The sequence below is a fragment of the Paramormyrops kingsleyae genome, chromosome 3 (assembly GCF_048594095.1).
Source record: "Paramormyrops kingsleyae isolate MSU_618 chromosome 3, PKINGS_0.4, whole genome shotgun sequence".
Taxonomy (NCBI): domain Eukaryota; kingdom Metazoa; phylum Chordata; class Actinopteri; order Osteoglossiformes; family Mormyridae; genus Paramormyrops; species Paramormyrops kingsleyae.
The window spans coordinates 13,316,585-13,439,115 of record NC_132799.1 but is presented as its reverse complement, the minus strand read 5'-3'; the positions used below and the strand labels follow the sequence as shown (position 1 = coordinate 13,439,115).

The 122,531-nt window shown below is 44.2% G+C and overlaps 7 protein-coding genes and 1 long non-coding RNA gene across 12 annotated transcripts in view; 6 read left to right on the top strand and 2 right to left on the bottom strand.

Annotated features, from left to right (window-relative positions):
* The first annotated feature begins 7,964 nt into the window (after positions 1–7,964).
* LOC111849602 (homeobox protein Nkx-2.5) lies at positions 7,965–10,245 on the top strand. Its single transcript, XM_023822635.2, has 2 exons — positions 7,965–8,539; positions 9,187–10,245. Exons 1-2 carry the CDS (start codon positions 8,209–8,211, stop codon positions 9,825–9,827), a joined length of 972 nt encoding a protein of 323 aa, XP_023678403.2. The 5' UTR covers positions 7,965–8,208; the 3' UTR covers positions 9,828–10,245.
* Positions 10,246–17,137: 6,892 nt separating this feature from the next.
* On the top strand, positions 17,138–19,573 carry nkx3.3 (NK3 homeobox 3). The gene is made up of 2 exons (XM_023822637.2): positions 17,138–17,730; positions 18,400–19,573. The coding sequence occupies exons 1-2, from the start codon at positions 17,382–17,384 to the stop codon at positions 18,867–18,869; spliced, it is 819 nt and encodes a 272-aa protein (XP_023678405.1). The 5' UTR covers positions 17,138–17,381; the 3' UTR covers positions 18,870–19,573.
* A 4,315-nt stretch (positions 19,574–23,888) lies between these two features.
* LOC111849605 (uncharacterized) lies at positions 23,889–27,058 on the top strand. Its single transcript, XR_002839581.1, has 3 exons — positions 23,889–23,948; positions 26,136–26,206; positions 26,865–27,058. It is a non-coding gene; the product is annotated as an uncharacterized lncRNA (long non-coding RNA).
* A 4,806-nt stretch (positions 27,059–31,864) lies between these two features.
* slc25a28 (solute carrier family 25 member 28) lies at positions 31,865–40,204 on the bottom strand. The gene is made up of 4 exons (XM_023822539.2): positions 39,678–40,204; positions 35,702–35,930; positions 34,014–34,070; positions 31,865–33,651 (listed from the first exon to the last, which is right to left on the bottom strand). The coding sequence occupies exons 1-4, from the start codon at positions 40,014–40,016 to the stop codon at positions 33,116–33,118; spliced, it is 1,161 nt and encodes a 386-aa protein (XP_023678307.1). The 5' UTR covers positions 40,017–40,204; the 3' UTR covers positions 31,865–33,115.
* Positions 40,205–45,693: 5,489 nt separating this feature from the next.
* pyroxd2 (pyridine nucleotide-disulphide oxidoreductase domain 2) lies at positions 45,694–55,546 on the top strand. Of its 2 annotated transcripts, XM_023822537.2 has the most exons (16): positions 45,694–46,142; positions 49,564–49,583; positions 49,731–49,824; positions 49,960–50,033; positions 50,662–50,817; positions 51,692–51,845; positions 51,980–52,041; positions 52,131–52,228; positions 52,699–52,840; positions 52,965–53,099; positions 53,183–53,255; positions 53,384–53,540; positions 53,622–53,776; positions 54,290–54,396; positions 54,690–54,810; positions 55,082–55,546. In XM_023822537.2, exons 1-16 carry the CDS (start codon positions 46,022–46,024, stop codon positions 55,159–55,161), a joined length of 1,749 nt encoding a protein of 582 aa, XP_023678305.2. In that variant the 5' UTR covers positions 45,694–46,021; the 3' UTR covers positions 55,162–55,546. The 2 variants fall into 2 exon arrangements, with proteins under 2 accessions (XP_023678305.2, XP_023678306.2); XM_023822538.2 differs by lacking the exons at positions 45,694–46,142; positions 49,564–49,583 and adding an exon at positions 49,588–49,638.
* A 5,124-nt stretch (positions 55,547–60,670) lies between these two features.
* loxl4 (lysyl oxidase-like 4) lies at positions 60,671–78,234 on the top strand. The gene is made up of 15 exons (XM_023822494.2): positions 60,671–60,733; positions 61,709–61,984; positions 63,209–63,543; positions 64,302–64,516; positions 69,119–69,157; positions 69,241–69,454; positions 69,574–69,754; positions 73,412–73,566; positions 73,663–73,830; positions 74,356–74,518; positions 74,850–75,093; positions 75,812–75,927; positions 76,136–76,272; positions 77,834–77,945; positions 78,123–78,234. Exons 1-15 carry the CDS (start codon positions 60,709–60,711, stop codon positions 78,191–78,193), a joined length of 2,451 nt encoding a protein of 816 aa, XP_023678262.2. The 5' UTR covers positions 60,671–60,708; the 3' UTR covers positions 78,194–78,234.
* An 11,415-nt stretch (positions 78,235–89,649) lies between these two features.
* On the top strand, positions 89,650–106,290 carry crtac1b (cartilage acidic protein 1b). Of its 3 annotated transcripts, none has more exons than XM_023822536.2 (15): positions 89,650–89,755; positions 91,858–91,945; positions 92,430–92,626; positions 97,017–97,153; positions 98,449–98,605; positions 100,058–100,192; positions 100,284–100,429; positions 101,661–101,797; positions 101,969–102,051; positions 102,475–102,575; positions 103,563–103,731; positions 104,003–104,148; positions 104,251–104,293; positions 104,411–104,554; positions 104,658–106,290. In XM_023822536.2, the coding sequence occupies exons 2-15, from the start codon at positions 91,893–91,895 to the stop codon at positions 104,765–104,767; spliced, it is 1,758 nt and encodes a 585-aa protein (XP_023678304.1). In that variant the 5' UTR covers positions 89,650–89,755; positions 91,858–91,892; the 3' UTR covers positions 104,768–106,290. The 3 variants fall into 3 exon arrangements, with proteins under 3 accessions (XP_023678304.1, XP_023678303.1, XP_023678302.1); XM_023822535.2 differs by having other exon boundaries at positions 91,746–91,945; positions 106,092–106,290; XM_023822534.2 differs by having other exon boundaries at positions 91,746–91,945.
* Positions 106,291–119,784: 13,494 nt separating this feature from the next.
* The window catches only part of cdc42ep3 (CDC42 effector protein (Rho GTPase binding) 3), a 7,234-nt gene continuing 4,487 nt past the window's right edge, over positions 119,785–122,531 (bottom strand). For both annotated transcript variants that reach the window (XM_023822639.2, XM_023822640.2), the window contains exon 2: positions 119,785–121,460. In XM_023822639.2, the coding sequence (XP_023678407.1) occupies positions 120,322–121,203 (882 nt within the window). In that variant the 5' untranslated portion in view covers positions 121,204–121,460 and the 3' untranslated portion in view covers positions 119,785–120,321. The remainder of the gene's footprint in view (positions 121,461–122,531) is intronic.

Here is a 122,531-nt window from a genome sequence, read left to right as displayed (position 1 = left end):
TATAAAAAAGACATAACACATTATAGTCATGTTTATTTTAAATCATGACTGCCTTATGAAGCTCTCATGTATAATACACTATAGATACCTTTATAATGCAGAACAGAGCATCCTTAACTCTTATAAAGACCATTACAATGCCTACCCCGTCTTGCTCTTCATGGCACACACAGGTGAGAGCAAGCTTGGTAGCCACCATGGAGATGGGATTAAGGTTCATGTTCAAGGGCCCATGGAGATGTGGCAAGTCTGCCAAAGCCAGGCTTGAACCAGCAACCTTCTAATCACAGGTAGCAAGGCTTAGTTTGCTGAGCTGCATATTGCCTTGAGAACTGCCTTAATTCTTGGTATAAATTCAACAAGGTGCTTAAAACATTCACAGAGACTTTGGACAATGTTGACATGATAGTATCATGCATTTGCTGCAGATTTGTCAGCTGCCCCTTCATGATTCAAATCTCTCTCTATTCCATTGAGATTTGGCAACTACGGAGGCCATCTGAATACAGTAAATTTAGTGTCATGTTCAAGAAACCAGTCTGAGACTGCATGAGAATTGTGACATCGCACGTTATCCTGCTGGAAGTAGCCATTAGAAGCTGGGTACACTGCTGGGGTGGATATAGTCAGCAATAAAACTTAGGTAGGCTGTGACATTTTAACGTTACACAAGTGGTACTAAGAGGCCCAAAGTGTGCCAAGAAAATATCACCCACACCATTACACCATCATCACCAGCTTGAATTGCTGATACAAGGCAGGATGGAACCATTGCTTTCATGTTGTTTACACAAAATTCTGACCCTACCATCTGAATGTGACCAGGCAACATTTTTCAATCTTCCATTGTCCAGTTTTGGTGTGCCCGTGTCCACTGTAGTATCTGTTTCCTGTTATTAGCTGACAGGAATGGTATCTGGTGTGGTCATTTGCTGCTGTAGCCCATCTGCTTCAAGGTTCAATGTGTTGTGTATTCAGAGATGCACTTCTGCAAATCTTGATTGTAATGAGTGGGTATTTGAGCTATTGTTGCCTTTCTATCAGCTAGAACCAGTTTGGCCAATCTTCTCTGACCTCTGCTATTAACAAGGCATTTTTGCCCAGATAACCGTTGCTCGCTGGATGTCTTTTTTTTCTTTTTTCAGCCCATTCTCTGTAAACCCTAGAGATTGTGGATGAAAATCCCAGCTGAGCATCAGTTTCTGAAATACTCATATCAGCCAGTCTGGTACCAACAACTATGCCACATTCAAAGTCACTTAAAGTCACCATTCTGGCATTTGTTGTGAATATTAACTGAAGCTACTGACCTGCACCTGTATGATTTTATACATTGTGCTGCTGACATATGTTTGGCTGATTAGAATGAGTAGTTGAACAAGTATACCTAATAAAGTGGCTAGTGAGTGTATATTAAAATGTACTCAATTAACCAAAACGCTCATGTTACACCCCTCCTTGTCTCTCTTTAATGGCTCCCTATAGGCACTCACATCAAGTCCAAGGTCTTGGCACTCGCTTTCAGACCCATTAATGGGATGGCAGCTATCCCCATTAACACCCTCATCAAGACCTACATCCTGTCTTTCCCTCTTCAGTCATCAAGCAAATACCATCTGGAGATTCCCCTGCCAAATAAGAAGTCTCACTTGATGTTTCTCATGTGTGATTCTCCTGTGGTGGAATGAGCTACTAAACCACATCATATTGTCTCAACCTTCAAGAAACACCTTAAGACCCATCTATTCCAGAAATGCTGCATGAGCCCTGCACCACTGTCCTGCTCTGTAATTCCTTTGCTGGTTTCTTGTGTATACTTTTAGTTTCAATAGCAGCCTTACAATGTTCTTGTTTTCATTGTATTCACTGTTTAGCTCTTGCTCTGATGTTACTTAGACTTAGATGCTGAGTGATTTGGGTCCACATGATGATGTTTTCAGAGCAATACATTTTGCTGACCAGGTCTCCCATGATACATTTCTTCAGTCCACATACTTAGTGCTAAACCAGACGGCCAGTTCATCTCTGGCATTCACTGGAAACTCAGCCTAGCTGGCTCCTTGACATCCGTATGCTTTTACTGTATTGTCTGCCTCAGTTGTACATGGCTTTGAACAAAAAAATGTTTACTAAATAAATAAATGTATTGTACATGTATATTAGTACAGTGGTATCAGTAATAATAGCATTAATATGCTTCTTGTTATAGTACTTGTTGCTGTCATTGCACAAATTAATACACTGTTCACTTGTTATTATGACTTTTACTATTGGAGATCGTCATGGATGGCTATGTTCCAAGATTAAACACGTTTACTTTTTCTTTTTTGTTTAAACCCCAGGTAATGTATTTCAGAATATGATTGTGGTTTCCTTTTAGATTCTAGAGGTATAATCACTGAACATTTCCCAAAATCACACAATGTTTTACACAGTATTAAAATATTACTTGTACCTGCCATCTGTTTAAGGAGGTTTGCCATTGTTAATAGCTTTATGTGGTTGAAAGGCAAAATAATGGTGTTTACATTACCCCTATAAAACTTCAAGTGCCTTCCACAGATTTTCCAATTAAAAATTAAAATAATCTTTTCAGTTAAAGATTAATAACAACCAAAAATGTGTTATTTTATCAAATTACCAATGCTAAGATGTAAAAAATATATACAAATCCGTTTTTTCCCCCACATAGATCACACATTCCTCAAGCAAGTAGAACATACATTTTTCACTGGTGCTCGGCCTGCTCACTGACAGAAAACGAGAAACAGAAGTCCTGCAAGATAGGCCATTCAATGTGTCCATTATACAAATTAGAGTGCAAGAGTGAGGGGGTATAAATCTGTACAGTTTTAGCCATGGTTAGATATTTTTCATTGTATTACTGTTAGTAAATGTGTTAATATGGTGTCAGTCACATCTAGGGTGTTATTAATTAGTTAATAATCCTTTGAAACTGCCCCTCTCTATAGCTGTCTCTTACTACCATTTTCGCAGGCAACGTGTTGAAGCAAGCATGGATAACAGGCAAATGTAGGCCTATAATGGCTAATACTGTACTTACCTGTAGTAAATTTAATTAGAGTTAGTAGTGATGTTGAAAGTGCTTTATGAGAATTTGTCAAGTTTGGCTGTAACAGGCAAGTTAAAGACGTTAAGTAGCTTGTTTCTACAGAAGGTTATATGTTTTTTATTTTTTATATATTTTTATTTTATTTATTTATTTTGAGGTTTAAACCCATAACATCACCTACAACAAGACGTTCCTCAGAATCGTGGAGTACATTAGCCGTGTTTAGTGGGCTGACTATTACATTTTGTTGCCATGTTGCCCAAACGAACCCCTGAACATCCACGTCACCGAAAATAACGGATTCTGACAAAAATTCATTGCTATAATACCGTTGACAGTTGTAAAAAATGCGCAGAATACATTTATGAAATAAAATAGAGCTAAAGAGATGCATCATTTGGCGACTACCCTTGAATTTGCATTATTGTTTCGTGTTGTTTTTATTGCTAATAAAGAATGTTAATCATGTTAAATCTGAGTAATAGTGCGATTATTATTCCATTAACACAGCTGATGATATATGCATCGATTTATAGAAATCGATGCATTTATCTAAAACATGCATTTATTGCTAAACATATTTCAACAAGTGCATTTAAAATAAATTTCGGCCATGTGAACTAAACTGAGCCAACTTTTTAATCCAGACTTATTATATGAGTAAAATATTTGCCCACATTTAATACTGAAGGGACGATGTTAACCTGTATGGTATTTTTACAATTTATTTCTTTCCGGCAAGGCTTCATTTATTTTACACTAATTGGGGACACAAATATTGCCCATTCAAATGTGTACACTCAATTATGCAGTTTTATTATGCAGTTTACACAAATATTTGTAAAACATAAGTTAATCGGTTTTATACAACGCCGGACGAAATGATGCGCTACTTATATGTGACGATGGAACTGATAGCAAAATCGATATGGACGATTTTTGTAGCTACTATTCTGGTATCCCTGGCATAATAACGTATCTAGGCAAAGATAGACACACATCAACAAACCTGAAAATTACCTCTCAGAAGATGTATACATGCAACTTAAATTTAAATTAGATTTTTGACACAAGTCTGAGGTTTAATTTCAGTAAATAATGCGTAGTAAATGAAATACTTTACAAATGCTGTATGGTTTTAAAACGAGGATAAAACATGAAAATCACTGGCATCGTTATATGTCTATATGTGTTTTATTAATTTTGTTTATATGTAGGCCAAGTCCCCCTGAAAAAAATACAATTATCCATTACGAAGTACAAACAAATAAAAGAACAACATTCTCTAAGTGAAAGAAGCGCAAGGATGGTGTTTATATTAAGGGTAAACCGCTGCTATTACTCTCATTCACTCTCTGAAATGGGCCGTTTGAGGGCATAAAGCTCGGGATGGAGAAGCAAGACGCGGCCATGATATAAACACTTTTTGTTTATGGAGAACGTTTGAGATTGTATCGTCTCGCCCTTTTCTTGGTTCTATTGGAGGCCAAATTTTTGTCACTGGCTCCAATACGTGGTCAGATTTGACAGGGGACAAGAGGTCACCTTGGTGAGAGCTTCAAGTAACCTATCCAAAAGTCTACAAACAAATTGTACCCTAAAATTGAAAAGTCCATCAAAATTCCACTATTATAAGCAAGCTATTGATACGAATTGTGCCACATCTAGCAATACCAGAGCTGAGTGAAGATTTGCGAAAGAATCTATCGAAGGGCGGTAAATTCGTCTCACTTCGTCGCTATCTTTCTGTAGACTTACACGTCTATCTGTAAACCTATAATTTCTTTAAACTTCAGAACCGCACAAAAACTTGGTTACTGCACAGGAAATTATAGAAACAATATATAGCAGATTATAAAAAATGTTTTATCATCTGCTGCGAAAACTTATATAAAATATAGCCTCCAGTAGTTTAATTGACTGGATCAAGTTAACTACTGAAAAGCTTAATTCAGGGACGATGTATAACTTAAAATATGTATATTCATAATTTCCGCATAATTGGACGAAACATGTTGCCTAAAAATGAGGGAAACACGTTATAAAGTAGAAAGGCTGTTTAGACTCTCCACAAACAATTAATTCATTCAAACAGGGGCGCCTGCAGACAGTTTTGATTGGAGTGGCCATCAGAAGTAAGGTTGCCACCCGTCCCTTATAATACGGTATCGTCCAGCAATGGAAGATAAACTGCTGCATCCCGTATTATACGGGACGATCCCGTAGTATAAGGGACAGGTGGCAACCCTAACAAGAGGCAGTTATATTTATGGGAGTGGCCGCGCGGCATGATGTCTCTTATATGGCTTCGCTTACAAAATAAAATAATCTATATTTCGTTATTTTGATGTGGGGTTGCAACCTCTTACATCCGCCCCAGCTTACAAATAAGCACATAAATCAGATTTTATGAGATATTTCAGTGCACACACCGCCAATTAAATATTCCATTATAAACTCTGTCATGGTTATTTAAACAAGGTGATGTATAATGCACGCGAATAAATAAAAATGAATATATGAAAACATATATTCAACAAATTTACATATGAGCATTCCAATATATAAACTAATATTCACACGCCCTAATACTGAACACGATATCTAGACACTAAACATTCCTGGATGTACAGCAAAAAAAAATTACTGAAAGACTTTCGGCACACTGTTGCTACCACCTTATGTCATGAAAATCCTTTTATTTCATATGTGATTTACATATGATCGGTTACAATATTTTCAACAACATGAAACAATACATTATACAAAAGAAAATGTATTCAGGCTTAATTGATCCAAAATGCTACATAGATTTTTAATTTTTTACTGATTTTATTTCTTGTTTGATTTAGACATGAAAGATCACAATTTTTAAAACATAAATCATTACTGTCCTAGAAATAAACGTTAAATTGTTTATTATTGGGTATTATTGTTAAAACACACGTTACGATAGGTAGAAAAAAACATATCAGGAAATGTTTCTTTGATAATGGGATTACAAAAGTTCGTTGTAATACAAATATGAATATAATTATCAGAAGTTGCTCCGTAACTGTTCCAAGCAACATGAATGATTGAACTTATGGTTCAACGTGGTTCATCATCTCACTGAAGTATTTAACTGCCCAAGAACCATTGCGAAATTTTGTCGATGTGTTTCCACATTCCTGTTCACACTAAACCATCCCTAGTCATACATTCACATATCTAATGGGTACGTATACGTGGATAACCTGGGACGGAACATTTCAAACTCAAATTTTCACCTTTATGCTGATGATACCGCGGTCTATAGCTCTGCACCTACTACCGCAAATGCTTTTGAATATCTTCAAGATGCTTTTGACAAAGTACAAGAACAATTTTGTCATCTACAACTCAGTTTAAATGCAGACAAAACAAATGTTCTTCACCACTTCAAAAACGGATAGATTAACATTAGCTGGAAAATTTTTAACAAGAGATGGTCAATAAATAGAATTGGTGTCTAATTTTAAATATCTAATTGACGACGACCTGTCTTGTAAGGAACACATTAAGTATGTAACAAAAAAGTTGAAATCCCTTTTAGGATTCTATTATAGAAACAAATCTTGCTTTTCTTTCTATGTAAAATTAAAACTAGTTGAATCGACGTTTTTACCTATAATCGACTATGGTGATGTACTGTATATGCATGTGTCTACTCGTTGTTTACCCATGTTATATAGTGTGCATCATGGAGCACTGAGGTTTATTTCAGACAGCGGTTCTATTACTCATTAGTGTGTGCTTTATGCCAAAGTAAATTGGTCATCTTTACAAGTTCAGTGGTATATGTTCATTTACAAAGTCATTCTGGGTAAACTTCCTTCCTATTTATCATCATTCCTGACCTGGAAGCAAGGAAGTCGTAATCTTCGCTCGATGGACTTTCAAAATCAGGTTGTTCCTAAAGTAAGAACTGAACTGGGAAAGAAAGCCTTCAGGTTTTCAGCGCCGGGCGCATGGAACAGACTTCAAGCTGAACTTCGTCTGCACAACTTAATACCCGTGAAGGAATTAAAAATTGTGGTAAAGACTTTGGAGACTAGGTTGTCTGTATGGAAATGTATGATTTGAGTATGTTTTATGTAATATTATGCAAGACTCTGCACTAACACTGTGTTGCTGCTACCTTGGCCAGGTTCCCTTGCAAAAGAGATCTGTGATCTCAATGGGACAAACCTGGTTAAAAAAAGGTTAAATAAAATAAAATAATATTTCGCAAGTGTTTGCATTACAACACAATATGATAAAAAATATAGCGTGTATTAACAATTCCTTTAATTCTTGACATACTTTACTATTGCTGCACTGTGAGGAAAAAAAAGGTACAGAAATGGACTTTGAGGAACATCCCCAAGGTAGAAGCAACAGTAATGTACCCCAGTGGTATAATAAGGTTCATCATAGCCCATTTCTGAACCTTAAAAGGTACCTACAGCTATATGGTACAATTGGCAGAGCCTTGAAGGTACACCCACAGTGACAAGCAAAGGTACAAGTTGGCACTCTTTTTGGTACAGATTCCCGGCTGCTAACATTATATTGATGACTCGTATTAATTGTGATTATTCTCAAAAGCTATTGCTGCTCCAGGTGAAATGGACTTGTCTATGATCGACTTTTTCAGCAGATTAATTTAGCAGCATCAAGCCTATAGCCTATAATTATTTCCTCTTATATCTCTGCTTTCTTTGCTTAGGTATTCCGTGAAAAGTTTTATACTACCGATTAGTTAACCTTGCCCCATACATGCCTTCATTTTTTCCAAAGTTTTTGCCTGGTATTACACTACCTCCCCTTTCATCCCGCCCCACGCCGGTGACGTCATTGAGCAGAAGAGGCACTTTGCCTCCAAGTGACAACAGGAACGAAACAGACAACTGCTGTCGGAATATCTGTCATACACGAAAGCCAACAATCTTCCTGATTCATGGAAAACAGGCGAGCATCTTTTACATTCAACTTTTCTTTCTGGTTGAGGTTGGATAATGATTAAATAGCATACGTTTAGTGTATATATCGTTATTGCCAATCTAAACAAAAATCATTATAAGAGGTCCATGCTGTAAACTGAGAAGAATTCTTGATGCAGCTGAGAGGATTCGATGATGCTTCCGAGTCCATTCACTACGACACCGTTTTCTGTGAAAGATATACTGAATCTCGAGCAACAGTCGCAAGCATTAAATCTCGAGTCCCGCGACGCGTACTATCAGTGGGAAATTCAAGGGCAGCAGCACCATTTTCAGTCGACTTCTTTGTGCATGATCGTGGCAGGGGAGAGCCCCGGCTTGTCGGATGCAGATGAAAGTATGTCCTACTTGAATTCGTTGCCCGATCAAAATAGCAGTCTTTCTTCAGAGGTTTACGTTCCCTCAGCGCTTGTCCACTCTACCGTCACCTCTTCAGTGGCGGAGGTCGAAGATCAGGAAACCAGTGAGTAACAATGCCACTTTTATTAACTTAAGGATAAGGTGAAAATCTAGGGCATATATTTACAAATATATACTAATAACCTATTAATAAATAAATGCATATATGGTTACAACGCCGACATTCCAAAAATTTTAAAAGTGCAATTACTACAAATAAGCTAACGAGTTATATTATTATGACAGTAATGTTTATGCGACGTAATGAAATATATGTAATGAAATATATATTGATGTAGAAAATGTACAAATCAAATAGAGAAGTGTTCAGATTTATACCATTTCAATGAGGTATGCGAAATGTATACGATGCGTATTTATATGGTCTGAGTTCAAAAACATTTTACTTACTAAAACATTTTCTTGCGGGGACACTTTCAGCCTTACTTACATCATGTACTTTTATTTGGTTATTCCAAGGTCCCTTTTATCAAAGAGTTGTCATTTATTTTATCACACAAATTAAACACTAATCATGTTGGTTATGCAGACAAGTGCACAACGAGCCGTCATTATTACATAAATAGTACACGTTTGCATTTTAATAACATGAATTCGCCTCTAAAAGCACAAACATTTTAAACTCAAGTCTGATTATACGACTGTGATCTAAGGACAAAATAATAACATTGTAATGATCTGACGTTGCAGAGAACTGCAGTATGGTTACGAAATCTCAGGAGTGTGAAGACGGTGGACACTCTGACTCGGAGAAACCACAAAAACAGAGGAACCGGCGGAAACCGAGGGTTCTCTTCTCGCAGGCCCAAGTATTCGAACTAGAGAGGCGCTTCAAGGAGCAAAGATACCTGTCGGCGCCGGAGAGGGAACACTTGGCCAGTGCTTTGAAACTGACTTCCACACAGGTAAAAATTTGGTTCCAAAACCGAAGATACAAATGTAAGCGACAGCGCCAGGACAAAACACTGGACATCTCAGGACATCAACATCCACCACCACCAAGACGTGTGGCTGTGCCAGTTTTGGTCCGAGATGGCAAACCCTGCTTGGGGGGATCACAGAACTACAACTCACATTATACAATGGGAGCAAATCCTTACAACTACAGTGGTTATCCGGCATATACCTACAGCACTCCGCCGTACAACAACGGCTACAGCCGTACATACTCCACTCTTTCCACTCTCCCCCCGACTACAGCCGCCAGCGCCTTCATGAACATGAACCTTAGCAATATTGCGAGTCTCAGTGCTTCATCCCGGGCTCCAACACACCAAGGGACAGCCGTCTCAGCGTGTCAAGGAACACTGCATGGAATTCGTGCATGGTAGAAAGCTTCCGACCAGATGTCACCACAAGACCAGGATCGATGCTAAGGAATTTGAAATCGCTGCAGTATTTCTAAAACAAAGTTAGGTGTTTTGATATCTGTTGGTTGGTTGATATCTGAAGACACTGCAATTTGTCTCAACTGAAAAGTCATCTGCTCTGTATATTTCTAAGTGTGTTTGGTGTTATGTTAAGCAAGGAAAACGCTAATACTATCTGATTACTTCAGAAATGATTAGAAATCAGCGTCTCTAAAAACAAGATATACTATTTATTACAGGTAAATCTGCATAAAAGTTACACACTTCATGGTTAATACGTATATGCAAAACCAATCTGAGTTTCCTAATGTAATGAGAAAATAAACAGTTTATAGGTATGTAGCATGAATATACTGTTTTTCGTAATATGAGGAGCAGATATTAGAAGGGACTGTAAATGCTATTAATCTAATTTTCATTTCACAGCCCAGATCTATATGAAAGTACTCATTGTCTTCATAATGATGTAAGATTCAGTTTTGTATTTGTACTTAATACGCGTTAGTTTATGAAAATCATAATTTTGCTAATTACGCTACATCTAGCTCCAGAAATATACAAATAGAAACCAGTGGAAATGTTGTGTTTCTCACATATATAATTATAACGTTCCAGCGACATTTGTATTTTATCAATGCATTACTTGATTTCAAGTTTGCCTTTCCACACATTGTGAAACATAACCAACAGAACTGGCTAAAAGCATTGGGTGCTGATTATAGCATGGCGCATCTTTGTCCGTTCCTTCCCTTTTACCCAAAATGTCTTATTGAAGGCAGAAAGGAAAGGCTGTGCGGACTCAGAATAATTGTCCATGTGCCAAGTGGTGTGAAAGGAGGAAGTTATTCCTACATTGGGAAGCTCTGACGACGCGATTAAGCATCTTAAAAAGCATGAAAGAAGCAGTTAGGCTTGGGCTACGGGCTGTGCATAATAGCCGTTATTGGCGTCATGAACAAAAGGTGTGTGGTAGGAAGCTTGGGTCTTCATGAAAAACAAAGGAGTCCAGGAGCTGCAAGATTGACGTCCTAAAATATTCTTAAATGAGGCAGGAGCGGGGACATTATCTTAACAAGCTAGCTGCTCTACTTTGGTTGGAGAATGGATAGAAATGTGTTCAGTTTTGTTCGTTCTTTTTTGTTCACTGAGAAAGGGGCTCTGATTGGGGGGGGGGGCGGGGGTTGGGGGTTGGGAGAGCACTCCAGTCAGGCTCCATGAGATGGAGGTACAGCGGGAGGCTGGTGTCTGAAAGCGGGGTCATTATTGCTACAAGTTTACCCATTTGTCTACTTGAGAACGGGAGTACGGAAACTGAGAGATTCTGTGAGGTAGGAAAAACGAAGGGAATTGAGATATACGGACGCAAACGACAGTGCAAAGAAGCGTATACGTGTAAATGATTAACGTCTAAATGCATTTATAAACTAAATCACTCATTTAAACAGTTTAGCCAATAAAACATATTTCAACTACCCATCTTGTATGAAGTGTAGCACTAAATCCGTCTCTCCAATACCGTAATTTTAGCGTGGAGCAAAATCTTTATGAAAGAGGGGCCCTCTTTCTAAACAAGATCTCGCTGCCGCTCCATTGCAAAGAAAACGTTTTCAAGGAAACTGAAAAAAGTGCAACTTTTATAAAGTGCAACATTCAGAGGCCAGAAAAAGCGTAATTAATTCAAGTTAAATCTGATGCAGATTTGTATCCATGATAGGTCTTATAAGCTCAGATATTTCATATATTTTCACTTATGTTTTTATTCATTTATTCTATATTTTTTAAAACACGATTAACTATTTATTCAAAAGTTAAAAAAAAAAAAACAATAGGCTAGTTCTTGGACCCCTAACTAAGATTTAAAAATAAACCAGGCCTTTCTGCACTATTTGTTTGCGTCTCAATGATTACACATAGACTTTGTTTCTCAGAACTGTGGATTACCAGTAAATTAAACAGAGCCCCCTACGATGGTGGGTCGAGAAGACAGACAGGAAGCAGAAACTACAATTTGAATGGAACATCGCCGGAGAAGAGATCTTAGAAAAAGTCGCACATAAATTATTTTGCGATATTATACGCATTTCTATAAAGTTGAATATTTTTTAAACTAGTAAATACTAGTAAAATTATAAAATACAATGTAAACCCATAAATATTGCAATTGAAGATCCTGACGCGTCATATAATGATTTACAGGTGAGGCAAGAATACAACAGAAATGAGAAATAAATATGTGACAAAGGAAATCACATTGCGCCGGTGACATAACTCCGCCGCACGCATTTCCGTATAGGACTATTCCGTTCTCGGGGAAATCAACGATGGAATACACTGTTCTCTGTGACATTCAGTTTATAACCAAATACAATTATCGGAATAAAATAAAAATGATCCAAAATGCTTTACATCTAGGAAAGGAAACATATTAACGCACGAAAAAATAAGAGATTCTTGTAATAAATGCAAATCATCTAAGAGTAAAGCCATACCTCCAACACTGATTAGTAAAATACTGTTTTTGAGTTTCTGCTAAATACTCTAGATGCGGATAATGTGACACATGTTCCTATTGCATACATCTATAGATACAAAAATAAAGTAGGTAAATATAATATTTATTTATTTATCAATGTATATAAATTATAATCAACATATTCAATATATCAGTATATTGAATTGATATACTGAATGAATATATTAAGTGAACAATAGCATAGCAAACACACAGTTTGCATTTACAGGAACTAAGGGATAAAATTAGGTTTAACCGGCAACACTGTCATTTAAAACATCAGCTAAACTATTAGACTGCGTAGAGGGCAGGTTTGTGCGTGCTTGTTATGAGCTGTGAAATGAAATATTTACTTATGAAACCCGTACAAACATATCATGTGAATTTGTTGATATTCATTTTGGATTTGGATACATTTGGGGGATTCACTATTCGAAGGTACTAGCGTTTGAAAAGAGCTAGTGGTTACTTGTCTTAACACTCCCACAGACGTGTGAAAGAATACTAAAGTAAATAAACTTGGCAAAGAATTAAATCTTAATCAGTCAGATTTTTACCAGATTGAAAATGTTTATCATTGCAACAGATTATTCTGTTTTATGGGCTATATTTGCTTCTTACTTCAAAGATGCTTTATGTAGTGAAAAAACAAGACTCCCCATGAAGGTAAAGTGGAAAGATCCAAACATGCTTGGGCAGTATATGGTTTGGATTACACACATCGATGAAAAGGCTTTTTTAGAGGACAAAAAAGGAAAAAATGGTGATATGAAGGAACATGATTAGCCTTCAGTCATTATGAAACAGGATAATCAAGGGGTTGTCGAATATACTGGGAGATGGTATCTAGCTGACAATTTATTAACATGTCAAATGTGCAAAGTGATGACAGATATTAGATCCTGTTTGCTTAGTGCTGCTAACAGGTTTATTGTAACTTCAAAATCATCAGTTAAGTCTTATCTGATGTCCAATATAAATAAATGGAGATTACTGGATGAGAACTGGCACTAGTGGGAGGTACTTGAAATATTAATATATGATTGTAACGACTTGACATGTATAATTTGGGAATCTCTTAGGTAGAAACATTATTGATATACGAGTATAAACCTAAACCTGTCTTTAGGCTAACATAGTAAAACACAGTTACAATATAATATAAGGTGTATTTGGTATGCACACACTATGAGATGCACCATTATGAGTTTAATTTGCACTAGGACTAACCAAAGAGGGGGCAAATAAAAGTCACCAACCACTTCTAATGTCATCCCAAGAGCAATTTGGCATTTGAATGTAACTTAAAACAAACTGCTCTGGAATAATGGTGAGTTTATGAACATAAAGAGTTTAACTCAAGTAATCCAGGAATGCCAGATTTTGCTAATGCCAGGGATGCCAGAATATATTTGTAGGGATATATTTGTCGTCTACATGCACATTGCTAGAGAGATGATAAATCTGTTTCAGGAATTCCTCCACTAGACTGATGTCTTTCAGAGTAACCAGAATGTTCTTAATGTTGCACTTCTCGTCCTTGCATTGTCCTTATTTGTTGGAAGATTATGTGTAGTTCTTGATACTATTCTTCTTACACTTGTAACTGGGCATTCTTTAACTAAGCATAGCTGCATTTATGTCTAGCTGACTCCTTGAAAGCCACTGTGTGCAATGTGCTATTTGCCTCACTTTTACATTGCCTTGAACCAAACACTGTGCAAAATAAAATATATGGTAATGTTCAAATTACAGTTACTAGACTGAAGCACCAGCAATATTTATTCTTACTGATGAAATCTGAACAACACAAACTTTGACAGTCGAGAAACTTTCTGGAAAACCCTTACAACCAAGCTAATGCTCTTCTAGATTTGCGCCTGGTTTTAGGTTGTTCATGTCATACTCCAATGTAATTTTACAATAAGCTAAAATAGACATGGTCCAAATGTTTTGAGAAGTGTGCCAAAAAGAAGCAAGAAATTCATGAATATTCTTGTTCCTTGTATCATTGTGTGGCTTCCTCCACAGTCCAAAAACATGCTAAAATCAATTGGAGCTGCTAAATTGTAAATGGTGTGTGTGGTATGTATTCCCTGCCTTCTGAGATATGCTCCAGAGCCCTGTGACTCTGCATAAGACAAGCAGGTATAGAAAACAATTGGATTTTCATATACTCAGTTATGCATGACTGACCTGAATTAGTCTACAAATCAAAATTAGTCTTAACATTACGACATGTCCAATAATATAGTTTATAAGGCTTTGCCTATCAACATTTCTTTGAAATCTATTACTTAAAATAACTGGAGTCTTCATATTACATTAATTCAGCATCAGTAACTATATAAAACCTCAAACACATTTTGCATATTATTGCCTGGTTTTTAATCAAGCGAATTCTTTTAAAAACTAGACCAGACTGTTCTCTTTCTTGCATCTCTTACAGTAAAGACACAAATCTCTATGTGATAAACAAAGCAGCCAATTCAAGATACAGAGATCAAAGAAGGATCACAATCATAAAATAAAAATTACTTCTACTACTACTGCTGCTATTTTTTTTCTTTTTTCAGAATATAAGGTAAATATCAGAAAATGTCCACAAGGTGGAGCTAATTACATAATCTTTGCAGTTACTTGAGAGTCGCTTACATTTTGTGTATATGACGTGGTACTTTATACCATATTTCCAAAAACTTGTATAAAAAACATTTCCGAAAAACAAAATTCAAATACTTAAACTTCATTTACAGGCTTACATACTCTGACAGAGTATGGCTAGTACATATCTGTAAACTGACCCTGTCCTGTGTGTCTTCTCCCTGTCTGGAAAGCAGTTCTCACTGGTCATCCCATTTAGTGTTACCCTAGTGTGTTTGCCGGTTCCCCAGGCAGACATGTGGCTTAATGGGCTAAGTGGTTTGTCACTGTCCTAACTTTCCTATTGTGGTGGCCAGGCTGAACTTGTTATTTAACATTTGTTATTTTGTGTTTTCTTAGTTCATCAGGTGTTTGTGTATTTCAGTTAGTTCCTTGTTTTTTGTTTCCTGTTCCCTGTTTGTTCAGTTTTCCTTGTTTTAGTTTCCCTTAGTGTTTGGACCTTTTCTGTATCTGTTATTTGACCCCACCTGTTCCTTGTTACCCCGAGTCCTTAATGATTAGTTGATTAGTTATGGTTCTCACCAGTGTTTCGTCTTGTTAGTAGTGTATTTAAGTGCCTGTTTTTGGTCTGTTCCTCAGGGGGTTATTGACCCTTAGTAAATGCACCTGGGTCTGTCTACTCCTTTTGAAGTACATTAGTTTTGTGTCCATCCTGGCTCTGAATTTGGAAAACAAAACCATATTATACATATACCCAACACGATATAACGAAAAAAAGATTGCGGCTTTGCTAAAAACACTTGAGGCTTTAGCCTTGCTGGTGCAACTCTAACACCACCACTGCCCAGCAGGGAACTTCCAAAAGACCTCAGGCACAAATTGGACTCTGGTGCCCGCTTAACATACCCAATACCCTCCCCAGGATGGAATCCAGGTAAAGCCATTGATTGCCCCCCACCCCGAAAATCTTGGGCCCAACACTGACCAACATCCATCAAACTGGAAAAATAGACCGCAGCGCAACAGAGCACAGGATGTATAATGTTCTGAATCTACTGACACCACTGATTCTAAACATGACAAATAGTCAAGTCTAAGCACCTTTGTGGATGCCAAGGTCTACCGCGCTGCAATGCACGACTGCAAGCACCATGCCCGTATGCAAATGCTATGCACAATTGAAGACGCAGATCATTTACCAGAAAAGTATAGTGAGAAAAGGAGAACAAATACATTGGGGAGGTTTATTTTAACTATAAGCCAATGCAGTTATTAATAGGAACTATACTAAACCTATTAGTGTCATTTATGAATTAATATCTTCTAATTTTCTCGAATCTCGTCATGCGGTGCACAAGCATTTCTGATATTACGTAATATGTGTACAACAAAACAAATACATAAATATTACAAACAAGTAAAAAGCGTGTCCGAATCAATCAGTGCATGTATCCATATATATTGTAGGACTTCTTCCCTCTGCTCCCGACTTGTATTTCATTCTTGTTTTATCTTTTTCAGTTCTTATCGCCTTAAGATCCTCATGTTCTACGTCATGGATTAAATTTTTTTGGCCTGTTCTTTCAAAAATACAAAGAAGTGTTGCTAATCAAAGGCTGCACGTGATTTATTGTTTTGTTTAAACGCTAGTATATTACGACAGAACATTTAATATAGTGGCGGAAAAAGTAATCGCCGATTTCAAACAGTGCATGTGTGTTTCTAAAAGTTTTAGTTTCTTTTTCAAAGTCACTTTCAACATACATACATGCATACATGCATATACTATTACATTGTTTTTCTGTGAGTAATTATTTCGATTGATTCAGAAATACTGAATTAGTTGTAATGTAGGCTTTGAGCAGGAAATGTATATATACGAATTTCACATAATCCCTGCTTACATGCAAAATAAAAAAGTCACTTGAATTGTAACTTATAAGCACTTGTGGTTTTTAACTGGGAGCAGAAATAGAACTTCTACAATTGTCTTTTACCAAAAATTAATTCTGTGCTAATTCTGCATATTCATCACAGATGAAAAATAAACAAATGTGTATTATACTGGGTTATATAAAGAATCAAAAGAACCTCTTTCTGTGGGGGAAGGATGGAGGGGCGGAGCAAGAGAGAGCAGATAGCCAGTCAACTCGCAGTTCTGTTATTCTGCAGGGTCTACCGACAGGGACGAAACATTTTTGACAGATTCACAGTTAACTTGGCCGACAAGTGCATACTGCAAAGAAATCGCCCAAAACAAGAGAAGGAAGACAGCGCAAATTATTCTAATTCTTGTTCAGGCGAAATTTTTGGATGAAGGCACGCGGGTTCAGTTTTTTGTTGTCAGTTATAATTTGGGTGCCATACACTTATAAATCGGAGTTCGTCAAACGCCATAGATGGCAGAAAGTCGTACTTCTTTCTCGATTAATGACATATTAACCCGAGGACGCGAGTCTCAGTTTACTAGTCCTGTCACCAGAAGAAACCCACATTTATGTGTACTTGATAAATCTGATCTACAGATGAAACCTGTAAGCAGGAAGGAGGGATGGAACCATGTCTCCCCCAAGGATTACAGTGAACAGAAAAAGCGGATTCGGTTTGAGGTGAAGTCGAACATTCAGAGTACAAGGATCATGGCAGGACAATGCAAGCAGTACGTCCGACACAGCTCTTCATCTGACGAAACCTCTTGTGAAGATGGATCCACTGGTGAGGAACCAGAATATGACGACTGCGACAAAGGTATATTATAACTAACCAATAAATATGACTGATGTCACACATATATATATGTTTTTTCTAAACACATAAAAAGTTCATACATGATAATAAAATAAGAAACTGACAAATTATTCTAGTTCCATACTGGTATTTCGCCATGGCATTTTTATTGCTACTATCGTCTGAGAAATGTGTCAAAAACGACTCGCAGCTGGGACATTAACAAAAGTATTGACTTGTTTTCTTTGCTCTAGTTGTCCACATTTTATTTTTAATCATGGTAAAAACTTATTAGTACTGCTTATATGTCTTAGTGCTTTGTAGCCAGTTTTAATTTTTAACTGTAGCCTGTTTTATTTTATCAACGATGTTTAAAAAGCATTGTTTGTGAGCATAATTCATAGAATACATATTTATTCTTAGTATATTACTCAGATCATTATGACATCCTCAAGAAACACGTTACCATTTATAATTTGGAGGCTTTAAGTCACGGTCAGTTCTGAAAGTCTTCTAAAGCCTCGTGTGACTGTACCTGACAGGGGTCTCGCGTACTAATTCACATTGCTTAGGCGTGTAACTCTAACTAGCATGTGTAGTTAAAAAAAGAAAGGCATTTAACAAGATTTATATTGCAATGATAACATTTTGATAAAAAGTCGGGTTCTTTTGTTTTCTGTTTTAATGCAGCCAAGAATAAACAACTGCCAGATATAGAGCAAGTGAAACTGGAGAGTTGCGGCCTTGGTGATCACCCCAATTCCAGCAAGAAACGTTCTCGAGCAGCCTTCACTCACGCGCAGGTTTATGAGCTGGAGAGACGCTTTAATTTGCAGCGGTACCTCTCTGGTCCAGAACGAGCAGACCTGGCCGGAGCTCTTAAACTAACAGAAACCCAGGTGAAGATCTGGTTCCAGAACAGGAGATACAAAACTAAACGACGCCAAATGGCAGCTGAATTCGCAGCAAGTTCCCCGCCAGCAATGGCCAAAAAAGTCGCGGTAAAAGTACTGGTGAGGAACGACCAGAAGCAATACAGAACCGAGGAGTTATCCAGTTCACCTGTCATTCCACTGTATCAAGCCTATCAATATTATCCATACATGTACTGCTTTCAGCCTTGGTTGTCAAACGGGGCGTTATGCGGAGGAATGTATTAACCTTGAAAAAAACTCTGAGCCACAGTAAAATCCCCTCAATGCCTCCCATTTTTTTTTATAATTATGCAATTAACTTGGGGGGGGGGGGGTCTGCTTAAAGTCTTCAAATTATGCCTATGGAGCATTGTGATGTTGAAAGAACATTTCTCAGTTTAGCAGGAACGTTTTTATTCGATAAATTTACTTGTATGAAGGGCTCATGAGGGTAGCATTCGTACTGATTTTCGCTTGACCTCAGGTCTTTTAAATGAGTAATTACTTGATTGTCAAGTCCGTCCACCTGTTTCAAGTGTTGATCCGGCGAAAGTCAGGAAGTTTATTTTAAAACTTGTAAGATTTTAGTCGAGGACAAGGATTCAGCGTCAATGAAAAATCAACGCGTTTCATGTGAATAATATGTAAAGAATTAGCAACATGTATAGAATTTCATGATACGAATTCGCACATGGATGTGCAAAGCGTTGTAATGCACAATATAAAATCAAGTGTTTGCATTAAATTTTTCCACAATCGCAAGGAAGGTTTACTCCCAAAAGAAACCTGCAATGCGCTTCAATTTAGTATTACATTAGGTCAGTGATTTTGAGTATTATTTTTATGCATATTTTCACTTTGAATGTTGTGATTATTTGGTTGCGAGGGGAAATAATGTTTGTAGGTGTCTGCAAAAATTAATACATCGTCAATAAACAATATAAATACAACGGCTGATTTTTATTTGAAATTGAGGTCATACTTTATTCGCTTTGCGTTTAATTTGCGATGGATAGGCCTTTAAATGAAATCCTAATCCAGCGGGACAGAAACTATATCGAAATAATTCTATTAGCTTATCATTTTTACAAACTCGATTCACATGTGTTCTTTCCATAATTTCAAGGTTAATCTTTTCCATAATGATTTCAATTTAATCTACAGATTATGTAATATAATTCCACAAATGCGGAATTTTTATATATATATCCTGATCGCCACGTCATCCCCGTTGGGGTCCCAATGTGGCAATATAAGGTTTTAGTGCATTTTGTGATTGGGAGTGGCTGAGACAATGGATACATAAATATTATACATGACTTCGTTTATGGCCATTTATAAAATTACCCAAATAATTATTTCAGTATATAGTACGATTTAAGCTTTACCATGTCTGCCATTAAAAAGCCTATTACTTCATGGTGTAATGTACATGTGTATATCTATAAACAGATTTTTTACAAATAAATGGTTCTGAATTTTTTAAAAACAAAGTTCATGTTTACTGTTTAACGATGCATATCAGCGGAACTAAACGTTTTAAAATTCTAAGAACTTTTCATTCAACGTTGTTTAATGTTTATGATTTACCGTCTAAAAAATCTAAATCGAAGTATATTGAATAATAATATAACAATAACTGCATACTTTAATCGGTTATTCTATATTGTTAACATCACATATATTGCATATATGCACATTACTGTTGTTAAATCTATATATTTCCAAGTTTATAAAATATAATTTGCTGTGATACAAAACACTTATTTAAACAAGGTGAATCTAATGTCTGCCACTTTGTACCGCGCCACTGTGCGTAAAACATACCAACCAGTTTCCATGTTCTATACTGCCATAGTTTTTTAAAAGACTGTGTTGTTTTAAGGCTGCACATACACTGTTTCTGAGTGAGAAAGTAAATAGCAAAACAAATCATTTTCACTTTGAAACATAACACTTATGTGTTGGTTGGTAGCATCATTGCCTCACACTTCCAGTATTGGTGGTTGAAATCCTGCCCCCGGTCTGTGTGTTTTATATTGTCCCTGTATCGGTCGGCTTTCCTCCAACTATTCTGGTTTCCTCTGCAGTTGAAAAGCATTCAGTTATGTCATGTGTCATCACTAAATTGCCAATTGTGTGTGCCCTGTGACAGGCTGGTATCCCTCTCCTCGGACTTGTGGGATAGGCTCTGAGCCCTGCGACCCTTGTATGGATATGTGTGCTGGCATCCCTGAAGACTTCTTGTGCAGAATTTTTGGAAGAATAATATTGCCAATAATCATTTTAACTTCCAACATGCAAAGCACCACATAATGACCTAAACAAATACGAAGCCTTTCATGTTACTTATTACAAAAACCTAAGAAAATAAATAGTCTACAATGTATTTGTTTTGAAATTACGTTTGAATTAACATTAATAATTCCCTTGACAGCATGTAAACCACTGTATTTTCCCCCAGAAATCATTGTGAGATCAATCAGCTATCCATAAAAGTGTCTTATCTCAATCTATAGCATTAAGACTGGTCTGCTAAGGCCAATCACATACAGTATATTTATATTACTTTTCTCTCATTCATATCTAAGAATATAATAAACTCAAGTGCACAAACACAAAACTATAAGTATGCAACTATGTGAACAATAATATACATTTTAAAAATCAATAACCTGAATTACATTAGTCAACAATACTCACTAAATAATAACTATAATAATAATAATAACTTAATTACCTTAAACCACTATAATAACAATTATGCTAAATTTCTGAAGATATTGCAAGTCTCGGAATTCATATTGCATACAAAGAATGACCCTATTGTTAGTGGAGGAAAACATATTGGGCCACAAGTTGTGTCTTGCAAAGCCTACCAGCACAAATGTAGAACTAACATTATTCTACTTGAGTCTATAAAGTCAACCCATCTCTGTAGTCGAGAGCTGGGCAAAGCATGAACTTGGCAGCTTTGCTATAAATCAATGTTGACTTAATAACATTATTTAAATAGCAATTCTTCCTTAAACGTCTATATATAGAGCTCAAGGTATGTAAACAATTTGCCTGAGCGGCAGCCTTGTGTTAGCTCTACAGTTCCACACAATCTAACATGAATGGTCACATTAAGCTTCTATTCAAGAAGATCCCCCGCAGGCACAAAAGCAGCTCACCTCCAGCTAGAGAATTTAATTTCCATCTTATACCTTTTTACACAGTGCAGTAAAATTAATCCTCATTTTCACACAAGTGATGGAATTAGTAATTAGAAGGTCAATGTGAAGATGCGTAGTACTATTCCACAGGAAGGACATTGTACTGTGTATTGTTCCATGTCTGTGCTATACAGCCACATGCAATATTGTGCAGTGCAACTAAGACAGAGTTCAAAACATGTCAACTGGAGTTCTTACTCACCCATAAGCCCAGTTTCAGTAGGATGCTTGTGTAAAAGCAATGATCACTGATAAAGACTTTTGATGTATCTGACAACATACAATTGCCAGAATTTTATGATTGTTTGCAACAATTACCCATTTTCATAGCATTCCAACTCAATTCAACCCAGAGTAACACAAGCGTACACCATTCAGCATTTTTACAGGAGTGTAACTTCTAATTATTTTTCAATAGCATTAAAAACCTTGTTTCACAGGTTACTTTACAACTGGCAAAAATACTGGGAATTTTGTATTTATTCTGTATTATGACAACTGATCATGTCTTATATGCCGAGGAACTGAAAAATTACTCTAAACTCTCTGTACCCTTTTTTGGACTTTGCAATCTCTTATATATGACACGACCCTGATTTTATTTTGTATCTTCACCAAAAGTGATGCAATAGAACATTATCAATATGATGAATAATGAGGTCACATACATTTAAGACCACGAGAATTGTGTCTTTAGTTATCTATACTGTAAAATGTTGAAGTATATTAAAAATACATATGTTTAGGCAAAAAGGTCTGTGAAATGTTATCATATTAGATTTATCAAGACTACAATTAAATTAATCCTGGTAACACAGCTGATCTTAGTCAGATGATCTTTCCGGAGATGGATAACAATATGGTCAGTGTGTGCCATTATGTGTGCCCTATATATCCTGATACCCATCACTTTTTTTTCCATACCTTATCTATGCAGTGCTTCTCAGTACACCCCATGTACATCTGCAACGCAAGAAGAAACCAACTCATTGACATCTGTTTCTTTCCGAAACAGGAAAAAATAACTTGACAATGTAGTTCAGTTGTGTTAGCATCATGATTTGTTGTATTGTATATTTATGAAACTGAAAACATTTATATTAATGTCTATGAATAACAATAATGGACTACTAAATCAATATAACTTGCCATATGTTTCTTTAGATTAGCTATGAAAGTATTCAGTTTGGGTATTTGTTATATGGTAAATGCAAGACCAAAGGAAACAATACACTCATCTTCACAGTATGTTCAAGGATTTATCTCCAAATAACAGATTTCCGAAGAAATATAATTGACTACTGCTTTGATATCTACATATTTCTCTGTAGTGAATAATATATTATGCCAAACGGTTATACAGAGCCTGCAAATTTCCAGAAGAGGGTATTTGTATTGTAAGCCATGGGGCACCTTGTGTTTGCTTTTGAACTGGGGCATTCATGCAGAGCCTGTGCACCATGACAGCAAAGGTGTGGAAGCCGGGAGGTTCTTAGGAATGGTAGCACACCCTAATGCATTCAGTCGGGCTCTGCCGAGGGCAGGAATTAGGAAGGAAATGGGCCATGCTTAATGCCTGTGTTTAGAGAGACCAGAGATCTCTATGACCCCCGTCTCCTGTTCGTCCTTACATCCCCCACACAACCACTGTTGTCACAGAGCTGACCTAAAGGACCTATCTGGGCAAGCGGCCATTAGTTCATAGCATCCCACCTTACAGAGGTGTAAACATTTACTGCTAGAAACAAGCTTCTTGTGGATAAATGATGTGGTTCTTTTATGTCTTATATAAGAAATACATAACTTCTATGCACAGACACCAAACACTACTGAAGCCCATTATGAATTTCATTGATTATGTTTGTGTCAAGTCATTTCTCTCTATTATCCTCTCTACTTTACTGAAGGTTAATTTTATATGCTTTGTGTACAGTTCACCATAGAGCTTTTTGGTTAAGATACAGCAGTAAACCAACCAGCACTACCTGACACTTTAGTTTATAAAGTAGACAGCCCATAAGCTCTGTGCATTCTGGGAATGTGGGTCAAAGAAAATGATTCTGGGAGTAGACAGAAGAAACTGTCATGGACCACAGGATCTCGCGTTGTAAGTAGAAGTTTCATGGTAAATTGTGGTCAATGTGACGTTCCAGCCAAAAAGACCCATGATAGTGAACAGAGACGCCCAGAAAAGGCATTAATAAATGAGCCCAGCCACTGTATTTAAAACCAACATAATTTACGGTTTACAGCCTAATAGAGTTACACATACATAATGTGATACACTACGATAAAGAAAACAGGCACACTCGATCCAGGAGATTAAGAGGCCAATCTTCGGCTTTGCGACGCAGCTTACCGTAAGCCAAAGGCGGGGCGTTCGGAGGGCATATTACAGCACGAAACTGGAGGCAGAACACACCACCCGAGGCTCCAACGAAAGCAGGAGTGTCGCTTACTGCCAACAGAAACACCGCGGTACCTGAGCGAAGGGATTTTTCAGCTGCGGTATTGAACTACAGATGGTCTGACAGGAATGTGGAAAGTATGCGCAAAAGCTACCAACATGTAATTATAATTGAATAAACATCACTCTTTACGGTATAAAAAGTAACTCGTGTGTGTGTGTCTATATATAAATATACTCGTCATACATTAATACCCTGCTCAAAACTTAGATATTGCTAACGTATGCTCGCGAGTGTCATATATTATCATCCTTAACGTCCACTACGTTGGATGTAAAACTAGCAATGCAATGTATTCATCGCATCCATCCACACTAGGCGTTAATCTAGCAGAATAACCGAGTTACAAACCAAGATCTTTATCCATACTTTCTCAGTCCTGTACTCGTCTAATTGCAGTCCAAACGCTTAACCTCTCTGTTTGACGCTCGTCGCGCGCTCTGGGTGATGTCCGGACGCGCGTGACTGTCGGATGTCTCCAGTATTCCTTCACAGAAATACGGTACTAATTTATCGAATTAACTATAACAACTTAGGCAGATCTAAAGGCTAAGGGGTAACTTTGAATGCATGCATTTTAAGTGTTTAATAGAAATACAGCATCATTCCCGGACGTTGAATGGCCTAGGATGTGTGATAATAGTGTGTCTCTTGGCAGAACTTAGATATTTCTGCTCGCTCATATCCATAGATGGCCTTCACACTAGATATACCCAAACCTGCTACTTTTCTTCAGACATCATTTTGACAGCCTACCCCCACTCCCAAGTTCTTGGAAGGAATTTAAATGTTTTAATTGCTGCAGATAAAGAAGAACAAGGAGTGTCCTGAGGAGGCCCACTCTTTGACAGCTCTTCCTATCAGGCCTGCAGCAGGGGCTCTCCCTTGTGCCTCTACTGAGTGCGTCTTAGCAACGGGTGTTGATGCTTGCTTGGCAGTGTCTCCTGTTGGAAGGGTGGTCTTCCACAAGAAGCCACATTTAGGTATCACAGGGCACACACCGCTCACAGGGTCAAGGCAAATGGAGAGCTGAGAACATTTTTTCCCCAGAAATCACAAAAGGAGGGAGAAAGTGTTCGACTGAAACAGTACCTGCTGTTTATTCATTGACAGGTGATTCAAATGATGGTTTTAAAACAATCAGAAATCAGCGTTCCAAAGATCCAATTCTTATCCACACACAAATGATGATTTTATTGTTCATGGTTTTACTACTGAACTCGAGCATAAGGGAAACACAGGAACAGAAGTAATTCAGTTTGGTTGATGCCTCATTGCCATTTTGATACGTCCTGCCCGTCATGTCTGCCTGACCCTCCTGTCTCCTTAACGTGGCCCTGAAGAGCCACGCCTGTTGCTTGTTGCCCCTCCTTAGTCTTTGTATTTAAGTTCCATGTTTGGCTCATCAGCCCCAGTCCGGTCATTGACGTCGCTCCTCCTGTCTTTTTCCTGTACCAGCCTTCTTGTTTTGACCTCTTGCTGTCTCATTTGTTTCCCTGCTCCCGTTCAATTAATGAAACCCCTTTTTGCCTAACGCCTGTCTTTGAGTCCTTCGTTCCGCATGCCGTGACACATTTCAGAACACAATATCATCCTCAGTGACCCCCCCCCCCCACACACACACACACACACACACACACGCACACATCTTTCACTCTGTTCTTCAAACAGTTGCCTTAATAGCCCAAGCTGAAGACTAACCAGTACAGGCAAGCTTTGGTATTCCCCAGTCACAAAACAAAAGTGATTTTTTTTTGACAACGAGGTGCACAGTGACTCTTACCATGGCCTTCTGTCCCTGAACTGCACCTGTGCTTCTTAACCAGACAAGCCAAGACCCCACCCCTCAGGCCTTTCCACACCTCAAGAAGATGAGTGACCTAACAGACCAAAACAGGTGGGTGTAGAATGAGGTATTTATTCAGTAAAAGAGTTTTTGTGACAGAAGGGATTCTGTGACTGGTTTACTTTCTTACAGAATCTCACACAACAAGACTAGAGTGGTGGTGGTGGGGGGGGGGGGTGACAGCTCTGGACACCTGGGATCTTCAGTTGGAATATCAGTTGTTTCCAGATTCCTGGCAAACTTAAGTCTTTGAGGGTGGGCTCTCCGGGACCCTTGATGCAGACATTGACTTTGAATTTGAATGGACTATATTCAGGTCACCAACGGGCTTCTCTGGCTGTGATTAACCAGATGAGACACATACGTACACACGCAAAGTCTCTGCCTATTCTCTTCCTTTCTAATGTTTGTTCAAAGTAACTAAAAAGCAAAAGGTGTGACAGCATGCTGAAAACCATGCCTAGAAATATTGCAATTTGTCTTTGCATAGATATGCCAGCACTCTGTTAGATGTTAATATATCAGTTTCATTGGTGCGAGACAATTTACTGTACTTTCAGGACTGAAGACCATCAGTAATGTTGTAAAACTATAAACAACAGGATTTATTGGAGTAAGTGGTCCTTTCACTGCAAACCTGCCATGAGTTTCTTGTATTAGATAAGTGGTATGAAGTGTTTGGTTTCACATACATCTCCTGTGCCTGCAGGTTCACAGCAAAGCCAGCTGCATCCCGTCACAACTCAGCTCTGTCCCCCTGAGGGGTTCTGAACACCTTCCTTCTCTCATTCTTGCGTTCCACAAACGTGAAACACTGTGCGAACTTCACATGCCTCTGGACCTGATGACAAGAACTTGTGCTCAAGGGAAATTTTCCAAGGATGAACTGATTCCTAGACCGGTGTGGAGGACTTTTTATAGACGCCTTCTGCTCCACTCACTGCTAGGGCTGAAAATCTGTAGGTCATGAGCAGTTGGCGTCAAACGTAGGTAAAATGAGCAATGGCATGACTCCTGACAGAGGATACATTTAAAATGCTACAAATAATATTTTTATTTGATAAAAATGTATGCACCCTTCAAGCAATTGTAATGACGTCAGAATGAGTTTTCCTTCAAATACTCTTTCTATTTAAGATATAAATAAGAAAAACATGCTCTGAGATTGCTCCTAGCCTATTCTGGGCTGTCTTGCCCATGAATCTCAGAATCAGAATCTTGGGCAAGAAAACCAGCTTTTCTCCACAAGCCTTTTAGCTGGGGAACTGGAAACGATGGGACAAGTTTATCTGGCTCCTGACAGAGCCTGGCTTTACTCCTTAGTGGGAGGACATGCCCAGGACTCCAGTGGCCTAGAGAGTGCAGAGCCAGAGAAATGAGTGTTACCACCTAGGTGACAGAATGGCCAGGAGGCCCAGCCATCCTCCAATACACATAAAAAACACCTGATTTATACTTATGCGTAGAATTACTTACATTAGATTGCCAGCATTAAGAAACAGAAGACAATATAGAAAACCAATGCTTTATGCAATGCTTTGCAGTTACACTTAACAGTTTTTACAAATACGTAACTCTGATTTGTTGCTTAGACTGTCTTGCTTCCACAAGCTTCTTTACATTTTTCTGTTGTTCGCTTTTCACTACTTGAAGCGACTCAACCCACACCTGCGTTAAGGGTCAAGAAAATGTGCTTATGTTTGTGTTTTGGCTGTTCCAAAGTAGCATTTAGGGGGGACCATGCATGTTGTCACGGGGGCACTGCCCCCCCCCCCCCCCCAGTACTGCCCCTGATGTCTGGGGGTCCCTAAGGATTAGGAAACTCTGTCATAGGGTACGTGGCTATGCTGTACCAGACACCGTAGAATCTATGCAAAAGTATATATCAGTCTTAATTGTTGACTGCTGGGACTCCCGCCCTGAACCGTCGGGGGGGGAGGAGTCAGCCGAGAGACTGTCAGTGTTATATTATAAGTAAGCTTAGACGAGCAGCATGACAGCTACGGATGTTTTGACTCTTGGAATCTGGATGTTCCCAGCACTGGTGTCAGGAGCTGCTGGTCTTAGATCCTCTGAGTTACGCTACTGCTCAGGGGGGTCACATTCTTCAGCTTCCACCCTGGCACTACCTCCACAGGTGCATGCTGAGAGACTCTGACCTAGGACCGTCGCTGCCAAAACACAGGTTTCAGCACAGCCAGAATGCGTTTCACGCCCCGCTTTGGTAAGCTTGTTAGTCAGCGCACAATCATTTCATCCTATTTATTATTATTTTTTTTATTTTATTACATGTTAGCAAGCAACGCAATCTAAGGCAATATTAACATCCTTTTAATTTGGTGGATGATAGAAACATGTAAGTCTGGCCACCAAAATGCACAACTGGCAACCAAACGTACTCCAAATAAAACCTAAAAGAGTAAATGATTTATTTTGCGACTGACAAATATGATGTCTTTTATAATAATTTGTCATGTTTCCTTGTGGAAACTTGGCAGCTCGTGATTCTCTGTGAAGCCACAAAGCTCACAGGGCCTGATCGCCATGCGTCAGACAGGCTGATAAAGCACTCACAGGAGGGCCCGGCTTAGCCTGACGCATTAAAAGCAGGCCTGGTCATTTCCAAAGAAGGCAGATCCTGCTGCTGCTGGGTTTTTTTTTTTTTTTTTTTTTTAAAAAGGCAAGATTAGCCTGCTGATGGCGAGGGGGCTGCTGCATTTTGTTAAGGCTACCTTTTCCTGCCGAGCTTACCATGATAAGTGAGAACGGACACTAATGTGGTGGGGAGAGCACTCTGTCATGGATTATTTAGACAGGGAGATTCTGGAAGGTTCTCTCCAGTCACCATAAAACAGACAGTGGGATTCCGCAGGCAGCCTCATGGTCAGATTTGTGCTTCCCCCTGCCAGTGTCTGGCCGTAATGTACACAGTGGAGCAGGGCGCCGGGCTGTCTCCTTCCACGAGACCTGAGCGGCCAGCTACGCATGATCAAGGGCCCAGTAAAGGCAGGGACAGCTGGAGTCCTAAAAACAGCATAGGTCCATCAGACTGCAGTGTTAAAGCTCCTATCAACACTGCTAGACTCTGCATGCAATTAAGCAGCCTTACACCCATGTCTCTACAGTGGTATTTACATTATAGTTATTGCCTCTAAAGGCACCAAAAAAACTCCACATATCCTGCTGCTAACAGCTTAGCATTAGCATTGCTTGTCCAGCTTCCTTTCTGTGCTACCCCATGGAAGGCAGGCAGCCCTGCTGAATGCCGACCGTGTCTGTCTGCTTTATCCAAGGCCACCCAGTCTGCCTTATTTGCAGTTCTCCAAAGAAACCGTCATTTGTGAGCTGGTTTAGGTAGACAAAATCACGCGGTAAAGCAAACAAACACAGGGCCTGCGACCCTGTGGCAAGCAGCCTTTTGTCTGGTGTGAGCAGGCCCACAGGTGCGTGCCGAAGGAGGCCGCCCGCCTTTCAGGCCCTGATTGTTTTACAGGTCCCTGTTCCTCTGAGGGTGAGAACAGAGAACCTGACAGGCATTTGTCAGGAGAGAGGGCTCGAAGAGGGGCAACAAGTGAAAGGGAGGGAACGAAAACAAACGCGTTGCAGGAGAAAGGAGATCTGCATGGCAGCCCAAGGTGAATATGACAGCTTCCACTCCACCTGCAGGCCTGCCGCTCACCCTTGTCAAAACTATGTGTCACCTTCCTCAATACAAAGAGAACTATGTAGCCTAAGAAGTATGCAGAAGTAAATGAAAAGGCGATGGCTTTCCTGGCATTCCTGCCCTGTCCTTGATTCTCGATTTCAATACAACAAAATGATACACAATATTTCTGCACAAGCATAAGGATAAAATAATGAAACTCTTTGAAATAGGTTGGCAGAGACAGACATCTGACTGAGATGTGGTTGTGTCTTAGATGCACGATGCAGCATGATGCAGGACCATCTTTGCTGTTATAATGGCTGAACAATAGGGTATAATCTCCGACCGATGACAATAATAAAAGTCCTGAGTGAGTGATAGTGGTCAGGCTGATACCTGCAGCATAAGAAGCTCCACTACATAGGGGCTACTCTGAGCTTCTTTCAGCCAAGAACCATCCTTCAAGCCTAAATACACTGAACAAATGTACAAATGCAACACTTTTGCTCCCATTTTACAGAAGTTTGAAAAACAATCCAGGATTTTCTGTAGGCACATAAAGAGCATACGTCTTCCAAATTTTGCCAAATATAGTCTTTATTGATTTTTTTTAATGCATTGGTAATCTATCTTCTGCACAGTAGTGGCATATCAACACGCTGACAGAGCAGCATAATCACTATACAGGTGTTGCTTATGAGGACAATAAAAGGGAAATCTAAAACGTGCATTTTTCTGTTGACAAACTCAATGACCCTGATGCCACTGGCATCCTGGACGTGGGCTATCCACTCCACTGGAGCTGTGGCCAGAGTCATGAATGTCCATTTCTCTACCATTAGCCTCGTCTGCTTTGGTAGCCCAATCATAGACCTGCACAGTGGCTGCATACTCACCGGACATGTCACCCATTCAGCATCTTTGTGATTATCTGGATTACCACGTTATGGCTACTTTTGAGCCACACACTGCACCGTCCAGCTGAATCCCACCTAAATGCAAGCTCAGAGATGATGAACGTATTAAAAATGAGCAAGGCAGAGAAAGCTCCAAGCCTCAGAGTGCCCTCTAGTGGAACTGGACGTAAATGTTGATAAAGTACAATCCTTCAGTATGTCCAATCGCACTCCCATCCGCAGAATGCCACCATCTCTTGAACCATAATAACATTCACAATGCCCTGCTCATTCACTGCGACCATCAGCTCTCCTGAAAACAGAGCACGTAAGGCCAGAGACTTTTAGCTGCTTTTAGATGTGTTTGCCCAAGCGTGTGGTGTTGGGGGTAGAGGGGTGTTGAGAACCTACACCTGGGACAAGAGGAATAACCAAGGAACTACACATGCACTGGCACAACAGGATGACTCATTAACGCTGTTTGAACAGGTGTTTGGCTAACAGGGTGTGTAAAGCAGGAGCATGACAGCACACCATGCTGCACAAACCTGCTCTGCTGCTCGTTTGCCCCATTTTGTCCATTTATAACTTAAACGACTTCTAATCATCTCAGTCTACGCCGTATGTTGCATTGGCTTGGAGAGTTTAAAAGCATGACTAAGGAGACACATAAGGAATAGTTTTAGAGGTAATATTCTGAGCCACTTGCAAAGAGTCTGCTCATCACAAAGCTCACGTAGGATGAAGGAAGGGATGAGGGAAAATGTTCACATGCCCAAGGAAAGAGTTTTTCACCAACATGAAACACAGACCATGCAAGCAGAACAAATATGGGGGCAAAAGAGGTTACAGCACCATCTGCAGGCATGACCGAACATGACACATGCTACAAAGTAAGGGTCCGTTCGGCATTCCTCTACATCTGTAAAGCAATTGTCTTATCCTGATGGGATGCCAGCACATCATAGGGGACATGCACACAGACTCAAATGCAGATTACAGATCATTTAAAGATGACAAGTCTTTGGAAAGCAGGATGGAATTCCATACAACACGGGGAGAACATGAAAAGTCCACACAAACAGAGGAGGCATGTCTGCAACCCACGAACCCTGGAGGTGTGAGACACCGGTGCTAATTCAAAAACCACAGGTAGACCTTCACAGCTTGGTCAAGCAGCTTGGGGAAGCCTGTGACTGACAGTTTATTGACAGCAGACAAACGTTACAGAGAGGTCAGAAATTATTTCAGGTCCGTCAATGATGAAGTGGCCACATTATGAGAGTAACAGAACGACAAATGCATCATTTACATCTGTGCCCAATCAGAAAAAAGGTGTGTGAACAGGGAGATGGCTCAGGCTGAAATTAAAATCCGGGATGGGAAACACAGCAATCTTTACTACAGGGTGGCGTCCCAGTGAGAAATGCTGTGTACAATAAAAAAAAAATAGTAACATGTCCAATGAGAGCATCACTCCATTGTGGCTGAAACCACTAATAAACCAGAAAATATAACCAGGCCTATAAACTGGTCAAATCTCCTATGCTCATCTGCACACATCTTAATACAGTTTAAATATGAAGTGGTACGGGCGGCCAAGAAATCAAAAGTAAACAGATGAATATGTGAACAGGTGGTTACTTGAAGGAGCAGCCCCCAAGCCACACAGAGCATGTTCATAGGTCACTGGCAGCAGGCATGGCCAATTAGATCACAGACATGTTGGAGGCTCTGGCCAATTAGATCACAGACATGCTGGAGGGCTAAGTGGTACAGGCTAAGGCACCACAATCAGTGCCATGCACTTCACGGCAACCTCATTGGTGGATGACACATTGGTGGGTGTGGTCAGATGAAAACTCAATACACAACTTTTGATTACAAGATTTTTCACCAGAAGTATGGCTTCCAGTTTGGGACTGATTCTCCTCAACTCCAATTATTTCCTCCGTAACATTTACATAAAAGGGTTGCGTTTATTAAGAAAAAGAACAGCAGCATTTTTGTTCTGATGTCACCATCTGTGCCAAGCAATCTGGCTTCTGAGAAAATGGACAGAAACATGATCTGACATGCGTGTACATGTAAGACCCTACAAGGTCACACAGCATTTATTCGGCCTTTCAGGTACATAAATTCACTGACTGCAGCCAGACTTCCCTGTTGGCTTAAGGTCTGCAGTGTATTTTTTATTAGGTTTTTTTTTTTTTAAACATTCGTTAAAATAACTTTGGAGCTCAAAACGTTAAGTGCAATCTTTTGACAATGGCTCAAATGACCACTATTCAGTAACTGGATGTAATAAATGTCTGGCTTGTTTAAGCTTGTGAGGAAGCCTCTTCACATCAGCGTGGGGGAGGGGGAGGCTTTGGGATTCTGTGCGTTTGTAAGGTTTCATTCAGTCTGACTCAGGCACTACTTCTCGCTGTCACGCTCCCGCTTCCTCTTCTCGTGGTGGTGCTTGGTGATGACGTACTTGAAGAATTCGTAGACAGACCAGCTGATGGCCGTGGAGGGCATCTGGTAGATGATGCGGGCCTGCACGCCCTTGAAGTAGGCGGGCAGGCCACCCAGCCTGTACACCGTCCGGAAGGCATGGGCCAGGCCTGAGATGTGTCCACCAGAGTTGAGCGTGTGTAGTGCCAGAGTCTCCTGGGTGTTCAGGAGCGTCTTGCAAACGTCAAGTGGGGTGGTGGCTGCAGCAGCCAGCGCCCCCGCCAGCGCCCCGGACACCATGTGAGAAGGGGGGTTGTACTGTCTGTTGGGGTTGAGTAACTCCTGGAGGTACTCATAAGCCATGAAGTGCAGGGCCTGGAAGGGCACGTTCATGGTCAGCTGGGTGGTGTAGCTCCGGTAGAAGGCCCCCACGCCCTCCTTCTGCCACACTGCCCGCATACAGTCTAAAACGCTGCGGTATGGAGAGTTGTACATCTGCATCCTCTGCTTCACCACTAGGGGGCACATCACACAGAAGAAAAGGCCGAGGGGGGTTTCCATCAAAGTCAAGGGTGCCAAAAAGGAAAAAAGGAAAGCAAGGATTAGAAAACCAAAATACAGAGTCCTAAAAGCAAATGCATGCAGTTAAAGGTACTTAAATATATAGCACCTATCAGCTACAGAGAGTACTGTGCAAGTGTCTCAGGAAGTCAAAGAAAATGAATAAGGCTGATTATCTGGGTACTAAATGTATGTTTGCTCAGAAAACACCACAACACTAGAAATTAACAGTAACGATAAAAAATAAACCAGAAGCACAGGAGGCCGGCTGACCACCATTAAAGCATGTAGGCAGCAGGAGTGCAACAGGCCTCACCTTCAGCTGGGTTCATGGCGGCATCGTGAAGCAACGTGGCCACGCATCCGGCAGTTCCTGCAAGATAAAGCCTCGCAGGTGAGGGGGATGTGAATCAGAGGACGCGACTGAGCAGCTGTGGGCGCCGAACGGACGCCGGGTCAAACCGGAAAACCAGAAGAATTAAGCCGTCCCCATCTACGCATCTTGGGAGTAGAGGACAGGACTTCACTTCCTCTCCATTCCACTTCCTCTTTAGACTCGCTTCCTGATACTGGCAATTTCACCATCCTTAAATACTTCCTATTTCTGTTAATTTGGCCGCTGTCATTCCCCAAGTGCTAAAAAGTATATTAATCTCATCAATCTAAAACGGGGATGAAATCTGGGTACGCCCCAAACAACTACAAGAAAATGCAGTGACCAAAATGTTCTGATTGAGCTCAGCTCCCCCTGGTGGATAACTCAGGTAGGCACTCATTCCTGCTTCTTTTTCATCTAGAGAACATGCCAGACACTACTTACCCAGCCTTCCCCAGACCTAGAATGAGGGGAGAGAGGAAAGAAAAAAAAAAAAGCAAAAAGGTACATAGAGCATAAATGTCACCTTCAACAACAACGATGCCAGTACTGTGAACAGCCCAACGCCTCGCTGCTTGGGGATAACATGCGCTATTAAGAAAAGTGGAACTGAGAAAGCGCAATTCAGTAGCATTGACCATTACAGAAATTTCAAGTCCAAAAAAATAAAATCCTGCTCTAAAGGGAGTGGAGACAATCATTCACCCTGATTATATGACTGCGTAATGAAGACTCCCTGACCTGAGAGATGAGGAGCAACGCGCATAAAAAAAAGCATGTGACCAAATCTATTCACATTTCTGACTGCAGCCTGGCCTTTCAGAGAACATCACTCATTCATTGGTGCTACAGACATCTATTCCCCTACCATGAGCTGTCCAACATCAAGGGCATTACACCACTGAAAATACTTCAAATATTTGCAGAAGACAAAGGTCATGGACATCGGCTGGAGGCTGATCGCACACTGAGCTGCAGTTGGGGGATCCGGACTCCGAAAAAAGGATGATGAGCTCAGCGTGTTACACAGCTACCCTCAATCCTGGGCTGAAGAGAGCAGTTTCAAACAGCTATGCCTCTCTCTTTCAGCCCATCTTCCACGGTTCACTGGGACACGCGAGTCCTGGGTGCCACTCGGGCTCACAGATACGCCAGTGGCATTCCTGGTGTTCCGCCTTATCGGCAGGAAAGCGTGTCAGTGAGCATGCCGGGCGAAAGGGCGGGGCCATCCTGCGCTTCACACAGGAAGTCGGCACACAGTGAAGTCAGTCTGCATGGAAACAGGCTTCCTACAGGACAGCTTCAGGATTTCTCAAACAATGCATTCCTTCCTACACCTACTGTATCATTTTATCATGTGGCCCTGCTCCTTCGGGGGCCAAAATCTCTCTTAATCTTGGACGATCCCTTTATCTCTTCTCCCTCACACCAAGGCCTGAATCAGAGCTCACAGTTTACAGATACTGGTACGGAGCACATGGTACACAATGGGCTGCTAGTAACGACTGGAGCTCACAGTGCATGGTTATGACCTATAAAAATGGCTGTGAGCCCCAGTCTTCCCAGGATGCGACTATCTAACAATCTGTATGCACATGTTAGGTCCACTGTGGAAGAGTAACCGGTACCGTTAGCCAAATGGCTGTTTGCTCCAGGGTGGATGACATCACTCAATGTCTTCTTCAGCTTCTCGTAGCAGGCGAAGTATAGTGCGTGGGCGGGCCCGGCCCCCACTGCTGTGATGTTCAGGCCCCTCATGGGCCTCCAGACTCCCTCCGTCCTGACGATACGCCACAGCGCCTCCATCACGTTGCTGTAGCGGGCAGCTGGGTCTGGTTGAAGGCTCTGCATCCGGGTCTGCAGTATAAGGGGATTAGATGAATGAGGTCACCAGCCCTCCGTGGGAGCCACAGGTGTCAATAAGACACAAGCAGGCCGAAAAGAATCTGCATGAAGCCTCTGGAATTTATACTGATTATTCCACAGATTATTCTTATCAGCCAGCTACAAAAATGAGCTTTAAAAGCATGTTTATACATGTACAAGTTTTGCAAGACAGGGCAGCATATAGTATGAGACACTCCAAAGGGTACTGGTATGAAATGCACACCCATACACTCCTCACTCAAACAAGCAGACAGATGCAGACTGAGCCCAACCGCTACAAACAAATACACTGTGTTATGCAAATTAAAGTGTGAATCAGGCCTAGGGTCAGGACCATTTATTGATTTGTCTGCAAGTAAGTAATTAAGTAACAGTTACTTTCCATCAGTAAAAGCCATAAGCATTCTATGCAGTAACCTGCCATCTGAAAGCTCCAGTCCCGGTTTAACCTAACGGACATGCCGAACAGTAAGCAATGGTGGGAGTGAGTGTAAACACATGCTGTCTATATAATGCCTTCTGTAGTGTGGCAGTATTTGGATCATTTTTTCTCCTTCTCCAGCCTTATTCGCAAGCAGTGTCAGAAGAGATTTCCCTATTCAGACAACACTGCATCCCTTTGTTCTCGCAAGCAAAGCAGAACAGCCAGTGTCAGTGACACAACTGTTTTTTTTTTTTTTGGGGAGAAAATTGACCCAAATGCAACTTCAGAGTCAAGAATGTTGTGGTGGATGGCATGCCTATTACGAAGGGCGTTCAATAATTTATCTACCCGAGTATGAAAGAAAGGAGCAAGCATGTTGAAACAAGTCTGGGTATGTTGTGACTTGTCTTAAGGTTACTACAGTTGTGGCTCAGTGGCAGTCTAACATGTCCAGAGAGTCTTCATACAAATCAAGAAAGAAAATGCCAGATTTGGAGCAATGATCAGTGATAAAGTTTCATAAAAAATTAGAAAAAGCCTAAAGGAGATTCATGAAAGCATGACTGCAGTTTATGGTGTGTCTCGCCATACAAAGTAAAATTTTCAAGCAGTTTCAGTGGGATAGAGAGTGCATTGAAAATGACCCTCACACTGGATGGCCAGTGGAAGCAACTTCCACAGAAATGTGCATGAAAGTTGAGGATTTATTTTTGTTAGACGACTTAAGGTTTCCCGAACAGCTGATGAAATGGGCATCTCAGCAGGTACAGTTTGGAAAATAATTAATGAAAAGATGGGCATGTCAAAGGTCATTGCAAGATGGGATCCAAGAATGCTGATGCCATGTCTGAAGGCCACAAAGCTGCAGTGCTGTCAGGAGAACTTAGAGATGTCCCGTGAAGACCAAGTGAATTGTTTTCATTGTTTGGTGACTGGAGATGAGACTTGCGTCTACCACAGAGATTCTGAGTCCAAAATGGAGTCAATGCAGTGGAAGTACAAGTCATCCCCAACCGAAAAAAGTTCAAGGCAGAAACATCTGCAGGCAAAGTCATGGCAACTGTTTTCTGGGATATTGAAGGACTTTTGCTTCTGCATGGAGTACATGCCACATAAGACAACCATAACTGGGGAGAGTTATGGCAACAATAATAGTCGCTTTTTGGGAGTCAATCAAGGCAAAAAGACAAGGAAAACTCACAGCAGGCGTGCTGCTTCTTCACGACAATGCGCTGGATCACATGTCACGTCAATCACAGGCTGCCATCCAAAAATGTGGGTTCCAATAGCTGAACCATCCACCCTACAGTCCTGACCTGGCTCCCTCAGATTATTTCCTATTCCTAGTTTTGAAGAAATCTCTCTGTGGACAACGGTTTTCAAGTGATGAAGATGTCAAGGCAGCTATGAAGTCCTGGTTTGAAGGTCAAACAGAAGATTCTTTTTCAAAGGGGTTAATGTCATTGTAGGAAAAGTGGATGAAGTGTATGTAGTTATGTATCAGTGGACAATATTGAAAAACAATTTTTTTTTTTTGGAAACTCTTTTCTTTCATACTCAGGTAGATAAATTAGTGAACGCCCCTTGTAGCAGACACCCTTACCCAAAGCGACAATTAGGAAAGCAGGGGTTAGTCACAGCCCCTGAAGCAATAGCAGTGAAGGGCCTTTCTCAAAGACTCAATGGTGAAACCACTCTGATTCACCATGGGATTTGAACCCACAGCCTCATGCGCACTGCATCCTAACCCACATAGCCATACATCACTCCTGAATCCTCAACATAAATAACAGCAATATCAATTAATATTCATTGATATTTCTAAACTGGTTACAGCTCCATACCTAGCCAGGCCCATGTGGCAAATGGTGCAAGTGCGGGAATCCTGCACTAACGACCCAATCAGTGCTGACTCCCTCTTAAACATGGCGATTTACAAAAGTAGGGTGGCACAGGACAAGCGTACACAAAGATCAGCAGCCTTATTTAATGTAAACAGCTGACCTTTAGCACAATGTTGGCCATTTCTATTGTTCACCTTATGCACACAAGTGGACCCGGCCGCTCTCTCTTAAAAGCGGCTCCACAGTGAGAGCTGCAGCTGTGAGGGACATGTGGGAGAGAAGCCCTGTCTTGTGAGCTTTTCAGGCTGTCAGACACATCTGAATGTACTCACGGCACAGAGCACTCTCATATCTCCCGTCTGAAAGCAGGAACACCCTTAGAAGTTGGCCCAAAGCCCTAAGAGGAAGGGGGAACTGATTTTCAACTAAGCAGGGGACACCGCAACTAACTGATTTAAAATTTTTATTATAAAAAGGACGTGCAAACCCACGTGCGTGTTTGCTATTCGGAAGTCCCAACCACAGAAAATTTAACAACATAATTACAACATGGCTACATCTCCCAGGCTCGTAATCCCTGGAAGCTAGACGCCGTTTACTGTAAACTCCATACACGTTTCCCCCAGTTTACGGCACCTCCAGCGTGTAATTATGGAGCTGTCTGCCTGTGATCGTGCGGATTTTAAGGGTCACGTTACTGACGGGAAGAAGCAGTAACGTGGAGGAGGCGAAAGGCGCAAAGAGCCAGTGTCGGGAGTGTGGCACAAATGCACCGAACCGTAAACGTGGCTGCACGTTAGTGAGCCGGATCTGCGGAGGCCGGTAGCTATAATAAGACTTCCGGTCAGACAGCATTGTTAACCGGGTCGGGGTCTCCAGACCCTTACCTCCACGCAGCATGCCGGAGTCCCGCTAGGCCTGTCCGGCCACCAGGGAGGACTTACCGGACATCCGCTGGATTAATGGCGTGTAATCATCTTGGTTAATTTTTGAAGTCGTCCGAGCAAGGAAAGAGCATCATTTAAGTTAAAAGTCAAAATAAAGTTAAAGCAATCTAAACTGTCACACGTGATATAAAAGTATGAAATATCCACGATAGCATGTTAGCTGCCAGGATACGCCAAGGGCCGTTAAACTGGAGCCGAAGGGAGCAATAAATAACCTGAAATAATAAGCGGTCGTCGTGTGATGTTCGGGTACCACGGGTTTATCGTTAATTCAAACTGTATACAGTTAGTTTTAACACTTGATGAGGTGATGTGACAGAGAAAGGTCGCCGCTCCTCACTTCTGACAGCCCGCTAACACTTGTTGGCCACGTTAGCTTCTTAGCATGTGGTTCGACCTTGTCACAGCAGCCAGCTTCTTGTTAACCACCAACTAATTGCACGCAAAAAATAATGCACCTAAAAAAATGGCGAAACGTCGCCAAACATAAACCACATTTTACCTTGACGCAGTCGATGGGAAACATCAAGCAGTGCTCCATGATCCCTGCCACGGCCCCGGCCAGCATGTGGGTGCTGGTAGACGCGCCCTGCGGCAGACCCTCGTAGTCCGGCTCGGTATTTTCGATGACTTCCGGAAAGCCGTGCAACTGGACAGTCTGCAGCTCTGACTCGCTCCCGATCCGAGGGGACAGGCTGCCAACAATCCCATCAGAAACTCCCCAAATCCTGCCGCCCAGCCATCGAATCTCTGCCCCAGCCGAAGCTCCTACGACGCCACCATCTCCGCCGGGGGCCTCCGCTGACATCCGCCGTCTATTTAAAAAACCATCAGCTTCCATTGAAACCAAACGAAACGTATGAAACGTCTGACTTCACTTTTTAGCCAGTTTGTGCTCTTAGAAGTATGAATATGTCATTAAGACCACCCCGAGAAAGCAGCAGCAACAGCCTCCCGCCTCCTGAACACGCAGGAGGGTGAAGCCCACGGCATGAGACAGGCCGAGCAGGCCCTGGTCGGAAAATGTCCCGCCCACAAAGCGATTCTTGCCCTGCAATTGGTCCTTTAACTGTTGGGTAAGGTCAGAAGTCTCTATTCCTGTCGTTTTCACTCTGTCACTCAAATGTACAATGGCCAATAGCGACACAATTATTCCGAGAATTAAATATACAAGCGTATGGCAGTGAAATAGTACATTACTGAAAAAGGTACTTTTCATCAGTAGTAGTTTGTAATTTTAACACTAATGTATTAGTCTTGGGTTTAAACTCTGAAATCAACTTTCTTCTTGTTTCCCAGGCGACTTTTGGGAAAAGGCGGGAATAGGCAAATAGCGATTGTGATTGGACCAGGGTTAGCTGGGGAAATGCCCCCGGCGTTTAGCCGGATTCGTAAGTATCCCTTTCCTGTAAGTGTCCCTTTCAAAATTCCAGCATCGGTCAAGGGCAAGATCGGACCGATTGGAAAAAAATCCCGCACTGAAAAAAACTAATGTGTGTAGATTTGTATCAATTTCTCTAAATGAAAATGAGTAAACTGCACTAATTCACAAAATTATGTATCTGTACCTATATCCATATAAAATAGACGACAGGACAAAATATGACAAATGCATAATTTGAAAGTTTAATGAACATGTGAAATATTCACTATTTAATGTTGCTGCTATTTTTCAAACAGATTCATTTAGAAAGTTTATATATATGTGACTATTCATGAAACAGCCACGGCAGTAACCTGATTTGGATTAACGTCAGAAGATGGCTGTCCTTCCGGGGATTCTCGGCTTTTGCTACATTAATGCCTGTACTTAGAAAAATAACGAACATTACCTCTACATCGGTAGAGTTTTGCATAAACTGTTTAGTATGTGCTTTTAAACTGCACCTACTCTAAACTCCCAATTTATAGCTAAGGTTAGGAAGAAATAAAACAGCGACGTATTGCGTTTCTATCTAAGGTTTACACCTCAGTTAGTGAGCCGTTAGAACATGGCGGCTCTAACTGCTAGCATGTGTTGCTTTTTATTTCCCAGAAAAGGCACAAATTGACAGCTCAGTGGTCTAACTTGGCATGGGCTGTTGATGGAGTTAAGGAAATAAATGATTGTTAATGGGATGTTGCCATTCCTATCAGGGCGCCTTCGATTTTAGGAATATCTGCTTATGCGTCTTGAAATCCTCACCCTTGATCCGTAGATAGCTTATAGGCAGGTATATTAACGCTTCTTTAGCTGGTGGCCCCAATGTAGCTTCCAGGCCTGTTTGTGTGTGGTGTCTATGTGGGTTTATTCTAATCCGGTTTATTAGGATGAGTGTGCTACACGTATCAAGAGCTGCAGTCTTAGCTCCGGTTCAGTTAACTTTAATGCAGTTGCCACGAAAAAGAATGAGGCCTATTTTACTGAACTAAACGGGTGCTCGCCTGAGTACTTTACACTATAACCTGCCTTAGTGCAATGGCAATTTGTGATGGACTAAAGCTTAAGTCCATTTTTTGTGTCACAGAAGAACAATAATATTAGGTGTGCCAGGTAAAAGCTCAGCAGATGACTTGGGTCAAACTGTGGTATAAGGATTACAGTCTGGCCTGCATTTGGTGTTTTTGCGGTCTTGGAGTTAAGGCGTACCCCAGTTCTGTTCGTTTATATCTTACATGTTATGCATTACTGTGAAATCCAGATTGTCAGTAATTTAATGCAGCTGCATGGTAATTCCTTTGGTTACAATTTTACTGGTTGATTACTGCTAAGTCCAGAAAAAGGCAGCCTTGACAATAATAAATGAAACGTTCTTGGTGCTGTTCTTTTATAAAGTGTCATCTTTTTTTCAGTTGTGCTGTGTAGACTGGGGGGCGGGGGTGGTTTGCTAAACACTCGACTCGTACTGAATGGAGCCTCAATGCACTGGCTTGGGAAATAAGGGTGATGACCTGTGCTTTCTGATTGGCGCTGTGGATGCTGTCTGAAGGAGATGGTGTTCTGGGGAGTGGTTCACCTCGATCCAGCATTTTGGACATTTACAGCTATCAAGCCCTCTAGTGTATTGCTTATATTTTGGATCTTGCTGAGAAATAACTATGAGCAAGTGGTCTGTTTTGTAACTGTGGTTTCACTCAGAGTGGGACACTTGTAGTACACACCAAGGCTGGACTGGCCATATGGCATACCAGGCATTTTACTAGTGGGCCAATCAGTTTTTGGGGTGACAAAATTTATTGTGAGGGACCCCACCCCCTTCTCTCAACAAAATTAATTGTGGGGGACCTCAAAGTCCAGGGCAGATTTTCAATCCCGGTCCAGCTCTGATGCACACTGTCCATTCATCTTCTAACCACTAATCCTCGTCAGGGCCATGGGGAACGCAGCATGCGTGCCATTGTAATTTAGGCTCTGTTTCTAGGTACTGTATATGGCAGGGGTCACCAACATGGTGCCCGTGGCCACCAGGATGCCCCCAAGACCACATGAGACGCCCGCGGACCTGTTCTAAAAATAGCACAACTCACCAGTGAGCAACGTCTAAAATTTAATTTTATCCTGTTGCTATTCTTCTTTATATAGTTTTGAAAATTACAATATCTAAAAAAAAAGCATTTGAAACATGTTTATCATACATGAAGTTTAGATAAGTTTAGGAGGCATTTCAAACTGGTAGCCCTTCGTATGGCTCAGTACCCGTGAAGTAGCTCTCAGTTTGAAAAAGGTTGGTGACCCCTGGTATATGGATTCTTGGCGCCCTCTTTTGGACAGCATGTGAAGACACAGAGCGGTCCATTTTGATATAATGGTTGCCCTGGCAATAACTCCCTCATCAATTAGCATTATCCACATATCCATTACTGAACCTCTCTGCCATAAGCAGGAAATTAGCTAATTTCCCCTAAAGTAGCTAATCATGTTTAATTCAGGCCAGTCTTCAGATAATGTGATTTGTGTCCCTTACGCCAGTAAGAGCTGATCAGGAGGCCGGTATTAAATTTCTGCAGACAGAAGCAATGAAGTGTTAAGTTCTGCTTACAAGAAGAAAATCGTATGGCCCTGATTGAATTAGGCTTGATTGTGTGTTGTGAGAATGAGTTTCCTTAAGGAGATACGGGTGCGCACTTGGGAAGTGTTATTCGTCTTCCTTGACCTCATACCTTTTAACACTCCCACAGAGAGGTGCTGCAAGCAACTGCCGGGAAACCCAAGACCAGCCGTGGGGAGCAGCTTCTCTGCTGACCCCTGGGAGGTCTGATTCAGTACAAACGTGAAGAGTTGGGTTTCACAGCATAAGCAAAATGAGGTCATGTCATCCAGTCTGTGCCATCATGGAAAATCTTACTCTTAAAACACAAGTAAACTCATAACAAGGTTTACCACCCGCTGCATGTTTTATACATCCAGCCACACACATTGTTCTATACAATATTCATTTTCTGTTACAGCTGTCTTTATAGTTAATCTTTTTATGATTGATTGAATCAGCAATGCTTAGCTTGCAGAGCTGAAAAGTCAGCTTCTCAGAAGATGATTAGTTCCTAAGTTATTTACAGACAATTCCAGTTAAAGAATAATGGAACTGAACTACAGTAAATTTATCTGATGACATTTTACATGTAGTGTACGTCCCTTGTCCTAAATGAGCAATATTAGTGTGATCACTTCAGGCTCACAGTCATGATTTCAAAATAAAACACTAATGCATACTCCTTGTATGGCCATACAGTGCACTTTACTCACAGATAGTACAGGCATACAATGCACTTTACTCACGGACAGTACAGCCATGCAGTGCACTTTACTCACTGACAGTACAGCCATGCAGTGCACTTTACTCAGCGATGGGTTCAAACATGTTGGTCATTCCCACCTTGCTCTATTTCACTGCTGTCCACTCGATTCTCTACGACCTTTTTGATGTGTGCCAGCACCCCCAGGAGATTGTCTGCATGCTGGACAGCAATCGGGTTTCATCACTGTAATTTCTCCATTCAGGACCTGGCCCAGCCAACTGGGCCTGAACTGACTCCTCTTGTATGTGGAGTAAATTCCTGTAGTTTTCAGATGTTTTTGGATCTCCGCATGATTTTTTTTGTTCTGTGTGCCTGGTTCTTCTCAGCATGTGTTGGTTAGATTATGCTTTAGGGAATTCACTGAAATGTGTAATTACTGCAATCGAACACATCAGTATGCAGAAAGATGGCCAGGTTATGATTTTCCGTGATGTTTTTATTGAAATAAAGTGACGATTCCTGGGGTCTGTGTCACGAAGCCCAGTTTCTTGCTTATGTGGGTAACTTGTTGGATTTAAGGTAGTCTGAGCTAAATATAAGTGAACAAAGAAAAGGGTCATTTAAAATTTAAACTGAGGTACCTTAAATACAAGTTATCCGAGCAAGCAAGAAATCCAGCTTTGTGATACAGGCCCCTGATTTTTATGGTAGACCATTGTTACCGAGGGGCATGCTGTGATCCCAGAAGGTCGTTCCAAAGAACGGCTCCTTCATTTCTCAGGAGCAGAAGCCTGTTTGTTTTTCTGTCGATTCTCTGTTTGATGATAATGTGAACACAAGAGTTTTCACGTCCACCACTGTACAGGATGCCAGTTATGCAATAACTTTCCTATATGTTCTCCTGGCCAAAGCAAACACATCACGTCCTGTGTACTGTGGTACACTGGATTGTTTCCTCTCAGGCCACAGGTGTCACTGTGTCCACCACAAGCATAAAGTTTTCAGCAAGTACAGATACCGAGCTAGCGGCTTGGGACGCCTGAGCACACTGCACAGAGAACGACACTCCTCTGCCCCCCTGAAATCTTCCCCGAATGAGGCGTTTGTCTGCCACCCTGACCAAACACTTTGGTCTCCCAGGATGCCCAGGCAGGAGGCTCTCGGAGAGGGATATCTCTGTTGTATAATGATTATTATTCCTATATTTACAGAACTGTTACTGTAGTATTTACACAAACAATGGAAAATATTATTGAACTCTTGCTTGTTTCTCATGTTTTGTTTGTGCTTTGTATGCCATTAACACTAAAATATTCAACCAGAATTCTAGTTTAAGACTAATTGAACCGAGCTACAGTAAATTTATCGGGTGACATTTAACATGTAGTGTACGCCCCTTTTGTCCTAAACCAGCCGTATTAGTGTGATCACTCCGGCCTTACGGTCATGATTTCAAAATAAAAGTCTATTGCACGACTATGCGGTTAAATGAATGTTTATCGAATTTATGGTATTTCAGACAGGGATTCTGTTTTTTGAATTTATCCGATGTATTTTTCTGGCTTCCCTTCGCTCGTGAGAAAATAACAATAGCTAAAATCAACTTTAGGGACTGCGCGTCTTCATTTATAATAGAGTGTTTCGTTTAGTGTATGGTGGGATGTCATCTAAAGAATTACGACTTAAGACATTGTTAATATAAGTGGATTAGTTTTTTGTGTTGACGTAAATTTTATTATGCGTGCGTAAATCTGTACATTTTATTGCAATTATAATGCGCTTAGGAATATATCAGTTACATCTTCATTTTACTAGTTTTACAGTATATTAATGTATCCTAATCGGAGGGTTATTTTGTATTTGTATGTCTGTGTTTTCATGTAGGATTGTGTTACTGCCCGGACATTCAGAATAAGTGGGAGCCTTTTCTGGCTGTGTGCTCTGCACTCGTATAGCTTATTATTAAGCGACCTCCTCCCCATAACTGCGTGAAACATTACAAAACGACAAGGTTCCAGTGCATTTCGGTTTTCTACTGTAACTATAGGCGGATCTTTAAGGGCTCATCGTCCAGTGGGAGGGGCCAATGTGAAAGTGGGAAAACTGTGACTGAGGTGGGCACCCTGAACCATGGCTGCTATGGTCCAGACTGGCCGTGCGTGGCTCGCCGCCCCCGCCCTGGGGACAGCCTGCAGAGCCAGTCACACGGCAGCGCCGAAGCCCCAGTACGACGCCGTGGTCATCGGAGGAGGTAACGCAGGGTGAAGTCTGCTATAAACAAAACCATATGCACTGATCATGTTAGGCTTTGGTTCATCTGGCGCTGCATTAAAATAAGCGATTCGGTGTTTAATACGTGCACCGCTTGGTGCTGCCGTGTACGTTTACACAATCTGCGCTTTGTGCCACCGTTAAGGCCTCGTCCACACGGACGTTCGAAATGACCGCCCTCTGAACGCCATACGTGTTTTTCCTGCGTTTTGTAGCTGCGTTCGATTGGCGTTTCACTGGCGTTCGCTTGACGCTGTTTAACACCTGCCTGACGCCCAATCTGTAGTCTCGTATATTTACCTGTGAGGGCAGTAATTACTCTTAGGCCTCATCCACACGGACGTTCGAAATGAACGCCCTCTGAACGCCATACGTGTTTTTCCTGCGTTTTGTAGCTGCGTTCGCTTGACGCTGTTTAACACCAGCCTGACGCCCAATTGTATTTAACTGTGGGGGCAGTAATTACTCTTAAGGTTTCTAATGTATACAGGGTGTTCCACCTTAACTTGTGCACTCTTAAACCACACACCTGCAAACAATCTAATTTGGTATAGTCGTCTATTTCACCTGAAACACATAAACAATTACCAGACTAATACTCTTAAGTAGGTTACCTAGCCTTAACTGTCTCATTCTTAAATATGGAAGCCAAAAGACAGGCCGTCATTGATCTTGCTCGTGCCGGGAGATCTCCTAAGCAGATTGCAAGTGCCTTAAACTTACACAGAAACACTAAACAATGTAAAAAAAATGTACAGAGAGTCAGGAGATGAAGAAAAGGTCTACTGGCTGACGTAGAAGTGTTCGAAGCAAAGATGTCATTAGAAAGGTGAAAAACCGAATAAACACCAACCCATGGCACTCAATATGCAAGATGGCAAAGTATGTGGGTGTGAGCACTACGTCAATGCATCGCTTAGTGAAAGAAGACCTTGGTGCCACTTCTAGGGCCATCACCAGCACCCACCTAATAACTGAAGATTCCAGAAAGAAAAGGGTAGACAGGGCGAAACGTCTCTTGAATGATGTCAAACACTCATCTGGCAGAGTCATCCTCTTCAGTGATGAAAAATTGTTTTGTGTTGATCGGGTTCTCAACCGTAGAAACAACCGTTATATTTCATCGGATGCAGTGAAGGATCTCCCTGATTGTGTGAAACATGTTTCCAAGACAAAAAACCCTGCCAAAGTCATGGTACTAGGGGTTGTTGCATCCAATGGCAAAAAGTGTCCGCCTGTGTTCATTCCACAAAATGAGAGGGTGAATGCTGATGCCTATATCAAGATGTTGACAAAGCATGTGCTACCTTGGATTCAAAGGACCTTTCCCGATGGAAATTATGTATGGTAGCAAGATGGTGCACCCTGTCATACGGCAAGGAAGACCCAAGAATTTTTACAGCAGAACATGACCTACTTCTGGGGTAAGGACATGTGGCCTCACAGCTCACCTGATTTGAATCCCCTGGACTATAGTATCTGGGCATACATGGAGCAGGAGGCCTGCAAGAAACCACATTCATCAGTGCAAGCTCTGAGGGCATCCATCACCAGAACTTGGAGCAAAATGGATGAGGCATATGTAAGAAAGACGTGCCAGAGTTTTCGTCATAGGCTGGAAAGTGTAATTGAAGAAAACGTGTGGAATTATTGAATGACGTGTTACATAACTATAAACAATAACCTGTAACATTAAAAGTGTGATTTCAATGTTTCTGTTGTTTTATTTACTCTTACTTTCTGAATAAAGTGGTGGAACACCCTGTATTTCAAGATTTAAACAAGATCATGAAATCACATTGTAAAGTTCTAGTTTTACATTTAAAAAATACTTTAAAAAGTGCACAATTTGCGTCTTTCATTTTCAGTTTTTTTGTGATTTTTTTCGGGTTCAGTGTGTGTGTTTCAGTCGCCGTTTTCTGAGTATGTCGCATGGGTAATAAGTAGCCAAAGTTATGCTGTACTCTCGAATCCATCCGTAATTGTTGAGGCATTGGAGAGAAGCGGGGTTTATATATTAATTGCTAAATTTGGGGGGATCAGCTGCAATGTGTAAACTAATTTTTAAGCTAGAGGTTCAAGATGCATTTATGTACATTTTATTTACATCCACACATCCATCAATCTCCCCACTGCTTATCCTGATCGGGGTTGCAAGGCTTAATGATAATTACGGCCGTAATTGCTGTAACACTATAATTATTTATATCGCATGATTTTATGCTGAAATATTTCTACAGCTTTTGTAATTTCGTATTAACTGCAGTTGAACCCTATGAGTAAAGACAGTTGAAAAGAGAAAGCAGATACGGCGCATCAGTTAAATGAGTTTTTCCTTATAGATGTCCAAATTTCCAGTTGCCTACTGAGCTTTATAAATTGGTATTTTAAGCAAAAAAATTTGCACCAGTTGATCCATCGGTTTGGGTTACTCGTAATATCGATCGGTATTGTACCAACAGCTGATTAACTCACTGCTGGTACAATACCGATATTACGAGTATCACATTTTCCGTAAAATGTGGTTTCTCGCAGTTGTACCAATAAATAATTGTAAACGCAATAGTGTCATTTTCCTCACGTTTGTCAGGATTTTGACGCCAAGAAAATGTTGCATGCAGCGTTTATTTGACGCCACCTGAACGCGTAGCCGGCGGAACGCCGGTGCTGAACGCCCGTGTGGTCGCTTCAATTTGCTCCAATGAGCAGAAAAACGGTCGGCGTTCATTTGGTGCTCACCTGGCGCCACGAACGCCACAAAAACGCCTGGTACAGACGTCCGTGTGAACAAGGCCTAACACGCGAAGACTGTCTCGTGTTATGCGCTGACATGCAATGACCTGGAAACAGGGTTGCCAACGTTGATCCGCTGGAGATTTTCAATTCGATTGCACACTCATACACACGCATTTACATGTATGCAACCATTTTACTAGCTTGTAAATAGTCTATTTGGTTTGCAAACTTCCCATTACTTTTAAATGTAGCACATTTTTAGGTTTATAATGAAATAATACAGATTTGCCGTAAGATCTCTTGCGGGAGCCATGAGTCTGAAAGCGTGAATGTCACGAAAGATGCGTGAGTTGGCAACCCTGCATGGAAACTCGAGACCGTACAGTAGTTGGTATACAGTTACAGACTCATGATTACGTAATTACACCTTGAACGCTAAGCTGTTTGCTAGCCGTTTGGTCTATTTGAATGAAGTAGCGACTCGGACATTGAGCCATATCTGAACTGTAAAACAGTACACCATACATTTTATTGCCCTGCTATTACATGGGGCCATTGTTTAAATGACATTAACATCCCTGCTGCGAAACTTTGCCTTAATGTGGGCATAAGGTGCTTAAAGGTCATAACTGAAACTCCTTCACTTTCTTCTCTATTTTTTGCAGGGCACAACGGACTGGTAGCAGTAAGTGATTATTTAGACACCTAAGCAGAAGGAAATGTTCACATGAGATTCTGACGTGAGGATCAGGGATGTGTGTAACTGTGAGCAGATTTCAGGGTGATCTGCATATTCAGGGAGCTCATCCAGGCTCCCGTGCTGTTTGTCCAGGCAGCGTACCTGCAGAAGGCTGGTGTGGAGACGGCTGTCTTGGAACGCCGGCATGTTCTGGGGGGGGCCGCGGTGTCCGAGGAGATCATCCCAGGTGAGGCCCTCCGCATCCTCATATCAGGGTTCACATCTGCTGACCCCTGTGGGCAGGAGACATGGTTCATTCCAGATGACCCCGTGCAGGTCCAGAGGGGTCCCCTGATCCTCCCTTCCACGTCTTTCTCTGCAGGCTTCCGCTTCTCCCGGGCCTCCTACCTGCTCAGTCTCCTGCGGCCACACATCTATATGGACCTTGAGCTGAAGGTGAGCTTGAGGCATAGTTGGTGATAGGCTGGATTACGCCGGTACATCACCACCACACGCTCGGCTAGGATGACCCACCAAATCCATGTCAGGGGAGACACTATGAGCTATTTCAGGTTTTACAAACGTCTTTAAAACTAAAAGGCTCCTGTGTTTGGCTAATTAGTTCAGTTATTCTTGTGCTTTTACTTGTTTGCTTCCTTGATTGAAAGACTCATCCAGCTGTTTCACATTAAAATTAGTGACACGTGCATGATTGAAGGAGACTGACCAATCAGCACACAGCAAGAAGTAAGTGCTAAAGTGAAGTCCGGGTCATTGTAATTGATTTTGGTTGAAATGGTAGTTCCCAAACCCAGTCATAGCTCAACTCATCCCCCCGACAGGGATTAGGTGGTCACCCTATGCTCAGCACATTTCTGTCCACGTAGGAGCCATCAGCGCCGCATTTAAGCCTCCTGAGAGTTTAATTTACTAGCCCAGAGCTCTATTGGCATCTGCTGCCTGTGGTTTTAGCTGTGTGCCCTGTGACACCGATGGAGGCTCGGGGACATCGCTGGCTGTCGTCCTGCTGCTTCCTGTGCAGGCCTGCCCCTCCTCATCTCTCTGTCCTGTTCCCTTCGGTCAGAAACACGGCTTGAAGGTGTACAGGCGTGACCCCAACTCGTTCACGCCCCTGCTGGAGGAGGCGGTGGGGGGGAAGCCCCCCCGCTCTCTGCTTTTGGGCCCTGACCTTGAGAAGAACGTGCAGGAGATTGGGAAGTTTTCCAGAAATGATGCCATGGTAAAGTGGATGTCAACCACGTCATTTCCCCCCCAAACCAGTTCAGCACTAATCATTACCACGGTCAACTTAAGCACAAATCACCTTCAGTAACTGCTTAAATGCACTCGGATGATGTCGTGACTTAGCATATTGGATGTGTTTCCAGCAACATATCTGAGTTCGGCTTAACAGAGCCAACAGACAGTCTTGGCCGTATCAGCTACTCTCTCTCCAGCGCTGGTGTAATTTATTGGTAAACTAAAATGTTCCCTAATCACTGATTATGAATGACTGTAACCAGGATTGGCCGTCATCAGCTCATAGGCACAGTTAGCATATTGTTTTCTGTGTTGAACATCTACTTGTGAACTTAGGTTCTGCCCATGTCAATAAATGCATTCATTCATTTCATTGTGCGTCCCTAACAGAAAATGATGGACTGAACTGTATACATTGAATACATGTGCTGTTATAGCCCTACCAGCTTTCACATTGACGTTGCAGGGTGTATGAACACAGGCTGTGTAGTCTCATACTGTTAGCCAATGAAATCAGTCTAGAGGTTTCATCAGAGCTGCAGAGTGCGAGCTTTGCTCCTATGTACTAAGCACTGAATTGGTCTGGGGAAAAAATGAAGTGTGTCAGCCTGGCGGCCTGCGCTGATGAGGCGGCCATTCTCACGCCTGACTGAAAATTCAAAATGTAATGTTATAACGTTAATTATATCCTGTCTCAGATTTTTTTTTTTTTAAACTTAGGAGTTTCCTTTGTGTAATATGGTGTGGGACCCTGAACAGGGGCTGTAAAACATTGTGACTAAAATGCTTCCTTTGGAGGTGTTCAGGTCCTCAGTGCGGCCTGTCTTTTAACCCTTTTTATGTCTCCTGTCCAGGCCTACCCTGTGTTCCAGAACCATCTGGAGAACCTCGCCTGTGCCATACACCCCCTGCTGGACGCCCCGCCCGTGGATATCGCTGGGATAGCTGGGGGGTCCCTGAGAAGACGATTGGCTGCTCTGCGGACCCTGCGGCCCCTTCTGCAGTGTGGTACTGAGAACCCGCCAGCCAACGTCCCCACCCACCCCCCCCAGCCAGGCCGGAAGGCCCCCCCCCCCCATGGTGAGCTGCTCACTCAAGGACCATTCAGACTCTCACATGTGTGACCTCTGCTCTGTTAAAAGGTTTAAAACTGGGAAAGAACCTTCCAGACTTTTATGAGCTGCTCACAGCTCCAGCGCAAAAGGTTGGTGATGCTGATTATCTGGGCCGGTCACCTGTTTGATTGGCGCATGTCTGTGGTGGGAAGGCTGATGTGCGGCTGCTGACACCCAGGTGCTGAACCGCTGGTTCGAGTCGGAGCCACTCAAAGCGACGCTGGCCACAGACGCGGTGATCGGCGCCATGATGAGCCCCAAGAACCCGGGCAGCGGGTAAGGGGCAGACGGGCCGTGATTACAGGGACCTCAGACACGTGTCTGGTGTTTTAAGGCTGATTCACACATCTGAGTAGAATTTACTCCAGTAGCTGCATATCCTATGCCACAGCCTGACCACTGTACTTACATTTTTGGGGTAGTGTGTGTCAGGCCAGTGTTGAGGAAGTTACTCAAAAAAAAAAAATAGGTAGAAAGTTCAGGTCCAGAAAGTACAAATCCAGACCAAGGATTTGTTTCAGCCAACCAGGTGAGTACTCTGTGGCTGTGAGTCTTTATACTGAACTGGTTGGTTGAAACAAAACTGTGGTCGGGATTTGTACTTTCTGGACTTGAACTTTCCACCTATCTGTATTGGATTGCTTTTGTGAGTAACTTCCCCAACACTGTGTCAGGGTTTGGCGTAAGGTGCATGACAAGTGTAAACCAGCCTGTGGTATGGCTCCTCACAGCCTTTGCCTGTCTAGGTATGTGCTGCTGCACCATGTGATGGGAGAGCTGGAGAAGGAGCGAGGAGCTTGGGGCTATGTGGAAGGGGGCATGGGGGGCGTGTCCAAAGCAATTGCCAATGCGGCACATGCCCATGGAGCCTCCCTCTTCACTGAACGGGTGAGCACTACTTAGAAGGATGTACCCACTGCCATCCAATCACCGCTCAGCGCTGCCAGCGTCCCGTCCAATGAGATGCATCCTGGTTCTATTTCCACCTTATTGGATTTCTCTCATCTGCCAGGAAGTGGAGCACCTTTTGGTGGCTGACGATGGCCGCGCCCGCGGCGTCGCGCTCAAGGACGGCTCTGAGGTCCACAGTAAAGTCGTCCTGTCCAACGCCACACCGTATGTGACCTTCAAGCGGCTCACCCCTCAGGTAACACCCCCCGCCACGGTCCAGCCACATCGTCGATCCTGCTCACTGACACGCCCCGTTGCTGCGATGTGACATGATTGCAGAATGCCCTGTCCCCGGACTTTGTGAGAGCGGTCGATCAGATTGACTACACGTCTCCGGTTACCAAGATTAATGGTCAGTCCTGAGCTCCTCCAAATCTGCTTCCCTGCGGAAGTTTCCCTGGATTAGAAAGTAGTTTCCTCTTTGGGACGGCGGCGCACAACGGCTCCTCAAAGCCCCCTGTGTCTGGCTCTGTCCTGCAGTTGCTGTGGATAGACTGCCTGACTTCCTGGCTGCCCCGAACAGAGCCCGCGGCCTGCCAGGCCCCCATCACCAATGCTCCATCCACCTGAACTGCGAGAACATGGACATTCTGGAGGAGGCGTATCAAGAGGCCAGGCAGGGCCGCCCCTCCACCAGGTCAGCCAGTGAATTAGCTCAGCGTTCGCTGTTTTTTTTTTCCCCTTTTGTGGTAGGCAACCCCATTCCTCTTTGTGCCAGACCCATGCTGGAGATGTGCATCCCCTCTGTGCTGGACCCAACTCTGGCGCCCCCTGGCTGCCACGTTGTCTCCATCTTCAGCCAGTACACTCCCTATTGGCTGGGGGAGGGCCGTGCCTGGACCAATGAGGACCGGGAGAAGTTCGCAGACTCCGGTAAAGTGTCCGAGCTCAGCAGGCAACAGAGGGTGCTGTGTCTGGATTCATATTTCATGCAAAATATGCTTCCGGTGGGGGATTTTCCCAGCGTCCCCTGATAAACTTTTGTGATCTCATAGAAGTCACATGGCAAGGTGAGTATTTCTTTAATGTGCTCTCTGTGTAGTCAAACCATCTTCCATAAGCACAGTACAGGGGATGCACTGGACACAACGACACTAAGATCAAACTAATCAACGTGTCACTTGGGTGAGGCAGAGCGTGGGAATCTCAGGTATTCCAACATGTGACATTAGGCCCACGACAAATAAGAAATAAGATTTATAAGTCATGCAATGTCATGCACATGTGGTAATGTTTTAGTTTTAGATTTTCATTGTAGTTAAAATGTAGTTGTATCTTTCTTTTTCCTCTGATAATGTAAGGCTGTCTGCATGCCAGATGGAAACTGCAGGTTAAGTCTGTTTCTGTGAGTAACAGTGCAGCCTGTCTGTCCTTGTATCCTTGCAGTTTTTCACTGTATTGAGCTCTACTCGCCTGGCTTCAGAAGCTCCATAGTGGGCAAGGAGGTTCTTGCTCCACCTGACCTGGAGAGCATTTTTGGGCTGACTGGAGGGGTGAGTTTATATCCAGTTGTCCATTTCTGAAGGCCATCGCTGGGCTGTATGAAACATGAGTCATTTAATTAAAGAGATGAAAATGGTAGAGACAGGGTTAGGATTTGACATTTCAGGGTTAGCATTCTCTGGTAAGGTTGAGCTGCAGGATGATTTTTAATTAGTCTCTGCTTAATGGTTACCGCTATCCTTATATAAATGTTGTCTTAGATAACAAGGTTAAAGTCCAGGGACCCTGAGGTGTAAAAGACTTAATATTTGATCCTAAACAGCTGGTTTTACATTGCCAACAGAATATTTTTCACGGTGCCATGTCATTGGATCAGCTCTATCTGGTGCGACCTTTGCCCTCTGTCTCGGATTACCGCTCACCAATCAAAGGCCTGTATCTATGTGGCAGTGGATGTCATCCTGGTACGTTATTGGCTGATAGTGGTAAATTTTTTCTTTTTGTTGTTCATACGAAGCCTGTATTGTAATAAATTTCACTCTCTAGTGGGTCATATGATCTTGCATGTACACACTGTATTGTACTTAAAAAAATTATGGCATTTATAGAACTGGGTTCTGCATCCCAATCACTCAGTACTGTAGCTTGAATCACTTTTTAGTCCAGAATTTTAACAGCCAAGCCACCTGTGCAGTTTCTAGATATGTATCTGGTTGCCTTACCTTTGTTTGCCAGGTGGTGGCGTTATGGGTGCTGCAGGATGGAACGCCGCCCTGACTGTCCTGGCTGACTTGCAGCGGGGCGGAAGTGGCTGAGATGAGCCTGGGGTTTAGGGGGGAGGTGGGGCACATTGATTGCTATCGAGAATTATCTAGGATGTTCTGTAAACATTCATGTGAGACTTTCCACAAAACACACATTGTAGTTTACATTATCACCTTATTGAAATAGGTTCAAGTTAATTTCAGCTTCATTCAAGTTTTTAAAAGGTCTAATAATGTTTTTAAAACACTATTTGGAGTTACTCGTCATGGCTGTATGAATTATGAGATTGGGGCATTTGAGGGTCATTCTGTGGGGTAGGCTAACGTTAGCAACAGTGCAAAGAGTCACAATTAAAGCCATGTCTTTGTGTAATACTTTGATGCTGCCTAACCCTAACTCCAATGACGTCTTTGTGAATAAACTGTTTTTGTTTGAGGCTGCCTCTATGTGTGCCATGGAGTGTTCTACCTGACGCTTAGCATGGCCGTAGAGCCTCAGGGTCAGGCTGTGTTGTCTCCTTCATTAAGAAATCATCTTATCTTTTAAAAATTACTTCCAAAACTAGTGTTCACTTCTGAAATGACATTTAGACTATCATATTTGATAAGTATTTGTTTAATACTTTAGAATTAGTTTAAAGTTGATGGTCAATAAAGCAAAGTTCATATTCCACACAGTACCAGAGACCATAGCAATAACACTGGATGGAGCGGAAACACCAGTTCAAATCACCATGTTCAGCTGAGTGATTTCACCCTCATGCCCTTGAGAAAGGTCTTCAACCTCAGTTGTTCCAGGGATTGGCTGACCCAGCTTTCTCAACTGTACAGCACTTTAGCTAAAATTTGTCTGCTAAAGGAATTTCCATCCATCCATCTTCTGTAACCACTTATCCTATTCGGGGCCGTGGGGGGTCCAGAGCATATCCCAGAGGCTACGGGTGCAAGACAAGGAACAACCCAGGATGGGGCACCAACCCATCGCAGGACACAGCTAAATAAATAAATGTAGATAAATGTAAATGTATTGTCTCACTAGGGTTGCAGAATTCTGGGGATTTTCAAAGTTGGAAACTTTCCATGGGAATTATTGGGAATATATTGGAATTAATGGGAATAAACAGAAAATTAGCAAAACTGCAGGTTAGCCTATAATAGGTAGCTTAAATGTAGTTGAAAAAAATATCTTGATAGCGCTAATAGTGACATCATTGTGTAACCAAGTGCTTTTGAGTAATTATGTGTGTGTAAAAACACATAAAAATAAGCATCTGCATCAAAATGCACTGCTAAGTCATGTTCTATGTTGCATCATTCATACAGTTTGTTTTCTTTATCATATCTGACACCTTTCACAGAGTTCGACAGAGTTTTATATTTCTAAAATTTCCCAGCTTAACATCTCATGGAAAATTTCCGGAAATTTTTCGCCCCTTTGCAACTCTACTTCCCATGGAAAGTTTTTGAAAATTTTGCATAGTGGTCTTGTGATACAGTTGCCTGATCAATAGAGGGCAGCACAGCCAAAAAAATGAACACATTAAAAAATGCCTTTTATTTTGCTTTTCTATAGTGGACCCCGTCCTCAGGTTTACAGGTGTCATACACATCCTCCATGTGTCACCAGATCGATTTTCCTCAGGTTTTGCACCAGCAGATTCAAGATTTGAGTTGCCATGTTAAATTCCCCAGCCATCTGCAGCATCCCATCAAGGCAGTGGGGACATGTTTGGCTGCATTAGCCATGATCATGCTCCACACAGATCCACCCCAGTCATACCTAATTACAGGTCATCTTAAAACTCCCTGATGTACACCCTTCATTCTCACAGCAGATATTTAGGGAAGGAGTAGTGATCCTAACCCTTACACACTCTTGGAGTATGTAGTACATTTTAAATGCACAGATGTTTTTGTATGCACAAGATGTTTTGTAGTGCACAAGTAGCGTTTGTTGTCAGTTATCAGAGAGTATGTCTATTTCGAATTTGATTGTTAGCTGTTCCGTGACCATGCCAAGCTGGTGTTGGTCTGTTGGCAGTACTCAGTTCTTTTGCATACCTGGATAGCGTGCAGTTCCTCCATGAGTGATTTTATGCCTTATTTTTAAGGACATCGGCACAGCCACTTGCAGACTGAAGAAGCTACTGTACATGTTACAGAAGGTAAGGATTTCAGTAGCTTGCCTGGCTTTATCCTACCAGAGCAGCAGAGAGTTCAGGGTTTTTAATTTCATGAAATGCAATGTATCAAAGTCTTTTCTTGTAGTTTTAAATTTCTCACGGTAAATTGATTGTTGCTTCTTAAACTTTTCCCGGACCTTGAGTCATGCTCTGTTATACATCTTTTTGCCACAAGGTGGCAGTGTGTCACGTGGTGTGTGTGTGGTCCTTTATTTAGGACCTGTGTGCCTGTCCCAGCCGCTATACTTCGTGCTGTATGCTGGCCTGCCGCCTGTTGTATAATGTCCGGTTGTTAGGCTGAAGGGAGTGGCCCACAGAGCTTCTTTCATTTTAGCATGCTGCCCCAGAGCGACGTTTCTGACCCCCGTTAGGCGCAGGGTGGCTATGCCAGTCCTCCCTGGCCTTATTTAAACTGGTACTGGGTCTAGGTGATAGACAGCTGGTGCACAGAGCTGTGAGATGACGGGTGTCGTCTCTGTGTCCGTGCTTTCTGGAGGTTTCCTCCATACATGGACCAAACTGCTTTGGGATGGTGTCTTACTGTGTACTATTTTAATAAACGTGATGTGTCTATTCACCCCTAACAGATTGTGCATTTGTTAGTATGGATCAGCTACGCTACTGCACAATTCCCAGTGGTGTTTTGTTCCGGTCTTACTGTGCCTATATATACTTATTCTTCTCTTTTCTCTCTCCTGGGCCATCCCCTGTTATTTTGGAGCCGTGACCTGGTGAGATGACGCATGTCTAGCTCCTCATACCGTCCACCATGGTGGCCATGCCTTTCTACCGAGTTTGGAGATGACTGGGATGGAGCGACGCATTTAATCACACGGCTGTGTTCCTTACGGCGGGAAGAGGGACTGCACTGACATCTCATGCCCGCCATAACTGGACATTTCCTTCATACCCTAAATCTGGCACTAGAACGCTGGGCCAGATGAGCTGTGGTAGAGCATCTTCAGAGCAAGGCAACTTTTGGGTGAGCCTTTGTCTGGTTCTGCTTAGGTTTGAAGGTTTCGGAATGAAGATGGGTCCTTGGTCAGCCTGGCATGCTGGGAGTGTTTGTGCGGTCTGTGCAGTCCGGGGATCCCAAAGTGGGCTGGCTTGGTCATGATCGTGGGAAAACTCCCAGTGTTCAGCGCTTACAGGCAGTAATGTGTGCCAGGTGATGGGAGGGACCTTTACGGCCAGACTCCTGCTGTCTGGAAGCCCACTGTGGTCTTAGCGGTTGCCCGCTGATCGCACAACTGTGGCCCCTGGAACCTGGGCATTGTGGACTGGACAAGGCCCTGCCAGCCGGGGCTGTGTGGGCATCTCAGGCGTTCGGCCTTTAGTGTTTCCAGGAGGAGGGGGGGGCCATGCAAAGGGAGGGGGGAGCTGGGCTGGGAGTTCAGGAGGTGCCGTGATTTGGAAAGGCGGCTGTTTATTGCTGGAGAGTGTATTTATTTCACGCCCCTGCGGGTTGTGGTTCAGGGAGGGGCTGGCCCTGGTGTGTAATTATAGAGGGAGCATGTCTCCGCAGCAGAACCCCTAGCAGGAGCGGCCCTGTGAGATGCCGTCACGTGGCGGGGCTATGTGCAGGACTGCCCTGTGCAGGGGGAGGGCGCTGTGCTGTCCCCTCACCATACCGTACCGCACCTCCGCTGGGCCCCACGCCCACAGGCAGCCCGCAGCCTCCCAGTTCCATAGTAAGTCGAGGTGGGGATTTGGACAGGGTCGGCTCGGCACCCCGAGAGGCGCTGTCGCCCCTTTCCACCGGCCTATTTTTGGTCACCCGGTAAGATGGTTCTTTGATTAGTTCCCTCTAATAGGGGGCTGCTCTTCCGGCTGGTTTATGGGGAGGAAGGGCCTGCACTCAACCACACAGTCGCATAAACTTTGGCTCACAAACAACTAAATTGCTGGTTTTTAATTTATAACAAAATAGGCTGTAGAATAAGTCTGAGATAATTTTGTTTCCTTTAAAATTTAAATTGGCCCTTTGCTGTATTTCCTGTCCCTGTTCATTTGAGGGGGCATCCAAAGAAAACCGCAGTGAATACCTCTCTCTGCTGATAAAACATCCTTTCATGAGCACAGAACTCTAACAAAATTAGTCCTGTATACCCTCCGAAACTGACCTTGTGAACCAGGATGGAAAGTGAACAGCAGATGAACTCAGACTTACCCCACAGGAAACTGTGTCTGAACAGCAGGCTGCCACCACAATCGGCCAAGCTTTTGTTCACCGTTAAATGGAGAGGGAAACTCACAATTAACTTTTAAAGTCTCCTGTAATGAAGCCTTTACCCAGAATGGGCCGTAAACAGCTGAGATGTATGTCAGGATGATGGTATCGCTACTCTGCTGCTTTCTTCCATCAGCTAGAGGACGTGGAGGGTGTCCGAAGGGCGATGGAGAGAGAGGAGGCGTGCAGCTTCTGCTGGTCACCTGTGTGTATGGAAGCTGTGACTGGCACTTGGTTTCACAGCTGTGTGGTTTTGGCTGTTCCTGCCCTGGGTCCTTCTTGTGGGTTTATGCTTGAGTAATCTCCATTCAGGAGGCAGATGATTTAGTTCTGCTCTGATTCATGTTCTCGGAACCAATGTAGCCTTACTCACTGTGTTCTAGGGCACAAAGTTCTTCCCACTGGAGTATTGTGATAAAGATAATAGCTAACAATTCAGGGCTGTTTAATTATGGAGGGGTTTATTTCTTACTACTTGAATCCCAACCAATCTGTTAAATTAAAAGCCACATATACCAACAGTGGACTGTAGTGTCTTGTCACTGATCCATCTTTTCACACGCCTCATGCTTCAGCACCGCTTTAACACTTGTGTTTTAATGCAGGAGTCTATTTTAACTCAGACAACATGTTCATCCTGTTTTTTTTTTTTTGCATCACAAGGTTGCCAGATCTCATGCATTTGGCGTGACACGCTTTCAGACTCTCACGTTCACGCAAGAAATCTTAGTACAAATCCTTACGATTTCATTATAAACCTAAGATTATAAGACTATAATAGTTTGCAAACTATACAGACTATTTACAAGGTAATAAAACAGTTACATACATGTAAATGCTTGAACATGTGTGCAGACTGGTCTCACTCCAGCCAGCTGACCAAAGTTGGCAAACGTGCATGATATGAGGTCGTCCATGGTTCATATGGCGGCATGAAATTACAGTGGCTGCCTTTTCCGAAAACCCATAATTTAATTAAATTCATAAAGATTAAACCGTATTTTCATGTAATTTTAACATACATTAGTGATACGAGTTTTCAACTAAGGAAGACAAAATAAAAATGGAGAAATGTGGGAGGGAAGGAAAAGAGGGAGGGTGGAAGAGAGGAGAACAGCAGACCAAGACCACGTCTTTGTCACACACTTGCTTCGCTCATTCACTTTCTCCCCGCCAGCTTCGCAAATGGCTCGCAGCGGCGCAATGACAGGTGAGTCGCGTTTGGCTTTTTTGCGCCAGGGGCTCTTTCGATGTTCGCCACACTGCGGTCTTCATTCCGGGCTCTTCAGCACATCTGAGTATGCGAGTGCTGTCTGGAGATTTGTGTTCTGTCTTAAGCCAAACAGAGAGTTACTTCTCTAGCGGTTTTTTTGCACTTAGGCAAAAGTTCCGCAAATGGTTTGCGACATTTACAGTTTAATTTACAAAATGTTTGAGGTACCAATAAAATTGAAGGGCTCGATTTATTCGCAGGGAGGTTACTGTTTGGTCATCTACAAGGCAATTTAAAGCGCTCGTTACTGTGGAGTTATACTTTAGGGACCAAAAGAAATTAACTTAGTGCAAACTTGTTTATTTTTTCAAAAACCAATGTGTTTTTCATTAATACCAATATGTATGACTGTTGCTTTTTCTCGATACGCTTCGTGAATTCTAGTTTATAATCACTTAAATATGAGATTATTTTACAGACTGTAACAGAGATATTTCAAACTAAAGAGGTCCCTCATTGCCATTCTTAATGAAAGCTAGGCCTATATGAATATGATAACGACTAGTGTCGTATTTGTATAACATATTTATAATGACAAGGAGTCTATATGCATTAAAAGCGTTTGGTAATCATTACACTGTTTGTGTGGCTGTGCAATAGTGTCCGCTACCACAGTATAGTATATATAGGCTACAAAATCTGAAATTTAAACGATGATAATAGGGCAATTTAAATATAACGTTCACCGTAAAGCTATGCCTATAATCTCTGTAAATTAACATAAGTGAAAGACAGAAAATTGCTTACGCACAAAATTTGTGACATATATAATGCTTTGTTTCTTGGAAAGGGGTTTGCAAAGCGATTTTAATTTAATAGGCCTATATTTTATATATGCATGCTTCGTTGATTGTTTTCCATTTCTATTCCCCATTATATTTACGTTTAGTGGTTCCCTGCTGTCTTTAACAGAAGCGACGCTGGGTTCCCTGATGTGCCTCATGTCGCTGCTCCTTTCTGCGCACGGGGTCCCGCGGTCCTCCGGCCGTGAGTCAGCTGTCAAGGTGCGCCTTGCGGGCTTCGCTCCCTCACAGAGGGAGGGTCGTCTTGAAGTCCTCCACAATAACACCTGGGGTACTGTCTGCGACGACGAAATTGACATTAATCTAGCCAACGTTGTCTGTCGAGAGCTGGGCTTCCAGAGCGGCATCACCTGGGCTCACAGCGCCAAGTACGGAGAAGGAGAAGGTGCGAGCGCCGTTCATGTATGCGATCTTCCTTCTCATGTATTTTTTATTTTTCCATCTATCTTCCAACAGCTTATAACGATCGGGGTAGTGGGACTTTTTATTCTGATAAATGCTGTTTCAGAAGTACGTGGAGCGCGGTTTCTCGTTAGTGCCTCTTCGGGCTGCAGGTGGTCAACCATGCGCTGTGACGTCGGAATGAGTGTAACATTGGTGGGGGGGTTGCGATATATATTGCACACATGATTTTTAAATCATTCATAAGATATCAAGATTTCATCATTTAGCATAAGAGTAACACTCTTTAGAGTTGTTTCAAGACTAACTAAAAAATAATTGATCCGTATGATAAAAAGTAAATTTGTCTTCGATGGGTAGGCCTATATGATTCGTCCTCGCGCTCTGAATTCGCAGCGAATTGCTCACACTAGTATTCATAATGAAAACGATAAGGAATGCGCTGTTAGTTTATCTTATGTGTTTGATTTATGACAGAAACGCGTTGAATAGCAAAACAAACAAAAAAAAACGCAAATTGATTTCTTTTTAATATCGTTCAGCCCTAAATAGCTATATGTTCATGTTCATTTTTGGGAGTGGGGATCTGCCAATATTGCTGGGGACTCCCCCCGTTTCCGACGCCCCTGGTCATGCGCAAAGGATGCTAGGCGCGCCTCCGACTCATATCAAGCCTAAATAACTTTTTATTGTTTACGGCCGTATAGATTTATGTTGCCTGTTGTAAAGTTGCGCATGTCGTCTTTACGTTGCCAGTCGGTTTAAATTAAGAGGCTCTTTAAAGCCTCGGATAAACTATGGCCAGGGTAGGACGATGCTGGCAGGAAACACTATCATTAAGCAGAAGTGAATGGCCTGAACATCATATAGGCTATATATATGGCATATATCATCAACTCCCACAGCCTTAAAGAACTGCTCTTGAATGGTATTACAGGGCTTTCTAGCTGTTTGATGACAGCCATTTTCATTTGCCTGGTTGTTTTGAGATGGCAGTCTTCCTCTTGACCTTGGTTGCCTTTAGCAAAGCACATGCCAGTGGCTGGGGCAATATTGCTTGGGTAAGGGTTAAGTGTTCGCTGTCACAGCCTCTAAATTATATTAGGTTGGTCCTTCATGTCTCTTCTTCATGTCTTCAGAGGGTCTATCTTCATGCAGTCTTATGGTCCCAGAAGAATATTCTCATTCTAGCCATTTGCCTCCTCAGGTCCAATCTGGATGGACAACGTGCGCTGTTCTGGCACCGAGACGTCACTGACGAAATGCCGCTCCAATGGCTGGGGCATTCACGACTGCACGCATGCGGAGGATCTGGGCGTAGTGTGTTCTGAAGAGCGGAGGGCGGAGGGGCCGCGCCCGGGCGACTTGACCATACAGCGGGGCCACCAGGTCTCCCAGCGGGGCAACGTAAGCGTGGCGCGCTACTGGAACAACGACATGCTGGGCCAGAGGCACCAGGACCCGGGCCACCTGGGCAACAGTGTGGCAGACAGCCAGGACCGGCACTACAGACCTGCACCCTACAGCAGCCCTCTGGGCCCGGTGAGTGGATTTGCCACTCCGCGCACCGTCATGGAGCCACTGCCATCTCCTTTCACCTGACAAACCTCGAGTTGCCTTTTTGTCACACTGCCGTCACCCAGATCCCCAGATGGGTGTAAATGGGTATAGGTGCAACACCCCCAGTGCTGTGTGCATAAAACCATGATCCCTCCTCCCCATATGCTAGACCCTCCCTTGTGATTCTGAGTGTGGATTTAATGGGTTCTGGCCAGTGCCTCACACTGGAGGAAGCAAAGGGAGTACTTCACACTGGCTTCAACAGGAGTTGGACTCCATAATGTTGAAGGACAGTGTTAGAGCTTCAGCTTTGTGTCTATTATGTCTAATAACATGACAGATCCTTACCCACAATCCTCCTCTGCTGTCCATTGCCTTATCCAGAACCACAAAGCTGGGGCCAGTGCGAGCTACCTTGGGGATCTGTCTAGGGGGTTCCTTCTCTGCATCTGAACAGAAGAGTCACACACTGTATCCCCAGGGCTCATGGGAGTTTTACTTACACAAAAATGTTCTGAGGGCAGAAAGAAAAATGATTGGTTCAGAGAAATAACAAATCAGATTGTAGAAGAGGTGGGTCCAAACAACTAGAGAAGGTCTCGTCACAATCCTCTACAATCTGATTGGTTATCTCTGTGAACCAATCATTTTTTTGCTCTGTCCTTAGAACATTTCTGTGTTAGTAAAACTCCCACAAGCGTGCCCAGAGCCCTGCTGATGTATTCACCCTCTGCCCACAGGCCTTCGACAGGGTGCGAATCGAAGAAGTCCGTCTGCGGCCCATCCTGACCTCCACCAAGAACCGGGCGCTGGTGACCGAAGGCGTGCTGGAGGTGAAGCATGCTAGGAGGTGGAGGCAGGTGTGCGACTTGGGCTGGAACCTTAACAGCAGCAGAGTGGTGTGTGGCATGCTGGGATTCCCCGTGGCCACACAACACAACACCAAGGTGTACAAGTACGTAGCCTGTGGGCGCTTGGGGAACTACTGAATTTAGTGATTTTCTCTTCTGGAATAGCAGTGAATCTTGGCTGGTTCTGACCCGATCCGAGATAATAGCCTCTTTAATTATGTTTGCACTAAAGGTACAAGTCCGGCTATGTTTGATTAATTGACTGCTCCTCTCCTATTTTCACTTGGCCCTGCTAGCTCTCTACTATCATGTTGACTCTAGGGATTCTGGGATTCTCAGCATTAGTCTATTTGGGGTGCGGAATTAGAGCCAGGTATTGGGCAAGCCTCATTTCCTGGTTAACAAGGGGCCATCCCCTGCACTGTTGGGTTCCAGTCCCGTAATCTCCTGGTTAACAAGGGGCCGTCCCCTGCACTGTTGGGTTCCAGTCCCGTAATCTCCTTGTAGGACAGGGTGCAGCTTGAAGCCCGCACCCCACTTGCCCGTCGTGGGGAGGCTGGCATGCATGGCCCTGCTATCCCTCTCCATTCAGAGGATGCATGTGTGCGGACGTGCCAGTTGGGGTGACTCCCAAGGCTTCTCGCAGTGCCACATGCACATACAGTTATTTTTAGGGGCTGAGCTGGCCTGCTTCGGAGAATGAAGACTGCAGTACCACACAACACTGTCTGATTATGGGCCGGGCCTTAAGCTGTCCTGTCTGCGATCGTACCTCCTGGCCTGTTTAAATCCTGCTGAAATGTCTGCTGAAACCCCCCCGCCCACCCCGCCCCAGCAGTGGAGCAGCTCACAGCTCAGGCGGGGGGCCCTTCCAACCGCTCCCAGCATGCACCAGTGGCCTTCACCACTGGGCATTGTAGTGTTAGCATAGACAGTATACTGCCACCTGATTCCATCCTGCCTGCCCCAGTACATCATCTCAGGGGTGGGCTGGGCCTGCTCTGTGCTTTCCCTTGTCATCTCCCAGTTATTCACAGCACAGTTGTTCAGCCACACATGAAGTCATCTTCCCTCAGCGGCTCTAAATTCACTCCAGTTGTTGATTTTACTTTTTTGGGTGAAAGTATCCGAATAGGAAAACAGCCATTTTAAGGCCTGCTGCCCACCCTCTGTCACAGCACTGTGCACAGCTCACGTTTCATATAATTTTTATATTTATATTTTCCCAGTTGCTGTAATAAGTAGGCAATCCTCTGTAAGCCTTCATCAGTAACCAGTGGACGTCAAGCTGCCTGCCTCACTAAACTCACTAAACTCTCTGCCTGTCCATCTGTCCCGTACCTGTGCTGCATAGTTCTGACCACAGATCCTTCTCTGCATTTAATAACTGTACCTATTGTATTCTACGTGAACCTATTGTCTGTTTAACGTTTTTTTCCTAACCGATACTCTCCTTAGATTTTCAGTGTTTCGACAGTTTCATCCTAATGTCTGATTGTCAGCCTGGAAATCAGCACCCATTAGCAAATGGTTAGCTTGCGCTAATTTTGTTAGCCATCCGCTGGCTGTGTCTCTGTCTCTGTCTCAGACCATAGGTGTTGGAAGGCCCTGTAATGGTTTGTATGGGCTCATTTCAGCTCTTTTGTGAATGGCATCTAATCTGGCAGAGAGGTACTGAGGAGCCCGCAGTTTGGGGACAGGAATGTAGCGGAGGGCAGGCTAATGACTGCACCTTGATGGTGGGCGTGGCTTCAGGGATGCAGAGGGATGTTTAGTTGTGAAACTGGGCTCTTTAAGTGAAACAGAGAGTTTGTTCTAGCTGTGGAAGGGGGGGGTCTTTCAGTTGTAGAATGGCAGGTGTTAAAAACGTGAAAAGGTATTGTCTCCCGTGACGGTCGTCATGGTGACAACACCCCACCTGTCTGGCCCTGCTCCACCCAGTGCGGGTCTCCTGCTGGACCGCCTGCTTGCCCCCCCCCCCATGAGTTCCTTGCTAACAGGGCCATAATTGCTGCTTGGCAGAGGCTGTGCTTTCCTGGGGTCTAGCTGTGCGTGAGCAGCGTTCAGTCACCGCCATGTCCTGCCTGCTGTGTCAGCGGCTGCCTTTGGCACCACAGCGGATTTAAGGATTTCAACCGCATTTTTGTTTAATTACCGTCTCGCTGATGTAACTTTTTGCAGGGCATAATTCCTCTGGTTTTGTAGGTCCTCTTTTAGATTTAAGTGTTCTCCAATTATCTCGTCTCTAATTTATTTGTATGCTTTGGAACGCAGTTTAAAGCCTTCGGTCATGTTTTTTCACTCTCACTGGAACCATCTTCTGTCTGAGTGCCACCGGTTGAGGTATTTCCCTATTTTTTCAAACACGGCATCAAGTGAAGCAGTTTCTTTCTGGCCTCCGGGCATGGGGAAGGTCGGTGTCAGCCGTGAGATGTCCCGGGCTCACTAGCTTTTAGCGAATTAAAGGGTTTTAGTCAATGAAAGCAACAGCTGCCTCCCCTCCACCCCCCCCCAAAACCCCAACCAATTGTACCAGACCCCAGGGGAGACAGGGTCAACTCAGTGTCACCCTGGGAATTCACAACCGCAACCTACAAATGCTATAATACCAGTGGTGGAACTAAAGGTTGTTTCCTGGGAGGAGACATGTGGCTCTGTGGTCTGGTCTGGAAGTACTTCCCCTTACACGTGACTTAAATTCGGCATGGTGTCGTCTCAGTACTGAAGTCTTGGAGCTTGACACCATCCAAATGCATCTGTCAGACCTCAATTGCTGTGTACATCGAGGAAGAACGAGTGAATGCCTTTCTCATATTCTTGACTGAGAGGTAAAAGTCTCCTCACCTGTGGGGCGAGTGGGCTCTTTCGCTAGCTAGCCTGGGTCTGCGGTAATTGGGGGGGCGATGGGGGGGGGGGCATGCTAGGGTGGTGCCTCAAGGCTGATTACAGCCTGGCGTGTGGAGGGGTGGCAGCCAGAGAGTTTTTGCAGTGTTTATGTATAGCCTAGGAAGGCCCAGGACCCTGCACTGCACTTTCAAACCAACTTCTCACTAATTCCGCTTCACCATGTGTCTGTACTGCCGGGAAAACACCACTGTACATGCCACATGAGTACTTGTGCAGCGTACACCTGTTCTTAATCAGCTCACAAGCACTGTACTGAGTCTTGTGACTCACAGTGGACGTTCTTCACATAATTGGACTGTCAGTTTCAATTCTCAGCTCATTATTAATCTTTGTTTTTAATCTTGGATATTTTAGTCTTGGGCAACTCTCTCTGGATGGAATGACTTTTTACTGCTTTCATTTTGTTTAATTTTTTTAGTGGGGAAAAATATGCATTGTTTTAGATGTCAGATTGATATAGTGTTTTTTATGTAGTGTGTCTTAGCTTAGAAAGCTGCTATGATTAAGCATTGTTCTGTGTCTACTCTGCGCAGCATCATGTTACCAGAGAACCACATTACAGACGCAAGCGGGTAATTTTGGGCACATAAATAAGGTCGCTGTAGGAACTGAGCTAAATGCAGCATGTTCTTGTCCCATCCAACCACAGCCTCACAGGCACTTTCCCTGTGGTGAGAATGAGCCGCTGTGGGTTTTGAAGTTGTGCATTGGATTCTGTGATGGCCCATTTTGAGATGGTCCCTTACGCACCTGTCCCATACGCACCTGTGTGACATTCCCTAGCCTGCCATTTTGAGGCTGTCCCAACCATTCAGGTTGCAGACAGTGCCTAGTGTGACTTTTTTAGGCAGTCCCTAGTATGACATATTCAGATTGCCACTACCTTGCGGTTTTCACGCAGTCACATGTTTCACATCATGCAGTTTTCAGACAGTTCCTAGCATGCCATTTTCACACAGTCCCTAACCTTCCTGGCATGCCAAACACAGCTGATGTTTCGAGATGAAGATAGACATGCATCTGTTTTCTTGTTCTCTTGCACAAATTGCTATGATAAAACAGCCCCCAGGAGCACCAATGTAAAAGTCACTGTCCAGCAGTGGTCATCATCATCTGGTCAGCATGTTAGCAAAGGACATGATGGGCAGAGGCCATGTGCGTGTGTCTCATTCATAGCCACATGGAGTGTGATATAAAGCCCCGCATCTTAGTATCTGTTACTCACCCCTCCCATATGAGGGCACTCATTGCTGCTGCCCTTTCATCAGCCACGACCTGCTGCTTGATGCGTGTGTCGTCCTCGTTCTCTTGCCTCTAGATCTGCATTCTGCTTTACCTTTAATTAACCAGACACTCGGTGGTAATGACCTGGTCTGAAATGCTGAGCCAATCACATGGCACCATACGGGTTACCCACAAGCCCACCTGATATTAGTGATGGACAAAATGATGCTCCATGAACCATTTGCTGTATTTTTTAACTCCACTAGATGGTGCTCTCTTCCAAAAAGGGCACAAAACATGCCCCAAAGCAAACCAAGAGCACAATCTAGTGGAGTCATAAAATACAGCAGATGTTTCTTTTTTTTGTCCATCACTACCTGACATGTTTATGCACATGGCAGTCACATGGCACTGTACAGGTTACCCACAAGCCTCCCTGATATATTTATACATTGCTGTATTGACTGGGAGCCTGCATGTCTAAGCATCTCGTTTGTGCAGAGGTAGCTGGTTCCACAGGAAACAGGCTTTGTTTTCCAGTACCCTCTCCTAACTCCCTCTCTTCTTTCCAACAGAAAAATATGGGATTTAAAGATTGCCGACTCATCCTCCAGGTGAGACCCTTAAATCCTTTTTAAAGATGCATTAAAAGTGATGTCACTGGCCAGGCCACTCTCACCTCCGACTTCCCCCACAGGCTGGGCATCTTGGCCAGAAAGAAGGGCTTCTGGGTGGAGAAGGTACACTGCCTGGGCACTGAGAGCAGCCTGTCCCAGTGCCGCGCCCAGCTGTCCATCCCACGCAGCCCCGCTCCTTGCCCCGGGGGCCGCCACGCCATTGTGCAGTGTGTCCCTGGGCCCCAGTTTGTGCGTATTTCATCCGGCCGGCCTCAGGCTCCACACCCCAAGGAGGTGAGTCACCTCTATGGTTTAAATAAAATGGGTGGTCTGATTGGTGGGCCTCTAAGCAAATGAGCAGTGGATGGAGCAATGGTTGATACAGTTTCTATGGTGTCACTCTGCCATACCAGCCAATCGTGCGACTGAAGGCGGGGCCCCGCCTGGGTGAAGGTCGAGTGGAGGTGCTGAAGGAGGGGAAGTGGGGGACGGTGTGTGACCACCTGTGGGACCTGACGGCAGCCAGCGTGGTGTGCAGGGAGCTGGGCTTCGGGACGGCCCGTGAGGCCCTCCGGGGGGCGCGCATGGGCCAAGGTGAGTGATGGGCCATGCAAAGAACCACCTATCAGGAACCAACTGGACCGTGATTGGTTAAAGCTCAGTTTGGCATACACTCCAGGGGGGGCTGTCAATGCTTGCAGGGTTTCTATCTTATAAACATTGTGAGAGGAGATTCATTCAGTATTAAGAACGGGTGCCGCCGTTTATGTGTGTAAGGGTTGAAGTATACAGTGACTTGCATGACCTTGGGCTCTGCCGGATATGATGCCAGTTAATGATGGTTGGCTTTTCGCAGAGGTCCAGTGCTGGTTGTTTGGTAACACTCAGTTCAGGGCTGCCTCTGCCTGCCGTGTGCATGGTTTCTCAGCCATTTATTTGCCTGCTTGTGATTTGACTGTATGACGTTTCAGGGCTGTGAGTTTGGAGATGCTCATGATAACTAGATTAACCATGTCCTCATTTTACAGACATTGCCTGGTCAGTGTCATGCTAGCAGTTGACAAACAAATCCAGTCCAGACTGGCCTTCATTTTTGCCATCGTCAGCTTCATCTGGGCTTGTCTTTTCTCTTTTAGCTTTGTTTAACCTTATCTTGGCCCCTGGTAGGCTTTGTTTGGCCTCTTGGTTAGTTCTGCTGTAACAATAATGGAATTACAATGGAATCTGGCTAAAATTTGAAAAGAACTGACTTTTGCTTAAATGCCATCAGTTCTCTGCTATTGTACCCCAGCTATCATATTATACTGCATAATGGGTTGCACCTCTCACCAAATGCATGACATTTTGGTAAAGGATTACCTCTGCTGTAGAATTTCCCTCCTTTTTGACCCTCTGAGGCTGAATGGTGAAATTGCGACACGTATAAGTAGTTTGTCTCTCCGACCCATGAAGATCACCCTGGCGGGTTCCTGATGTGGTGTGTGTGTGTGTGTGTGTACGTGTGTGTGTGCGTGTGTGTGAGCGTGAGTGTGAGCACGAGTGCTGCGTCTGCCACACAGGTGCGTAAGGGACCAGCTGTGCACTGGGGGTTTGTTTGAGATTCCAGGCAGTTCTGGAGTGCTTTCCGGTCCCTGCTTATCTTGGGACTCCATGCCACTTTGCCTCTCTATTGAAGGCTCCTTGCACTGATGCACATCCTAGGCTCCTTTGATGAGTTGCTCTTGACCGTGATGCGATTGACACGGCGACACTGCTTGGGGGAGGTACCTGCTCAGCTGGTGCGTTGAAACACTCGCAGAATCTCTCAGATCTATGCCAACAGATTCGCTTTAGTGCTGAGTTCAAAGGTCTAGAAGCACGCGGATCCTCGGACATGTCAGCCTCCAGGGTCCATCAGCCAATGAACGATGAATGTAGTTTGGACTCCTCCCCCCTGTCTAAGTACTGCAGCTGCGGGAGTCGAAGGATGACGACATGCTGTTCTTCTGTACTATTCATGTTGGTTAGTCTCACACTAAAGAGGCTTCATGCAAACCGCCTGTGTGTGGCTTGAGATTTTCAGAGCAGATATGATGGATTCATACTTGGCACTGGAGTGTAAACGGCCTCAAAATGAAATAATCCTGTTCAGCCCTTTCTTTTAAACTGTTTTGGATAAAAACAAAGTTCTGTTTGCCACGTAGGTGCTTCAGCAGGCCAAACAGCTCTTAAAGTTACGCCAACTTTGAGACAGACAGGAAAATACTGGCTCTTGCTTGTATTTTTTTATCCATGAGAATGTATTTAGTCTGTTGTCATTCATCCTTCTTACTCAGATTCTAGTACATGGTTTGTTCATGTCTAAATGGCTTTGTTAACCCTCCTTCTAGTAAAGCAAGCACCAACCCACACTTGTGATAGTTTAGCCTGGTAACCCAATATTCCCATGGTACTGTAGGGCAGCACAAAGGAATAGAATATGGTCCCTCTCTCTGATGTAAAATGTCACGTCCCTGCTGCTGTTTCTGCTGGGGACTGTGACAGTGCATTCTGAGCATGATCGGTGACGACTGCTTACTGGTCTCCTCGCATTGTGACCTTCCCTGGCCCAGTCAGAAACGGGTAGGTGCCATAACTATGACGGCCACTAGGGGTCCCACTGAGCAAGAATCATTAAAGGGGCGTGTTTACTCAGAAGTCACAGGAAGCAGAATAACACTGAGCTCCACGCTTCCTTTGGGGACCTCGTCTGCTGGCCTGTCTTCACATGAGCATGACGCCAATGAAGAGTAAGCAGGCTGACGTACATCCCCCTTGGCCTTCCTGCTCGGATGGAACTGGCTTAATGATCGGCCCGACCCCTGATGGGGCGCTTTGTGTTATAATTTCCCTTCGCTTCGTCTGACAGCCTGGCTCTGCTTCCTACAGTATTTGCTGTTAATGGTGCGTAGCTGGCCCCTAATGACAAACGTGAGTGTTGATGAAATGTGCTGCAGCAAATGGGCTTGGTTAAATGAACCAGTACGAACTGGCCATTCCAACTGGCCTTCATTTAGAACACGTTTATATTTACATGGCACAGGCACGTCTACGCTATGCGGAAGCGGCGCTGAGCGTGCTCAGTGTGCCTCAAGCGTCCTGGGGGATGGATGCCATGCAGTCCCTCTACCATCTGTGGCATGGGCCTCGTTTCTCGAGAACAGCCGCAGTCCTGTTCCCTGCGCTTGTAAACTGGAGTGGGGATGGACTGTGGACTGGGCTTTGCTGCAGCCCCTCCATTGTTGTAGTTATTTACGATTTCAGTATGTGAGTCAGCTCGCTGGCCATGTTGTTCTCTAACTCTAATCCCTCAACCTCAGGCACGAGATGCTCATGGGAACTTCGGAAGGGTGAAAACAAAATTGCTAGGATTTTTGGTGGTACCGTTAGATGCAGAAAACACAGAGACTCGTATTTGACCTCCTGGGGCTTTGTTTTCTACATGTAATTTACTATTTGACATGTACGTTTGTGTTTTAATGCAGCACATTTATCCGGCCACTAGTGGCCACTGCAGTTTGTGGGAATCCACCTGCACAATGACCCGGTTTCCTCAGAAGCATAAACATCCGTCCGCCTTAGTTTGCAGGAACTCGGCCTTATCACTCCTGTAGGTTTTCATTGCTGGTTTAAGGGCACTTATACATTTAAACCAAACTGGCCCCGGGCCTCTGGACGTCACATTCACTTTCACCCGTCCCCCGCGGTCACGCCAGATCGTGTGGGGCCGTCCTCACTTCACGCCTTTGCTTTACAGAGAGCAGAGAATGCAGGTAATGGTCTGTAACGAAATGAAAGCCCTCCCTGGCTTTGGCTGAGCTGGAGTGGGGTGGGTACACCAATCTCACAGGGGGTGTTTCTGATGGGACAGGAACATTCTGTACACTCACACATGGGTGCGGCTTTGGCTGCCGCATGACTGTGGCCCAGCAAGCTCTTCCTGTTAGCGAGCCGTGCAGCTAACCCAGCTAACCCGACCTAGCAAGCTTTTCCTGCGAGCTGAGCAGCTACACCAGCAAACTCTTCCTGTTAGTTAGCCGTGTGGCTAACCCGGCTAATTCAGCCCAGCAAGCTCTTCCTGCTAGTTAGCCATGTGGCTAACCCGGCTAATTCAGCCCAGCAAACTCTTCCTGTTAGTTAGCCGTGTGGCTAACCCGACTAATTCAGCCCAGCAAGCTGTTCCTGTTAGCGAGCTGCGCGGCTAACCCAACTAACCCGGCTCCTGTTCTGCAGGCACTGGACCCATCCACATGAACTCAGTGCAGTGCTCTGGCGCTGAGGGCTCCATTAGACTCTGCCATTTCCAGGAGGTGCCCCCCCGGACCTGCAAGCACAGCCAGGACGCTTCCGTCCGCTGCAACGTGCCAAAGACTGGGCTGGAAAAAACGGTAAGGCTTGCCTTCCTCACCATCAGGGGGAGCTCTCCCACAGCAGGGCCACTGTTTTAGCCTCTGTTAATCCCCTGACTCTGCCCCCAACCCCAGGTGAGGCTGGCAGGAGGCCGGGTGGAAGGTGAGGGCCGCGTGGAGGTGCTGATGTCCACGGGCGGCCGCAAGCGCTGGGGGGCTGTGTGCAGCGAGAACTGGGGCATCAATGAGGCCATGGTGGTGTGCCGGCAGCTGGGATACGGGTTTGCCTCCCAGGCCCACGAGGTGAGCGTGATCGGAGAGGGTGTTCATAATCGTCCAAAAAGGTCAGGAAGGAAAATGAAACATAACTAAAAGAACTGAAGTTAGGGCAGGGCAAGCAGGAAGGCATTGCAACAGTCATGCTATAAGGGTGTAATGTGGAGTGGGCGTAAGCGGAGTTACATCACAGGAAACCAGTTTGGGGTCAATTTAACACTTGCTCCTTTCTAAAAACAGACACCTGCAAAAACAAATTTCACTGTAAATCAGAGAAATGGTCTCTTAAGCAGGACTCTGACGCACTGAGCTATTAAGGGTGAAGCGAGGGTGTAGTTAGGGCGTTTGTGAGCTGGGTCTGAGGAAGCCCTTGTTCTCCTCTGAGTGCTGCAGGGTGCTGATAAGGGCTGGGGACGTCTCCTTAGACACACCGAGCCTTTCTACCCTTAGAACAGAAAACAAACTGAAAATAAGGGCTCCATGGTCACGGCCAGAGTAAATGGGCATCTGCGGCTGATTTGCCCGGCTGATCTGCTCCGCTGCTGCCCGCAGGAGACCTGGTACTGGCCCGGCGATCCTGGTGCCAGCGAGGTGCTGCTGAGCGGGACCCACTGTGTGGGAACGGAGCTGTCCATCCAGCACTGCCGGCGGAACCCGCATGTGCACTGCCCTCGGGGGGGCGGGGTCAAGGCCGCCGGTGTCAGCTGCACCGAGAGTGAGTGTCACTGCCCCAGTGGCCAAGCCCAGTGAATGTTCAGTCACCTCACTCCCACTGCAGAAGTATTCAAATTGTGGGGTGCGCCCCCTTTGTAGGCTGCAGCGGAATTGCAGGGGGAACACTGGTGAGGGAATAAAACAGAACTGTCTGTGTGTGGGGAAGGGGGTGAGGTGGGGGCAGACATATTTCAAAATTGCAACTTTGCTCAGTTAGTGCCTGCGTACTTGAAGGGACCATGGAGAATTTTTTTTTTAAAATATATCAGCCCTTGGGATGCCCTGTCAAAAAACAATCTGACTACTTCTGATTCGCTGGCTCCACCTTCCAGCTGCACCGGACCTGGTACTGGACACCCAGTTGGTCCAGGAGACGGCCTATCTGGAGGATCGGCCTCTGCACCTGCTCACCTGCGCCAACGAGGAGAACTGTCTGTCGTCGTCAGCGAGCCGCATGCGCTGGCCCTATGGCCACCGCCGCCTGCTGCGCTTCTCCTCCCGCATCCTCAACCTGGGCCTAGCTGATTTCCGCCCGCGGGCCTCCCGCGAGTCCTGGGTGTGGCACCAATGCCACAGGTGGGTGCCATCGCGATCCGAGGGGCACGGTGGTGTGGGGCGTGTTGGGATGTGACCCAACACTTCCCCAGGATGTGGTCAGACAGTCACGCCTGGCATTGGGATCCTGGTCCTTCTCTGGGATCTTGGCTGGCAGCTGTAGGCTCACACAGGCCTGAGGTTTATGCCAAAGTATCCTAACTAGTGATACACAAAATGATGCTCCATGAACCAGTTACTGTATTTTTTGACTCCACTAGATGTTGCACTCTGTTGAAAAATGGGCACATAGCAAAACAAGAGCACCATCTAGTGGGGTCAAAAAATACAGCAAATGGTTCATGAAAAGTAATTTTGTCCATCTCTAATCATAACCCCTGTGCCACCATCATATGACCTTATTAGTCTGCCTCTCCTTGTGGTGAATTATTCTCCAATAACCTTCGTGAAGGGCTGTTTTTGTGTAGCTCGACCAGTAGTGTGTTGTGCTAGAGTTTCTGAGGTTGTGGGTTCAAATCCCAGAGAACACACATAAATCTTCATTAATATGGCACTGTTTTATCCACAGGATTTACAAAGTGCCACAGAAATTAAAATAAGCATAACAATAAATTGTAACTTTCCCCTCTACTGTACCCAACACCGTAGGGTAACCTCCCAAGACACTGGAGTCATAGTCTGAATTGGTGCTCACTGCTGCCTCAGCCTGACTGGTACGTCCTTCCTGTGTGTGTTATAGGCACTACCACAGCATCGAGGTGTTCACCCACTACGACCTGCTGACTCTGAATGGGACCAGAGTGGCAGAGGGTCACAAGGCCAGCTTCTGCCTGGAGGACACTTTCTGTCCCGACGGTACGTGAAGGTCCCTACCTGTATGCTAGTACACTCAGAGCCATGCTATCCCTAATCCTGCAAATTTGCGGTTTATTATTATTTTTTTTACGTATTAGAAGCGGGGAGTTCCGGTTCTGGCCCAGTTGGGCCAGTTTGCATGCAGTGCTTAAGTCTTGCTTTGGTACCGCTGGTCAGGAGCTGACTCGGTCTCGTCTTCTCACCTTAGGATTGCAGAAACGCTACGCATGCTACGGTATGGGGGAACAGGGCATCTCTGTGGGCTGTTGGGATACCTACCGGCACGACATTGACTGCCAGTGGGTCGACATCACCGACGTCAGGCCCGGGGACTACATCTTCCAGGTCAGAGGTCGCATGTGGGGGAGCGGGAAGACACTGCAGTGCTGAGCTGTGTGTTCTGTAATAATTACATGGTGACATCATGGAGACAGCAATCTGGATGCCTATTCATTTGTTTAGACGGTGTGTAGCTATGATAGGGGTGCATATTTTCAGCTTATTCAGCAGTTCGTAATTACAGTGTGGATCGGAATGCTGCGGTCCTGCTTGAAAGGTCAACCTGGTCCTGGGGCGGAACGTAAAGGAGAGCGAGGGAATCCAGCTACCCCCCCAGTCAGACAGCCCTGCTCCTGCTCTAATCTTTCCGATCAGGGGCCCTATTTTTAAGCAGACGCTTTTTAAATACAAAATGGTGCACAGTCACTAAAGTGCAGCCGCACCGCGCCCAACCAAGGTCCCCTCCATTAGAAACGCTCCATTTCACTTCTGCGTTTTTACACGCAGGAAGCCCAGAGTCAGCCAGGGGCTCAAATCCACGACCTGTAATTTAGAAAGACCTAGCGTGCTCTCACTCGCTGGGGGGGGCAATCCTCCTATACTCCAGACGGTCCTTACCACTCTGCCACTGCAGTGAATCTGCACTACCAGTGCAAAGTGGCAGGTCAGTAGGCAGTAGGGAAACCCGTAAAATTCCCATAATCCACTCTGTTTGTGCCAGGTCTAGAGAAACAATGACAACACCGGGTACTGTGTAGATGTTATGTGAAGATGATTCAGCAGTTTAATTAAATATAAAAGTCTAATTGCTTAAGTCTTGGTTTCTCAGATGTGCATGTACCGTATAAATCAGATTTCATTACAAACCTGCAGTAAACATTTGGATACTAAAGTCTTTAAAACTGTATTGCTGTTGTATTTTGCTTATTTTTCTTTGAAGTACAGCATGGGTGTATGAAGTCTGTGTATCATTGGTATATGGATTCTGTGTATCTTAGCAATATGAAGTCTGTGTAGCTCTGGAATAGGGAGTCTGTATCTATGGAGTACACAGTCAGAGTATCTTTGGAATACCAAGTCAGTGTACCTTTGGAATACAGAGTAGGTGTATTTTTGCAGTAGACTTTGTGTATCATTGGCAGTGGTGCTGTAAAGGGGGGGGGGAGTTAGGATGAGTGACAGGAGCCCTAAAAAATTTGGAACATAATCTGATTGATCTGGATTGGGGGCCCGATATAATGTGCTTTCATGGGGCCCAAAACCTATAGTGACCCCTCTGATCATTGAAATATAGAGTCTGTGTCTTAGTAGTACAAAATCTGTGTATGATTGAAATATAGAGTCTATATCTATGGAGTACAGAATCTATATATCTTTGAAGTACAGAGTCTGTGTGTCTTTGCAGCATATTTTTGTTTCCAGCTGAAATATGGAGAAACCATTTACGCTTTTTATAGACATGAATCAGACGGGCTATAAAAACAGTCCAGGGCAGCTTTGGCTCCCTGTAATGAGAGGCCTGCCCCCCCGGAGAACGGCCTGGCAGCTCTGGGGGGAGGCGGGAGGTGGGGGGTGGGGGGGATGTGCCCTCTGAAGCCCATCTTCAGGCTCCTCCTTGCTCCTGCAGGTGGAAGTGAACCCCTCCCTGGACATGGCCGAGTCGGACTTCATGAACAACGTGATACGCTGCCGCTGCAGATACAGCGGGAACAAAGTGTACATGTACGGCTGCCATGCAGGTACACGCTGAACCGCCCACACACACACACACACACACACACACATCCCATGCGGCGTTTCACATGCCACTGACACTGACATTCATTCATAAAAATACAATCAGCTGTGCTTAGGCATCATTGTAAAGTGAAGTTTGAAACTGAAACGCTTTCATGTGATTGGTGCTTCAACCCCAGGTGATGCGTACAGTGCAGAGATCGAGGACCTGTTTGAGCACCAGCAGCAGATCTCCAACAACCTAATCTAAGCTGATAGAGCGGCGGTGCCGAGGCCAGGAGGGGACGGGGGACAGGGTTGTGTGTGTGTGGGGGGGGGGGGGTTGGGGTTCACATGATGCAGGTCCCAGGACATCCAGAAATGAGGCGGCAGACAGCGTCACCTGTCCAGCTCGGGGGCATGACTCCGCCGTTTCCACACCCTTGGAGTCCTGTCTCGTGAGTCAGGGCACCTTTATAGGTGGGACACATCTACCAGATGGGAGGGCGGGGAGGTGTCACCATGGCAACTAGTTTCTTCATTCATACAATGGAATTTTTAGCTTTAAGGTCCAACACGTAGACCAAAGCAGGTGAGAGGCATATTGGGACTATGGGATTAAGGCAGTATGTATTTCTGTCATAAGCAGTCTTAGGTAGACCTGTCATTGGTATCTGTAATGGTATCTGCTGGGGTCTTTAAGGCTGTGACACAGAGGGATGGATGCTATTGGGGACCATTTATGGCCAAACACACTTATTAGGTGGCATTTTTCAATGAACAGCTCAGTGTCTCCATGACTACAGGCTGGGCCAAACCATATTGCCTATCCGGATATTGGTGCTGTGTTGCCAAGGTGCTTGTCTAACATTATATGTGTGCCGTCGTGCACTTTTCCATGATCAGGGCCTTAACCTAACCATGTCTTCAGGTTACTGTCGTAGGAGTTTAGATTATGCTCATTAAAGTTGCACTTTATCTGTTGATATTCATGATTCTTGAGGATTTTGTAAGAGTTGTGCCCCCGGAGACAATAACAATGACATCTCAACATTAACAGAGATTCCTTGTGATCATATTACTTATAATGTAGTTATCACACGTTATCACACGTACTGACTAGAGGGATTTATCTTGTTCTGGTAATATAGTACTGCTTCTGTGCAAAAAAAAAATCAGTCGACTGACACGGTGTACTGTCTGCTGTTGATTTATTTATGTTTCTGTTTAATCTCTAGTTAGTGCACTCATCCAAGATCATGGGTGGGTGGACTTCTGCTGTGTGTCTAATGAAACTATGAAAAACTATTAAAAGATATAAAATCTACACTTTAAAATTTACACAATCTACAATTCAGACCATGATATCACATTAAGCTCATCTGAAATGTCATAAAGGCCCTGGGTGTGTAGCAGATGTAGAACAAGTTTGCTGAGTCTGTCTCAAGTGGCCGTATGTTAAGCTAAAATCACAGCCCGCTCCCGCACTGTTCATTTCCTCTTGTTTATTTGATGTCTTCGTGTTATAAATGCTCCGTGTGTTTTTCATTTGGAAGCTTGAACAAAGGACGTCCCTCACAGTGCTGTCTTGCACCATCCCGCAGCTGTGGAGACTCTGCACGGAATAGGCGGCATTCCCTCTAGTACATAATGTAATGAATTGGTTTGGCAGAGCAGTCGGGGCTGAGATTGCGTATCTCGCGATGGAGTCGGGTCCACGAAGGCCAAAAAGCACCAGACTGACAGAGTGGTGTACTTATACACAGACACAGACAGAATGACAGACACAGACAGACAAGCGTCCAAGTTTACAGCAGTTTGTTCATAGTATGTTCGTAGCCGCAGGGCTGGCCATGGTGAGTGTGTGCACGTCTCGCTTGTGAACCCTTCATCGTGTACTGCAGATGTTGTCAGGTCTGATTAGCATTTTCTTCAGCAGCTACTTGAGCAAGTCCAACCATCGATGTCCTTCAGGGGGCATTTGCCTCAGCTCGGAGACCAGCCGGACTGGAGCAGCCATTTTTGGTTGGGTTTGTGTCAGGCGTGCTCGTGTGAGGCTTGCCGTTTGTGAGCTGCTGTTGCCCGTGGCTCTCATCTCCTCGTGTCTGCTCACTAGTCCTTGGGGGAATCCAGTCCCACCAGCAGCAGGACCCAAAAGAGGGGAAATAGTCTCAGGTGTCTCTGGGTACCGGCAGTGTCTCAGTGCGAGTCGGACTGCAGCCCGTCTTCAGGCTGACGGAGTCTCCCAGTTCTGCTCAGCTGCAGTGCTGGTGTGTGAAAGTCGTCTCTCTACTGTGAAGCCATAAAGCTCAGCATAGCCAGGGCCCGCTGTAGCTTCCATCCCGATTTCTTAAGCGGAAACGACAGCTTTGCATTTCAGTGGTTAGTAAAGTACCCAAAGTGCCCAAATTGTCCCACATAACCTGCCCGGCATTGAATTTAAGGGCTTCATTTAATCTTCAGCCCAAAATGGCTCATTCAGATTAGTATAAGCTTACTGACGGCAATCACTTCCTGTTTATTTTGTGTTGAATTGTCATGCTTGTAACTAGCAGAACGTCTCAATGTCAAATATAATTAATTTGTATACGGTTAATGTACTGGTGAAATATTGCATATGTTTGTTTTAAGGAAACTATATCTACTGATGCCATTTTAAACACCTTGATGTTTTATGTGATTTTGACAGAAGAATCTAAATAAACATCTGAGTGAGTGGAAATGCCTTGTTGCGCTCTCTTGCTCTCCTTTGTGTTCTTGTGTGAGCATTGTGGTGAGACGGGGACAGCACTGTGGGCAGCCGTACCGCGACACGTGTTGACGTTGATCTGAATTAGCATCACCGCAGCACATATGGGGCACATGACACAGCTCTTCCTTGTTGCTTTCCCGGAATGGACTGTTTTGGAAAGATCACAAAAGGCACTTGAATTCTAAAAGGAGCTTCACCGTACAAACATGTGCCCCCTATATGTGTCTCGGGTCAAAGTGAGGCCTTAGATGACCGCCGAAAGTCTGTGGTGTTGCCTCGCCACCCCCCCCCCCCCCACCCCCACCCCACAAAGGAATGTAGTTTATTAAAAAATGCACCCTTAGTGCGGCTGCTGATGTGCTCGCTGAACAAATACAGAGAAATGCTTCCCGGGTCTGTAAACACTCCCCACAGCTCATGTAGGCAGCCATGCTGCTCATCAGTGAACAAATAATGCCTGTGACTTCCCAAAGTCACCTACTCTTTACGAGAGTGATCCTCCCCCCACCTGTGGGTTCAACTCTGTGGGATTGACAGGCCCGATTTCACCTGCACCCAGTCACGTTTTCACCCTGGCTTGATCATGCAGGAGGTGGGATGTTTGTGGGTTGTTTGAGCGTAAAAAAATGTTCAAGGACCACTGGCTCATTATGCACATCAAAATTATAAGACAAGATTTGTTTTATTTGCATGAGTACATTTACATTTTATTTATTTATATTATATTTAGCAGATGGTTTTGTCCAAAGAGAAAGCAGGGGGCCAGACAGTCCCTGGAGAAACTGAGTGTTAAGGGTACGGAAGCGTATTACTGCCACGACATAATAAAAAATATATAGTCACTATCACGTTATAATGTGAAAATCTTACATTATAACATGAAAACATCACGTTACAATGAGGAATCGTATCACGTGATAACGTGAAAATATTACGTTATATCGAGAAAACCTATCCCGCAGGATTTTTTTTTATTATGTCGTGGCAGTAATACGCTTCCGTATAATGGCTTTGCTCAAAAGCCTAACACTGAAAACACTCACCTGAACCTGGGATTTGAACCAATGAGAGAAAAGCTTGGGCTCAAAGTGCAGAGTTGACCATCAATCACGTTGCCTTGAACAGTGTTTTGGGTTAAGGGCCTTGCTGAGTCACACAAAAGTCTACCCTGCATTTCAGTTTACCCATACAATCTCTATGCTAATGTAGAACTCTCACGTTAACTGTCTTGCTAAGCTTAAAAGTAATAAATATATTTATTCAGTTTACCAGCTATGCAACAAACATGCTTAATATGAAACATTCTAAAACTGCTCTCTTTGCTGTATACGCTATAATTTACAATGCACAAATCCAGTGTTCTTCAGATTTCATTGGCAGAACTGGCACTAATTTAAACCTGGTTAATATACCGCGAGAAAAAAATGTCACCTAACTGGATTTTATATTGTTACGTCGCCACCTCGTGGCCATACATAAGTGCTGCTGTTACCCAAAAAGTTGTTTTCCGGGTAAACAAATCTGTTAAAAATAATTTTAAAGGTAGCTAACCATTTAGCGTTTTAAAAATGTACCGTAATGTAACATCATTTAAAACGATTTTTTAAAGGCTGGATGTTGCAAACATAAATTCTGGTGTAACAGAAGAAAATAATTAGTAAGCAGTAGCTCTCTATTTTGGCCACAAGGTGGCAACATGTTAAGACATAGTTTTCATAGTTAAGTAATTTATTTTCCAATCTAATCTAATTAGAACTGCTTAATCACACGTATAATTTCAACCTAATTATACGTGTGATTAAGCAGTTGGTTTTTATATAACACACCGAAATAGATAGGCGACAAATACACAAAATTGGTGAAAAAAGGTTAATATAGGTTTATGTTAACACGTCGCCACATGGTGGCCAAAATGTTATCGGAAAGTATTGTGTATAATCCTTCTGTTGTAGCTGGTTATATTGGCGAGATTCTCCGCAATTGTATGGGATTCTGAAAAAACGAGATAAAGTTGTAATCATAAAGGAAATATCACAAGTTTAGACTATAAACATAGAACAATGTACCGAGCATTTTGGCAGTTAAGGACGGTGAGTTATTGAGCTAACAGCTAGTCTGTAGTTACTTGTGAGCCCTGCTAACGACCAGCTGCATATGCGGTGTCGATGAGTACCAGACTGTCAGAGAGAAACAGCTAGCCTTTAGATCTTACTAATGGCAATAACCTTTGTAACCACAATGGCTCACTTAAAGCGCTTATGTTTATAGTTATTTCACGTAAAGCAAATGGACAACTGGAAACCAGAACAGAGGCTTTATGCTTGATGTTTTTACAGTTACTAGGCTGTTTGGCTGCTTCGTGAGGTGAGTACTTTTATGTTGGGCAAGTGTCATATGATTAAATGTTTATTAACTTAAGCTCCAGTAAAGTAACTGGCCTGTGTCAAAGACCAGATTCACTTTATTCATTCCCAGTTAGTCAGGTTCACTGCTCCCAGCCTTGTTACTGTCACTTTCACGTTGACTTCACTGGCAGTGTCCTGCAGTGTCAGTCTTTCTACCTCCTTTTCGCAAGACGTAATAGACAAGAAATTGCCCACGAAGGCTGTATAATGTACAGCGCAGGTCAGAAACGAAGCGGAAGCTGCCGGAAAGCTTCACCAGGAGGGAAAAAGACAGACAGAGGGGCGAAAGGGAGACGCCTCATAGCAATCAAACTGCACCGTCCTGACGCAATCCGGATGAGTGGTCACCCAAGATGGCACCACAGAACTGGAAGTGGGGGTGTGAGTGATGGCGGTTTGTGCAGAGTGGAAGAGGAGGAATGTCAGAGAGTTCAGACAGGAGCAGGGGTCCTTCAAACCAGGGAATGCTGACAGAGAGCTGCTGCAGTCTGCAGCAGGGTAAGAGGACTCTGTGTAGTAAGGTCTGAGAAGAGCAGGGAGGCATCCTGTGTTCAGGGAATCATTTGTATGTGTCAGATAACGTAGTAGTGACTGAGTAATAACTAGCAGGCAGTTCAGGTTGTGTGAGTCACTGATTCTTCAGCAACTGCCCCCTAGTGGTGAGGGTGGGTGAGAGCGGCCTTCCTTCCATTTGCCCTCTTGAGTGGAGCAGTTCCCTGAGGTGCAGGGTGTACCTCAGATACATTAATAATGGCTGCGTCTCCGAGTGGGGAAACACAGTCAGTCTCACTCCAGCGATTCGTATAATAGGGGGCATCCTGCCATATCTGCTGTGCATCATTTCAAGGGCAGATTGGACCTGATGATGTTTTTCAGTGGCTGGTGGCATCCGTAGGAGAAAACAGCCGCTTTTCTAACCCAAACATACACTAATCATTTGCAGCAATGTAAATCTATCGCTATACTGTAGCTCTTTCGGACAGTCGGCATGTGGGCTCAGCCTGGGGTCACCTCACCCTCCCAGGATGGTCTACCGACTATTTGCTGAAGCTTGTGGGACTGCAGAATAGATATGCGGTCATGTGTTGCCTAGGGATACATTCCGATGAAGGCATCATTAGCCAAACTTGTCGTCATAGAGTGTACATACAAAAAACTTAGATGTCATAGCCTGCTACATACCTAGACTACAGAAAACTTTTTAATAAGTAGAGAGAGTACACAGGGGTGGCATGGTGGTGCAGTGGTTAGCACTGTTGCTTCACACCTCTGGGATCCAGGTTCGAGTCGCCGCCTATATTACGTGTGTGGAGTTTGCATGTTGCATGTCGTCGGTGGGTTTCCTCTGGGTACTCCGGTTTCCCCCCACAATCCAAAGACATGCTGAGGCTAATTGGAGTTGCTAAATTGCCCATAGGTGTGTGAGTGTGCCCTGTGATGGGCTGGCCCCCTGTCCTGGGTTGTTCCTCGCCTTGTGCCTATAGCTTCTGGGATTGGCTCCGTACCCCCAGCAACCCAGAAGTATAAGCGGTTTGGAAAAATGGATGGAAAGAGTACACTCTAAAAACAGAGGGAGGGGGGTAATCTTATCTGCAAAGGGCTGGTGTGTACGCAGGTTTTTGGGATAACCCTTAGGTCAGTTCTTCCAACCCAGGTGTGAGGATTCTTCAGCCAACCAATCCTCTGATTAGTAATTTAATTAGGGAGTTGCAGTGAAAATGACAAACATAACAGCCCTCTTTGGATAAGATTGTCCACCCCTGCTCAAAAGTAATGATAAAAAGTACAGTATATAAAATACATAAATGGACAGCATAGTTGTTCATTATCATTGTATGTGCTATGCTTCTATATGCCTGGCCGCACATTAGGTTTGTTTACACCAGCATCACCACAAACATGTGAGTGATGTGTTGAGCTATGACATCATTATGAGATTTTTATGCTGAGTTATAATCTTATGGGGTCTCCCTCGCACATGTGATCTGTTGTTGACTGAAATGTCCATATGCGGTGCAAGACTGTGGCTGTGAATATTGCTGTTTTTCAGGTAGTAGGGTCATGGTGATTGACGTGGCTTCAGTGAGATCCCCCTCAGGTCAGTATTTCGGATGAATGGTGAATCGCGCTTCCTTCAGAAGCTTGGCGGTCGGTGTTGAGCGTGGGGCAGCATCCGGCACCCGACCTTCAGACACGGCGCCCCTGCTCTCGGCTCCGCTCCGCAGCGCCTCTCCTTGGCGCGCTGGCATCCTGCCAGCTCTGATGAAGCGCTACACTCCTTTCTCTCCTCGCTACTGATAAGCTCCTGAGTCCTGGGGACAAAGTGACAGATTGCTTAATGCCACTGCATGCAAAGCGCAGCTCCCCAATGCCGCAAGTCATCCCAAGACTGCGCAGCTGTCCAGCTGTCTGTCTTAACGCAGACAGACGGCCGTCCGGTTCCTGCTCTGGAATGACCAGAGTTTGTCCTGCCTGCTTCTCTTTCCCTCGATGGTTTTAGCTTTCTGCTAAAGCTAAACCAGACACCCAGCATGTTAGCATTAATTAAATGCAATCATTATTATTCAGGTTGTATGATGTTAATCTGTGACACTGATGACTACGATCACACAAGCTACTGTTGCTTTTTGGATATTATTTCTGTTTGTTAGGAGTTGGTAGAAACAAATCTTGACTTTCTGAGGCAAGATCAATCAGAAGAAAATAGTACAAATGCGCGAATGTGAGATATGGACCCCCCCCCCCCCCCACCCCCACTGACCTCAGTGTTTGTCTCCCCTGCCAGAGGGTTGTTCTGATTATGGATGTCACACGGTAATAAACCGCTTGCGGATCAATATCTCTGAAATTAAACCAAAAATGAATTTCCGCCCCCAGCTACAGGCGGATGACAGTTTTACCTTTTTTGATAGTTTAGCTTACTGTGCCTTTCAGAGGGAGAGGCAGCGCAAATACAAAGAACACTGCGGCGACTCGGGGAACCGGCCAGCAGCACAGGGAATCAGCACAGGGAATCAGCACAGGGAATCTGCACAGGGAACCTGGGTGTAAGAGCACAGCCTCGGCAGTGTGCGCGGTTCCTGCAGGCAGTTGCGGTTGCACCCATGGCAGGATGCACTGTGAAAACGGGTAAATGTCAATGCTGGTTAAAAACTACACTGTTGTCCATAAAATGTCTCCATGGTGATGAGGTCAATGGGACCGTGTGGGCTTGCTGAGACTCCGCAGCCTGGGGGCACCAGCACCTCCTCCTACTCACCCAGTAATTAATATCTGTTAATGGTCCCAGCTAAGGTGGCACTGGGCAGCCAGTGGCCCGCCCCCGACCGGGGCTGACAGCACAGTCCATCTGCTGGAGGGCGTCTACTCTGTCACTCTGATGGATACTCTCCCTTCTCCCCTGGTGTAATGAACTTTGCCTATTTAGGTCAGGACCTGGAACGGAACAGACACGGTACAGACTGGCTCTCTCCATCACCCTGTCATGTTATGGTGTCAGGGAGTCACAGTCGGGAGTCTGAGCTGGCCGGCAGCAAAGACCTTTTCCCAACATACCGTTCGGAGTCTCTTAACTGAGAATTGGAATCTCATGAAGGGCCCCCATTTCTCAGCCCCCACCCCCCACTCTCATCCCTGTCCTCACGGATGTGTTTGGTGTTCAGCCGTGGGTCTGTGTTCAGCTACAGGGTGCCTTTGGGCTGCGGAATAGGCGTGGTCCCTGTCTGCCTATTCATTTAGCTTATTTCCTGAGATCAGCTAGAAAGACCAAACACTATTAAGCCAACCAATCAATACACAGACATCATTGCTGTTTTCCCTCCTTGCTAAAGATTTATTTGAACAGTATGAAGGGCATAAATCACATATTCATAGCGTAAATTACACAAACATGATTGATGGCACTGTGCGGATCACGGCTGAGACCCAGCCATGTAAAGAGAGTAAATATTATTTGAAGTGGCAGGTGAGAATATTGAAAACTAATTTCCTTCACATTTCCAGATGTAATTGCTTGGTTCCTCCAAAGACAGTTCGCTGACCGCAAAGGGAACTTTGCAGGGGAAAGCAGTATTTATAAAAGGCACTATTAAATGAGATTCTCCATTAGAGGAACGATGAAGAACGTTGAAGAAGGATGAATAATTCAGCTCCCGTACTGCTTAATGCTATGCGGCGTGTGGATTAGTGGAAGATGAGAGGAGGATGACGTTGAAAGAAGGGGGCCCTCGTCCGGTTACGCCATGGCTCAGCCCGCACTCTCATGGCACGATAGCTAATGTGATCTACGCTGCTTGTGTTGTACAGTGCAGGGGCTGTTTCCAGGGAACAGAATTATGAGTAGCATTCATCAGATTCGGGGCCCAGCATCTAATGGGGGGTGACCTACCAAGGACATTTCAGGCGGTGTTATGGCAGGTGATCTATGGCCCCTTCTGAATCCCCGGGTGTCTCTCAATATGTGTACTTGACCGTACTTGTGTTCTCATGTACCTGTTTTACGTCATTTTCCATTGCCAAAGACCAGTTCCAATACTCAAGAACAGAAGTACAGAGGCCGGTAAAAATCCCCCAATGTCGTTCTTGCCCCGTCCCAAATATCAAGCATACATCGGTTGCATCCTCGCCAAACGAGACCAATCGCATGACTCATTGCGCCTCAAGTTCATTCCTTTGAAGCAAGTTAGCAAGACTGGTCTTGCCAAGACCACAAGTACACTCTTTGCCTTCTTGGTATTGAGAAACTTCCCCCAGTGTGTCCCGAGCGTCCCACAGGGTTTATCTACTCATCTGAAACATCATCCAAGGCAGTGTACAGATTATCTTCCAACCAGATCCTCTTCATTAGTTTTGTAAAGTATTTAGTTGCAAATCCAAGGTTTTTCCAGCCTCCCAAACATAAAAATTAGCATAATTTTAATACACCATATGTGGAAATGATCAGTGTTTCCTGATATCTGTGAGCTTCCAGTACTCTCAGGTGTCTTAGCACAAAATGTCAAGTTCAGGGGACCGATGCCTCACCACAGTGCACCTTCGATAATAGTGAAGCCCCCACAGGGAAGATCTCCAGCTGAGATGCCTTCATGAAACTCAACCATCTCAAGGGACCAGGAGATCATTGGTCAAGGACTAACGGCATAGACTCAGTGAAGCCCGGCGTCTGAGCGGCTAACAAGGAGAGCGAGGTTATCCGAGTGGGGGCGTAGGGGCCATTACTGCAGCTTAATGGTTTGCAAAGAGCGTATTAATCTTACTGTGTAGCACTATACATCTTTCACTCAGCATTTAGCTTGAGAAGGACAATTTTTAAATACCTACTTGGATTGGAGTTTTGTTGAGCCATGCAAATTTAATCTCATTTTCTCCCGTACTTGAGTCAGATTTTGGTGATGATCTGCCTGCGTGCCTGTGAGGAGTCTGACCTTCTCTCTCTTTGGGAAGCAGAGTTGGACTGAGGGGTGAAAGGAAGGTTTCCAGGGCACAGAGCTCTAACCTGTGGGATCGTGGCCCTCAGAGGTTCACTGGCGTCACTTGCGTGACGTGCCTGGTGGAAGATGTGCAGAGACAGTTGCTGGGAAGTAACTCGTATCAATATTTATTTGAAGTGCATATTGCTGATTCCAAAAGAATGATCCACATAAACATTACTAATTAGAATATCTCATGGAAAAGAAGAGTGAGGCTGGATAATGAAATACCATGGAAATATTAAACAAAAGGAAACATCATTGTTGATGGGCTACATAAAGCATACTGACAAGTTTATTAGCAAGCTCTTGCAAAATGATTTTAAAAACGCCTTCATGTTTAAAGATTTAAAAGCTGTATGCAGAAAGTCATCAACTTGCTCATATAAAAATCAAGCAAACTATAAAATTAATAAGGCTGGGGTTTAGCGTTAATGATTTACATGTCTGGGTAAAATAACGAATAAATTGGCACTGTTATTGCAGGAAACATACTAAAAAGATTTTTCTTTCCATTGGTTATTCATGTGGAATTCATAAACAAGTCTTTTGCATATCAGCAAAGCCACCCGGCCTGTGACACACGCTGTTCATGCCGCGACCCTCCGCGCTGTCAAAGCGGTTTTCGATGTCCGCGTGGTTTCGATTACATGTAGCTCCTTAATCGTGATGCAAAGTGTTGCCTCAGATCAACTTAAGCTTTCTGTGCGATTGTTCAGAACAGGCAACAGCAGCTGTACATATATCGAAATATCTAATTGTATTCATGACTTAAAATATCTCGTAAGTTACGCTGTACTGTCCTTAAAACCCTGCTAAATTTCACACCTTCGATACGTGCATTATAGTAATACCTGTCAAATACTTGTCAATTACCGGTATACATTTTAAACCCAGAATTTTCACCTTCCGCAGTGTATTTAGACCAGTACTGCATAGTTCAATTTGAACGTAAAGCACCTGCATAGAGAGGGTGTGTTTATCGACCGAACTCCACCTCTTCTTGAGCTTCATTGGCTAACTAATTTAATATTTAGTGAAATCGCTTTTGATTGGTTGGCCGCAGACCATAAAAAAATCTCTCTAGAAGTTGTGCTAGATAATCTGAATCGACCTGTGAGAAGGGGGTGTACATGTTTATTTGTTATTTTTTATTTGAATTTTCAGAAAAGAGGGAAGTGTGCAGCCGGCGGCTTGCTCTTTAATTCGTAAGTATTTTATTCCCTTACTCAGTCCGCAGCGCTGCACACTACAAAGTTGCCGCCGCTCATAACTGTGCTGTTCGCTGTCCCAGGATGTGAGAGACGTGGATGCGGGAGCCCGATCGGATGCGTTTAGGTTTCTGGCAGCCGTTTCGTTTGGGTTAGAAGACAGGTGTCCGGGGACAATGAGCGCCACTCTGAAAGGAGAACGATTACTCTTTTATTCTTCTCGAAGATAAAAATGTGGATCATAATTCTACTGATCAAGGGCACACACCTGCAAATTCCGATATCACCCTCATGTTGTGCATGCCGTTATTGTCCCTGGCATTTGTAGTCTTATTTCATCACGTATGCAATAATTCTGTGTTAAAGTTATTAATTGAATTATTGACTGGCAGAACGGGGTAATTATGAGCGCAGAATGGTAACGCGGCTTTGCTTCGTTGCGGACATCACGTCTCAGTGTCATCACGCATGTCTCAGAAAAGGTGTATGAGATTTTAGTTGGGGTCTCGGTAATGACAGATGAAACTCTGGAGAACAGCATTTAACTGCTTGTGATAGGTCGTTGTTGGCTCGTATCGTTCATTTGAAAAATGGACAGATGAAGATGAGCAATGCTGCGTTCCCCATGTAAAACCAAGCAAAAGAGTGTAGCTTGATCGTGGTATGGGAATCAGTGTGGAACAGTTCCAGTTTGCACCAGTGTTATCAGATCACTACTGCTTCTGGATGGTTCTGCTGGTGTCTAAGAGCAAATTGGTGCAGGCTCTTAAAACATCCCCCCAGGTCTGGACGTTTTGGAGATGCATATGGAGCACGCTTGGAGGTGCTCTGGGTGCCGTATTTGAAACACACCAACATATTGATGCTATTGGATAGTCTGTTGACGACAGAAACTATGTGACTGAAGGATCAGAATGACGTCCCTGAGGCTGTGCCCACCTCCTGCTGGGTTGCTTTTAGTGTTTTTGGACCTGGGACATTCCCGCACCAGCATTCAGGACACTTTTAGTACACTAAGATGTGTGATTGGTTCCCCTTTAGCTCACAGACTTTACTGTGTAATCAGAGGCATCTTTGTCTCTCCAGTAAGCAATACCCAGGAGCCAGCATGGTCACTGTGGAAATGAATCTCTGGAAATGAATTAGTCTGTGTGGTTTCCATTTCAGTGGACCTGATGGAAGTTACAATGCAGCATGTCCCACGGAAGATGCTGTTTATGTAGCATATTGCACATTGTGACAAGTACATCACTGCTGCGTATACATGCTATGTGCAAAACTAGTGCACCCTTCACACCCCGTACACTCTGGCCACCATGCACACTCTCCCCAACAAGCACACTCTCCACACACAGCACACTCTACCCACCCAGTACACGCTCCCCACCATGCACACTCTCCACACGCAGTACACTCCTCACACATAGTACACTCTCCCCACCGACTGCACCCAGTACACTCTCCTTACTATGCACACTCTCCACACACAGTACACTCTCCCCACCAAACACACTCTCCCCACCAAACACACTCTCCACACCCAGTACCCTCCCTCCACCAAACGTGCTCTTCACTCCCAGTGCATTCTTGAAACAGATGTTAATCTGACTTGGTGTTGCCTGGAGTATTGAACCTGCTCTTGAGAGCTGCCTGGTGACAGTACCTCTCGCTAACACCTGAGAGGTTTCATCCCTCTGAACAAAAAAGTACCTTGACACAAACAGACTAACACTTGTGGCATCTTTCGGCACTATAATAGAGTAACACATGTGACATCACTCAGCATTATAACAAACAGAATAACAGCTGTAACATCACACAGCATTATAACAGACAGAGTAACAGTTGTGACAACACAGCGTTATAACAGAGTAACAGTTGTAATATCACACAGCATTATAATAAACAGAGTTCGACTCTACCTATGACTGGCTGATAACCACCAATCCCTGCTCTCGTTAAAGGCTGAGTGTGTCTGTGCTCACAGGTGGAGATGTTTACCCTGGGTTGCCTGATCTTCCTAAGTTCCCTCCACTTGTCAGTTGGCCAGCGCTCGGAACCCGTGTTCACAACTATCACTGAGACCATTCTGCCTCCAGACTACGAGAACAACCCCACTCAGCTTAATTATGGGATGGCCGTGACTGATGTGGATGGAGATGGGGACCTGGAGGTGTTGGTGGCAGGGTGAGTGGGGCCTCAATACTCCTCAAGGAGTATGATTTTGCTGTGTAAAACATCTCTAGTGTGTTCGATGTAAATCGGCATCTTTCTATGTTGTTTTTAAAAATTTTTTTAATTAAAACCCAATATTTCCATTGATCATACTAGGAAAGGTCTTAGTGGAATGAAGTCCAGGCAAATTTAGGTGGCTGGTCAGTGCCTGTTCAGGTCCGTTGGTGGTGGTGGGGTCCTTTTACTTCAGCGCTACATTGTATTCTAGTGGTTCTACAGTATTCCACACACACATAGTTGCCAGTACACATAGGTAGAGCTGCGGCAGTATTCTATAAGCCCAAATATAATAAAGCAGCAGTTTGCATGACAGGCAAGGAGCTTGAAAAGGATAGAGGGCATTGAAAGAAGTGTGCAGCATTTTCAGCTTTTATAGGGTAGTTTCATTTTGTTGGCAGCCTCTCATCAGGCCTCTACCTTCTTTGCCATCTTTCAGGTACAACGGACCGAACCTGGTGCTCAAATACGACAGAAACAAGAAGAGACTGGTCAACATTGCAGTCGATGACCGGAGCTCCCCTTACTATGCTCTCCGAGATCGGCAAGGCCACGCTATCGGTGTGACCGCCTGTGACATTGACGGAGATGGCCGAGAGGAGATCTATTTCCTCAACACCAATAACGCCTTTTCGGGTAAGAGTGGCTGCCACCAGGAGGCAGGAGAGTGAGATATGTAGCTTCATACCCCATGCCATAGCTTGTGCTACAGTCTGATGCACAGCTTGCCCGAAAAGTAAAGGCTAATTTATACTTCTGTATAGAACCTATGCCGTAGGTAGCCACCAGGGGCGTCGTTAGGCCTATTTCAGGGCGCCCCCCCCCCCAAAAAAAAAATAAATAAATGTGTATTTATTAGCTCAAGTCATGCATAGCTTTTTATATTACCAACACTGCTCACTTAACGAGTTCCGCTCTTACTACTAGGTCGTTAAGCAAACCGGTCGATAAGCGAGGAGCCGCCTGTTACCGATATTTCAAGCGTACTGTACTGGTAGAGGGTTTGTGTCAACCATCTTTAGATATTGTTTTAATGTTACCGTTGCACCATTTATAACATTTTTAGTATACACATTAATGTTTATACAGTAATGTACTGTATACTGTAATAAACACTGCACGGTTCCCGCTACGTGTTTACTCAATATGTGACAGGTGAAAATCTACGAGTGAGACTATAATTAGTAAAACACAGAAGAGACTTAGGAGATCTCTTATCTAGCATAGCAAAGTTACAAGAAGCTGGCGGGTAAGTGCTGATGTTGATGATCAACGGGACTACAAATAAATGATACGCTAACATTTAGGCACGTATCACTGCAATCCAACGAATCACTCTTAGCGTCCTTTTGCACATTACCGAAGAAAAACAGCGCAGAAAATAAATCACTTGTACATATTAACCAAGATATGAAAACGCACAGCCATTGCTTTCGAAGACGTAAGAAAATTATGAGACACAGGAAAACATGAACCCTACGCTACTGGAGGTTCCCTATCCCACAAAACAAAGTATATGCATCATATTAAAGCCAACGGATCGAAATTAAAGTCGATCACGAGTTCAGCATGAACTGATATGACATATCAAAACTAAAGCTCAATTACTGCCAACAATATATAACCTTTCTTCGCCAATCCAAATAAATCAGAGAGCAGAACAAACAGAATAAAATAGAAACGCCGCAACCAAAGTTCTCATCCAGCGTATAATACCGAGCGGTCGGTGATCTGGTCGTAAGTTCGGGTGGTTAAACAGGTAGGTCATTAAGTGAGGAGTGTCTATATATGTAAGTTTACCGTTGCCCCCCAGCAAAGATTCAGCCCCCTATCCATTAATCTCTAACTATGATAACCGCATAGCCGTGTACCCTATGTCATAGCCGGACATCTGTAGTAACATTTCTGGGATCGAGATGCCACTTTCCAAGGCCACGGTCAGTGGCATTGTGGCAATCAATTTAGGTAGGCACAATAATCCCCTCCCCCATCCTTCATCATTCCCAGGGTAATCTGGCCAATGAGCGAGCTTCCCCCATCAGATCGCACCATCTTTAGATATTGTTTTAATGTTACCATTGCACCATTTATAACATTTTTAGTATACTCATTAATATTTATACAGTAATGTACTGTATACTGTAATAAACATTGCACGGTTCCCGCTACGTGTTTACTCAATATGTGACAGGTGAAAATCTACGAGTGAGACTATAATTAGTAAAACACAGAAGAGACTTAGGAGATCCCCTACAAAATCCTTCATCATTCCCAGGGTAATCTGGCCAATGAGCGATCTCGAGCTTCAACTTGGAGCATTCCAACTTGCGGCTTATCCAATATAAAGTCATACACAGAACTCATATTACACAAAATAAAATGTTTAAAATGAGATTGACTAACACAGATATCTGCTCACGGTGTACTTTGGGGAGCATAGATAATTATTTTCACGCTGTCTGGCTTTGTGAACCAATTCACTCCCTTTGGCTAAGGGTTACTGAAACACTCTCCACTATTCTGAGTTGCAGAATCCCAGCATCAGCGTCACTCTGTCTTCTTGGTGATACATCTAATATACATCTTCCCTCTAAATATAAAAACCCTTTGCTCATTTCTCTTGCTGTCGCCAAGAAAGTAGTTCTCCAAAACTGGAAATCTAAGAGCTCATGTCATATTACTCACTGGAGCAACTTGAATGTAGAACACATTTCAATGGAAAAAAATAATGCTGTCCAGTGGAAGCATGTGTCAGCCTTTGACACCTGGAACCCATTTATAACATTTCTTAATATTCCATCACAATAACTTTACTAAAATATAGCCTCAGAGCAAAGGAGAGAAAGAAAAAAAAACGTGTATATCTCCAGAGTTAACCCCTTTCCCCCCTCCTTCTCCGTACACATACACACACTTACTTTTATAAACTTTTAGTACAAACCCCGCACATACACATACATTTGATCAATTTCAGCATCTCCAACAGTAACTGCTTATCTGCCGTGTCCCAGTCTCTTGTAAGTCACTTCGTATTGTCCCGTATTGTCCCGTATTGTCTCTTGTCTGTCTGTCTTTTTGCTTTGTCATCATTGTCGGATCTTGTGGCACTATTTTGCCTCCCGTATGCTTGTTATTTGTTTTATGTTGTTTTTCAGGTTTTTGTATGTTATAAATGACCCCCCCCCCCATCTACGTGTGATAAAAAAGTGAATGTAAACATTTATTCTTTTTTTCTTTTTTTTGTATATATGTTGTAATTAAACATAAAGTTGTCCTCCGAAGGGGGGGTGGTTGTGGGCAAAAAAAAAACTATCAGATCGCATCTCTTAATCCCCTCCCCCATCCCTCATCATTCCTGTCTTCTACCAATAACTATACATAATCAACGAGTTGTCAAGTTGTGACATTCACCACACATCTCAGTGGCAGTAAACAGAGTTAGCTGGAAATGTCTGAATGTGTAATAGTTACATAAAGTTTCAAGGACATTCAGGACATTAATATCTGTGTATGTGTATCTTTTATGTCTTGTGTGTGGTTTTGAAATGTTACCTACTTACTTAATTTAATTTCCACAATGCCCCTGGTCATAGTGTGTGAGCTCTCCATAGTTTCAACACATAAGTACAAATTAGCCTTAACATGGAGCCCAATTCATTCTTTCACTGTTGTTCTTTGTGTTTTAGACTCTGTGTAATGCTGATCCTTCATTCTTTTTCATGTGTTTTACACTCTGTAGTGCTGATCCTTCACTCTTTTTCTGTGTACAGTGGTACCTCAGTTCTCGAACTCATTAGAACTCACATTTCTTAAAAGTCGAACCAACCAGTTCGAAAAAAAAATTCCCTCAAACTCGATCTGAATCTCAGAAGTCAAACCGTGAGCGCCGACCTAAGATAACTTGTATGCGCGGCGGGTAAATTAGTCACGCAGCACGTTTCTCAGCGGAAATAAAGGGTAATGCTTCAGTCTCAGCCTCGCATTCGCTGTGATAGCATCATGCATGTTTACACTAGCTGAATACATATATTTAGACAGTAAAAATACATTTAGACAATGATAGACAGTAACAGTAATTATTATATAATAAAATACATTCAAAAATAATTTTTTCTTATTAATTATTTTAATCTTAATAATAAACTATTAATATGTTTAATTATAATAATAATGTTGTGCAGAGCGGGGACGGAACGGAGACAAAGGCGCAGACGTCAGGGTATCGGGGAATACGGGGTTTAATTACAGGTAAGGCAGGCAAAACGCAGATGGACAATACAATGACCGGATTGGGGAAACAAACTGAAACACGGACGAAATACAAGGACTAATGACAACAACCAGAAACAGCTGATCACACAGGGATTCCACACGGGGTTAACGAGGGGGCGTGGCACAAGGAAGGAGCGGACGATCGGGGCAGTACACATTGTTTGGATACATTTATTTTCTTACTTTACAAATTACTGTTTTGATAAATGTGCTTAAATGTGTTTAGTACAGTCTATGCTCTTCTTGTTTTATCCGGTTCATTTTGTGTTTAAATGCTAAAAAAAACATGGTTTTCCTTTATTTCTTATGGGGAATATTCGATCAGAACTCGAACTTTTTAGGGATTCGATTTGTAGTTCTGAACGGATTAAGTTCGAGTTCTGAGGTACCACTGTATTTTATGGTCTGTGTAATGCTGATCCTTCATTGATTTTCTGTGTGTTCCAAGTTCTGTGTAATGCTGATCCTTCATTGTTTTTCTTTGTTTTACGCTCTATGTTACACTGATCCTTCACTCTGTTTTATGTGTTTTACGCTCTGTGTAATGCTGATCCTTCACTCTGTTTTATGTGTTTTACGCTCTGCGTAATGCTGATCATTAACTCTGTTTGTGTGTTTTGCACTCTGTGTAATGCTGATTCTTCACTCTTTTTCCACGTGTTTTACCCCCTGTGTAATGATCCCTTACTCTGTTTTTCTGTGCGTTTTACGCTCTGTGTGATGCTGATGCTTCTCTCTGCCTTTCCTCTCTGAGGTCGAGCAACTTACGCCGACAAGCTCTTCAAGTTCCGCGGTGGCCGCTTCGAGGACCTGCTCGGCGACGAGGTGAATGAGCAGCGGGACGTGGCCAATCGGATGGCGGGACGCTCGGTGGCCTGTGTGGACAGACAGGTACCCGACGCAGTATCCTTCTCTGCCTGCTTCCTCCTGCTTCCTCCCCCATCGCACACTCCTGCTAATTTACCTCAGGGTGTCCCCGCTGTTACCCTCCATTACCACATTTGCTTGTGGGTAATAATTGTGCAGCAAAGCCATTAACTAGGTGTAGCAGCTGGTGCAGGACATTTTCCAGAGGTTTCGGAGTCTTTCTGTGGTGGGTGTGAGGTGCCATTGTGCAGAACAGAGCAATGTTCACCTTTCTGGGCGACTGTAGAATAAGCTAATAGGCTCTTTTCAGCCGCTGTGTAATTAAGAGAGCGAGGTCCTTGGCGCCGATGGAGCAGCACCATCAGGCTTAACGCGGGCTTGGTTAGGGTTAAGCTCATCATTGTTAGGATTAGGGTTTTCCACTTAGAAATGAATGGAGGGTCCCCACAGAGATATAAATATTAACACACTGTGTGTGTGTGTTTGTGTGTGTGTGATCCTGTATATATTACATTGTGGGGATAACCTAAATTTTATACAAATCTAAACTAAGAATTCCAATAGTGTTGCATTTTCTTTGGTTACTTAAGGTAAAGGTTAGGGCTGGGTAGGAGTTAAGTTTGTCATTGGTGAAATTAGGGTTTTTCCCATTGAAATTAATGGACGGTTCCTACAAAGATATGAATATAAATGTGTGTAAGTATCCACGAGTGAGTGTTGTGTGTGTACTTGGTGGTTCACTGGATATTGGTAAGAAAGATAGAAGGATGAATGGTTGGATGCTGATATTCCATAAAAGAAATAACAGGAGAGCTGGACTGATCAGTGAAAGTACATTTCACTACATGTATGGATACCCTGTGTTTCTGGATGTGTGTGTCAGGGGGGCCAGTCCCTGGGTGGGGGGGCCTGTATCCCCCCCCATACCTCCACCCAGCCTGTGAGGCGTGCCGATTCATCTGGCAGTGACGCCAGGCCAATCCGTCCCCGTGTTCCGGAGAAGGCGGCAGCTCATTGCGGTGGGACGCACAGCCCATCAGCAGAGCCGTGCCTGGACGTGCGTTTCTGCGGGGGCTTTGGCTGATAATGGGGTGTGAAATTAAGATCTAAGGGGTGGGGGGTGGGCAGGATGTGTTCAGCAGGTCCTCAGCTAGAGGGCTTTTCCTCAGCATGGAAGAGGATGGGGGGGAAGCTACAGAGAGCAGTACTGTAGCAGGTCACAGGTCTTTGGGGGGCTTGGAGGGGGGGGTCAGCACAGGGAGCCCCCGAGGTGACCCGCCTCAGCAGGATCTGACCCAAACCCTTCTCCTTTTCCCCAGGGGACTGGCCGCTACGGCATTTACATCGCCAACTATGCTAGCGGCAACGTGGGGCCCCACGCCCTTATCGAGATGGACGAGGCAGCCAGCGACCCGTCCCGGGGCGTGATCGCCCTGACCAACGTGGCTGAGCAGGCGGGGGTCAGCAAACTCACAGGTCTGACATCTGGAGGTTCCTCATTATTCAGTTATGATGACAGAGGTATGTGTGTGTGTGTCAGTGATATGGAGATGTAGTCGCTGCAGTGTTACCGAGGGCAGCGTCACTGCCGCCCCTGTCACCGTGGTTACGCCACTGGCAGTGATTCCTCCAGCTGAACAATGGCGTTTCCCTAGGGAGCTGCCTGGGCTGGTGCTCTGTGTGTGTGAAGGGGGAGAGCCTGCAGTACTGGGGATGGGGGGGAGGGGGGGTGCGCAGTGCACTGTGTTGTGGTCCTGTGATGGGGGCCCCGCGATCTGTGCTCGCTTTTGGCTCAGTCAGCGCTTTACTGAGCTCAAAGTCAGAGGGAGACACAAGGGCGATGGGGCTGTATATCAGATGTGACTGGCTCAATGGACCTACAGCCCCATTAATCAGAGCTCTGCGAGGACCCAGGCCGGCCCCCGAGGGAGGGGGCTGGGGGCCGCTGCTGCTGACACCGAGCCAGCATGAGGAGCGCTTGCTGGCAGCCCCGCCTGAACCCGCAGCCGTTGCCACTCAGGTTATGGGGCTGCGGCACTCCCTCGCAAAGTGACAGTTTGCTGCTGGTAAGCGTGAACGATTAACGGCTTTATGTTTAATGGCTTGATGCCTCCACGCTGCTGCTCTCCAGCGATTTAACATTTCCTGAGTCATGCCGCCGTAGTGCTCTCATGCCACCTGCGGGGGGCGCTGGAGAACAGCTTGGGGTTGGCCTTGTGTTTGTGGGTATGCGGCCTCATTGGCTGTGATTAATACACTGTAGGAGCAGAGAGAGGAGTCGTATTTTAACAGTAACGCCCCCCCCCCCCCCAATGGCTCATTAAAGTGCTCCGAGCTTCAAAGACTGATGTTATTTATCTGCACAGATAAAAGAGCCAGTCAGTCAGGAGCTGTCTGGTCAAACGGGCGAAGAGGATCCATACACACATCCGTCTCTGCTGCCGCTCTTCCTCTCCGTCGCCTGTCACTCTCTTCTCTCTCATTCATTCCTGACTCTCCTCCTCTCTTCCCTTCTCTCCCTCATCTTTCAACATTCTCGTCTCTTTTTTCCATCTCTCCATTTCACTCCTCTTCCCTTCTCTTCACACTCTCTCCTCCCCCTTCCTTCATCCTTCTTGTCTCTTCTTTCACCCTCCCCCACTCTTTCCGTATTCTCTCATCTCTCCCCTTCCTCCTTACCTCTAACCCTCCTGCCTCTCGCCCTTTTGCCCCCCCCCCCATGCATGATGTGTTCATGGTGCCTCGGTGTGTCATGTGATCGCTCTTGCCGTACGGTCTGGGTGTGGCTCGTCGGTCCGTTGTGGCTGCTGGGGCGTCAGCAGGAATCTGGCGGATGCAGTGACTGGCTGAGAGAGCACATGGAAATGGGGGCGGTAGTGAGGGGGGGGGACATGGCGTCATGCTGCAGGCCCCTGTCCTCACACGCAGGAGGCCGCGGCCTAGTGGTGGGGCCAATCATCAGTCAGTCGCGCTCCGACATCTTCTGCGACAACGAGTACGGGGCCAACTTCCTGTTCCGCAGCAACGGAGACGGCACCTTCACTGACGTGGCGGCACAGGCAGGTGAGGGTGGGGCTGGGGGCGGGGGCGCTGAACCTGGGGGGGCGTGTCACACGGCGAGGCCCCATGGCACTGTCTGTGGCTTCGGCCCCAGGTGTGGAGGACCCCACGCAGCACGGCCGAGGGGTGGCACTGGCCGACTTCAACCGGGACGGGAAGACTGACATCGTCTACGGGAACTGGAATGGACCACACCGGCTGTTCTTACAACTCAGCACCAATAGGAGGCAGAGGTTCAAGGTGGGGGTGGGGCTGCGGGGGGGGGGGGGGGGGGGGCTCTGCGTCTGTGTCTGTATGTGTGCCTGTGTTTGTGTGTCTGTCTGTGTGTCTGTGTCTGTCTGTGTGTGTGTCTGTATGTTTCTGTGCGTGTGTGTGTGTGTGTGTGTGTGTCTGTATGTGTGCCTGTTTTTGTGTGTCTGTCTGTGTGTCTGTGTCTGTCTGTGTGTGTGTCTGTATGTTTCTGTGCATGTGTGTGTGTGTGTGTGTGTGTGTCTGTATGTTTCTGTGCGTGTGTGTGTGTGTGTGTGTGTGTGTGTGTGTGTCTGTTTGTGTGTTTGCCTGATCAGGCTTTGCCAGGCAAACAAGATCATAAACCAGGAGGATTTACGGTCCTCTGCTTGATCGCCCCCAGCAATATTATTAGCTGATGATGGAAAATTCATTCAGAACCCAGTCTGTGATAAAGGCTTATTAACAGCTAAAAATTATGTTAAAAAATTATTACGCAGTTCAAGGATATAACAAAACACTCATTCAGACCACAAGCTGACACATGCTCCAAAACTCGGATCACACCCCCTGCTGAATAGCCCACCGGCCTATAAATCCCACATCCAGCATCTCGGGGCCCCCGGAGAGCTGGGCTCAGGTTCGCTCGAAGACTCCATCACCGCGGAGGCCATTAAATGATAAACATTATACTCATCTTTCGCGAGGGACCGGACATGCGGATCGTCAGAACAAAACCGGCCGTCCGGCTTAGATGATCTCTGCCGTTTTAAATTGAATCGCCGTGTTGCTCCGCTAGGTTGCTAATTAAAACTCAGCTGAATGCGAAGTTCTGCAGACACAGACAGAAACCGCAGATGGACGCTCTTTGGCTTGTAATTAGAATGTGAGTGTGTGACACATCACCCCCCCCTCCCCCCCCCAGCTACTGTCTGACAGCCGCATCCCAGCCTCGCATCTGTGCTTTACGAGGTCACACGCACACACATACACAAACGCTCAGGTTGTCCCAGAGAGGTGCTTCTCCTTCACCTGAACAGCTGAAGGTCACTTCCAGGGTCTCCAGGAGCTGGCTTTATGATGCTCATAATTACAGGAGGACTAAAAGTAAATACTTTCTGCCGACGCGAGGCTGTTCATAACTCCGCCTCACGGCTCTGCTGCTCTCTGTGGGGGGGGTCGGTGGGTGGGGTGGGGGCAGAGCACCACCTCTTTAGGTCAGTCTGTCTGTCTGTCTGTGCAGGACATAGCCACTCAGAAGCTGTCCATGCCGTCTCCCGTGCGCACTGTGCTTGTTGCCGACTTCGACAATGACGGCGAGCTGGAGGTCTTCTTCAACAACATCGCTTACCGGGGTCCATCTGCCAACAGGCTCTTCAGGTCAGGGTGGGGTCTCGCAGCCCTGAGGGAACCTCAGGAAGATAAATAAATGGCATTTATAAAGATTGACGTGTATGAGAAGCAAAGTGCTACAGTTGGGCACGAGGACACTTAAAATTTCATTTCTTTAATTATGGTGGATGGAGATGCTCATGGGGGTTTGCGTAACAGGGTGTCCCGGAGGGAACATGGTGATCCCCAGATCGAGGAGCTCAACGTTGGGGAAGCCACTGAACCTGATGGTCGCGGGACAGGTGACTGCTTTCTACCCAAAGTCAGTCTATGCTGAACAGCAGGTGGCGTAGTGGCTAAGGAACAGGGTTTAATGTGGTGCTTGGTAGCTGAACATCCCGTACATGTATGAACCAGTTTTAACCGGTTTTTAAGTTTATTCTGAAGTTTAGGAATTCTAAGGAAATTTTCAAAACTGTAAATCAACACATGGACTTCAATGTCATTTCTAGTTCTACCACTAGATGGTGATAGAAACCTGCATCGGTGGCTGTACTCTGAAAGGGAAACATACTTATTTTACAAAAGACTGTACTAGGAGTTCACTTTTGCTGCCCCGTGACCTAGTTTGGTCAGCCTGTTGGATATCGTAATGTGACCACTGTACTAGACCAGCTTCAGTGTTCAGGTCTCCAGGGTAAACTGCATCTCTTGCACCCCCACAGGAGCCATAGTGACGGACCTGGATGGAGACGGCAGGTTAGAGCTGCTGATATCCCACGGGGAGAGCGCGGCCCAGCCCATCTCGGTCTTCAGAGTCAACCCTGTGAGTCCAGTGTATTGGGGGGGGGCACCGGGTGTCACATGGTTCTCACTAAATGTGAGCTTTTGTCTAAATCTCGTATATCAAACTCAAGGCCTGCAAGCACAACTTTTCGTCGGCTGCAGAATGATTATGATATTCTGTTATAAACGGCCTGGGAATAGTGGGCGTGACAATACACAAAATTCACGGTTCGGTACAAACCTCAGCTTTGGGTTCACAGTTCGGTGCAATTTTGGTACACAAACACAAATAGGAACAATCGTTAAACCAGTAGCAATGTGTCTGATGTCGACGTGGGAAACCAAAATATTCCCAAACTGCCGATTATGACTGATCATAATCAGCTTTAGCCGTAACCAACTCACTGCCAAAATTAGCATTAATACTAAATAAAATAACATTTTCCGCATCAAACATATACTTGTGAACTTAGTTTCCACCCACATCAACAAATGTATTCATTAGTTTCACCGTGTGTAACAAACTAAAGCTGATGTAACCAAACAGCACATGGCAAGTGCGTGTACCGTACAGCCGTACCTGGGAAGCCGGGATCACCCTGTGAAAACCTACAATACACCGAGTTCAACACAAAATTTAGCAAAACATTCTCGTTATTATCTGATTGCTTTGATTTCCTGGGATTAAACTATTTCTCATTTAAAAGAGGGATGTAGTGGATCGATAGAATGTCAGATAAAAGTAGATGAATAATAATAGTTCATCAGCCCAGCGGAATACATTTCATTTAATCCTCGTTGGAGAGGTTATTGTATATCATTCTTCAGTTTTATTTGAAAAGAGAATGTTTACAAAGTTACATGTAGTAAAGATTTCAACTAAATAACTGCAAAGTTTGGGCTTTGCTGCCATTAATTAAATAAATAAGCATTGGTCGTTCTGCAGATTCATTGGTGGTTTTTAATGTGGGCCTTGCAGTGATTGATTGACACCTGTTCCCTAAGCATAACTCCGCCTCCTTGCCAGGGTACATCCAATAGGTGGCTGCGTGTGATCCCTCGCACCCGGTTTGGGGCGTTCGCGCGCGGGGCCAAGGTGATCGCCTACACCAAGAGGAGTGGTCCGCACAGCCGCATAATCGACAGCGGCTCTGGGTACCTATGTGAGATGGAGCCCGTGGCCCACTTCGGATTGGGTACGTGTGCCAGCACGCCCCCCCAGGTAAACCAGCGTGCTGAGGGGAAGCTCAGGGCTGCCCAGCAACTGCTGCAGCCTCCCCCCAGATGATTCACTCCAGGTAGTGTGAAGTGAGAGAAAATGGGACCACCTGCCTCACTCAGCCTCAATTCCATCACCTATCCCCATGGCACCCAGGGATCTCGCCCAGCCACCTCTGCTTGTCCATACACTCCTTCCTGAGTCTGTCTCCGTCTGTCTTGTGTAAGATGGGGGCGGCATCTCCGCAGGTAAGGACGTGGCCACCAGCGTGGAGGTCTTCTGGCCGGACGGCCGCTCCGTGGCCAGGCGACTTGAGCTGGGGGACATGAACTCGGTCCTGGAGATCAACTACCCCACTGAAGAGCAGGAGGCAACAGCAGCTGCGGAGATAGAGGTGGGAGTCAAACCTGCCCGCTTTCCGAGGAATGAAAAAGCCTCAGATTTTGTGTCTGTGTACAGGAATTTACTCTGAATGCCATTCGCTTATCTCTTTCAGTGTGGAAATGGATTCATTGTCAATGAGAATGGACGGTGCACAGGTGAGCGATGCTGTATGCGTGTGTGGGTGTGTGTTTGTGCGCGTGAGAGGACGTCACAGCGGTGACCCGTCATTCCGAGACCTGAAGGGGACGCCCTAGCTGGTGCTCCTCTTTTAGACAGGGACGAGTGCACGCAGTTTCCTCCTGTATGCCCCCGGGACCGTCCTGTCTGCATCAACACCTACGGGGGCTACAAGTGCCGAGCCAACAAGCGATGCGGCCAGGGGTTCGAGCCCAACGACGAGGGGACTGCCTGCGTAGGTGAGTCAGTTGGGTGGGGGGGGGCTAGTGTCTCTCTTCACATGGTCCCTCAGGCTGCCATCCTGCGGCTCCGTAATGCCCTTCTGTGCTCTCGTCCCTGCAGCTCAGGTGGCTTACTTTGGGGGGACGCGCTCCTCAGGCCGCGGCCTCGGGACACAGGCTCCCCGGCTGTGCGTGGCTGTGCTGGGCCTCGCTGCGCTCCAGCTGCCATAGGACACTGCTTGCATGTGTTTTTCCTTCTTTCCTTCCTTCCTTCTGTCCTCACATTCTCCGTCTTTCTTGCTTTTCCTGTCCACCTGCCTCTCTTCTGTTCTATTGGTCCTCTTCTTTCTGTTTTCCCTGGGACTCCCAAAATGAAGGGTCACGTTCCTCACCTTATTCTTCCAATCGGTGCCCTGGGAACCGTCCGGTTCATCCAGGAAGGAGGGTGTTGCCGCTGGCTTGACCTCAGTCTCTGGCCTGTAGGGGGGTAAAAAAAAGCTGCATGCCGGTTTGATCATAAACATTTCCGCCTGAACTCTGCCTGGACGTCCATGGAAGCGGCCTCCCGTCAGGGAGGGAGTGACAGCCAGCGGTGGCACTGAGCAAAGGTCTTCCAGCATCTGGAGGCCTTGCCGTATCTGAGGGACTCCGCCGGGCCACGGGCCGTGGCTGCGGAGATGCTGATGCTGGCTGCAGCTCCTGGATGGGGCAAACCTCGCGACACTATACGGCTGGGTGGGAGTACGGAGATCATCGGATCATGTGACACATCCGGGGGGAAACTGCTGCTGAGGATGAGGATGGAGCTTTTAACAAATAGCTCAGCTTTTTGCTCTCACCATATCTGGACTAAATCCGTCATACCAGACAGGCTCATTGCTGTATAGTTGTCTGTATTAGATAGTGTCATAGTTCTGATGTCCTACACAGAATAACTGGTCCCATGTAAAATAAATCTGTATAATCTCCTAAAGACTTTGGGAGTGTTTTGCCAGCTTAAATGCAGGTGTGTGTGGTGGGTGTTATGGGCCCCGCCTGAGGACATCGAAGTGGTCCCCATCATTGCTTTTTATTAATTACATTAATTAAGCTATTTCATGAATAGTTAATTTTCTCAACAGTGAAACTACTAATATTAAATGGAATGCTGGTTTATATTGTTCTGTGGCTCATCGCAATCGTGGGCGTAGGAAGCTGGGGGATTTTGGGGGCGTGCTGTTATAGCAAACAGGTCAGGCCAGTCGTCTTCTTCTGTGAGCACGGACACTGTCTCCCCTAGACATCATCCCTCCAGCATATCCTGGGTGATTCCCAGGGGCTCCCCCCAGTGGCCCGTGTCTGGAACAGCTCTGCAGAGAGCCGTCTAGGGGGGAGCTTTATAAGACGCCCAAACCACCTCAGCTGACTCAGACTCAATTTCGAAAAGAATTTTATCTCCCTGTTTTCGTTTTGCTTTATTTTTATGATTTGTAATAAAGAAACAGACATCTTACATAAACAAGTAATTGATACCCGACAGGAAAGTTTGACTGTGATTCCGGATTTTTTTTCACAGATTTGATCAAATGGAAAACAACGTCTGCAAATAGCTCACTTGGCTGAGTATTTATGATGCTGGACACTAGAAGAGAATGTATAGGTCTTGCAATATTGTTTGGTGAGGATATTGTCCGTATGGGGATATGTCTTTGAAACAAGCAAAGAACGATAGGTGTATATGACATGAAATAAAATTTCATTAATCACTTATATAAGTTGTACGTTTTTACTGGCCATAACAATAATATTGGCATTTGTCAGACTTAAGTTTGGTTAGTAATAGTCTGTAGCTCCACCAGACACTGAAAATTATTTTACACACGACCTTGCGATTCTGATCCCTGAAACGGTTCCATATGATAATAAAATGAGTTTCTCTGATAGCCTACATAACTACAGTCTCCGATAGGTATATATTTCATCTTTGCGGTCTGCATGCGCAGCGAATTGGCATCAGTAACGCGCGGATTTATAATAAAAGATAAAGAACGTGCATTTATTTATTTGTTTGTTTATTGACCCCTGCCCCAGGCATACAAGTAGGCGATATTTGCGTGGGCTGGACTCGAATCTCTCCTAAGTGCAATGCTGGCGTATCCACTCGTGTATAAACTATGTCTACTTTAAAAGGTTACTCCATTTATGGAATCCCAGCGTTGGAAACTACATTTACATTTACGGCATTTGGCAGACGCCATTAGCCAGAGCGACTTCGAAGTCTCCATCAGCGATTACATTGTGACAATATAACCCGGCTTGGAATACTATCATTCTGAAAAACTGTTGGCAAGTAATACGATTTTATTTTATTTTATTGTTATTTTTTTAAATAATATAATACTGGAAGTGATAATCCAAGTACTTGCGAAAGAAGTAGGTCTTTAGTCGTCGTTTGAACACTCCCAATGACATGGCTGTTCGGGGAATATATGGAACCCCCCACCATCATTAAATTTCGTCAGCATCCATACTACCTACATTTCAGACTAAACCGTGGGATTTGTCTCTGCATGCTGCCATCTTTGGCCAAAACTGAGAGCTGATGTTTACAAAATAAATAAATAAAAATCAATAACGCATCATTCATGTTTGGCCATATAGATGGCAACACGACAACACATTTCTCAAGGTTAAGTAACTGTAAAAACTTCAATTTCCTTTTATTTCTAAGCCTTCGGAAATACGGAAATAATACAATATTCGAACCATTCTGACAGTCCTATATGTTTAAGATAAAGTATTGTTCACATATAATTTTGCCCAATCTGTCTACAGAGGAATGTCAGTACAGTCAACGTATTACATTGTAGCCTATGTGTCTCAAACCTTATTTTAATATTATTACTATTCGATATTACAGTAAGTAATTTGTTACACAGTGGAAGAGACTGGAAGACGTGTTTTGGACAGCGATTAATGAACTCTTTGTGATTTGTGTAACTACTTTTTTATGTATAAATATTTCCCTTTTCCTAAATTAGAAAATCATGCCTTGCAAAATAAAGAATCTGTGTACGGCATGCGTCTTCTGGACTTCATCTCTCCTCAGTGCAGTGGTAGCTTTCGTTTGATCGAGGCCGCAGCACTGGTAATTAATACTGCGGCAATGAATGCAGTATTCATGTTTGCAAAAACAGATGTCGGTACAAACGTTCCACTGGCTTTCAAAGACACACTAAATAAATAGTAAGAGAATGAACCACAACGGCATTGACTGTGGAAGCACAATGACCCCGGCTTCTGAACACACACTCCAAATAAACAGCAAAAGAATTAACCAAAGCAGTGACTGTTTCCATGTCCCGGCGTCCTGTGACGTGGAGGTGGAGTTCTGGGTCCGCACTCTTGTGGTGGGGGCAGGTTCTATAGGTCTCGGCTTTGAACTCGGCTTTTGATATTGTAAGGGTGGTGTTGAGCAGGAAATTGAGTCATTCTCGATGTTCTTGCCTCTTTTCCTTTCTCCCGAAGGTTGCCAAAGCACATCGCAACCGGTTAATGACAGGAACACACCACTGAGACGTCGGGTCTGTTTATATCAGCTGCACGTTTCCCAACAGGGAAATTCCCAGGAATTAACCCCATTTTGATGCATCACTTTGACGTTAATTATCTTTAAACACATACAGTATATGTTTTCTTACTTCATGTTCTTTCTAAACTGGCCTGAACTAAATAAATAAAGGCTGAAATAAAAAAAAATTCCTGGCAGTACAATAACATGCATTGATGGGATGGACTAAATGAATGTCAGGTGTATTTTTACTTTGTCTGCAGAGGAGGAATATAACTGGAACAAAAAACTATACTGAGTCAATTTCATGCAAAATACAAGCACTCAGGGTTGGCTGGTGGTCACTATGTCTTACTATGTGGTGCAATCCAAGCTCAATCAGTCGCTCACAATTATCTGTGGTGTGTGTGAGTGCTTTGCGTGTGAATCACGTGACCATGTACTCAGTGCTTCCCAAGACTCTGAACCAACTTGGTTGTCAATCAAAAACTGGTTAGTAAAAACAGTTGCAGAGGTAGACTGAGCATAATTGAAGGTCTACATCCATAGATGGCTGACAAATAAAGGATTAAGCTTTCTTCTGGTAAATTCTGCTAAAAGTGCTGTTTTCTTAGGAATCTAGATGGAAGAATCGTCTGTGCATAGATAGACACCTGGAGCATCCATCCTTCCATCCATTTTCTTAAACTGCTTCTCTTATTCATGGTCCAGAGGCTATGGGTGCAAGACAGGGAACAGCCCAGGATGGGGCGCCAAGCCCACCCAAGCATCCTTTCTTCAGAATTCTAGCTCTATATACTAAGGAGGATTTTGTTCGTATGTTAGTGATGTCCTCAGACTCTTAAACACACTATGCATGAGTACTCAGGACAGCTGTTACAGCCATAGCTGAGCAGTAAACTGTGGCAAGAGTGGAATCACAGCACGTTCCCTTCATGTCTTCATTTCTCGTCCAGAACACAGACGCCTTGTGCACATGGACACTAATAAGCTTCCCACAGTTTTTCTTGGAGCAACATAAATGTGCCTTTAATGCCACCTCAGCCCCTTCTGATCATCTTATGTGAGAAGGCCTGTTTTGTTCCTCGCCATCATCCCTAGCAATCACCAGAATTTTATTCCTCGTTGCCTTTTAAGCATCCTGTTAATCCCAAACAGTAGCACTCGTTCGCCTCCCCTTCTCTCAGCACTCTAAGCCCTTCGATATTTTCTGACTGCTGATTAAGATTCTTCTGAAAGCAGCTTGGCTCCCCTGTTGGATTGGCCTTGTGTGGTGGCCAACAGAGGCAATCGTCTTCGACGGAGGGTTAACCCAGACACATGGCAAAATCTTCTGCCACTGCTTTTGTCAGTGGTGAGGGCCCATAATGATTAATTAGCATACGTCATCCAACGCCAATCAAATGGCACATTGCATGCGAAGGTGCTGGGGTAGTGCCAGCTGTCGTGAAGGTGGGAGGTAGTTTGTACAATATGCCCATATTTCACAGAGCAATGGTCCCATAATCTCAAAGTCAAAGGCAAGTTTACTGCGAATGACAGTGTTTCGCTCAGCTGCGTTATGAACCAGGAGGCACATTTCTGCCACCAGGTGGCGCAAAATGCTCACATATGAAATTGGCTGTAATTTTCATCCCACCAGTTTTTGCTGCAGTCTATAAGATCTGTTTTTATTGTTTATTGAAGAATTTTCTGCAGGGAGCTGTAACCTTTCTGGCTTATTCCTGCTTTCAGAATCTCCTCTCTGGATGTTATAAGTCTATGGCGTCTTTATACCAGTGTTATCGCCTTTTCTCTATCGCGAGCAGCCCGAGTTCAGTCAACTGTCCTTTATGACACAATGTTCACAGATATGCAGAGTTTTTTAACTCTTAAAAAAAATTGCTGTAGGGGCGCCTCATTAATCATGTCTTTGACACGGAAGTCACACCTGCAGAAAAATGCCGGCCAGTGTGCTGTGTTGTAAAGCATAGTGTGGCATCATCTGTACAGCTTGCAGCCATTATCAACAGCTGAATCCATGAAGTAAGCAAGTGAACTTTATTGTCATTCACACCATACAACAGTACACAACGGATGCATTGGTGAACGAAATTGGTGAACGTGTCTCCAGGCTCAATGTGCAGACATAAAAGACAAGTGCATATAAACAACATACAGATATTACAACAAAAATTCACTTTTTGTAAGACAGCATAAGGCAGCAGAGGACAGACATTAAATATACAAAACAATATACATATACAGAAATGTAAAACCAGTCAGTGGTGAATATGATGGAATCACTGACTGTCATTGTAAATGTTCTTCATTTCGTCAAAGCTGAATGTTATAAGTTATTGCTATTTAAAACACACAGGAGAATCAAATGGTAAATGCTTACTGTATTTCCTAATATTTATAATTACTTTTACATTTGTTTATTTGGCAGATATGCTTGTCAGGGAGGAGGGTCAGTCAGTGTCCCTGGGGAAATTGGTGTTAAGGGCCTTTGTTCGTGGGTCTGGTGGTGATATTATGGTCTAGTGGTGACATATTACTCTGCCGGCTATTGGATAATAATCTTTATAGTGACTAGACCTTTAGGTGTGAGAGAAGCTGCCTTAAACCCAATTTTGTGAGCAAAGAACAAATCTTTCATTTCCCTCTTCGGCTTTCAGAAAATTGGTCTTATTATTTTGAAACGTCAGGTACTGGAAGTGGAAGGTCCCGCTTACAAAGCAGAGGTGACTCATGCGTGTATTATTTGTACTATGAAGATACTCTCATTATCAGTAGCCTGTTACTCCCTCGCTACCACTGCCCACCACCCAGTGAGCTACACAGCGAGTCACTGCTCCTGTACTATGAAGATACTCTCATTATCAGCGGCCTGATACTCCCTTGCTACCACTGCCCACCACCCAGTGAGCTACACAGCGAGTCACTTCTCCTGTACTATGAAGATACTCTCATTATCAGCGGCCTGATACTCCCTTGCTACCACTGCCCACCTCCCAGTGAGCTACACAGCGACTCACTGCTCCTGCACTCCCCGCATTTTTTAATTTCCTTTTTCTTGTTTTTTTGGGAATTTCTGACTTCACTGTGGGCTTGAATTGCCAAAATACATTTTTAATTTTGACATGACATAATTCTAGTTGCCTGATTTGTTCATGGTGGGGAAACATTTTCTATGGAAGCAGAAAAATTACATTGGCTTAATCAATGTCCTGTCTGCCATTCAAAGCCCTAAAGGTATGATAAAATAAAGTAACTTTAATGTCTGATCCAATGTAATCTCTTTTCTTTAGTATCTTTGTACCTTGTACCCCAGCCTCATGTCCTGTGCTGCCTGGGATAGACTCCAGGCCCCCTGTGACCCTGTACTGGGTAATGGGCATGAAGATGGATGGATGGATGGATGGATGGACGGATGGACGTCTCAAAATTCTGTAAAGGGATTTAGCTTTAATATTTTGTAAGTTTGCCACAAACCTTGGGACTTCTCTTCTATATATGTTTATGTTTATTTTATTTTTAATAGCATTAGATTACCCATAATTCCTAACCTATCTGCAGAAGGCAATTTTGATACAGGGCCTTCCCAAGAATTCACAAAAAAAAGGTCACACAAAATTGAGAATAAAATATTTTAAATTAATGTGTGTGAATGTTTATTTTATGTTTTTTCTATTTGCCTTTAAAGGCTCCCAGAAATGCTCAAAATATGGACAAGTTAGTTATGGGAAACGAAAAGTCACTCCTCTGAAATGAGTCAGTGACAGAATGAAAGAAGGTTTCTTGTCTGGGGGGAAAATAACTGCGCATAAAAACTCAGCAAAGGCAGGTTATTTATTTTACTGTAATGTGAACATTAAAATACTAGAAAATACTTTCTTCAACATGCTAAAATTCACATGTAGTATATTTGTGATATGCATTTATTAAACCAGTACAAACATGTGTGTAATACATCCATCCATTTTCTATAACTGCTTGTCGTATTCAGGGTTGCGGGGGGGTCTGGGGGCACAAGGCGGGGAACAACCCAGGATGGGGCACAAACCCACCACAGGGCATATCTATGGGCAATTTGGTAGCTCTGCATTTTTTTGGACTGTAGGGGGAAACCATAGTACCTGGAGGAAATCCCATGAAGGTTCAGGGAGAACATGCAAACTCCACACACATGGAAACTTGGTGGGGGCGTGAATGCTGGTCCCAGAGATGTGAGGTAACAAATGCAAACCACTGCACCACTATGCCACCCATGCAGATGTGTATATTTCATCTTAAAAACACATTGCTTGTTTTATCTGTAAGGTTTAAGAATTTACAGCCGTTTCCTTGTTATTTGCATGTTTTCTGTTTTGTGTTGCAAATGCCTTTGTGTACATATGAGCTAATGACACAAAGCTAAACTGAAATACTTACATAACTGGCCTCCAGTCTAACTGGCAGTCTCTGGGCTACTTTGGGCCCTTCTGCCAATTTTGGTTATAAGGAGATATGGCGTCTTCTCTTACAGCCCGTCTGCGATCTACAGCCCCAGGATAGATGCCAGCCCAAACCTCCCCAACGTCACGTGTCCCTGTCAGTTTCAGGTCAGAAGTGCTTGTGTAAGACTGACTGTTCCACCATTAAGGAGCATGACTAGGATGTTTATATTCTAGGCCAACAAACAATGACCTAATTGGCCATAAGAGACCACTGCTTAAGATCTGACAACCTGTCAGACGTATTCAAATGTGTATTAAAGGTTTATAAGACTCTCAAAATATTTATGATTGCTTAGCTACTAAATCCTATCAATGCAATTGATTGTTGATCACTGAAATCTACATGCTCTGTGCATCATTTTGTGATTAATGATATTTTTTTAAAAGGAAATCAATCGTAAAAAAATGACCATGCTGGTTTATTTGTTGACCATAGCGCACTTTGGATATCAAACCCATAGATTTGTCCTCTTTGTTGGTTTTCACAGTCGGTAGCCAGCAAATAAATGCATAGCAAAGGGAACTGTCACCAGTCACATTTTCTTCTGGGAGGTCAAAGAAACCAGTATGAAACATGTTATGGATGACAGCAGCTTATGAGAGGAGAGCGAGGGACACGGTGGAAGCCCCTGGAAGCAGAGGAGGGGAGGGTTTACCTTAAAAGGCAGAAAGCGAGTTGGACTCCGGCGGCTTGGCTAGGATGCAGCGGACCGAGCCGTACTCCTCCCTGGACATGAAAAAGGAGGGAAAGGGAGCGTGTGACAATTCCCCAGAAGAAAGGGAGCGTGTAACAATTGCCCAGCAGAAATCAAAGAGAGAGAGAGAGGAGAGAGAGTACGCCAGAGCGTTCATTAATCACGCTCAGATTTTTCAGCTGTTTTGCCCAGTTTTTTATGTGTATCTTGATATAGGCAGATTTTTTTGCGTTCTTCACATTGCTTTGACAGAAAGAGTCTAAAATAGTTATTTTACATTATTGGTAATTAATAAAGTATCATTTGCAGGATCGGCAATTTCCTAAGTGCCTTAACTAGTCATTAATGTCCTGCCTAGGCAGATAATCTACTGTTGCCAAACACCATGATAACGAATTCACTTAAAAGCTATTTCACAAGGCCTACGACAGATTATCTTTCAGATTTATGCGATTTTGTATTTCAGAGCATCTGTCAGGCCTACTCCAGATGGGACGAGGAACAGAAACTCAGAACGGAGGGAGGGAGCAGCGGATCTGTTTGGGGACGTGAGCAGAGGTAGCATTTCGGTGCCAGCGTAAGGGGGGACGGAGTGGGCTGTGGGTCACGGAGAGGGGCACTGCTGAAGCATGCAGAACTCAGACTTATATAACAGTAATAAGGCAGTAGGTGGAGTGAGTGAATGAATTTTCCCTCCCCAGGGTGCTCACACTCCCCCAGCTTACAGCATGCCTTTGAGATCTCCCTTTGAGGTGACTTCTAACGAGCTAAATTATTACTTCAGTGAAATACCAAATCAGATTGTGCATCATGAATCTCTGAAGGGCTGGAGTTTCCCAAAACTTCACGTGAAGACACAACACACTTCTCTTTCCTAAAATGTCATTCCTAGTATTTTAAGTTTTTTTTTTTTTACATTGTGGAAAGCCTATGAGGATTCTGTAGTATACATATTTTTCAAATTCCATGGAGTTTCTCTGTTCTTCTTTTGTTGAATAAATATGAATAATCCTCTGTTTTCTTTTTGATGGACCTCATAAATTAGCCAGATAACTTGCCAAGTGAACATTTCAATAAACTCCCCTGAGTGTAACAGGATGGAGGCTTCATGCAAATTTTTCTGGGCTGATATGGAGTTCCTGCATCTGAAATTCCAGGATGATGTTATTCTACTGTCTCTCAGGACAGAGGCTATACTTTGTTTGCTCATAGTGCAAAAAGCTCTGTCCTGAGTCGTGCATCCAGACACAAGGTAAAAAGGTGCACACACATCAAAAACGCGATAAAACTCTCCCTAACATAAAAAAAAACATGCATTTGTCCTATAAAACTGTAGATTTGTTGTCTAACATAGTGACAGTGAAATGCTCCACACGGTGGCTGTGTTTTGCACTGGTGTTTGGCCTTACAAACCCTAACGCCGCCACGTGTTGTGTGGGAGGGTGACACTGAAGATACACGGAGCCGGTCGCCGTGGCAACAGCAGCCAAACAGCAGTCAACATGCCGCGCTGTGCACACCCAAGGTATGCGCCCCCCTCCCTGCAAGCCTCCCAGCCCCCGGACCTGCGCCTGCTTCTCATCTCAGCTTTTATTTTGTGCCCCTGTTTTCCTCCGTTACCTTTCCTTACATTCCTCTGGTGAACCTCAGCAGTGCACCTGAGTCAGCAGCTTCTGTGTGCTCTGCTGTCGGCCTCACCGGGTTCCACAACATCCTCTCAAGTTCCCCAGCGGCTCCTCTAAGGCCATCAATAGCGTCTCACAGAACATCCTTATTTTTACACCGTGAACCAAGTAATTATTGCGTTTCCAAAATAAAACGCCAGCCTTGCTTCTGAAACCCCTTTCCAAGTGGGAGCGAAAACACAAAAACGTCTTTATGCTCCCCAAGACGTCCCGGTGCCGTCTATGTCACAAAGGTGGAGAACCCATGGAAATATCCGATTCGGTTCTCCAAAGGGAGACCTAAGCCAGCACAGACGTAGCCGTGAGTGTGTCAGCATGTCACACGGAGTGCTCCAGACAGGCCTCTTATTATGATACGCTTTCTCTAGGGCCGAAGTGGAAAAATTGGACAGTTTGAAGTCGTGCTTTCTTTGGCAGGACGATCTCTAGCTCCAGTGTCTTTTCAACAGGAGCCTGACAGCTTCACCTCGCTCAGAGAAACAGGAGAACTTTTCTCCAGCCATGTCTGTTCAGAAAGCCTTTTTTTATCCTTTGGAACGACTCTGTCCACATGTCCAAACAAAAGAGTAGGATTTTTTGGTATTGCTTTACATTATGCGTTCATAGAACATTCATAAGCTGCATGTAAGAATACCATAAGATCATAACTTGTCTTAACAGCTTTAAAATACATTAATAACAAACATTATATGATTTTACAATTATGCAATTACTATTGTTATTATCATAAAATGTTTGTTATTAATGTCTTCTCCAGTTGTTGAAGTATGTTAGGATGTTAATGTATACTTATATGCAGCTTATGAATGCATTACGAAGGTGCACCGAATGCTCTACGAATGCATTATAAAGGCATTATGAAGGTGCAGTTAATGTAAAGCATTACCATTTTTTTTTTATAAATAAGTCCTTTGTATACTATGCGTTGCTTATAAGTGTTAATCTGCTGCTCTGCTTCTGGGGGTGTCCAAAGCATTGACATAATAGAACAATGTATAGCATTAGGTTTGCCTTGGATGTCCAACCATTTCTTATAACAAGATGACACATAATCTATGAAGACATTACTGTGGCAGTACTTCAGAAGTGTATAAGTTATGTTGAAGACTGAACTTACAAGCTGAAGCTTGCTAGTTAAAATCCCAGAAGAGATTGTAGTGCAGTCCACCTGCGTAAGGTGTTCAAGCTGACTTGCATTAGTAAAATACTCGGCTTAAACAGTAAAATGTTATGTTTGGAGCTAAGTGTGTGTAACTGCGGAGCATATGCACCTAAGCATGTTCATGAAGCGAGGCCGTGAGCCAATGAGAGCAGTGCTCATTTTTTAGGACTGAAAATGATCTTTTTACAATACTCATTTATTACAGTAATCATTTTTTTATATGGAGACTTGCTAATTTCTACACTTTATTGCATACTAGATTATACAGCTTAAACAATCTTGTATAATAAAATGTGATCACTTCTATATTCATATCTTTTACCGGTCTCTCCTTCAATCTGGATTGCAAAACTGAACCTCCAGTTTGGTTAAGATGAGCCCTTGTTCTCAAGATACTTGTGAAGTTTCTCCATTGACGCAGACATAAATGCAGGAGGGGGGTGTCCCGTCTGTGGGGGCTGCCCAGTATACTCAGCAAGTGCCCCTATGCTCCTGTCTGCCAACTGACAAAGACGGGCAAATATTAGGATAATCACGAATGTCTCATTCACTGCGGGTTATGATTCCTCGCATCCCATCTCAGTTACAAAGCTAATTCAGTGTGTTCCAATGGCCACGTCATCAGTTAAAGATTCTCAGATGGAGAAATGTATGCTGCTGCCATGTGAGCAGTAAATGTGAGTGAAGAAAACAGCACCTGGGGTTGGCGTGTAATGAGCCTCGAAACGCCGTCCACACCGTCTCTGTCCAGCTGCCTTATTATCTATCTCTCCTCCTATGGACGCGTCCACGCCGTCTCTGTCCAGCTGCCTTATTATCTATCTCCCCTCCTATGGACGCCTCCACACCGTCTCTGTCCAGCTGCTTTATTATCTATCTCCCCTCCTATGGACGCGTCCACGCCGTCTCTGTCCAGCTGCCTTATTATCTATCTCCCCTCCTATGGACGCCTCCACGCCGTCTATGACCAGCTGCTTTATTATCTATCTCTCCCTCTTCCCACATGTGAGGACTAGATGCCTGACAGCCGCACTGCCAATTGCCGCTTAAGCCAATGTTTGCCCTGAGTCAAACACTGAAGTTGTTCCCGAAATTTGCTTGTAAGTCAAACAGGGTTACTTCCTGAATTCTGCTACACAACGAATCACTCCAGATGGCATCTTCTGCTGAGGTGATCCGATCCTCCTGGGTACGAAACAGAAAAATACTGGTGAAAATTAATAAAAAGGCATAACACATTATAGGCATGCGTGATATGCATTATAAATGCTTTTTGAACCTCTCATCTATAATACCTTTGTAATACATTACAAAGCATCCTTAATTCTTATACCACCATTGTAATGCATTATGAAGGTATCTATAGTGCATTATAGATGAGAGCTTCATTGGAGCTTATATTATAATCAACACTATAATGCATTATGACTGTCAGTAGAACATGCTGTAATGCTTTATTATTTCTTATACTGACCATTATAATGAGGAATGCCCCCCACCCCCCTGTGCGTGGTGTCTGGGTTTGCTGTCTGCCCCTCGATTAAGAACAAAAGCTTCTCATCATCTCCTTCTCTGCTGAAATAACGCCCGGCCTCTGTACAGTGAATTCTAACAAATGCATTCATTTTTGTTTTGTTGCTCCATCTTTTTCTGAAATGTGTTGTGTGTAAACAAATCTCCTTGGTGTCCAGCAGACGTCGGTCCATGCCCAGGGTTCTCACGGCTTTTCTTGGGAGATGTGCAGGCCTGCACTTGTGTTTTCTTCATTATAGGTTGCATAAATAAGCACGTTCTCAGGTCTTAACAGCCAAATGTTACTCACCTGTAGACCTCTGTCATTACTCTGCTGGTGAGCTAGCAGCACCAGTATTATCACTACTTCAGAAAGGGTCAGCACAGCACAGCACAGCATCTTCTGTTCAAGCAGCATGTAGCATAGTGGCTAAAGATTGGCACATATAGCCTGAAGGTTGTCAGTTCCAGACCCAGAGTCTGTTATGGAAACTCAATATATCCAAAAAGGGCAGATAAGCAACTAAATATCCATATATTTTTATACCTGGTTGTCCAGCTTGGGGCGGCGTGGTGGCTCTGAGGCTCTGAATCTGTACTATAAGTCGGAAGGTTGCTGGTTCGAATCCTGAGAATGCCAGCAGTGATCCTACTCTGTTGGGCCGTTGAGCAAGGCCCTTAACCTGCAATTTCTTTGTCCTGGGTATGACGTTCACCTACATCCAGCCCAGCAACGAGGTTCTCCAACTTACAGGGAATTTTGGGGGTTGGTGGCAGGATTGGCACTCCAGCCACCAGAAAAAAACTCACACCAGTCCATTCAGACTAAGGTGGTGCTGAGGTATCACCAGCTACGCTCAGGATCTCACCCCTGAGGTGGTTCATCATGGGGTGGGTGTGTACCTCTCTTCTCCAATGCAGGTTTACAGAAGTCCTAAGTCTATCCTGGAAGCTAGAGGCACAAGGCAGGGAATGGGACACCAACCCAATGGGGCACATGGTCACGCACACACCATTTGCCATTTGCAGTTCACCTTAGCATGTTTTTGAACTGTGAACCCCATGATGACACGGCGAGCACATGCAAACTCCACATACTTGGAGCTGAATGCAAAGACTCAAACCGTGGTCCCAGACATGTGGGGCAACAGGGCTAATCACGGTACCGCCATGCCACCCCACAGTGATCCAAATTAGCCTGAATTCCATTCTGAGGCTGATCCCCTTTAAACATATAGTACATGTGTAAATGAAAGGGTAAAATGTTATTACCACATACAGCTTTGTGCATGGACACCTCACAGCAACCCTGATTTGGGAGGTGTGACGTAAATGTGGCAGATCACGCCTCTGGGTGTTATAACAAAATCAGAGGTGGCAAGCTGTGGCCTGCAGTGTGGAAGGACACGTGGCCACCTGGAGTGCTGGCCTGTAGATCGCTCTCTACACAGACCATCTGATTGTCAAATGCTTGGCAAGCCGCAAGCTGTCTATTTATACCAGTCAAAGTTTGCCCAGGTCTCTGTGGGGCCCTTTGCTGCTTCTGTGCTTTGTGTGATTGATAGTCAACATGGAGAGCAACCCCTGACCCCTCCCCATCCATACCCAGACTCCTGCCCTGACCCAGATCTGATTTATGGCTACGGTCATATAACTGTTTCCACAGAAGAATGATGGGAATTTTAAGAAGCTCCCCCCACCTCATATACAAATACATTTCGTCCCACCATGAGCTGTACCTCGACCCCCAGACAGACGGAGTAAGCGTCTTTTCTGGGAGCGATACAGCTTATCCCACTGCTCTTTCAGTGCTGAGTGCAGCACGTGACGATGGCAGGAATGTCAGAGAGAGGAAGAACCCAGTCCTCAGTCCTTCTCACATTCTTTATGCCTCCCCTCTTCCCCCGCGCAGAAAAATCTTGGGAATTTGCCCAGTGTCCAAAAAAAAGTCCAACCACAATATTAAGGCCAGCGAGCAAGCGCCCAGAAACAGCAGAAGTGTGATTCTCTGGACGACATCATTTCCACATGAGAGAGAAACGCCAGTGAAGTTAGATACCATATCATTGGCTTTGGTTGGTTAATTAATGTAACCAGTCAGACAAGATGCCTGTGATTGGCCAGACTTGTGTTCAGTTAACACAAACCCTTAAGAAGAACAACTTGGAAAAAAAGACTTTATTATATTGACAGAATAAAAACAGTATATGCATATGTTGTTTGTTGGTGTAGTGATATGAGCTCTTTATAAATAAATGATTTTTGTGTTTGGACTTTTTTTTTAAAAAAGAGAATGCTTGTTTCTTTGATGAAAAAAAATAAAAATAATCAGCAAAGCGTAATTATTAAAAAGCAATGGCGTTAACAAAAAGCAAGAAGTCTCAACAACATAGAAACCCCTCAACCCATACCTAAAACAGTACCGCTGCTGATCTATCTATAACACTGGATGGTTCAGGCTGCAATAAACCGGATTCCATCTCAATTTGTGTACAAAATTAAAGGCACAGTATCTTTGTTATGGCTGCCAGTATTAACAACACATGTTATCTGCATACCTTGTTTCACAGAGGAAAAATGGTAAAACTAAGATATGTGTTTAAAAAAGTGTTCTGGCTTAAAAAGTCCAGCTTTATGGAAATTAAAGAGTCAACATTGAGTCTTTTGTCATTATTTTTCTGCAGATTCCCTTGCTCGCACTCATGGCTGAACCTCAGTCTTTGGTCTGTCCATTATGTTCAGCACCTCATCCAAAATAGATGGTCCTAAATCAAGTTCGAGTGAGAGCAACGAGCCATTGATCTTGGAAATGGAATCCTGCGAGACGTGCTGCTTCTTAGCAAGTACGTCATATTGGAAAGGATTAATCCTGTCTTCCTCTTTGTTTTTACTCTCCAGCCAGTTACTGTAATTCTCGGAACATTTCTTTCCAAAGTGTATGGCACCATTGCCATTGCTGTGGTATGACCTGACATTAAAGCCATTTTCGCTGCTGACAGCCTTTCCAACTGACTTCAGCTTTGGGGTTTCCTTCTGCTTCTCGAACATATTACACAAAAAGCTCGACGTGCTTGTGGTCTCTTCAGCCAGGTTGGATCCGAGGACATTGAGGGACAGGAGCAGCGTGTTTGGCTCCAGATCATCGCTCTTATTCAGAAAGTTGGAAGGTGGGAGGCTTTCGCAGTCGAAGGGGTCTGGGTTTGGAGGCATTGGCATGATGGAGATGAGGGGCAGAGTGAGAGCTTGGGACCCGCCAATGGTGGGGAGTGAGATGGCGTTTTTGAGTACTGGGGAAGGGGTCTCCAAAGAGGAGGCCTCAGAAGTGCTGTTGGCCCTCAGGAATTCACTGTGGCATTGTGGGACGGTTCGCTCTGACTTCCCTGGAAGGAGCTCATACTTCCCCTGAAGAAAGGACATATCCCCAAAAGCATCCTGTTCTCCACCCTTTCCAATGTGGATGGTGTGGCGGAAGTCTCCCAAGGGGGGACTGATCATGTCGGGCGATAGGATATCCCTGAGTCGGCACTTCTTGCCTTTCCTGCCGTTGGTGGATTTCAGGTAGATGGGTGTTTTGGCCGGCATGGCTTGCAAAAAACAAGATCTTGAGGAAGAACGACAAGATGGTCGTTGACCGTTGGCCCAAGGATGTTTGGTTTACCTGGGGATTGTGAGCAGATCCTGATGTGTAACCGTCTGTCACATTCTCAGTTGAGAAGAGCTTTGCTCTTAATGAATATCCTTCATCCAAGAGCTCAGAAGCCTGGCTGGCCAGTCCAAGTTTCCCAACAATTGAAATGACTCAAAGACCCAGTGTCTTCAGATGCTGGATGACAGTTTTTCTGAAAAGGAGGGAGAAACACACAAAGACTTGATTGGATAAAATGATGACATATAACAAAAATTCACTAAAAGATAGAAGAATTCAGACTTTCTCATTTTTGACCCGATTGTGCACATGAAGTATTATTAGATAGTTCTCTAAGACATCCTTATTGTCAAAAGTTTGAGATGCTGAAAAATGAAGTAAATTGATGTTAAACCTTTTTAACAAAACAAAGTGAGTGAAAAGTGAAATGAAAATGAGAAAATGAAAAGTGAATGAAAATGTTTACACTTCCATAAAGTTCATCATTGAGACCTCCTAGCAACTGAATTATAACAAAATTGCAGCCTTCCTCTCAGTATTCCAGTCATGTTCCTTAACTAAATGGGGCATATGGACCATTGTCACGGAGAGTTTTAGAGTGAATTGCCGATGTCAATGCATTTGTGTCACATGACATGACTGATCTATTGATAAGAAAAAATAACTTTAAAAAAACCACCTTCATACTTCTGTTGTGGTGCTGCCACATAGATGAAAGCACAGTGGGACAACACTAATTCCCAATCACCAACTGAAAGTGAGGTTTCCAAAAGCTTCACGACACGCTGTTCAGGGAGATACAGTTGGTAAGTGAGCTCACCTCAGAAACGCCCTCAAGCATACCACCATAGCCGTCAGGGTAAATTACGGAATGTCTGCGCGAACCAGTCGTCTAATTATGTCGACAGGAGGTGCTTCCACCTCCTTTTTTATCTGCAAACATTCAGGTCCTCAGACATCATGTTACAGACACGAAACATGTTCGTTAAAGAAAAGTGAACATAAAATGTCTTCATTGGGAGCAGCTGGCTGCCGTGATGTTCTGTTAGAAGCTGAAAGGCCTCTCAGACATGCAGGGAAGGGCTCCATATGGCTGTTGTTCTGCAGACCTTAATACCAAACATATGAGTTCCTCGCTGGTAGGCTCCTAACATGCTCTGCAAGGGGTCTGTCACTGAGACGTGTGGAAATATAAAGCCAGAAATCAGGAATGAAATCATTGACTTTAAGGGACATGAAGAGATGACTGTTTGAAAACTGAATG

What these genes read in the sequence shown, in the direction of transcription:
- pyroxd2 (XM_023822537.2), top strand. Translation starts at nt 46,022, where the DNA reads ATGGCTGCTATGGTCCAGACTGGCCGTGCGTGGCTCGCCGCCCCCGCC. An exon ending in TCCGGTTACCAAGATTAATG is followed by an intron (nt 53,256 to 53,383) that starts GTCAGTCCTGAG and finishes TCTGTCCTGCAG; the next exon opens with TTGCTGTGGATAGACTGCCT. An exon ending in TGGCAGTGGATGTCATCCTG is followed by an intron (nt 54,811 to 55,081) that starts GTACGTTATTGG and finishes TTTGTTTGCCAG; the next exon opens with GTGGTGGCGTTATGGGTGCT.
- crtac1b (XM_023822534.2), top strand. Translation starts at nt 91,752, where the DNA reads ATGTTTACCCTGGGTTGCCTGATCTTCCTAAGTTCCCTCCACTTGTCA. An exon ending in CTGGAGGTGTTGGTGGCAGG is followed by an intron (nt 91,946 to 92,429) that starts GTGAGTGGGGCC and finishes GCCATCTTTCAG; the next exon opens with GTACAACGGACCGAACCTGG. An exon ending in CAGCAGCTGCGGAGATAGAG is followed by an intron (nt 104,149 to 104,250) that starts GTGGGAGTCAAA and finishes TATCTCTTTCAG; the next exon opens with TGTGGAAATGGATTCATTGT.
- slc25a28 (XM_023822539.2), bottom strand. Translation starts at nt 40,016, where the DNA reads ATGGAAGCTGATGGTTTTTTAAATAGACGGCGGATGTCAGCGGAGGCC. An exon ending in TTCCCATCGACTGCGTCAAG is followed by an intron (nt 35,931 to 39,677) that starts GTAAAATGTGGT and finishes CTTATACTGCAG; the next exon opens with ACCCGGATGCAGAGCCTTCA. An exon ending in CGCCATGAACCCAGCTGAAG is followed by an intron (nt 33,652 to 34,013) that starts GTGAGGCCTGTT and finishes TGTGCCCCCTAG; the next exon opens with TGGTGAAGCAGAGGATGCAG.
- nkx3.3 (XM_023822637.2), top strand. Translation starts at nt 17,382, where the DNA reads ATGGCAGAAAGTCGTACTTCTTTCTCGATTAATGACATATTAACCCGA. An exon ending in ATATGACGACTGCGACAAAG is followed by an intron (nt 17,731 to 18,399) that starts GTATATTATAAC and finishes GTTTTAATGCAG; the next exon opens with CCAAGAATAAACAACTGCCA.
- LOC111849602 (XM_023822635.2), top strand. Translation starts at nt 8,209, where the DNA reads ATGATGCTTCCGAGTCCATTCACTACGACACCGTTTTCTGTGAAAGAT. An exon ending in GGTCGAAGATCAGGAAACCA is followed by an intron (nt 8,540 to 9,186) that starts GTGAGTAACAAT and finishes CTGACGTTGCAG; the next exon opens with AGAACTGCAGTATGGTTACG.
- loxl4 (XM_023822494.2), top strand. Translation starts at nt 60,709, where the DNA reads ATGGCTCGCAGCGGCGCAATGACAG. An exon ending in TCGCAGCGGCGCAATGACAG is followed by an intron (nt 60,734 to 61,708) that starts GTGAGTCGCGTT and finishes TGTCTTTAACAG; the next exon opens with AAGCGACGCTGGGTTCCCTG. An exon ending in TTGCCTCCCAGGCCCACGAG is followed by an intron (nt 73,831 to 74,355) that starts GTGAGCGTGATC and finishes TGCTGCCCGCAG; the next exon opens with GAGACCTGGTACTGGCCCGG.